At 46.5% G+C, this 125443-nt stretch overlaps 4 protein-coding genes across 8 annotated transcripts; all 4 read right to left on the bottom strand.

The window, feature by feature from the left end:
* Positions 1-7207: 7207 nt before the first annotated feature.
* On the bottom strand, positions 7208-15594 carry Tamalin (trafficking regulator and scaffold protein tamalin). Its single transcript, XM_047551452.1, has 8 exons — positions 15256-15594; positions 13229-13278; positions 11047-11101; positions 10856-10958; positions 9521-9614; positions 9360-9426; positions 9090-9156; positions 7208-8419 (listed from the first exon to the last, which is right to left on the bottom strand). The coding sequence occupies exons 1-8, from the start codon at positions 15505-15507 to the stop codon at positions 7908-7910; spliced, it is 1200 nt and encodes a 399-aa protein (XP_047407408.1). The 5' UTR covers positions 15508-15594; the 3' UTR covers positions 7208-7907.
* Positions 15595-26627: 11033 nt separating this feature from the next.
* On the bottom strand, positions 26628-67679 carry Acvr1b (activin A receptor type 1B). The gene is made up of 9 exons (XM_047551473.1): positions 67518-67679; positions 45141-45380; positions 44191-44439; positions 40794-41024; positions 37383-37550; positions 36236-36392; positions 34720-34844; positions 30155-30285; positions 26628-27900 (listed from the first exon to the last, which is right to left on the bottom strand). Exons 1-9 carry the CDS (start codon positions 67606-67608, stop codon positions 27775-27777), a joined length of 1518 nt encoding a protein of 505 aa, XP_047407429.1. The 5' UTR covers positions 67609-67679; the 3' UTR covers positions 26628-27774.
* Positions 67680-93973: 26294 nt separating this feature from the next.
* Acvrl1 (activin A receptor like type 1) lies at positions 93974-110529 on the bottom strand. 3 transcript variants are annotated; one of them, XM_047549895.1, is made up of 11 exons: positions 110397-110529; positions 109746-109941; positions 103614-103682; positions 102825-103076; positions 102422-102633; positions 102116-102215; positions 101645-101791; positions 101070-101345; positions 100086-100283; positions 97370-97500; positions 93974-96208 (listed from the first exon to the last, which is right to left on the bottom strand). In XM_047549895.1, exons 3-11 carry the CDS (start codon positions 103675-103677, stop codon positions 96074-96076), a joined length of 1515 nt encoding a protein of 504 aa, XP_047405851.1. In that variant the 5' UTR covers positions 103678-103682; positions 109746-109941; positions 110397-110529; the 3' UTR covers positions 93974-96073. The 3 variants fall into 3 exon arrangements, with proteins under 3 accessions (XP_047405851.1, XP_047405853.1, XP_047405852.1); XM_047549897.1 differs by having other exon boundaries at positions 102422-102615; XM_047549896.1 differs by lacking the exon at positions 109746-109941 and having other exon boundaries at positions 110397-110477.
* Positions 110530-120887: 10358 nt separating this feature from the next.
* Positions 120888-124927, bottom strand: Ankrd33 (ankyrin repeat domain 33). Of its 3 annotated transcripts, XM_047550394.1 has the most exons (5): positions 124502-124927; positions 124072-124320; positions 123704-123833; positions 123409-123549; positions 120890-122384 (listed from the first exon to the last, which is right to left on the bottom strand). In XM_047550394.1, exons 2-5 carry the CDS (start codon positions 124234-124236, stop codon positions 121666-121668), a joined length of 1155 nt encoding a protein of 384 aa, XP_047406350.1. In that variant the 5' UTR covers positions 124237-124320; positions 124502-124927; the 3' UTR covers positions 120890-121665. The 3 variants fall into 3 exon arrangements, with proteins under 3 accessions (XP_047406352.1, XP_047406350.1, XP_047406351.1); XM_047550396.1 differs by lacking the exon at positions 124502-124927 and having other exon boundaries at positions 120888-122384; positions 124072-124264; XM_047550395.1 differs by lacking the exon at positions 124502-124927 and having other exon boundaries at positions 123704-123829; positions 124072-124209.
* Between the last annotated feature and the right edge of the window lie 516 nt (positions 124928-125443).

Genomic DNA, 125443 nt, shown 5'->3' with positions numbered 1-125443 from the left:
ATGCACTGGAAACACAATGAGGCCCATGTGGTCAGGAGCAGTGCTGGGTGCCCTTCAAAAGCTGAATGGATAAAGAAAACATGGTAATATTCACAATGGAATATTACTACTTTCCTATGTTCGTAGGGTGAATACATGACCAGTGTAACTCCAAATCATGCCCAACCACAAGAATGGGAAATTATACTCCATATATGTATAAAATGTCAAAATGCACTGTACCGTCTTGTGTATCTAAAAAAGAACAACAACAACAAAAGAGCAATGCTGGGAAGAGAGCCAGGTTGAAGAAGTAATGACCTACCACTGCTTTCCTACCATTATGACACATGAGGAAGAACACCATGCAGACCCCAAGGATCAGGTGACTGGAGAATAGTCCTGCTCAGTACAGTGACATCAGTGGGTATGCACCGTGCTGACATGTGAAGTGACTATTCCTGGCATGACCACCATGGTGCAGATGAGAAAACTGTGGCTGAGACAGGTAGAGATTATGCATCTGCTCCAAGATGGAAAGATAAATTCACAATGCAAGCACTTGAATCCCAGAGTGCCTGACTCTAGAATTCAGGCTTTTAATCTCAAGTTATGCACTTGGAGAAAAAAAGACAGGATACAAAACAACATTTAATACAAATGGCCACCATTGTATTAAAATATGAATATTTATACGCATAGAAAACAGACTGTAGGCCATACATCATGGGGTGACCTCCGGGAGTGAACTATGCCTCTCCTCCCACTGTGGTCCAAGGGCAGAGAGAAAGATCATCTCCCCTCCTCCGGAAGGCATCTTTAACATTTATAACAAGTAGCTTCATATTCAGATGCTGCTTTTTGGTTTATGAAGTCTATCTTCATTGTTTAGCAGTTAGTCTTCATGATGCCATTTCACAGAGAAAAAAGCCGAGCCCCAGGAAGCCTCGACTCTCCCACAGGGAGCCTGTGACCTAGCTGGGATAAGAACCCACATCTACATATTCAGTCCTCCCAGTATCACGTCTAGAAAAGAAGAGATGTGGCCCAGCGATCAAGGAAGAGCTGAGAGTCATCCACGGATCGGGTGACGGGAAGGCAGTGCCCGAGTCTGCCAGTAGAGGACGACGAAGTACCACCGCTCCGAGAGCTGACCCGGGCCACGCCCCCCGCAGGCCAGGCCCTGGAGCGAGAGGCTGACCCTCAGAGCCAGGAGCAGAGCTCGCGGACTGCGACTTGAGGGGAGCGGTGTCAGAGGGGCGGCAGGTGGGCTGGGCCAGGGATCAAAGGAGGAGCCTCAGGCGAGGTTGTCGCTGGGATGGCGTTGACTCTAGCGATGGGGTCCGGCGAGCGGGGGCGCGGTGCTTGTGCGGCAGGAGGCGGAGCTGGAGGTGCGGAGCTGGTGGGCGCGCAGGAGAAGGTCCCGGCGTGGGCGACGAGAGGGGGTGCACCATGTCTCTGGGACTTCCTGAGGCTGAGAGATTTGTTACTCCGGGGAGGCGGTTACTCACTCAGGCGCTGCCACCTGCTTCCCTCCCAGTTCCCAGCAAAACACAACTCAGAGTCCCCATGTCCACCCCCATCCAGCTCCTGGGAGGCTGCGCCCCCCCAGGAAGCTGTCTTTGCAGTTCAGCCGTCAGCTTTTCAACCTAGAGGAGGGAGAGGGTAGGAGATGGTGGAGAGGGAAGTGTCCAGCCAACTCCACTGGAGTGACACCTGAATGCAGCCCTGCATCCTCCCAAGCTGCTCATGGACTCCACCCCCAGCACCACCATGTTGGTCTAGACCTAAATCCCTAAGGGGCAGCCCTGGCCCGCTGTGTGTTTTAGTACCTCCTCTCCCCGCACCCCACCTCTGAGCACTCACTGCACCCAGCCAGCCCGCGGGTCCCCTGTCACAGATGTGTCCCCCCACCCTCCCAAACCTCCCAGTCTGTAAGCCACCACCCATACGAAGCTGATACTAGGGAGCAGAGAGTGATTTCAGCCTGTGAAGGCAAGGGTCCCATATGTCCTGGGAAGACACTACCTCAGGGTGACTGAGTTCTGTCAGTGTTTGGAGTCACAAGGTTTTTCTGGGGGGGTACTTCTCTGAAGCACCCAGAGTACTTATGTTCTCTCTTACCTCTTCTTTCTGCTTTTTGCAGTGCTAAGGATGGAAACCAGGGCCTCAAGCTCTTGGTCTCAAAGGATCCTCCTGCCCCAGCCTTCTGAGTAGCACCTGGCTTTGGAGCGTTTTCTGTTGTGTGACACTCTACCACTGAGCTACATCCGCAGCCCTTTTTATTTTTTGAGACAGGGTTTCACTAAGTGGCCAAGGCAGGCCTCAAAAGTGATCCTTCTGCCTCTCTAGTAGCTGGGATTATAGGCATATGCCATTGCACCTGGCTAGAAAGTGGGATTTGACCAAGTCTTTCAATTAGAATGAAATTTGGAGGACTAGGTGTGCTGTGGCCTCAGGGGGTATCACTCTGAGAGGCTGAGGACCAGACCAGCTGTGAGGGAGCCCTAAGTGAGTCTGCTGGGGAGCAGTGGGGAAAGAGACCCAGAGGCAGCATTTACAAAATTTTTGCTTTTTGTATAAATTTGCATGTTCTCTCCTGAAAGGCCAAAGCCCAGAAAGGGAAGATTCACTGAGGTTTAGGTCTCCTTACAGCAAAAATTCCAGTGTCTGGCCATTTAGTGAGTGTGCTTCATCCTTTTCCCCACCCCCACCCACAAGTTTTCAGACCACGCAGGGTTCTACCCAGAGAAATATATCAGTTGAAATCACTTAAGTTCCATGTTTTGAACATATTGTTCATTCATTCGCTCAGACATGCCTGCCTTCAGTCTAAGCTGTTTGAATGCCCACTTGGTGCCAGGCCCTCATGCCAGCACATGTCAAAAGGTGAAGGGGATAGGGTTCCCACCTTAGAAGCCCACAATGGGAGGTGATGAGAGGCACTGGGGACCAGATCTGATGGGAAAGTGCAGAGAGTGTCAGACAAGGTTCAGTTCTGTAAAAAGTCACAACAGAGCTGAGGAAGGGTTGAAGGGGCGGCTCTAAGGAGGGAGAGAGGATGTTCCAGTTCAAGTCTGTCTGCTTCTGCCCACTCTCCATCCTGTGTGGTCAGGGCTCTGAGAGGTGCAGTGTTCTGAGGTCACCACCAGGGGTCAGCACTCCCCAGCTCTACTATCCAGCATATAATCTCTTCTGGTATTATGTTCTGTTGAGGAGCCCTCTCCACAGTGCCATGTCCCTTTGTCTCTCACTTCTCTGAGCCCACCACTTCCTCCTTAAGGTCATTCCATCCACCTGTCAATGCAGGACCAGGGACCTCCTGACCAGACAGCCTGACGTCTCTCTTGACTTTGGGGAATCCCACAGCCTCCCTCACTTCCCCAGTTTCATGAGCAGCTGACTGGTGAGCAGAATGGACCTCCCACTATCACACCTCTTCTCCTCCTCCTGCCATCCAGCTCAGGTTCTCTGGTTTGGTCACTTCTAAATGTGCCTTTTGACATGGCCTACAAAGTCCTTTATGGAGTCCAAGTCATTTTTTATGATCCCTCAGAACCAAGTCCTAAGAAGCCTTCCCTCTCCCTTCACTCTGATGGAAATGTTCTCACTTCACTATAGGACAGTGCCCCCATTCCTGGAACCGTGAATCCTCTAGACCAGACTTCCTCTCCCTTTTGCAGTCTGGCAGAGTCTGAGACCCTGTTCCTTCTACACCCCTGCTTCTCTTCTACAAGTTCTACCTTACAGGTTCCGCTCCTTCCTCACCATCTCTGTGACCCTGTCCTCACACCCCTTTCCTCAGGAAGCCTTCTTTCTTTCCACTCTAGGCTGTTGAGACAGACATGAGAGGAACTGGGCTCTGCCAGGTACCTGTTATCATAACCCTTCTCATTCCGTTTATTCATCTGTAAAATGGGGCCAGTGATACACAGCTGTCAGACACACTGTGAAGTGAGGGATGCGTGGAGGTGCTCTGGGAGACAGGCCCCGATCCTTTCTCTCTGCTCTGCTGCCACCCATCACTGCCTGTGGACCCAGCCTGCTGCTGGGAACCTGCCCTTGTCTCTGTGCCCTGGCTGTTGCTTTCCCACTACCCTTGGTCCAGGTGGAGGGGACAAAACCAGGGAATCAGGGGCACAAAGCCATTCTGCTGGGGAGATGGGGTAGATGCAGGGCTCTGTGGGGACCTCAGACCAGTGCCTCATCTATAGGGCCATGTCCTCACCCCATACAAGACCTGGAGTGGAGTCCACTTTTCTCCCTGGAATTTTGGGGGACCCTGCCTGGGATGGGGGAAGGGCTCCCCCAAAGTCCCCTGAGGCCTTGAGAGGAGCAGAAGGTGGGAGGGGAGGGAGGGAGGCAGGGCAGGGGGAATACCGGCCACACAATATTAAGAGTCCCTGCTCCTTTCCTCTCCACCCCCACCCCTCCGCCAAACACGATCCCTGGGTTAATTTTTAGCATCACAGCTCGCACATTAGTCACTCCCTGTCATCCACCTACACGGCAGGAGGCTGCTGTGCGGGTGCCGTCATGCCATCCACGGAGAGGTGGGATCTGGCTCCGCCCTAGACCACGTCCTCCTCCCCTAGGTGTGCACAGGCAGCCAGGAGCCCCAGCAGCTTGGCTCAGGGGTCCTGACATCTCTCCCAAGGCCAGCTGCACAGCATGGGGTGGGGACAGGCTGTGGGAGACAGGCTAGCAATCGCCTGGGGAAGAGGAAGCCAGGGAGGTCCCTGAGCCCCCATTCCAAGTAAGGTGCTAGGCTGTGCCAGGCAGCTGGTCTCCTGGCAGCCCAGGGCCCTGGGAACAAAGGTGTGGGGCCCCTCCCTTCCACCTGAGCCCAGAGCTGGTGTTTGTCCTGGCTGCAGAGCAGCTGTGCAAACATGGAGCTTGGGGAAGCTCCATTTTCTTCACCAAATGTCTTCCCTTCTCAGGACCAGGGAGAATAGGACAACCAGGTGCAGGTGCCCGTCTGGAGTCACCACCCTGCCTCAGAGGGATTTCACAGGAGGGACCCACAGATGCCAGCTGCAGATGAGGAATAGTGGGGTCACCCCCTTTCAGGGCTGAGGTGGGGAGGTGGTGGTTACCCCTGCACAGGGTTAGCCCCAAGGCATTCACTCAATTCAGTAGGGTTTACTGAGCACCTACTATGGACAAGCTCTGGGTTAGGCCCTGGAGGTGGGACTTCAAACAAGGCTGTAGGTCCTGACTCACCAGGCAAAAGACAGGTAACAAAAGATGTTGGTATATTGTCAATTGAAAGAAAATACTATAAAGAAAAAAGTGGGATACTTGAGATCATAAGTAATGGGGGCAGGGAATGAGGTCAGATAAGATCAGGGAATCCTCTCGGACTACATCATGTTAAGCTGAGACCTGAGGATGAGGAATCATCTTGAAAAAGAGTGCTCTGGCAGACAACAGCACAGGCTAGACCAGAGGCAGGAGCAAGACTGGCACATTAGAGACATAGGAGCAAGAAGAATAATGCAGCTCAACAGTAAGTGCTGTGGAAACCCATCATGGTGGCGCACGCCTGAAATCCCAGTGACTTGGGAGGCTGAGGTAGGAGGATCACAAGTTCAAGGCCAGCCTTGGTAACTTAGCAAGGCCCTGTCTCAAAACAAAAAGGACTGGGGCTGTAGCTCAGTGGTAAAGCATTCCTGGGTTCAATCCCTGGATACCAAAAAATAAATCTATTAATAAATAAGTGACATGGAAAAAGAAAGTATTTAAAATTGAGGGAGAGGCAGACACCAGATCCTGGAAGGTCTCATGCAGGGCATCCCAATGTAGTTGCAGAGGCTGGGCACTTCACAAAGTTTGCCGTTTGTCAAATTGTTGGGGTCTGTGTGGCTGCTGTTAAGCAAGAGAAAGGGATGACTTTTGTAATCTGCTCAGAGGGACATGTTATGGATAGGCCATGGTAAAATGTTTGATTACTCTTTTATTTCAGAGGAAGCCATAAAGGATTTTAGGCAGAGGGTTGTGATTTTCTTTTTAAAAACACTACCCTGACTGCTGCGTGGAGGACGGCTGAGAGGAAAGCAGCAGCAGGGAACCCATGCAGGAGGCAAGCACTGTGGGGCAGGAGGGAGCCGGTGGGAGGTGGCCTGGCCCAGGGCGGGTCCACTCAGATCTCTCTTGAAGCTCCACTTGCCTGCTGGTTACTATCAGGGAGGGGCACGGGAGCTGGAGTCGTAAGCCCCAGGCCCCGTTCTATTGCTATCTTGCTGTGTGTCCCTTGGACACTTGCCCTGGGTCACCTCAAAGAAGGTGGCGACCACCTCTTGGAGATGTTCTGGTGTACTGTATTGAGGGCCTACTGTGTGCTAGGATTGGGTAAGAATAAAGCAGTGGTTCAGACAGAAACAGTCCCCTGGGCCCTGCGGCAAGAAGCATACAACCTAATGGGTGGGCAGGGCAGGCAAAAAGCAGAATCCATCAGAACCAAGACAGTCAGATGGTGATGTGTACTGTGATGGAAATAAAACAGGGCTGTATCACAGAGGAGGGCGACCGCATGCTTGACTGGGTGGGAAGACCTTATGAGGCAGAGCCGGGACCAGGGGAGTCAGCCTTGGGAAGAGCCAGGGCAGAGGAAGGGGTCTAAAGCTAGGGAAGGCACCATTCAGTGCCACAGCAGGGAGCAAGAGGGGGAGACAAGATAGAAAATGGGACAAGCAAGGGTCAGACACCATAGCACAGGAGTTAGAGTCTCCTTTTTCAAGTATGGCTTCCCATTGGGGAGCTTTAGAAAAATGGGGTGAACAGTGACTGGCCAGACAGGCTACTGGGTGGATATGGCTAAGTCCTCAGCTGATTTGGTTTCTGTCCCTCCAGGGAGACTTGAAGAGCTGGGAAGAGAAGGGAAGCAAGCATTCACACAGGATTCAGGGACAGTGAGGGCTTTAGACGCGGCTGTTGTGGGTACTGGGAAGGGAAGCTCAAGAGGCACTTAGAGCAGAGCCCAAGTTCTAAAGAGGGTGCGGGCCCGCTCAGGCCCATGCATGTAGGTTAGAACTCCCAGACTATTTCTCTGGCTTCAGGCTGCAAGAAAATGAGATGTAAATATAGTGCTTGTGTGTGTGTGTGTGTGTGTGTGTGTGTGTGTGAGAGAGAGAGAGAGGGGGTGGGGGTGGGGTGGGGGGGTGCTCGATGCAGTCAGAGCTTGCCGGGCCCAGTCCTCCCCCTCAGGCAGTCACCACACTGACACAGATGCAAAAAACAGTCAATTTTATACAATTTGTGGTTCAGAAGCAACATATGCAAAATGGTGGAGCAGTCTGAGCTGTCCCCACCCCACTTGAATAAGACCATTTCTGTTCCCCAAGAGGCACAGAACCCAGGACCCCCTCCTGGCAGGACCCAACTTAGTTATAGGCCCTTGGGAGGAGCCAAGCCCTTAGGGTCAAGCCAGAGGGAGGGGACCAGCACCTTGCCCCCTCAGGGCCCACTGGTTTGCTGGAATAGTATGTAGGGTAGGGGAATGACCCACCCAGGGACACTTTTCCCCAAGGCTAAGGGGACAGGGAGCAAGTAAAGCTGAGGAGAGGGCTTCATGGGACAGGGACCCCCAATCAGGTGGAGGAGTTTTCCTGGACACCCCACAAGGCACTACTGACCCAGACTGGAGGATAACACGCCCATCTTTGGTCCCCAAACCTCTCCCAAACTTGAATGCTTGTTCTCCTCCTGTCCTGACTCCTACTGTGGTTTAAGGGAGAAGGGGCCTGGGCTCCCCACTTGCTTCGAAGAGGGAAGCCGAGAAACGATCAGGCTGGCCAGGACTAGCAAGGACCCTCTCCCGTTGCTCTGGGCTCCTGGGGTCCTTTGGGCCCAGCACTACCCACCCCCCCATTTTATGCACTGGCTGTTACGAATAAATAAATAAATACCACCCCCACCCGCCCCCGCCCCTACAGCTGGCTCTCCTCCTCCTCCAGGGAGCGGTTGAGTCCAGGAATGAACTTGAGCAGTCGCCTGCGGAAACTGCGGTACTTGGTTTTGCGCAGGCCAGGGCCACACAGAGCCTGCTCCCGAGCCTCAGTCCAGAGGGCGCCTGGCGCACCCCCACCGCCACCCCCACCCGGGCCGGCGCACCTAACGCTGGCGCTCCGGCTCAGCGTGGCCCGCGGCCCAGGGCAGGGCACCAAGGTCGGCGCCTCCGCGGTGCACTGGCTAGGGGCGCGCGTTGGGGGCGGTGGGGACGGCAGAGCCCGGGAGGCGGTGCTGGTGCCCCCAAAGAAGCAGGTGTGGTAGACAGCGTCGTCAGCGTCGCCCCCGGCCCGACGGGTGCCCCCGCGGGGACCCCGAGGCGCAGCAAGCAGAGGCCCGAAGGGCAGGGAGCCCGGGAGCAGGCCTGCACCATAGAGGCAGGAGCGCACGGACTCCAAGGTGTCATAGATGCTTGGGTCTTTGACCACCAGGCCTACCAGGACAGAAAACATGAGGGACGGCCCTAAGGCCTGGGGCCAAAGCATACTTTGCTACAGGTTGGGGGTGGGGCAGGTGGGAAATCCAGTTCCTTCTATTGACTATCTAGGTGTCTCCGGCAAGTCTCAACTGAGAACCCCAACTTCCCTTATCTGTACAAGAGCAATTACAAACTCAAAGCCTTATGAGGACCACTTATGACACCAGGGTCACAAACAAGATTTAAATAAGCTCTTTTTGGAACCAGGGTTGAATCCAGGGACACTCAACCACTGAACCACATTCCTACCCCTTTTTTAAAAAAATTATTATTATTTTTTAGACAGGGTCTTGTTAAGTTGCTGAGGCTGGCTTTGAACTCCCAATCCTCCTGCCTCAGCCTCCTGAACCACTGGGATTACAGGCATGTGCCACTATGCCCAGCTAAATAAGCTCTTTGAGGCTGGGTGTGCTTGTGTGGAATATGGAGGTGATACTAACACAGGTATTGGGAGAATAACAAGATATGTGTGCATCAGCCCAGGGCAGTATGCTACTCAAAGTAGTCGCTAAACAAATCCTTCTTTACTTTGGAGGGGGGAGTAGCTCATTGGTTCTGAGGGGGAAGCACAGACCTGGGTTTGTGAAGGGCAGCAGTTGGTCCTTCACATACCCAGTCTACTTACCATGCACCAGTCGCTGTTCCTGAACCATGAGGGACCTGTATTCTCCCCACTTCTCATACAGGGTTTGCTGCAAGACACAACACGCCCCACTGTCAGGAGCTAGCAGTAAACCAGCAGGACAGGGGAGTAGACAGGTCAGGGAGTAGACTGAAGAAACCTTAAGGTTAAAAGAGATTCAGAGGGCTGAATGAACCCCTAAACCAGTGGGGCCTGAAGGGCAGGGGCTTGGGAAGTGGACAATGGAGGCTGGATGTCCTCTGGGTTCCTCACCTTCAGGTACTGCAAACGAGCCTCCAGTTCCGCCTTCCGAATCGATGTCCCATACAGAGTTTCCAGTCTGAGGGGTTGGAGAACCAAAGGTTGAGTGAGCCCACAGGCTGAGGAAACATGGGAGGTTAAGCTCAGGAACTGGGCATCTTGCCTATGCATACCTGAGAATATTGCCAGACGCCTTGATGATGTCAACGATCTCCCGATGCCGGATGCCTTCCACATTCAGGCCATTGACACTGGCGATGGTGTCCCCTGCCAGGCAGAGAGGTGGTCAACATCTGCTTCACAGGGCACGAGGGAAGAATTCTATCTTGGCCAGAAAGGATACCCCTGAGGAATACTCCTGAACTCCTTTCCCCCACCTCCTTTACTGCTTTGGGGAGACCTCTTGGGTGTCTGTTTTACCCCATCGAAAACATAATCACAAAATCACAGTCATTCTTCCCTCCACAGTGAGCAGGAGCTTGTCCAGGCCCAGCACCCTAGCCTAGGTGCCTGGGATCTCAAAGGGGCAAAGCTCTCACATACCCAACACCCTCAGAAGTTCTGTTCCCAAAGGCTGAGCCCTTCCAGGGCCCTGGGCTGCCCCTTCAGTTGGTTATTTCTGTTTAGCCTGGCGTGAGACCCAGTTGAGACAGTAAAGAAAAAGTAACATCCAGAAGTAGATAAAAATAAAATAGATTAAAAATAAAGGCAGAATTAGTTGCATCCAACTGGGAACCAACACTGGCCCCAGGCATGAGAGATCTCAGCTTCTGTTACCCAGTGCCACTACAGAGGTTCTGACCCCAGGATCTTTAAGGGCTCCTTTCTCATCAGTAAAAAGGGAGTATGGAACCCTGCTGGAACTGCCCCAAGGATGATCACAAGGGAGAGTGGGTGAGAAACTACTTTGCAAAGTTGTCCAAGGGCTGCTAGTAAGTAAACGATGAGGTAAGGGACAAAAATATTGACAGAATGGGGCAGGTAGAGTCAATTCATGCAGTCCAAGGCTGCCCCTTTCTGGGGATTCTGCCCGATCTCAAGGGTCTCCTACTAGAGACATCATTTTCTTGTTAGAGGACAGACATAGGTGCTCCAGACTTGAGTCAGATTGGGACAGGGTAGGCCCTGACCACATATCAAGCAGACCCTGTGGAATGTTGCCTCTCCCCAGCTTCTGCCCATGTTGGATTGCCAGGCTGCCAGGAGGAAGCAGCTGGTAGCCCTGCAGCAACAGCCACCACTTACCAGGTCCTGGCTCTGTGCCCAGGGAATCCCGCGCCACACTGTGATGGGTGGACATGTTATTACCCCCATTTTGCAGATGGGACTACACAAGATCACACAGTAAATGACAAATTTTGCCTGGCTCCCAAACCTGAATTCTATTTTCGGTCTTCTCCAAGTAGGAAGAGGAAGGAGGACTGATTTCAGGAGCAATTTCTCATCCCTCTCCCTTGGAGTAAGGTCATACCCACTCTCAGAGCCTGTGTCTTGGGCTCACGTCCCACCTGGTGTAAGTCCAGCCAGCTGGGCAGGGCTGGACTCATGAACTCGGCAGACAAAGGTCACCATCTCTACACGCTGCTCTTCTCGGTGGTGAAGGCCATAAGTCTGTAACAAATAAGGCCAGATAGATAGGTCCACACACCCCTCAGACCGGCCTCCTGACTGTCACCCCTCTGTACCCAGCTTTTCCCACCTGGATCTCAAAGCCGAAAGTCTGGTTATCCTCCTTCTCCAAAGTCAGAACTTTCCTGCAGGAGACACCAGAATCAAGACTTTTAGGATTAAAAGGACTGTGGCAGCGTCATACCCCAGGTCTCCAAGGAGGCAGGAGTCTGGTCTAGGACATCTAGAAAAGACTCAACAGTCTCCTGTGACAGCTCACTGGCATCACCGATATTTGGAATGTCCTTTCCAGATCTAAATCAATTGCCCTCATGGATCTACATGTGGGGAGGAGGCACTGGCAATGGCTGGCCTCAGTGGGGCCAACTACACCCCAGTCTTCTAGTGAGCTCCAAATATCACTCACTGACAAGCTGAGGCCCCAAATTCGGCCCCAGCCTGGAGCCTCCTCCAGCTCCACAGAGGCTTTGGGGAAAGAACAGCCCCACCCCCAGAGGCCAGTCACGAGGCAAGCACAGACCACAGCTGCTCCTCCCAGCTGCGGTGGGGCCAGCCCACCAGATGTGAGGGGCTGGGGGAGGGGAGCCTGAGGCCGCCCCTTCCCGCACTGAAGGCCTGCCCGCCGGACACAATGGTCTGGAGCCACTCCAGGTCCTGGCCTTCTGGGGGAGCCCAGAGTTTCCTCTGCCCATCCCCACCCCCTTCCTTCCCGCCAGCCAGAGGCAGAGTTAAAGCAGCTTCGCGAGGCGAGGTCCCTTCAAGTCTGTAGAGTGCAGGCCCTTCAGCTCCTAGGCGGACCCAGATTATTTCCCTCAAGACTGCACCTCCGCCTGCCAGCTCCCATCTGAGCCCTCACCCTGAAGGACAGGTCTTTCCCCCTGTGTGTACTGAGGCAGGGGCAGGGGTTCTGAAGTTCTACGTCTGCCTCTCTGGGTTTCTGGAAGGACTGGTGAACTTTAACTGCAAAGGGCCAGATGGTAAATATTTTAGGCTTTCTTTGTGGGCCCCATATGGCCTCTGTCATATATTGTTCTTTGTTTTTATATTTACAACACCTTAAAAATACGAAAATGATCTGGGTACTGTATATCTATAATCCCAGTGACTCAGGAGGATGAGGCCAAGTTCAAGGCCAGCCTTGGCAACTTAGTGAAACCCTGTCTTAAAATAAAAATTTGAAAGAGCTGGGAGTATGGCTCAGTGGTAAAGCACCCCTGGATTTAATCTCCAGTATCACACACACACACACACACACACACACAAATTGATTAATTTTTGAAAAATGATTTGGGCACTATGGCACATGCCTGTAATTCCAGCTACTTGAAAGGCTGAGACTGGAGGATCTCAAATTTGAGGCTAGCCTGGGCAACTTAGTGAGACCCTGACTCAAAATAAAAAGGGCCGGTGTGTGTGGTGGGGGTGGCTAAAGTACAGTGATAGAGTGCTTGCCTAGCATGCATGAAGCCCTGGGTTCAATTCCTAGAACTGGAAAAAACTTTATTTTTTTATTTTTATTTTTTTAGTACCAGTGATTGAACCCAGGGGCACTCTACCAATTAGGCAAAATCCCCAGCCCTTTTATTTTTTGAGACAGGGTCTCACTAAGTTGCCTGAAGCCTTGCTAAGTTGCTAAGGTTGGCCTCAAAAAAAAAAAAAAAAAAAATTATATATATATGGAGAGAGAGAGAGAATTCTTAGGTCAAGGGCCAAATAGGCCAGTCTGATCAGTAGACCATAATTTGCTGATCCATTTCAGAGAAATCAAGACTCAAATAGGGATGGGACATGGACAGAGAAGGGAAAATATGTGCTCCCAGGCGCTGTGGTGAGCACCATACCTTAAGTTCTCCCTAAAGAGCTGTCACAGGCTGGAACCCCACTGGGTTTGTTGGACCAGGCAACTTCAGGGAAGTCCTGGAATCATGGCTTAGGACATTACCCCTACTTCCCCCACCCATCATCCAGATCTCAGATCTCTCCAGGGAGGGATAATTGGCAGGGACTGGGGGTGGGCTGAGGAGTACCTAATGACTCAAAAGTCCCTGCCTCCTTTCTCTGCCACCCCTTCACACAGCCCACACCCTCACCTGCCCCACATTCCCAGTGGGAAAGCCATGCCTAAGAGTAAGAGAATGCTCCCCGGGGCTGGGCTGAAATGCTGTATCGTGCTTCCCCCTGCCTACCACCCCAGCACCTCATTCTTTTGGACCATAGAAGGGGCTGGGGTTGGGGTGGTGTTGGTGACTCACCGCTGCTGTTCAGGACTCTGGCTGAGATTCTTCCAGCGGAATCCTGAGCCCTAGGTGGGAAGACAGTCAGGAAAGACAGGTGAGAGGGGGGCTGTCCTTGAGCAGATGTTAAGAGCTCCACTCTGGGATGTCCCTCCAGTTTGGGACACGGCATTCCACTTCTTGTTGCTTATGTCTTCCCACCTCCACACCTGCTTTGTTCTTGGTTTAATTATTTGCAACTATTACTATCATCCCCACACCTGGGACTACAGGGACACAACTGTCCTCCTGGGTCTATACATCTAGGCCTCCTGCTGATTTCCAGGTTAGAGGGTGGTGGCCATGACTCTAGAAGGGTTTCCAGTGCTGGGGGGACATGTCTGTAGGGGTTCAGGCCTTCCAGATTAGGAAAGTCGAAGCAGGGGCTCTTCCTCAGTGGGATTCTAAGAAATACAGGGGCCCCAGTGCTCCCCTATCAAGGCACTCCAGGGAACCCTAGGCCAGTCCGATCTCTCCATTTAATTTTTCAGCCACAGACAGTGGCGTAGAAGAATTAATGTAAGAAGCCCAGGCCTGGAGAGCTGGCGATTCTAATCCGCGGAAGGCTGAGTGAGGGACAGAAGTGCCTAGTCTCCTAGAGTAAAAGCTGTTTCAGGGACCAGTTGTGGATCCCAGCTGAAGGTGGCCAGTGTGCTCAGCTACACCTGGGTTTCTTACTTTCTGGGACAAAAAAAAAAAAATGTAGATGTCAAACTTGTAAGTCTCACTATACTTAAGGAGAGAAATCTGGGGTTCTTCTGGGGTAAAGAGATGACAAAGTTGAAGATTCCTGCATCTTCGGGGTCCTTGATAAATTATTCTCTCCCTCCCTAATATTTTGGAAGATGGAAGACCCATCTGGTTCCAGCCCTTTCCCCACGTGCCAAAATAGCCCAGGGCTTTCCAGATCTGTGCTCTGGTTAACCCTGCCTCCAAGTTGCCCCAAGGCAAGGAAGAGAAGGGGGCCCTCTTTCTCCAGAAGCAAAGATTAGCCTTATGGGTGGGGACACTTCCCAAACGGGCCAACAAGGAAGGACTGGGCAGCACAGAGAGACCCCTTTGTCTTTCAACCCGATTTTCATAAAATGCAAATTCTCAACAAGCTGTTCATTGTGTGGGGGGAGCTGGGGGATAGGGGAGGAGGAGGGGGACTTCATGGGGAAAGGCCACCGTCCCTTCTCTTTAACCTGAGTCTTGGGTCTCTGCCTCCAAGTGCTCAGGTCTCCTTGAACCAGCGGAAGGGCCTCACAGAGGGGGAGACGCAGAGGGCGGGCGCGGCCCGCATCCTTCCTGCCCCGCGGGCGCCCAGCGACCCCTCCCACCGCGTCCGGTCCCGGCTGAAGTTCAGGGAGCGGTGCCCTGGCACCCCGCACGTCAGACGCAGGCCAGAGCCCAGGAATCCCGGCGCCCCCTCGGAAGGGTGTGCTCTCCGGGGTCCGCGACGCCCCACGCACTTCCTCGGCGTATGAACTCAAGCGGCGCGGCCCCAGCCCCGGTCTCTTACTCAGGGCTCTAGGACCCTCAGCTTGTCTGGGGCGAGCAGTGGGGCCCCATCCTCACCCACTGGCGGCAAGCAGAGGAGAAGCCCGGACCAAGGGAGTCCTGGGGGCTTCGAGACACCTGGACACCAGGAGGCGGGACCTGGGGGAGGGGACAGCAACCCAGATGGAGCTAGACGGAGAAAGGGGATGCTTGGGAGGAGTCAGGGCAGGAGAGAAGGAGGAGATGGGGCGGCGGCGCGTGGGGAGTGGAGTAGAGAGCCAGCGAGACAGGGGGCGGCACTGAGGCGGGGGCCACAGTCTTCAGAGCAGCGGGGGCCGCGGGTGGGGGAGGTTTGTGCTTTATGGAGAACCGAGGGGAGTCGATCCGGGTCAGCGAGGGTGGAAGGTGGAGGACTCAGTGGACCACAAGGAGAGAATGGTGCGGGGGTCAGCAGGCGCTGAGCCCTGAGGAAGGTACACTGCGGGATACTGAGGCTGGGGGCGCAGGGATCGAGGGGGACGCACCTTTCGGCGGGGTAGAGTGCCCCCGGACACCGCGAGCGCGCGGTACAGCTCGGCAGGGTGATAGTCTTCCAGCGCCGCATACAGTTCGTCCCCGGTGGGTCCAGGGGTGGCGGCTGCAGCAGGGGGGACCGAGGCCGGGGTCGGGGCCGGAGCGACTGGAGCGACTTCCGAGTCGGGAATCCCGGCGGCGGGGTCCGGGGCGGCCGCTGCCTCCTCTTTCTGCTGCAGCTTTCTGAGTCGGCGGAGGGTCATGGTTCCGGCGCTGGGCGCCCCTCCGAGGCGGCGGTCGCTCCACACTGGGAAGCTGGCGGCGGCTGGGGGATGCCAGCCGAGCGGGCCGCGTGTGGCCTCCCTTTATAGGCTCGGGAGCGGGAGGGAAGCGGTCCTCAGTGGCCTCGCCCCCAGTGCGATAGGCTCCGCCCACCGGGGGGCCGCTGCCCGGGAGCCCCGCCCACAGTATCCGACGGCTGGAGGTACTGGGAAACTGGGAGACCAGAGTTCAATATGGGGAAAACTAGCAGCTGAGGGGAGCGTGGGGGCGGGGCCGGGGTATTCGCAATACCTGGAGCGGCGTCTGTGAGGAGGTATTGCATGAGATCTGAAATTTGGGAATGGATGGCTTTAATGATTCAAGGAGAGGTGGCACAGTAGGGGTTCCCTTTAAGGTAGTTTGGGGGAAAGATTTGGCGAAATCCAGGGTCTCCGGCAGGAGACCAGGCCAGGGGAGAGAGGCACCGAGGCTCTGCAGGAGGGTAATGTGGTCCCCAAAGGAGGAGGGAGTAGACACCCCTGAACTACCGCGCAAAGACCTCAGAGTGTTCGAGGACCCAGAATTTCTCCTTTTCAACGCTATCGCAGAAGCTCTAAAAGAGACTGTCTCCCCCTCTCATGTGTAAGGAGAGAGGGAAACTGGAAAACCTGAAAACAGGAGACTTAATTATGGGGTCTCCCCTCGGTGGTCTCTGCTGGATAAATCTGTCCTCAGTTCAGGATGCTGGAGCTCAGGTGCCCCTTTCCCAGTAGACAGATCCTTACTGTGAGGTTGACTCATGGGACTGGGGATGTGCCCAAGCAGAGCGGGGGCTCAGAGTTGGATGGGGCTGTGCACAGTCATTCTCTGACCCAGTCTTAGGGACCATCCCCCAGGCTGTTCGTTACCATGACTGCCAGGCCCTAGAAGAGCAGGGATGGCCCCACTTAAGTTTCTGTCGTCAGTAGTGCCCGAATAAGAAGTGAGAGGAGGAAGTGGAAGGCCCTCGTGTGGTGTCTAAAGAGACCACACCACACTGCCACAGGCGTCAGCACAAGCTGGGGACTCCACATTAGGGCATTGGCCACTACACGGAGACCAAGCCTGCATGTCCCTGTCAGTCCCCTCCTCTAGTCTGAGCATTTACCATGTGCTCTGCCCCACCATTTTGTGTGCTTTTTCATACTTCTAGTACCCCATTTGGGGTAATAGATGAGAGGATTGAGGCTCAGAGGGCAAGTAACTTGGCCTAGCTTGTGCTCAGTGACAGAGCTGATTCAAAAAAGGCAACCTTGCCCAATGCATTGGCACGCACCTATAATCCCAGCAACTAGGGAGGCTGAGGCAGGAGGATCATAAATTCAAGGCCAGCCTAGGAAAATTAGCAAGACCATGTCTCAAAATAAAGGAGTGGGGATATAGCTCAGTGGTAGAGCACCCCTGGGTTCAACCCCTAGTGTCACTAACCCAGGTATCCTGGTTCCAGAGCTGCAATCTAGCCACCTTGTGGCGCTGTCTTCCTCAGTTCCTGTGTTTAAGTCCCGCTCTGCTCAGTGCTAGGGACTGTCTTACGCTGGGGTTACAGAGGCTCTTGCTCTGGTAAGCAATGGTATTTGTACATGTGCTGTGTTAGACCCATGACCCGAAGGGTGCGAGGGACAGAGGGCCATGTCCACTTGGAGAGGCCAGGAAAGTCTCTCTGTCTCCCTGGCCCACTTCACTTCACTTGCTCCTTTATCTTTTCTCTTTAATTGTGCCCACCCTCATGCCCTGGACCCTCAGCCTCCCAGGAGGTGTGATTGGGAGTGGGTGCTACTCCAGCCCTCAGTGATTGCACAAGTCTGCAGGGGAGAATGCTTGTTGGGCAGGGGTGGCTTGGGGACTGTGAATCAAGAGCTAGCTTCGTTAGTGCTTTCCTCTCCCCCCTCTCTCCCGTTGGACCACCAAGTGGCCATCAGCTGAGGGGCCGAGGGGGTGTCGGTGGGGAAACATGGGCTCTGTTGTGAACATTAGCACAGATGGACCCCTGGACCGTCTGTTCCTACTCCTGACAGACGGCATCAGTGGCAGGAGGGGGGAGGTGTGAAGGCTGCAGGCACATTGGATTCTATTGTGTTCTTCCCAGTACTTATCCCTGAAGGGATCCTCAAAAGGGCTACATGTGCCACCTCTTCTGTGAAGGAACCACTCCACCCATCCCAGTGGGTAACTTAACAGATGCCTCCTTGTCTCTACTAGGAGACAGGGACATTTCAGGTGTCAAATAACACCTGCTGCCTGGTTGACAGTTCTCTGTGAGACTTATGTGGAGGTAGAGACCCCCTCAATTTATGCAGGTCAGGCTGCCTCCCTGCCTACAAATGAGAGAACACTGTCAAGAGAACTGAAGTTCACACCTTAATTTCCTCCTCCTGCCAGGCAGAAAGAAGGTTCTAGAGAACCCCAGAGTAAGGGTTAGCTCAGGAGCTACAATTTCTGGGAAGCTGTTGCATGATTTCCTTAAATCTTGGAATTTCAGAGACAGAAAGGCCCTTATGGTCTGGAAGGGATATAGTGTGGTCCAAGCCCTCGTTTAACAGACGCCAAGGAGGAACAGACTATAGCAGAACAGCCACTAGAACCCAGGGCTCCTGACTCAGACTGCTCATTCAGCCTCTGGAAACTCTCCAAGAGCTCAGGGATTGGTGCCTGCCTCCTCTTCCCAGTCTCCCGTTTCTCCAGGGAAGAGGATGAGAATCCGGATGCCATACTATGGAGTGGTGATGCCCTCTGCTGGCCATTGAGTCTCATGGTAGAAAATCTTCAAACCGGTCGGAAAGGCTGGTGCCAGACTCCACCTGGACTCCTAGCCATGTTTGAGGCTCCTGTTCCTCCTAAGAGGATCTGTGTTCAGCTGGTCACTGAGTTCTGGAATTTCACACCTGTCACAGTGAGGAAATGTTTCTGTGATAGAAGTTGCTGCTGCCCTGCTGCAGGTGAAATTCACCAGGGAAAAAGGGAGACAGCAATAGCCTTCCCACACCACACAGTCGCTGAGGGCTCTAACGCGGTGCCTTCTCCAGATCTCCATACTTCCTCCTGAGCCGGAGTCTCTCATCTAGCATCTGTTCTTCTCATCCTATCTGCTGCAGCCCTTTCAAGTTTGGGGGTGGGAGAGCCATTCTGCACACTGCCTGCGACTTCATATACTAGGATGCCTCCCCCTTTTCCTCCTACGGGCAGCCTCCTTGCAAGTAGCCCATCACTTCAGCTCCTCAGACATCTGTGCTCAAACTATCTTATTCCCAAGCACGTCTCTCTTTCAGATTGAGCTCCCAGGTTTCCTTCCTTTATTTAAAAAAAAAAAAAAAAAGAAATTAGTTGTAGATGGACACAATACTTTTATTTATTTACTTATTATTTATTTATTTATATGGTGCTGAGAATCAAACCCAGTGCCTTACACGTGCTAGGCAAGCGCTCTACCACTGAGCCACAGCCACAGCCCCCAGGTTTCCTTCCTTTTGCTTCGGCTGCTCTGACTTCAGTTTCTTGGGACCAGACTTGACCTGGCATAGGAGCTTAGACGCAGGGGCCTGGCTAATGGACAAAGCCTAGATAACACCCCTTCTCTTCAGAGCAAGCCCTTGCTCAGACACACCCACAAGTCAATATCGCCCCCGCTCCCCCACAACCCCGCAATCTCCGAGGGAGGGTGACAGCTGACTCTGGCCCCTCTGACCTGTAGAAGCTCAGACCCCTCTGGAATTTCACGTGAGTCTCAGGCCCTAGCATAGTTATCTCAGGACCCAGAACTGGGCCCCCAGTTGCAAGACATTGCCTCTTGCAGGAGGCATGGACAGCCAATGGGCAGCTGGCCAAGCAGGGAGTGGTTTGTTTTTCTTAATGGCTCCTACTGGCCAACACTTTCCATGGGAAAATTTACTGTGTTAGTGCTGGAGGAACTGGGGAGAAAGTCCAGGAGCAGGAGTGACCCCAGCCCAATGACCCAATTCTAGGGGGCCTGGGAGCAGAGGCCAGGTAGACAAGGCAGTTTCTTTGTTTCGGATATGGATGGTCTCTTGGTCTAGTCCCTCCCAGAAGCCAAGGACCATCTTGCCTCTTGGATGTGGGGGATAGGATATTTCTGGCTTAAACAAGTTAAGAGTGGCAGAAGAAAGGGAGACTAACCACCGTTCTCTTTACAGCACCACTCTTAAGTCATGGAGGACGTGTTATCTTATCCTCTTGTTTCAACACAGGGACAACTAGTAAAGACAGAAAAGGATAGCTCTTAGGGCCCCAGGCTCTTCCCTCTTGGCAAACACACCTGCTCAGTTACTTAATCCCTAGTTTCCTCTCCCAGGAGCCTGCATTGTGCAGGCCAATTTCCCCAACCCCCAAATTCATATGCAAGACTGCCAGGCCCAAACCCTCCTGCTTTACTTCGGATCCTGCCCAAACCTGTGTGTGCTACCCAGTGTCTCTCCTCCCCTCCCAGTTTTTCCAGCTCTACCACAGCTGCAGTTGCCTCTCAAAGTCAGTACTGTGATCTTCTCAAAAGACAAACAGGACCATATTGTGTGCCCCTTCAACACCAAATTCATGTTGGAACCTAATACCCAATGTGACAGTGTTAAGAGGTAAGGTCATTAGGAGGTGAGTGCTTCTACAGAAGAGTTTTTTTTTTTTTCTTCTTTTTCTTTTTTTTTTTTTTAATATTTTTTAGATGTCAGTAGATCTTTATTTTATTCAAAATAAAATAAATAGTGGTGCTGAGAATCGAACCCAGTGCCTCACGCATGCCAGGCGAGCGCTCTACCACTGAGCCACAACCCCAGCCCACAGAAGAGTTTTGAGGGAGCCTCTCTGCTGCCACATGGTAAGGCACCATCAATGTGGAATAGGCCCTCCTCATCAAACACCGAATCTGCTGACACCTTGGTCTTGGTGTCACCTTCAGTCTCTAGAACTGTAAGCAATAAATTTGTTTATAAATTCTCTTGTCTAAGGGTATTTTTCTTTTGTGTTACTGGGGCTTGAACCCAGGGCCTTGTACATTCCAGGCCAGCACTCTACCACTGAACTACATCCCTAGCCCACTTTTATTTTTATTTTGAGACAGGGTCTTGCTAAATTGCCTAAAATGGGCTTGAACTTATGATCCTCCTACCTCAGCCTCCCAAATCTCTGGGATTACAGGTATGCGTCAGTCACAGCGACCAGCTGAGAAATAGATTTTAACTTATGGGGCAATAAGCATGCTAGCTGTTGAGGAAAATTTAGAGACCAATTCAAGAGGAAAAATTACTAATAGATTAGCACAGTCCGAAGTAACTGTCCCAGGAGAGGTGATGGCATTGATACTAGATATTGCCATTTCTGGCCCTCAGGGTGAAGTTCTGACTTCTCAGCAGTGAATACCTCCAAAAGACTCCCTCCTCCCACCCTTGAGTTCCTTGCTGTGACCATGCCCCACACGGAGCATCTTCGTTTTCTGAATGGCAACACTCTTTTTGACTGAAGCCCCCTCTTGTCTCTCAATCAACAGGCCGGTGCCTATTCTAAAATACATGTCTCTTCTCTTGACTCCAATTTCCAAGGGCTTCTATGTTCCCCACAGTGTTCTGTCTTGTCCCTATCAGAGTACTTATCTTCCTCCACTAGGAATGCAGGCCCTGGAGGGAAGGACCTTATCTCTTCTTTTCCTAGACTCCTTCTCACCTGTGGTTCCATGACACCTGCCATGTTACTTTGTAATGCAACTTGCCCAAATCTGCCTTATTGTTATTATCTCTATACATATTGATCTCTCTAGATTAAAAACTCCTTATCTTTCTAGATTAAAAACTCCTTGAAGCAGGTCAGGGACCATAGATTGTATATCTTTGTGTTCTGCCTACTGATTTATACACTAATATTGCTCAAAAAATACCTAAATAATCTATCCAATTTCCCCAGAAATCTTCCTACATTGTTAGACCCCATCTTGAGTTTCCAATGAGCATTCTCAAAAGGCCCCAAGGTGCTGTGTGCTCTGGCACATGCCTGTAATTCCAGCAATCTGGGAGGTTTAGGCAAGAGGGATACAAGTTCAGGGTCAGCCTCAGCAACTTAGAGAGACCCTGAACAACTTAGGGAGACCCTGCCTCAAAATTTAAACAAACGAACATAAAAAGGACTGGGGATGTAGCTCAGTGGTGAAGTGTCCCTGGGTTCAAGCCCCAGTACCAAAACAAAAACAAACAAACAAACCCTAAAACCAGGACCCATGACTATCTGCCATATGCCTTAAAACCCATTTGACCATGGAACACCCAACAATTTACAGACTATAGCTGTATGGTCAAATAGCAGCATGGATGTTACCATAAAGGTATAAAATGTTTTAGATGTGATTGACATTTAGATCAGTAGACTTGAAGATATCCTGTGTTAGTCAGTTTTCCATCACTATAACACGCACCTGAGATAATTAACCTATAAAGAGGAAAGTTTCATTTTGATGTGCAGTTTTGGAGGTTTCAGTCCATGATCAATTCATTCAATTGCCTTGGGCCTGTGGTGAGGCAGCACATCATGGTGGCAGAGCACAACAGAGCAAAACCACTCACCTCACAGCAAGAGAGGAAGGGACCAAGCTTGATGGTACACCCCCCCAGTTACTTAAAAACCTCCCATTAGGCCCTTACCTCTTAAAGAATCTCCCAACAGCACGGTGTCTGGGGACCAAGACTTTAACCCATGGGGCTTTGGGGGATATTTATCCAAACATAACCCCTCTAATAATGTGGGTGGGTTTCATCCAATCAAAGGCCTTGGAAGACAGGTGCCTTGAGGAAGGATTCTGCCTTCAGACAAGAATGCTACATTAATTCTTCCCTCCATCTCTAGCCTACTGGCCTACTGGCCACTTTGCATATTTCAGTCTTACTAGCCCCCATAATCATGAACCAATTCCTTCAATTTCTCTCTCTCTCTCTCTCTCTCTCTCTCTCTCTCTCTCTCTCTCTCTCTCTCTCTCTCCTCTCTCTCTCTCTCTCCATATACATCCTATTGGTTCTGTTTCTCTGGAGAACCCTGATTAATAACACCGTTTCTGGCTTGATCCAAAACTTTCTTCCTGTCCCCCACCTTTCTTATGTGTACCTCTCACGTTCTACTCTTCATTTTATTTTGGTCGTATTTGGCAAACATACTTGCAGGACTGTTAAGATCAGAACACACACTGGCTTGGGGATGAGAGATTTAAGATGTGTGAAACAAAAACCAAATAAATTCAGCTCTCCTGTCATATGCCTTAGAAAGATGAGACAAAGTAACTTTCAAGGGTACAGGAAGAGATACAAGAAAGGGCGCCACCCTGATTTTCAAAATGGTAAGGTGAACACATAACCCATGCCTGGCAAGGCGACCAATTATTGAAAGGATGGCCCATAAGGGGCCTTCATTTGAATTGGGTTGAGATTCACTACAAAGCACTTTACCTTTCCTTTTAAAGAACAAGTAAATAGATCAAAGAGATGCAGCAGACACAATTATACCTTGGCAGGGCCCTGGCTTCTGCTGTTAGAGAAGAATTATGGCCAGGACACAAGGACAATTTAATTAGTAGCTGACTGGGTTATTGGGATATGTGGCAAAATTAAAGCAAAGTTATAGAAGTAAATTACTTTTCTTCAGTCCAACATGAGATGGAAGAACAATGGAAAACTCTGGGTAACAACCAGGATTTAAAATCAGTGACAGGGGGCTGGGGTTGTGGCTCAGTGGTAGAGCATTTGCCTAGCATGTGTGAGGCACTGGGTTCAATTCTCAGCACCATGTATAAAAAAATGAATAAAATAAAGGTCTATCAACATCTAAAATATATATATATAATATATATATATATTTTATATATATATATAAATATATTAATATATATATATATATATATATATATATATTTTAAGCACTCTACCAACTGAGCTATCTCCTCAGCCCCTAAAAAATATTTTTAAAAAATAAAATAAATATCAGTGACAGGCCTGTAGCGATGGGCAAGTTTAACAGTGAAAAATGTACGAGATTCTTCACTTGAGTTCAAAATACTGTCTGCATGCAGGATGCAGGGAGAAGGTGGCTGACTTTTATTCAGCCTAAGAGATGGGATAAAGTCCTGGGATGACATTCAGGTATCAAGCATTCTGTAGATTCCTGTTCTATCTGTGCTGTCAGTTAGTACCTGGTTGAGTGCTACGCACCTTTTCTGGCCTGAGGCTCTAACCAGGTTCAGGAGAAAGCAGCTGGCTTGGTTGAAGAACCTAGAACCACAGAGCAAGACTGCTCTGGCTAAGTGCTGTGGGCAACATCCAGATCCAAGGTCTTTCCCACCCCTAAACTGCATGATCTTAGGCAATTTACTTGACTTCTTAAATCTCCACATTTCCTAACCCATAACAAGAATAATGTCAACCCTATATGGGTGTTCTATAGATTAAAGCAGTTTATATAAAGCAATTTTTGGCACATTGTTTAGCACACATTTTCAATTAAGTATTTGCTAATATTGACTGAATGACAGCTGCCTTCAAATATTTAAAGGGACCTCACATAGAATAACTGCTTTTAGAAACCTGCAGAAGGCATGTGGAGGTTGCCCAGTTCTTTCTTACCCAGCAGAAGTCTGCAGATGGAAGCCATGACCCAAAGTGTTAAAAGAGTGAGGCTAGTCACCTGGCAGGGATACTACACGAGTGGGTGATGACCATTAGGGCCCCACCTAAACTTGAAACGTTATGCTTCTAGTACTTGCTATTTTGGATCCTCTCAACCTAGAGGTATAGGATTCATAACCACCCATCCTCTGAAAATACCAGTAAAACTACTGGAGATTCTCATCTCAGCCAGGTAATCATCCCAGAATTCACAAGTACACCCCAATTTAAGAGGAGGGAAGAAAAATTGGATGGCTGTAGGTTGACTTTAAGACCTAACGGTATGTGAATGACTAGGATTGAGACCCTCTTTTGTAATCGGAGAAAAGTGCTAAAAGATAGTCAAATATAAAGCCTTTGACAAGGATGCCCTGTCTCCTGCTGCCTGACACGCTAGGCCCACGCTCTGTGAAACAAAGCAAGTTTCAGGAAGACCTAGTATGTCCAGATGTGCACCTCTTCTGAACATGACCTGCTTGCTACACATTGGGTGCACATCAGACCTGGACAGTGAGGGTGGCAAAAACTCAGAGCAGCGTGCCCCATTCCCAACTCCCTGGCAATCGCTGGGTGGTCATTCTCCATATGGAAGACAGAAGGCACCAAAAAGCTCTGTGAATAAAACTTTTAATAATGTACAGCAGAAATCGGACAGGCTCATTCTTATATTAAAACAAAAGATTTCCTATATTACAATTTATTTACATTTGCATACTGAAGAGGTAAAGTGTCTAAGTGGCTATTTTACAGTCCTTTCTAATAAAATGTACAAAAACAAACAGAAGTACCGAGAATGCCGTTCGGGGGCCTTGATGGCGACGTAAGAACGGGCTTGGACTTGGTCTGTGAATCCAGAGGTGCAGGTAGCCCTATGGATCAGGGTTAGCCTCAGGGAGCCAAAAAACCCAGCTTCAGTTTCTCCCCAACTTTCACTTGGTGTTAACAGTGGTGGGTGTGGGAACTGCTGTCTTCCCCAGAGGTGGAGGAGCTGGACTGCATGGGTGGTGAGGGCAGGAAGGCCCCTGGGGAGTGGGCTAGTGGTTTGGGAGTTGCTGGGTGGGTGCATGTTGGCAGATCCCAGAGGCTAGTTGTGACTTGGGGCACAGGAGCCTAAGTTCCATCATCACCTGTAACCGCCACAGTTCTGCTGCTGCAGGGCAGGTAAGTGGGAGGTCAGCAGGGGTGGGGAAATAAGGACCCCTAGTGACACAACTGATATCTTAAGGGATATTAATTAGTGGCCAGTAAATTGGCCCAAGGATTAGAGGAAGATCTCCTTTAAAGCAAGGAAAGAAGCAATACATCGGGGAAATAAATAGAAAAAGCAGGAGCATGGGGAGACAAGGACAGGGAGAGGGCTCTCCCTCCTCCCCAGGCTTTGGCAGGGGATTGCTGGGCTGGAGGCAGGGATGCTCTAGGCTGCATACATAATGTGCCTCCCCTGGGGCAGGAAGGGGGCTCAGAATGAATGCAGAGCTTTGGGGTCTCGCCTGTGGTTCTAAACCCCAGGCCTCACTACCCACCAGTAGTCTCTCTTTGCAAAAGGGGTGTGTGGGGGGTGGTCAGTCCTCTTTCCTCGGTGGTCATATTTAAAAATTAATTCCAGGCTCAAAAGACTCTCAGATCCAATCATGAAAACTCAAAAGCACATGTGCAGGGGTCTCAAAGCAAGCACCCACTTACTGGATTTAGTTTCTTCTTCAGTGCTCCAAGAGCAGCACCCAAGCCTGTCAAGTTCACAGTGGTATTCCCAGGCCTGGCCCAGCGCTGGGCACCCAGGAGGCACTCGACACACATTTGCTAAGTAAATGCATGGAGAAGGTGCAGCCAATCAGACAACGCACACAAGGCTGGGGTGCTCAGGGGATGGGGACAGAATGCAAGAGAGACCAAGCCCCAGGGTAGAGAGGAAAGATCACTGCTGACTGGGAACAGGCTCAGGTACAAGGACAAACAATTCCAGTGTGATTGAGCTATGTGCGCTTGATTGGAGAATTTTTTTTTTTTTTTTTGGGATTTCTTTAAAAACAAATAGATTGAGAGGTAATTATCACATAGAGATGGTTTTTCCTTTTACAAAAACTTAACATTATTAAAAAAAGTTAAAATCCAGACCCTCCCAATAAAATTAAAAAAAAAAAAATCAAACCACTCCAGTTAAAAGTTATGGCTTCAAAGTTATTATAGACCTAAGATATGCTGACCAAATCACCACCCACAACCGTGCTTCTAGACGTCATTAAATACTATACTTAGGTTAAATAACATGTTCAGCTCAGGCTGTTCCCTTTAGTAGGGCCCCTGAAGTGGATGCAAATCTCTCATCTTCCCTCCACCCTGATCAGATAATCCAGTAAAAGGCAGCCCATGCAGATGCCTCCCTCCCACCCCGACTCCCTCCCCAAATCCTTGCCCCCCATTCCCTTCCCCACCCCAAACCCACCACCACCAAAAATATACACTGCTGTTTGCAGAATCTGGGATGGGACAGACAGATGTGACATTCCGATCTGAATCCCAAGATCTAGCTTCAAATTCCTTGGCTCTTCCTTGATGCTGCTGAGGACGATGCTCTGGGCCAGCTCATTTCCCACGGTTGATGCTCACCACAACACCCAAGACTTCCACCAAGATTCTTTCCCTGCTCTCACTGCACCCCCCACCCCCACCCCTGCTCCCAGAGTCACATTTTGACCCCAAACCTTCTCTTGCCATGGACGACTGGGCCAGCTTTGGTTCCTCAGCCTGAAATGGAGAACTGTGCTGACACAGGGCAGGCAGAGCAGCCAGCAGGGAAGAGAGTGCCACTGGGCAGGGTCTGGAGGAAGGGAGGGAGTGACCTTCAGGGAAGGGCACCAGGGAAACTAGATGCTGCTCACTATGAACAGAGGCACCAGCACGCAGAGACGGCATGACACCACACCCCCGGCCTGCACATGCACAGAAAGCTCAAGCAAGTAAGTGCGTACCTAAACACACACACGTACACACACGTGTAAGGGCGTGGCACAGACCAGGCACAACAGGGACGCACCTCAGCACATGCACACACGGCTGGACAGACAGGCAGCAGGTTCCGTCTCCATTGGCAGTCCCTCCCGATGTCTGCGTGAGGAGGGGAGCGCGTGGCTCAGAGCTGCCTGGGAGAGGGGCTACACTTCTGGTTCCTCTGGACCACCTTGGTGTGCCACAGGCTGGTCTCTGGAGGAAAACTCCAGTGCTGCCTAGCACTGGCAACAGCTTGGCTCCTCCCGGCCCCTCCCCAGCCACCCTTTCACCACTCCTGGCTATGTGCCAGATGCACCAGGTTTTGTGGACTTCCCACTGCAACCAGTTTGAGTTGTGGCATTGAGTTCTCCACATAATCTGCTCTCAGAGTCTCCATGCCATCAGGAGGTAAATATAAAAGGTGTCTGTGTCTCAAACCCAACATGGGAGTGAGCGCATCTCCCGGGCTCGGTCCCTCTTGTGGGCCAGGGCTCTGGCCAGAGGGCTGGGCAGAAACGAGAGGTAGGCCTCCACTGTACGCTCAACATGGCAGCTGCACATAGTTCTCGCTGCCCAGGGTTGTGTGCAGGGGAGAGGAGCAGGTTAGATCTTCACATCTTCCTGCACGCTGAGCTGTGACAGGGTCTTCTTTATGCGCAGCGCAGTCAGGCGGGCTGCGCCATTGGCATACCAGCACTCCCGCATCATCTTCCCCATCACCCGTAATGCCTGCAGAGACAAAGGGCTGTCAACTTGACTATAACCAGAGAAGTCTTTCTGGTCCCTACTTGGGCACTGGTTGGTTTCCCTGATGCTTCCCCAGCCAGGCTGAGTCTGTTAGAATCTGCCCCCAGCTCCTCCAGCAGGAAAATGCTTCTCAAGCTTTTCCTTCCTTAAGGGACAGGCTGTGTAGGGGAAGGCAAATGCTCCAGATACGGCCAGCTCTTTCAGCCTCAGCCTCACTCTCAAGTGAAGCTAACCTGAGATGCTTGAGGAACATTTTGGAAAATGCTGCTCTATTTATGTAATGAGAAGGCATCCACTAAAATGTGAGCTGAGTAATTTGGTTCTTAAATGCAGAAATGCCCTCTAGTGGTTACACTTGTCAAAGGCAGAGATGACCTACCTCTCCTGTTCCACTGTAAGATGAGCACTTTGGGGGTACCCAGTGTACCACACGGGTAACCGGAGTTAACAATACTGCAATACGCCTGAAATTTGCTGAGTGAGCAGATCTTAAATGTTCTCATCAAATAGGTAACTAGGGCTGAGGCTGTGGCTCAGTGGTAGAGCATTTGTTTGCACATGTGAGGCACTGGATTCGATCCTCAGCACACATAAAAATAAATGAATAAAATAAAGGTATTCTGTTCATCTACAACTGAAAAAAAAAAAAGGCCTTTTTTTTTTTTTTTTAAAAAAAGGTAACTAGATAAGGTGACAGATGTGTTAACTAAACTATGGTAATCCTTTCAAAATATACACACATATCAAATTACACATGTCAATTATATCTCAAATAAAGTTAGAGAAATATATAAATAAGTAGAAAGAAGAGCAGGGTTACAAAGTGAAAAGGCAGCCCATGTGCACTCAGCTGGGCCACTCTTGCTCCCCTGAAGACTCAAAGCCTTCAGAACCCCATGTTAGAAAGAGATGTGACAGATTTGTCCTCATTTCAACTATTCCCGCCAAATGTTGTCCCTTCCCATTTCATTACCATTGGTACCAAATTCCAATTCTCCTTCCTTACACTAACCCCTTCACACTGTCACTTTCTCTTCTTCTGAGTTTTTAGAAAGACCACTTCCTCACACATGGTCGTTCCTTCTGCTACAGTTTCCAGCCTTCTTGTATGGATGCCTCTCCTTAACTCCTCTCTAGAACCTGCCAACCATGTCTCACAGCCATTTCTCTACTGCAACAGGTCTAACCCCTCCCAGTTCATTTTTTGTTTTTGTCTCTTGTTGACCTCCTAACTCCCTTATCTGTCTTTTTCTTGTTCTAGGATGGCGCCTCTAAAGGGCACTGTAGAGCTACTAGGACAAATGACTACAGCCCCAGAGGGTTCAGTATATAATACCACAGAAAAGTAAAAGCTAGTATCCCTTATCTGAAATGCTCGGGACCAGAAGTGTTGTGGATTTGGATTCTTTCGGACTTTGGCATATTTACATATACATAATGAGGTATCTTGGGGATGGAATCCAAGTCTGAACACAAAATTCATTTGTTTTATATACACCTTATTATACACATAGCCTGAATATAACCTTATACAGTATTTTTAGTGCACCTGTGTGTTTGTTGTTTTGTTTTGGTATGGTGATTTTTTATTTATTTATTTTTTTGGTACCAGGGATTGAACCCAGGGATATCTAACCACTGAGCCACACCCCCAGCCCTTTTAAAATATTTTATTTAGAGACAGGTCTCACTGAGTTGTTAAGTGCTTCGCTAAGCTGCTGAGGTTGGCTTTGAACTTGCATCATCCTGTCTCAATCTCCCAGTGGCTGGGATTACAGGCATGCACCCACACCCAGAAGCACATGCATTTTGACTGCAACCTATCACATGAGGTCAGGGTGACCTGTCAACAGAGGTGAGGTGTGGAATTTTCATTTGTGGCATCATAATGGTGATCAAGAAGTTTCATATTTTGGATTTTCAGATTAGGGATGCACTCAAGGGGTATCTGGGGTTGGTATTTTCTTTTCTTACTTTATGGGCTGAAGATTGAACCCAGATCCTTGCACATGCTAGAAAAGTGCTCTACCATAGAGTTCCAAACCCAGCCTTCTTTGAGACAGGATCCCATAAAGTTGCCCAGGTTGGCCCAGAACTTACTACCCTGATGCCTCAGTCTCTCATCTTAGGTAGCTGAGTTTACAGATGCTACCACACTCAAGCTTAAAAAACTCTTTTCTGAGGTACAGAAATCAGGTAGATGGGAAAAGTCACAGGAAGGAAGGAAGTTTCCTACCTCATAACTCTGCCACCAGTTGGGGATGTTGGGACGTAGCTTCTGGTCACAGACGACCTTTCGCATTTCCTCAATGGAAGGGTCAGAGGGCACTAAGTCATAATATGGCAGCTGATATTCTTCATGGACTCCTGGGAGAAAAGAAAATATCTACCTGAGTTATTAACAGAAGGAAGAGACTACTTCAAAATCAATGACAATACCTGCACTGTGATATGTAATGCCACCTCCCACTAAGATGAACTAGGGCTCCTTGGAGGAGAAGGTGGATTCTAGGCACAGGACAAGACATACACAAAAGTAGAGCTGGGTGCCATGTGCCCATCTGTAGTCCTAGCACTTGGGGGCTAAGGCAGGAAGACAGCTAGAGCCCAGGAGTTTGAGGTCAGTCTCATCAATGTCTCAAAAACAAATAAGGGGCTGGGATCGTGGCTCAGTGGTAGAGTGCTTGTCTTGCACAGTGAGGCACTGGGTTCCATCCTTGGTACCACATAAAATGAATAAAATAAAATAAAGGTATTTTGTCTATCTACAACTAAAAAAAAAATTAAAAAACAAACAACAACACCAAAAAAACCCCCAAAACCACCCCCCACAAGCACACAAGAAACCAGCTACATGAAGCACAGAAACTATCAAGGACTATTGGGGTCAGTTCAGAAGGTAGTAAATTGAAAAGCTCTCAACTGGCCAAAGATAAAAACATTTGAGTAATAATGCTAGTAAATTTGATGGAGGGCTGGGGTTGTGGCTCAGTGGTAGAGGGCTTGCCTAGCATGTGTGAGGGAATTAGTACCACATTAAACAAACAAACAAAATAAAGTTATTATAAAAAATTTGATGGAAACAAGTATTTTATTATTATTATTTTTAAACAATTACTTTATTGATTTCTTACAATCAAATACTGCCAACTAGTGTGACTTCCTCATCATTAAAAACAAAGGATCTTTTCCTTGGTATTTTTAAATGATGCATTATATAACAAAGTTAGAACTTAAAATGCACCCTGATTAATTATGTAGACTGGTAATTTTTTTTTTTAAAGACTGGTAATTTTTTAAAAAAGCAAAACTAATAATTTGGCTCCTTTCTTCATAAAATGGAAATGATATTTCTCCTGATAGTCTTAAGGTTATCATCGTAAGTAGTACAAAATGTGACACACAGTTTGATCTAGAAAGGTATATATCTTACACACCTTACTTAAACAAAATGGGCATAACAAAATGCATTGTCAGTGCATGATAGAAAGCATGTTTCAAATACAAGGCAGCCCCTCAGGTCACCAAATTATTTAGGTTTTACATTATCATTTATGGTATTATAGATTAATTATACATGACATACTTTTATATGTTTTAACCCTGAAGATAAGAAAAATAATTGGTGCTTGAGAAAATTATTCCAGGTAGCCATTTGTTATCAGGAGAAAGTGAACCTCCAAGAGTTTACTGTCTGCCAGGCAGGAAAAATGCATTTTTAAATCCTCCAGTTCATATCAATTCTAATAAAAGAAACCTCAATCACTTTTGCAGGATGCTACTGTTTTGAAAGATGGTAAATAAATGGAAAGAGTCAAGTATTTTTCCTGCTTTCCCTATCTAAACTACACATCTTGCTGGGTGCAGTGGTGCATGCCTGTAATTCCAGCAACTTGGGAGGCTGGGGCAGGAGGAATGAAGTTCAAAGTCAGCCTCAGCAACTTCATGAGGGCCTAAGCAACTTATTAAGACCCTGTCTTTAAATAAAAAAATAAAAGGGCTGGGGATGTGGATCAGTGGTTAAGTGCCCCTGGGTTCAATCCCCAGTACCAACAAAAAAAACTATACATCTTGATAACCAAATAGATAACTAGGGGAAATTTCACTTTCAAGAAAAAAACTTTAAAAAAAAAAAAAGCAAAAAACTTCAGGGCTGGGGATGTAGCTCACTGGGAGGACACTTGCCTAGCATGCTTGAGGTCCTGGGTCTGATCGCAGCACCTCAAAAAATAAAAATAAAAAAATCCAATTAATTCACTGAAGATGAATGAAATTCTAAAAAAAATATTCTAATGAATTTGGATCTGAACAATGATTATCCTGGGTTGCTAACATCGCAAAAGGAAAGATAACTGCCATTATGTGCCTTGTAACAGAAGTCCAGAGTAACGCCTATGAAGGATTTTTGTCAAAAACACAACAAAAACCATATACAATTCTAGCTGCTAGATTTAATTACTAATTCATTGGAAATACAAGAAAGAATGTGTGAAGTCCAAGGGTGGCAACAGGCTAAATCTATCCTGGGAAACTTCACTAGACAAATGACTTGGATTCTCCAATAAAATAAAGTGAAGAAGAAAACAAATGGAGAAGGGACTTATAGACTAGAAGAGACTTAACAAGTCCCTCAATTGACTACAATGACAGACTGTATTCGGAACCTGATCTGAACAAACTGTTTAATAACTAGGAAGGCTTAAAACTGACTAGATGTTAAATGATATTAAGAATTAATATTCAGGGGCTAGGGAGATAGCTCAGTCGGTAGAGTGCTTGCCTTGTAAGCACAAGGCCCTGGGTTCGATCCCCAGCACCCCCAAAAAAAGAAAAAGAATTAATATTCACTTTTAAAAATGTTTTAATACTTTATTTTGTAGAATGGTTTTGGGTTCACAGCAAAATTGAGCAGAAAGTACACAGAGTTGCCATATGCCCTTCACTCCACCACATGCAGACTCCCCCCCACTATCAACATCCTGCCCCCAACAGTGTATTTGTCACAATCAATGAAACTCACTGACCCATCATCTCCATGGTTTTTTGCCTTTCCACGGTATCTATATTTGGAACTTTATAGTTTATATACATAGCCTTTCAGATTAACTTCTTTCACTCAGTAATATGCATTTAAGTGTCTGCCATGCTTTTCCATGGCTTGAGAGCTCTTTTAAAAAAATTTTTTTAGCTATAGATGGACAATACCTTTATTTTATTTATTTATTTTTATGTGGTGCTGAGGATTGAACCCAGGGCCTCACACATGCTAGGCAAGTGCTCTACCACTGAGCCACAATCCCAGCTCTTAGGAGCTTTTTTTTAACATTCATTTTTTTAAAGTATGATAACAGTGTTATATTTTAAGTCCTTAACTTTTACAGTCACAAAGAAAGAATTCCATAATAAAAAAATTAACTTAAAAAAAAAAAAATCCAGGGGCTGAGGCCATAGCTCAGTGGTAGAGAGCTTGTCTCACACATTCGAGGCTCTGGGTTCATTCCTCAGCACCACATAAAAATAAATAAATAAATAAATACATTGTATTAATATACAACTAATTTTTTTTTTAAAATCCAATGTAATTTTTCTCATATCTTTTTCCAGAAAAAAAAAACCAAAAAGCCCTGCTGTTGTGAGTTAACAGAAAAGATTTCTAAACTAAGTTTGACTTAGTAATTATCTAAGCGGTAGTTAAGGGCTTAAATTTTGGCCTCAGCTTGCTGGAATTTCAATTCTTGTTGTTGTGTGACCTTGGATAATTTACCTAACCTCTCTCTGATTCATGTTCTTCATCTGTAAAATAATGGTAATAACAGATTAAACTGAGTTTACACATAGCAAGTGTTGAATATATGTTAGTATTATTACATACTAAGTCTCAATTTCTGGATGTCATGAGAAAGAAGAAATGAATTTATTCACATTTCTAGGCCAATGCAGCCAGATTTTTCTTAGTTTGTTTTATCTGTGTATATACTAATCAAAATTTAAGAAGTACAATTCCATGAGTAATACCTGGGTACTTCCTCCATTATCTGAATCTTAGCAAAAATATCATAGATGGAAAAGGGCGATAACAGACAAAAGGGTTCTGTTGGAAGACTTATCAGTTATTTTTAATTCAACCACTTCCACTGCCCTGGGACTTCTTCCATCAGAGACAAATGGCATAAGGGCAGGACTCTAGAGGTTCTTGAACTTGATCATGTGCCAGAATACTTGGAAGTCATCATAAAATACTGATATAAGCTGACAATAAAGTGTTTTCTGCTAAATCTGATATTTATCTATTTGCAAAAAAAGATTTTTTTGATTTTTTTTTAATTATGGGGAAAAAACTCATTTTGAGAAAATTCTATGTGTTCCTGCAAATTTTCTACTATTCCTGTAGTCATGAACACCAGGGTTTCCCAGGAACTTGGCTCAGTTCCAGGGGCTCAGCCAGTGTGTTAGGACACACTGCCTCTGATATAAGGAGATTCCTGAATTAAACCTGGGCTGTTCAAGCCAAGGGCATTCCCCACCTCTAATAATAAAGACCATGTGTTTTTTTAAAAAAGGTCAAACGAACCTCTAGATGGTTAACACCATTCAACAAGGTGGGTTAAAGCGTCAACACATCCTTATACAATTGCCTACAGGGTTTTGCACCCCTGATGAGAACCCTGAATGTGACAGGGCTCTGGCACCAGGCACCCAACAAGTTGTCAATAAAAGGCAGGGCAGTAAAATACCAGCACCCTTAGGAGACCCATTATGCTAGAACTGGAAGCAGAAGCAGAAGTAAAAGAGAAATGTTACCTCCAGAATTGCACCTTCGAGCAATCTCCCAATATACAAGCCCGAGGGCATAGATATCAGCACATTTAAAGGAGTCAAAGTGTTTCATATTAATAGTTTCATCAAGTACTTCAGGGGCCATGTATCTGCAACAGCAAAAGAAACACAGTTATGCACAGAACATGATGATTACGCTCTTTATTATTATTTTTTATGGTACCAGGGCTACATCCTCAGCCTCTTTTTTTGAGACAGGGTTTTCCTGGGTTGCCCAGCCAGTACTTGGGATCCTCTTGCCTCAGACTCGAATATACCTGGGATTATAGGTATGTACCACCACACCTGTCTGTTCTCTTTAAATCAAAGTACTGATCACGGGCCCTTGGGGAGCTGAAGTGTGCATTTCTCTTCCTTGCACGCTCTCATGACTTGAACCTTCAAGCAATACCTTCAGCAATACTAGACCTGGGAATAGCAGGATACCAGTAAGTATGTATGTATGTACATGTTTGTGTATGTATTTTTGTGGTACTAGGGTCTCCTATATGTTAGCAAGTCCTTTACCACTGAACTACATCCCCGGTCCTGTTTGTTTTTTAACCATCAAGATTTGTTTGTTAAAGCCTGTTTTGATATCCTGGTAGAGCTAGCTCTGTGGGCCACATGGCCAGAAAAGGACATAGTGGAGTCTTTCACTTTATTAAATGTAGCTTTATCCATATTGAGCTTAAATTTCATTTTAAACTTCTCTTGTTATCTTACCTGATTGCAGGTAGGTGCAGATTAATTCTAGAGGTGATCAAAGTCACCCTTAGTGTCTGAGTGGTAATTGTGAGTAAGCACTACAAATTGAGTCACCATCCTCCCATAATAAATCAGGGCATCACCTCAGGCCCCACTCTGTGGGGCTGGGGTAGGTGCAATCATTCAGGTCAAAAGGACAAAAAGCAGCAGTAACACTGAAGGAAATTCACTTAGATTCAGCAGACTTCCTCTTCTATCTTAGTAAAAGTGGGGGGTCCCACTTCCAACTTGTAAGGTCAACCACAAATCCTTACTTATTACTTCATTTTTCAACAAAGTGGAAGCAGGCCCATAATCCTTATGGGTACTTCAGTCTAGATTAGCTCTGCTCTAGTTTGGCAAACCTGTTCTCCAAACCCCAGACAAAACACTCCCTGCCTCCTCCAGGGCCTCTGCACAAGCCACCCCTTTGGATTCCAATATTTCCCCTCTTTCCCTAGCCCCTCTGCCAAATCCTGCTCCAGTTTCTCTTCCTCCACTGTCCCTCCACCCCCAATAGCAGCAACACCTATGTGTATGTAATTCTATGAAGCTGTGCTCCTGGCACTTGTGAAAGTGTCAGCTACTTGTGTAGCTTTCTAGGAGGGAAGTGGGTGTTCTACTGAACTTCCAGTTGCCCCAGAGCAAGGACCACACCTCCTTTTTCTACATCTCTTCCTGTGCATATGGAAAGGGCACACGTGGGATATGTAGTAAAAGCCATTGAGCGGGGCTGAGGCCAGGGCCTTCCTACCGTTTGGTTCCCACCCTCTGATTTGGGGCAATGTCAATGGTGTCAGTGACTGCATCATGTCGGACAGCCAGGCCCAGGTCTGCGATGGCACACATGCCATTTTTCTTCACCAGGATGTTCTTTGACTTTAAGTCTCGATGAGCAATTCCAGGCTTCCCTGGCAGAGAAAAAACCAGGGATCTTTAAAGAAAGGTGGTATAAATGTTAAAAGCACAGAGTCAGCAGCCAGACTGTGTGGGTTTGAGTCCTGGCTTTGTCTCCTGCTAACCCAGTGACATGTGTACCTTAGTCTTCTCATCCAGAAAATCAAAATGATGGTACTTTCTTCACAGGAATGTTGTAAGGAAAATGCCTTCATGAAGGCAAGTAAAGACCTTAGAAGCATGTTGAGTATTAGGTAACATTACTATTAATACTATTACCACTCTCCTACCCTGAGCAGCTCAGATATAAAGCTGCTGAGGAATTCAAAGAGAAGCTCCTGTGTTGGCTGATTCTCAGAACCACACAAGCCTGAGGCTGGGAACTATTAATACCAGTGCAGAGGCTAGGAACAGAATCCAGCTGGTGTGGTTGGATTCCTACTGTGCTCAGCAAGAACCATTGCCCCAGTCAACCAGGCATCCCGATGCAGGAATCACACCTTCACTGTGGCAAACCTAGGACATCCCCAGAAGCTGATGAACAATGCGCAGCAAAGTTCCAGGTCTTCTTCCTCCAGGAAAACCTTTCTAGATCAGTAGAGCCTAGGGTCTAACTACCATGCAGTCTATAAGTCAGCTATTCCCAGCAATGAATGTGTGAAATTACTAAACTGATGCTCCTGTCACACTGGTTTATCTTTTAAGTTCCATTCTTTTACATGTGTCCTGTGGGCATCTGAGAGGATTATTCCTTAACAAATGATTATGTCACGCCACTGTCAAATAGTTGAACACCGATGTTACAAATTTCCCTGATAAGTTTAGGGAGACCGCCAGTACGTCTTTTGTTTTCATGCAAAGTTCAAACCTCTGTCCTTCAGACTAAATTACAGTTCCTGAGGTCCAGCCTCAACTCTCTTGGTAAAAGGGACTTCTAAGAACAAAATCAGGATGGACAGCTTTTAGTCTATTGAGCACCTCATTCCTCAGCTGGCTCCACTCACCTTGAGTGCCCACAATCTCCATATGTAGGTGTGCCAAGCCACTGGCAGCAGAGAGGGCCAGCTTAATCATGCCCTCGATGGTTACTGTGTAGCGGTTAAGATAATCAAACAGGGAGCCATGTTCATGGTAGTCAGAGACAAGCCACAGCTGCGTCCAGGTGCCATTATCTGCAGAGAACAGAGATGAGTTCCGGAAAAGGCATTACTAACAGCAACAAGGAAGAATGTGTACAGCCCAAGATCCAGTCACTAGCCTGAGTTCACGTTTCTTGCCTCCACACCTCCTGATGCCCGCCTGGCCAGTCTCATCTATAGTGGCTCCAGTGAGGGCAGAGGAACAGTACACCTCTCCTGGGCTGCTCTCTTATTTCTCTCAGGTGGGTTGTAGGATTCTGAATAGCACTCCATTTTTCTGCCAAGTTAAAAATGTGAGGTATTGGGCTAGGGATATAGCTCAGTCAGTAGAGTGCCTGCCTTGGAAGTACAAGACCCCCCTCCAAAAAAAAACAAAAAAACAAAAAAAACAAAAAAAAAAAACAAAAACAGTGAGGTATCAGGAGAGGAAACACATAATATGCTTAAAGAAAGTAGTACAGGATTTGTCAGTTTTATTGCAATACTGCTCTTGATCCTGACGAGACTCGCCCATCTACAATGAACTGCAGTGGGCTGCACCCATCTCTACCACAGAGGAAGACCTTGCAAAAGTCCTCCTCTGTGTGCCAGTGACCATCTCAACATGGCCTGAGGGCAGCACCTGCCTCACTGTAAAGCTTCTTTCCAGTTTGTTGCTCTCATCAGGCCAGGAGTTATCTGTGAACACAGGAAAGATCTCCTTTTGCATTAAGGTATTTCAGGTCAAAAAATGCCTTCCAATGCATGAATAATTTACTTCCAAGTATTCCCAGAATCTTACCCTTCAAAAGATCTGTGGAGGTGGCCAGCATACACTTCATTTTCTTTTATACATGGGGCCATGGGATGGAGGAGGGCAGAGGAAGGAAAGAAGGAAAAAAGAAATACCAAAAGCCAATAATCTAATTAAGTCTTGCTGCTATCACAAGGAAGACTGGAAATTGGATTGAGAGCGCCCAAATTCCAGACTGGTGCTGGTTTCACTATATTTCATACTAAATATGTCCTGGTAAAAAGGCAAGAATGAAGGAGACCAATTTTTCTTCTTCCCTGGCCCTAGCATGGGCTTCGACAGTCAGATCCCTACTCGCACAAGCTGCCAGAATCAATAAAGGGAGTGGCTGCTGGAAATGCACAAACCTTGGCTTCTTTTATCACAATCAAGGGACCACCCAACTCATAGTTTCCCATACTCTACCAATCACCCAGTCCTGAGGACCCTGCTGGTAAGTTAAGAAAAGACATGGTTGGGTCCTGTCAAATGTATGTCAAGATATAAATTTTATCAAAAGTGATGCTGTTTTAAAGAGGAACAGCTTACTCAGAGCAAGTAAAACATTTTCCTTTCCTTTTCTTCCCCTAAGCAATCCTAAGACTCTCTTGCTTGGGGGCAGCTGAGGCTATCACCAACGCCCACAGCAACGTGAGGAATAAGCAGTCTGCTGTTGTTTTAGGAAGAAGAAACAAATACTTAGCATCTTTCCCAGGCTTTGTAGACACTAACTTCTAAGTCACTGTGCCAAGGACACAATTGTCAGAGACTCTTCTAAAACATGAACCCAGTCCCCTCAAGGCCCTCTCTGTGCTCTAGGTGCACTACTGCCAGGTGACTGTCCCCTCTCCTTCTGGGAGGTCTGTGAAGGCAGAAACTGTCCTGTTTTTATGTGTGATGATCCAAGCAGCTGGCAGAGGTCCTGGCCCACAGTGGTTAATAAATGCTACTGAATTAATTAATGAAATTCCAGTTACTACACTTAACTTTGAATAAAATAAGAATCTTCCCAAAAAGGCTCATTAAAACCTAGCCTCTGCCTACCTCTCCACCAGTTTTTTGCATCGACACAGCCACCCCGAGTTAGGTGCAGGACCACAAACACACCTCATCTTTGCTCATGTCTTCAGAGCCCTTCCCACTGAATTTTCTTCCTGGCCAATTCCTGCTACCTTTGTGTCAATCAAGCTCAGTTGTGACTCACCTCCAATGTGTGCCCACTAGAACAGCCTGGGGTTGCCGCCTATAATCAATTCTAAATTTACTACTCAGTGAGGTCCTTAAAAATAAGGATGTGCCTGGGCACAAACAAGAGACTCAAAACTAAAGCAAGAAAGGGGGAGTGGGAGAGAAAATAAGGGACCTCAGGTATGAGTCAAGCCAAAACCAAAAGCTACTAGGTGATATTCTGGACATAGGCAGATCTTTGTTCTTCAGTGGCTGCTTCATTACAAGTATATATAATGCTGGTTATGTCACATAACATGGACTTATTACTTTTGTTTTTTGTTTTTTGTTTTTTTTTTTTTTTGCGGTACTGGGGATCGAACTCAGGGCCTTGTGCCTGCGAGGCAAACACTCTACCAGCTGAGCTATCTCCCCAGCCCGACTTATTACTTTTATGTGGTCATCTTTTCCTAGCAGGGGTGAGACCATAATTCCTCATTCTGTCAATTTTCAAAACAGACTTAGTGGGGCTGGGGTTGTGGCTCAGTGGAAGAGCATTTGCCAAGCATGTGTGAGGCACTGGGTTCAATCCTCAGCACCACATAAAAACAAACAAACAAACAAATAAATAAATAAAAGGTATTGTGTCCATCTACAACTAAAAAAATATTTTTAAAATACAGACTAGAGGAGCTCCTATGGGACTACACTGGAGGTGGGTTTAGGAGAATGTCAAGAAGGGAAACCAAGTCGGGTGTGTTGGTGCATGCTTGTAATCCCAGTGGTCAGGAGGCTGAGGAGGAGGATTACAAGTTCAAAGCCAGCCTTAGCAACTGCAAGACTCTGTCCTTGTCTCAAAATAAGAAAGGGGCTGTGGATATAGCTCAGTTGGTAGAGTGCTTGCTTTGCAAGCATAAGGCCCTCGGTTCAATCCTCGGCACCACCACCAAAAAACCAAACAAACAAACAAACAAAAAAACAAGCCTCTTCAGGTAATGCCAACCCTCTAATGTCTCAACATTTCCAAAAAAAACAAAACAAAAGAAAGGGCTGGGGATGTGGCTCAGTGGTTAAGGACCTCTGGGTTCAATCCCTAGTACAAAGAAAACAAAAAACAAAGAAGAGAAACTGAGCAGGTAGGGTGAGGGTGTGTATTTTGTTGATCTGCTCAATAACTTGGGTTTCTATATAAGCTTTTTATGGAATAAAAGGCTCTATGCCTTGAAGAGTTTGAAAACTATGACCTTATTCAGACTCTTTTTCTATGGGCAATAACTATGAAAACAAAGAGCTGTTCATCCCAAGCAACACCCTGTATCCCAAGCGCAGTCCTTTACCTTTATTATCAGCAGCAATAAATCCAAGGATGTTTTCATGCCGCAACATGACTGTCTGGTATATCTCTGCTTCCCGGAACCAAGACCGTTCTTCACGAGAAGAGAATATTTTCACAGCAACATCACCACCCCTCCATCGGCCACGCCATACTTCTCCAAATCGGCCCTTCCCAATAATCTCCTGTAAAACAATGGTGCGGGCCACTGTGCGCTGGACAAAGAGAGGTAACCCTGTGGACCAAAGAACAGAAATCAGACATTACCAATGTGCTAGACTTTGGAATTCCACACTAACTGCTACCCTGGAAAGGCCCTCCTTCTTCCTGGTCCATTAACCATGGAAAGCTGCATGTGCCCCTGCACCATGCCTAGGGAATCTAATGCCAGGCTGAGCCAGGCAGCAATTGGAAGTGAGTGAACACAAAAAGAGAAATGCCTATGATTAGGTATTCCTTAGCAAAGCAATTTCTCCTCCAATTAGTATGGATAATGGATTTGAATGTAAATGTTCGACCAGATTTAACAACTCTGCATCCAGCCACCTGTTGGCCAACCTACCCAAATCTGCTTTATTCTGATGGAACGAGGAAGAGGGCAGAAAAGAAAAGCCAGGGCTTATGGACTCAGAGCTGCTCTGCTCATCAGCCACTAGAGGACAGTGTTGTGTAGCTAATGAAAACCCAGGTGGTCAGCACTCAAAAGTTCTGCTTATAGGTAGAGCTGCAGTCAGGGATGGAGGACTATCCATACTAATTTTAAGATTAATTTTACTGTCTATGTAGGTTTTGTCCCTGCTTCATTTGACTCACTCACTATCTCCCTATCTATCCAATCACCCTTCCCATCACGACTGGCTCAAACGCTCACTCCCTCCCACAATCAATAACTGTTATTTATCCCTAGTTTGGTTCATGTGCACTGTTTTCTGTGCTTACTATTCATGAGGCTCTATGCTAAAGACTTACATAAACTGTCTCATTTCTCTTACAACCACCTGTAAGGTAAGTATTGTTATTATTCCCATTTTACAGATGAGAAAATGAATAAGGCTCAAAAAGGAACATTATGTAACTCACTCAAATTCATACAAGCAGAAAGTGACAAAGCAGAGCTTAAGATCTAGGGCTGCCTTTCTCCATAGTCCATGCTTTTAACTGCAACAGTACAGAACTACCAAAATGTTTCTCAAATTAGACTCCTCCTTCCTCTCCATCCCCTGTCCTACTCTGGCCATTCATTCATTTATCTATATACTGGGGATTAAACCCATGGGTGCTTTATCACTCAGCCATATCCCCAGTGCCTCTCTCCCTCTCTTTATTTTTTTTTTTTGCGGTGCTGGGGATTGAACTCAGGGCCTTATGCTTGAGAGGCAAGCACTCTACCGACTGAGCTATCTCCCCAGCCCTCTTTATTTATTTATTTATTTTTGTTAAATTTTGAGACAGGGTCTCATTAAGTGACTGAAGCTGGCCTCAACCTTGCCATCCTTCTGCCTCAGCCTCCAGAGTCATTGGAATTATGGGTGTGCAGTATGATGCCCAGCTGGCCATTCTTTTAAAAGACTTCCAACTGGTCTTTCTGCCTTCATCTCACCCTGCTCTTGCCCTACACACCCACACATAGCCCTGCCTCACCCCATCCTTCCTAACAGGAGGTTGGTAAATGAACAGATTCATCCTCCACATCCCTGTCAGAATTCCTTTCAAAGGAAAAAAAAAAAAAAAGAGCATTTCCCCAAGTGAAAACTTTCAGTAGATGCCTCCTACCTATAAGATAAAATATGGCCCCCAAGGGTCCTTCACACCTGGGCCAGCCTCTTTCCCCAGCCACCTAGTAGGGCACACCATGCTGGCTTCCTTATCATAAGTCCTTAAACATACATACTATGAAATTTCATGTCTTTTTTGTCTTTTCATACAAGGTGTTCTCCTTGGCCTAGAATGTTCTCTTCCCTCTCTTAAAAATTCCAGTTCCTTCACCTACATCTCTGTAAGATTTTCCCCAATAATCCCTGTCTCTTCTATCCAATCCTGGGTCAGATTTTTTTTTTTTTTAAATCTTTGTTTCCAGAAGGTATTCAGCATACATTTGTTTAAAGTGAACTGGAAGTAGCATAAGCAGCATGGACTTATTACTTCAACACCTTGGAACCTCTGGACCTTCTGACCTGAGAAAGGACTAAACCACCCAGAGAGAAGAACAGTCATTAACCATTTTACTTCAGATAAGTAAGAAAACACCATGCCTCCCTAGCCTCAGCCGGTCCTGGACCTGAAAAGACTCTTGAATACTTAAGCTACCCTCCTCCATTAGCAAATCAAGTCACAGAATCAACCAGGCAAGTCTAACCACTGCCCCACCTCTTTCAGCAAAGAACAGCCCATATATTTTCTGTTTCTAAAAATATGAAGCTTTTAAATATATCCATCATTTTAGTGCTCTCTACTGCCGAGCTTAATAAAAGTGAAACCACTGAAATTCAGGAGATGTGACAGCTCAAAGTATTCCTGTGTTCAAGAAGGAATGTCTGCCATGATGGATGGCATAATTTCCCTAAAGAACAATAGTCTGTCCCATGGCAAGGAAACATAAAAACATTCTCACAGATACGATCCTGTGTGTTCTAACTAGAACAGCAACTCTGATCTTTGAGGCTGAGTTTTTTTTTTGTTGTTGTTGTTGTTAAGAATGGAATACCACTGCGACTAAACCAATTGTTTATTTTCATTTAAAAAAAAAAAGTCTTTTGCAGTCATGTCCAGTTCCCTCTATCCAAAATTCTGGTCTCATGCCAAGGTCCAGTGTTGGGTTCAATGCCCTCATCTAAGAAAGACTTGGTCAACAACAGGCACTACAGGAAATGGAACTGATGCTATGCTGGAAGCCCAAATTGCCTTTATGGTAACCCCCTCCAAAAAACCCTTGGGCAGTGGTACAAGTCAATGATTCACCAAATCCCAACTCTAGCTTTACTCAATGTCCTTAAACTCCCCTTGTGGTTGCTCAGAGATCAATGATTAGCTGTCACCACCTCACAGAAATCCGGCACACTCCTGTTTCTCAAAATGGGCCCTGCAATTGAGCACTCCACTGCTCAGGTGGAACCAGCTGAATTTTAATAGATGTATGGTTACAGGACTTGAAGGGAGACAGGGTTTCCTCCAATGGAGAGTTTTGCACTTGACCTTTGGAGTCCCAGGGTATAAAAGATTTGCTGTGAACCCATTATCATATCTTATTACACGTCAGACTCCAAAAAAAGGGGAATTATGAAACCAAATGACTCAATGCTAGTAGAAACAAGCACAGGGCTCCGGCCTTCCTCACAAACACTCTCTCCTGCTGGGAAACAGTCATGAGAGCCAACAGACACAGTGCCTGCAGAACTCAGTACCTGAGCCAGACCCTGATGTGGAGAGATCGTAGACAAGATCCTGAAGCGTCTTGTCTTTGGAGAGACACATCTCACATGAGGGATCTTCCATGTCCAGTCTCTGGCGGTTGTGATAGACACGCTGATGATAGTTAATGACAAGGAAAACAATGATGATGATGAGAAACAGGAGGAAGACTGGGCCAGCAATAATGCCTACCAGCTCCACAGGGCCCCACACGGAAGGGTGCTCGGGCTCCTTGAGGTGACCTGGGTCAAATGAGAGAGGGGAGGGAAGGAACACAGAGTGAATACAAGGGAACGCTGTGAGCTTACTTATCTCCAACACTGCCCCCAAGTAAGAAGGCCCTTCCCCCTCAAGGTTTTGAGCTCCTTTGATCTCTCTGGTCTTACTGGGTTTGTCTGTCTACCTAGATGTTCTCAAAATGCTAACTTCTTTGATTGAGTTGCCCCTTCAATGGGCAAACCAAACTCACTTTGGAACTTCACATCATGTCAGGATCCCACCTTGGCCTCCAGGATAAATGCCAGTTTCCACACTCCTTTAGGCTCTTCTCCAGCATCTCTCCCTGGATCTGCCATGTGATACTTTCTAAATGGTAAACCTTGTCATGGCCACCCTTTCCTAATTCTAGCCCCTCTTCACATCTGCCCATGACCCTTCACAGAGCAGACTGCTTCAAAAGGCTCTGGTGCCATCTCTCTCCAGATCAGCCCCACATCCTCTGTGGGGATTCCTGCCTGGCTCTGTTGCAGATGGCTGTTCAGTCACTACCCAAAACACAGATCTCACTTCTGGAACTAACTTGAAAATATGCCTCTCTTGTTCTGAATCTACAACCCTGACTTGAGAGGAATGCCATCCCTTGTCATTGCAGGCAGTGAAGATGAAAGGATGGGGTGCCCTACCTCCAAGATGAGCCAATAGTCTGACAAGGGCATCCACTCACCACTGGGCACCCTCAAGTCGATCTTGTTGCAAAAGTCAGTATAGCAGCAGTGGGTATTGCGCAGATCCTCTGAGCTCAGGCAGTAGAAGGGTTTCCCAGCAGGGACCAGCTCCACTTTGGGGATGCAGGTTCGCACATGGTGCTCCATTCCATCCAGGTTGAAGATGGAAACCATGCAGGCCCCATCTGTTTCGCACGTGTAGTTGGCCTGTAGGCAGCTGGTGCACGCACACAGCAGAGCTGCAAGAGATTTGGGAGCAGACATTGAAAGCAACAATGAGGACTTTTCCAGGTCCTTTTCCAGACTTAAAGTATAATCCCTTAGCATATTTCATGCTCCAAAAGAGGAACTTTTATGGATATGGGGCCAGAAAGATATCTTCAACTGGAGCACAACCCTTTGCCTATTTATTCAGCTCACTGACAAAGCTTGATAGGCCCCACCATTCCTCTCAAACTATTCTATGCCTGTGAGCAACACAGGAAACACCTTCTCATTCAAACCAAGATAGCCTGCAGAGAGGATGGCATCTCCCCTTTGGAAGATAGGAAGCACCCCCTTCCACACACACACACACACACACACACACTCCATGCAAAAACCACCTCAGGGTTCCTTGGAGCCAGAATTAAGTCATCTCTCACCAAGCTTCCTGAATGTAGTGCAACGCTCTCACACATTCTCTTGCAAAGCTTTTCTCCTGCCCAGTTCTCAAAAAAGCCTTCAAAATTCTGTTCAAACACCACTTCCTTTGAAAAGCTTCCCCTGACCATTCCATTATTGTCTCTTTCCTTTAGTCCATGTCGGGTGTCCCTTCATGAGGGCCAAAAAGGATGTTTTCCAGAGGAGAATTTTAGTGCCTACCTCATAAAGTTATTATGGGGACTAAATGAGATAATGCATAAAAGGTGCTTAATAAGTTTAACCCATTCTGAAAGGCCCCTGGACAGTATTTACACAAACAATTGTGTTCCCCCACCTCCCCAAAGAGGCTATGTACACAATCACCTCTGGGACTATCAATTTTGCTAGGTATGTACCATGCTAAGTGTGTGGCACTAACAGGAAATTACTGTAAATGAATTTGGCGCCTCTGAAAGCCCATTCTGCAGTCCTGGAATCTGCAATTCTTTATTTATCTGACTAACAAGAATAGCACAGACAGCAGCAGTTGGTTCTTCCAACACTGTCTCCCATGAGCCTAACCTAGTCCTGACCTCTTGGGACGGGCAGACATGTGGCTTTGGCCACTACAACGCTGAGGCTGGGACAGGCAGGGCTGAAGAAGATACTCATCCATCAGAGCTTGGAGGAGAGGCCCATCAAGTCCCAGGTGGCACATTCAAAGAGCACTGTTTGGGTACCCAGGGGGAAGACCTGCACTCCAGGGTCTCCAGAAGAAGAGACTTTTGTGATAGTCCCACAAAAAGTCACACTGGCCTAACTCTCCATTTAGGCTGTAAAGAATCTATCTTTGTCTCTTCCTCCAATACTCTGGAAGGCATCTCTTGGTTTTTTAAATGCAAAGACAGACTCTAAATGTCTCGGTGTCTAACCCCTCCTGCCGCAGACTTTCTATAAATGAGACAATCCCTTGCTGTTCCCACTCAAGGAAACTGAGGAGAGGCAGCACCAGCAGGTACACAGACAGGGTCGAATTCACTGCACAGCCTGTTGTATTTTTTTCACAACCTTTGATCAGATCCCTATCTTCTGGGAGGAATTCCAAAACATGTTGCTACCTGCTAAAGAGCGTAGGTAGTGTTAGTTCTTAAAGGCATAAAGTTTAAAGTAGGTATTTGTGAGAACAGGATCCAAATCATAAAAAGAATGTTAAAAGCAAATTTCTCCTAAATTTCAATTTAAACCCTGGTAGTCACAAAAAAGACTAAGGGACTGCCTCATTTTTCCTCCCAAAGGTCCTTATTTGTTCTTTTATTCTTCTTGGTAACTTAAACTTTAACAACTCTCAGAATACTTGGTCCAACTGTCTTTTACCCCCGCTGGAATTCTGTTCATTCCCACCCCACTGTGTGCATTCAGGCATTAAGGGGGTCCCTGTAGGGAGAATACTTCTCAGTATGTATGTTATCGTGTCCAGCAAAGACAACAGTGTTGGGGCTATTTCGGAAGGCAAGAAAGGGAAAATGAACAACTTCAAGAGAGGACTATTCTGAGCAGGGTGAGACACACAAGGCCAAACCCATAGTAGCCTGTTTAAAAAGAGCTCACTTCAGAGTCCATCAATTAGGGGAGCAGAGCAGTCAGGAATCTCTCTGATTCCAGATATTTATTCTTTCGTTGGTTCATGGCCTCTTTCACAGTGATTCATTCCGGAGAATGAACACACCCACACGTGGCTCATTATTTTTGGGAAGTACTTAAACAATCTTGGTGTAAGACAGGAAAGAGCAAAAGTGGTGAAATCTATGCTAACAGGGATGGAGAACGGAACTGAAGGCTGGGCCCCAGGGGTTTAGGATAAGGGAACTGGGTGAGTCCCTGAACCTATTTGGACCTCAAATGTCCAACCAGAAAACACAATTTTTCTTACAGATGGTAGGGAGATTAGTCAAATGTCTGCTAAGAGCTGTGGGAACCCTGAGAAATGCTTGCTCTACACATATCTATGTACATCTATGTAATTTTACAGAGTGAGTGAGCAGTCTGAACAGATAAAACTTTTATGATAACCATCACTACTGCCCACACCTATGAAAAGGTCTGAATTTACATCATTGGGAGCCACAGTGGGTATCACAGCAGAACAGGTCAGGAAGACCTAAAGCTCGAATGCCAGCACTAATGTTAATCACATGACCTTGAGCAATATATTGCACTAGTTTCTTTTGTGCTCAATCTGTATAGAGGGACTATTAATAAATAACTCTTTACAGTCATATATAAGAATCACATGAAATAACATAAAAGCACTTAACAGTAGGTACTCAAATATGAATCCCTCTTCTTAATGTAAAACCTAAAAGATAAAAATAAACAACCACACAAATAAAATGTTTCTCTTCAACCACTGATCAGGAAGTGGAAAGTTACAGCAAGGTCTCCAACAAGAAGCTGTTCAAGTCTCTGCTCTGCTGGTAACTAGTCGTGTGGCTTTGGGCAAGTCATTTAACCTCTCTGAACCTCATTTTCCTCATGATTAACCAGAGAGAAGGGACTGAATTAGATGACCTCCAAAAGCCTTTCTAGCTCAATCTAGATCTAGCTTTGTTTTATAATTCACACTGTTTGGATCACTGATCCAACACTGAAAAATTCTGCTTTATATACCTTTTCCTAAATGTCTTTAAGACAGACATTTTGGCTAGTCTTCTGTTAATATTATTCACTGAAACAAAATAAGTGATAATAAAATTACAAACATAGCTGAATTCACTGTAAATTTAGTACACAGATCACAAACCTAAATTCAATTCTCTTTGAAAAGCTAAATGTGGACTAATGATAACAGCCCCTTATAATGTTTCACAGTGACTCATCAGGTTAAAAAGTCTACACATATATAAGCAAATACATACCTAAAGCTCTCCTTATTCCACAAAGTGTTACGTATGAGAAATGACACAATTTGGAAAACTAAATCACAGAAGAGTCACTGAATCACTCAAAATGTAAACAAAAAAGTGGTCAGAACAAGACCCCCACTAGGGTAGAACTTTGTAATTAACAAGCTTATTAGTCAAACCTGAATTCAACGTAAAACCACCTTGGCAGAATTTGAACATGGTTCCAAAGTATGATTAGAAGGTGGTTTGTGGTAGGATGTCAATGCAAATTTGATTCAAGAGAGAGGCTGTGTTTTGAGAAGGCTGACAAGTCCCAACTTGGGCAGGCTCCATCTAGCTGCACACTGAGCCTCAGAAGAGAGGAAGGCACTCAGCAGGCCTAGGGCCCAGCTGGGAATTCCCAGGAACCCCACAGAGGCTTGAGTGATCCAATGACTCTTCTGTGATTTAGTTTTCCAAATTGTGTCGTTTCTCATACGTAACACTTTGTGGAATAAGGAGAGCTTTAGGTATGTATTTTCTTACGTATAATTGTGTACTCTTTTTAACCTGATGATTACTGCATTGGGCTTGGTTTTTGCTGTTTTTGTGGTGCTACAGATGGATCTCAGGGCCTCAGGCATGCAAGACAAGTACTCTACCACTGACCTACAAATCCATCCCTGGCTTCTCTGGGAGAGTAAAAAGACTATGAATTTTATTTCAGCACCAGAAACACTAGTTTTATATTAGGGTGTGATGTTTTCAGTTTTGTTTCCCATAAGAACTGTGTGTAGACACTGCGTTATTTTATCAAGAGTTTTCACTTTCATTTTCTCATGTGATCCCCACAGGAACTCACAAGAGCTGAGGTAGGTGTAGTTGTCCCACTTTATGGATAGTAAAGCCAAGAAGGTAAGGGACTCACAAATGATAAACAAGTAAACGATGAAGCCACAACTCCACTCAGGTCTCTAGACCCTAAGTCCACACAGCAACCTACAACGTATCTCCTGGCAATGTCCAGGACCCCTAACTTTGCAGGGCCACTGCTGTACTACAAACATCATCAGAGGTAGACAAATCATCCTGCAAATATTACTGACATCACTCTGAAGGCATTCTTACCATCACCGTGTCAAATCCACTCAGGGTTTTCTGACCAAAGAGCCTCACCAAGTCTTCCTGCGGTTTACCTCCAGGGATTTGGTATGTTACAGTCTGAGAGAGCAGAGGCGTTCATTTCACCATGAATTCCTTAATGTACATTAATGACTAGAAATGGCATTTTACACACACATACACCCGCCCTGCCTTTGATACAGAGTCTTACCCAGTTGCCCAGGCTGATCTCAAACTCCTAGACTCAAGTGATCCTCCGGCCTCAGTCTCCCAAGTGTATTGGACTAAGGTGTGCGCCACCACGCCTGGCCATCCTTATCTTTAAAAAACAGGTTTTTTTGTTTTGTTTTGTTTTTATGTAGAGTTTAGTTCCTTTGATCCCTTGGTGATTTCAAAATAACCACCCTGTACAGACCTTATTAAAGTCCTGACAGTCGAGTTTAAGTCTCTTAATTTTGCTTTGTTCATAGGCATACGTAGCTCCTAAAAAAGGTCCCAAACAATGGGCCTTCGAGAAACCATGTTGCCACCTTCCCTTCCAGTGGGTAATTCTTCTTGAGTTCAGTGCCCCCCACCTTTTTGCAGTGCTGGAGACTGAACGCAGGGCTCATACATATTAGGTAAGCCTTCTACCACTAAGCTACAAACCAAGCCCGTGGCCCTGACTTTATTATGGATCCCACCAGCACAGTAACCAGGGCCTCCTTGGAAAGCTTTTGACAGAGGAAAAGCAGGTCACTCTAATAGTCTTCTGGCTGAGGTGCTGTTTAAAGAAACAAACGGTGTTCCAATCACCTTTGCATCTACAAGATTGACTTTGAGTAGGCACACATTAAATATGTGCTCAAAAAAAGGCCATTCATGATGACAACATTAAGGTCCTTTAGGATGGAAAAGAATATTGTGCCAGCTACTATGGTCATGTAACAAATCACCCCCAAAATTTGAGACATAAAACACCATTTACTCTGTACATGAAGAATTTGGGCAGGGCAAAGCAGGGACTGCTTGCCTCAAAAAAGTTCCAGGCTTCAGATGGAAGACTCCAAGGCTGGGGGCTGGGATCATCTGAAGGTTCACTCCCTCTCACATTCGGTAGGTGATGCTGGCTGTTGGCTAGGGACCCTGGCTCCTCTTTACATGGTCCTCTCCAAGTAGCTTCTGTGCATGGGCTAGCTTAGCTCCTCACAGCATGATAGCTGGTTTCCACTGAGCAAGTTTCCAAAAGGAGCAAGCAAGGCAGTAATTGTATCCTTTTAATGGCCCAGACTTAGAAGTCACAGAGCACAGCTGGGGATGAAGTTCTTCAGTAGAGCCCCTGCCTAGCATGAGTGAGACTCTGGTTTGATCCCCAGCACTGCAAGAAATAAGTCAGAGAGCATCACGTCCACCATGTACTTTAAGTTGAAGCAGCCAAGCCTCCATCCAAATTCAAGGGGGCAGGGTGGACCCATCTGTTGGTGGAAGGAATGTCAAAGTCACATTGTAAGAACATGTGGAATGGGAGATACAGATGTAGTCATTAGGAGATACAACTCGCCACAAACACCTACTTCTTTAGGTCTAAAGCATCCTGTATGACTACTTAAATTCAGAACAAAGTAATATTTATTGCAAACCAACAATGAACTTCATAAGATTGAATTTAATTCTTTACTTTGAGAGGTATCTAACATGTACTTGTCTACTCTGAAAGAATCTGGGGATGCATATTTTCATAACATGTGTCTCAACAAAAATGGGGAATATAATTCTTTTGTTTTCTCACTTATTTCCTCATCACTGACAGCACCTTCAGGGAGACATAATTGCACAATGGTTAACAACCTGGGTCCTGAGATCACAGAGGCTCAGTTTGAATCCTGACTCCATCACTTGTTACCTGAGTGACACAGGGGCAAGTTTCTTAAGTTTGCTGGTTTTATTACCCCAATTATAAAATAGGGATAGCAACAGAATCTATTTCATAGGAGGGCTCTAAGAAATAAGATAATCATTATACAAAACCCTTAGCAAAGTGCCTGTACAATTAAGTGCACATTTAATGCTAGATGTACCCCAACTGTTCAAGTTTTAAAATATCTTTAATCTTTTGTTATTGATGTTGGAATCTGCAAGGCAACTACTCAGTTTCCCACATAATCATCATCACACATAAAATAACAACAGCCTTAATATTATCAAATATCCAGTCAAGGATATTTGTGGAAGAATGAAATTAGACCCTATCTCTCACCGTGCACAAAAATCAATTCAAAATGGATCAAAGACCTTGGAATTAGACCAAAAAATATGCAACTTCTAGAAGAAAAGGAAGGGTCAACACTCCAGCTTTTAGGCACAGGCAATGACTTTTTCAATAACACCTAAAGCTCAGGAAATAATGCTGAGTTAATAAATAGAACGGCATCAAATTAAAAAGCTTCTGCACAGCAAAGGAAACAATTAGGAATGTGAAGACAGAACCCACGGAATGGAAGAAAATCTTCTGACAGAGGATTAATATCTAGAATATATAAAAAGCTCAAAAAACTTCACACCAAAAGTCAAATAACTCAATTAATAATTGGACAAATGAATTAAACAGACACTTCTCAAAAAGAAATACAAATGGCCAACAAATATATGAAAAAATGTTCATCATCATTAGCAATTAGGGAAATGCAAATCAAAACTACATTGAGATTTCATCTCATATCAGTCAGAATGGCAGTCATCAAGAGTACAGATAATAATAAATGCTGGAGAGGATGTGGAGAAAAAAAGAACACTTTCACACTATTGGTGGAATTGTCAATCAGTACAACCTCTATGGGAACGGGTATGGAGGTTCCTCAAAACAGTAGGCACGGAACCACCACGTGACACAGCTATATCACTTCTTGGTGTTTACCCTGAAGAATTAAAGGCATCTTACCTACAGTGATACCTGCATACCCGAGCTTATAGTCAAACTATGGAACCAGCCTAGGAGTCCATAAATGGATAAATGGATAAAGAAAATGTGGCAGGCATACAAAATGGAGTTTTATTCCGCCACAAAGAAAAATGAAGATTATGGCATTCACAGGAAAATGGATGGAACTAGAGACCATCATGTTAAATGAAATAAGTCAAACTCAGGTGGTCAAGGGTCCTACGTTTTCTCTCATAGGCAGAAGCTAAAGAGGAAAAAGGAAAACAAAGGTCGGGGTGGATCTCCTAAAAATCAAAGGGAGATCTGTAGAGGAAAGGAACCAAGAGGTGGCAGGGAGAAAGGGGGGAGTAATGCTGGGGAGTGATATAGCCAAGTTATATTATGTGCATGTATGATGAATATTTAACAACAAATCCCTTCAATGCATATAACTACAATGCACCAACAAAATGAAAAAAAAAAAAAAAAATCCAGTCCATGTTCAAAAGTCCTCTATTGTCTCAAACAATGTTTTTTAAACAGTTGGTTTGTTCAAATATGGATCCAAATAAGATCCTTTCACTGTCCTTGGTTGAAAGGTTTGTTAAACCTCTTTTAATCTACAGATTTTCCCCCTGCTGTTACTTTTCCTTAAAATTATTTGTTAAGAAACCAAGCTATTTGTCTGTATTTCCCAAACTCTGGATGTTGACTGACTCCCTGTGATGTCATATAACATGTACCTCTCTTCTCTGTATTTTCTATTGTTTTAAATTTATTTTTATTCCTATTTTTAGTTATGCATGACAGTAGAATCTATTTTGATACATTTATACAAATGTGTATTTTCTATAAGCTAAGAGCTAGATCTAGGTTTTGATTTGATTCAGGTTCAAATATTTAACTATAACACCCATAAAGCAGAAAACTTCCAGCTGTCTCCTTTTGTAATATAATATATTAGTTCCCACCCTTCTGTGTGTGTGTGTGTGTGTGTTACTGGGGATTGAACGCAGAGGCATTCAAAACTCAGCTACATCCCTAACCCTTTAAAAAAAATTCTTATTTTCAAACAGGGTCTCACTAAGTTGCCCACACTGGCCTCAAACTTGCTATCCTATCTCAATCTCTCATGTGTGCTCTCATGACTGGCTTTTTATTGGTCAGTTTTTTTCTTCTACTTTTCCAGGCCCTGTGTAAGCATTCTGTTGCCTCAACACTCCCCTCCTCCAATTCCAACAGGCAGTCTTTGGCACACACTCATTCTTTGTCTAGGAAAGACTAAGCTAAGCACTCCCTCTCCTAGACTACCTGCAATTACTTCTGTACTATACTTCATTCAACACTCAAGATCAAGATTCGCCTGAGTGTATTTCCTTGGTAATTCTAAGACTGCCTATCCTAAAGATGGGTTCTTAAAACTGCTATGCTCCTCTCTGTTCATGTCTGGATAATTAAAGTCTGCAATCATTTATGTCTGACCTAATTCCGTGGCTTCTCCTGTTTCATTATCCTGGTCAAGTGGTCTGCATCATATCCCTCCTAGCCCAAAAAATACATAAGGGAAAGAGCTCACTGAGAGATCTCAGGCCATACTGTCTCTAACCAGTCAAGTTTCCACGGCCTGCTGGGCTTAAATGCAGGCCCATTCTCCCCACAGGTCTGCAAGCTTAACCTCTCCAACTGGGTGTCCTCCTATCCCATCTCTAAGACTAAGTCTATCTAATACTGTACATCAAAGCCCTTGCTTAAGACTAAGCTTTCCGATTCTAATATTTCGTTTACTAGGTAGAGAAGTAAATGAATTCTACTTAGTAGGGAAGTCCAGTCACTATAAACAATACTAATGCTAATGCTATTATGAATATTGAGCACTAGATTTTGATTCTTTTATATACTCTCACTTTACTAGGTTGTTCTCTTGTTTTATTTTTTGGCTTATAAAAGATGCTTTTATAAAAAAAAAAGTTCAAGGTGTGGCATAAACAGTAGTGGTAACAGGCTGCAGCTCCTGGGAGAACAGCCCATCAGGAGCAGGATGGCAGCAGCAAACAGAAAAAATAAAATCAAAGAGGCACCCTGGTACACACCTGTAATCCCAGCACTCAGGAGTCTGAGGCTGGAGGATCCCAAGTTGAAAACCAGCTTCAGCAACTTAGCAAGGCCTTAAGTAACTAAGTGAGGCCCTGCCTCTAAATAAAATATAGAAAAGGGCTGAGGATGTAGCTCAGTGGTTGAGTGCCCCTGTATTCAATCCTGGTAAAAAAAAAAAAAAAAAAAGGAAAAAAAAGGAAAAAAATCAATTGCCACAGAATACACAATATAGAAGTTGGGCAAACCCTTTATTCCTGCTCCAGAGATATTCACTATTACATGTTTGATGTATATTCTGCCAGGATTCCTTGGGTGTACTAATATATTTATTAAAAAAGTTTTTCCCCAAAATTGAGTGAAGCTGGAAACTCGAAAACTCAACTTGTCCACCAACAGATTAAATCTCACATAATATATTAAATATTATTACATGGAGAAGACTCACTGCTATCCATATTAAAATCTCCATAGATGTATTTGCAAAAATTAAAATGCTGATCCTAAAATTTATATGGAGTTACAACAACTGGATATCCACATGCAAAAAGAAGTCATACCTTACATACAAAACTTAACTCAAAATAGATCAAAGACCTAAATACATGAGCTAAAACTTACAGTCCAAAGCTTTTAAAACTCTTAGAAGAGGGCTGGGGAGATAGCTCAGTTGGTAGAGTGCTTGCCTTGTGCAAGCACAAGGCCCTGGGTCCAATCCCCAGCACCGCAAAAAAAAAAAAAAAAAAAAAAAAAAAACACTCTTAGAAGAAAACAGGGGTAAATCTTCATGACCCTGAATGCGGCAAGGTTCTCTCAGATATGACACTTAAAGCACGAGCAACAAAACAGGTAAACTAAACTTCATCAAAATTAAAAACTTTTGTGCATCAATGGATAATCAAGAGAATAAAAAGACAACAAATGGGAGAAAATATTTCTAAATCATATATCTGACAATGCTCTAGTATCCAGAAAACATAAAGGACTCTTACAACTCAATACCAAAAAAAAAAAAAAATGCAACCCAATTAAGTCAGATGTGGTGGCATACACCTGTAATCCCAGCAACTCAGGAGGCTGAGGCAGGAGGATTACAAATTTGACACTATCCTCAGCAATTTAGCAAGGATCTAAGCAAAATAAAAAATAAAAAGAACTGGCAACATAGCTCCGGGGTAAAGTGCCCCTGGTTTCTGTCCCCAATACACCACCCCCCAAATTTAAACCTGGACAAAAGGGACTGGGGTTGTAGCTCAGTGGTAGAGCACTTGCCTCGCACATGTGAGGCACTGGGTTCAATCCTCAGCATCACATAAAATAAGTAAATAAAGATATTATGTACATCTACAACTAAAAAATATTTGAAAAAAAAAACAGAGCGAAGGACTTGAACATTTTTCTAAAGATGATAGACAAATGGCCAACGAGCATATGAAAAAATGCTCAATGTCACCTCAGATGCTTCAAATTGAAATGCAAATCAAAACCACGAACTATTACCTCACACCCATTAGGAAAGCCATAAGAAAATGAAAAATAGAAAATGCTGGTGAGAGTTGGATAAACTGCAACTCTTATATACTGCAACATGATGGGGGATGTGGCTTAGTGTTAAGAGTACTTGCCTACCTAGCACCACACACACACATACACACACAGATACAACATACATTGTAGAAAAATGTGTGTGGCTCCTTGATAAGCTAAACATAGAATTACCATATAATTCAGCAATTCTACTCCTATGTATATACCCAAAAGAACTGAAAACAAGTGTTCAAACAAAAAATTTGTACATGAATATTTTAATAGCACCATTCACAATAACCAAAAAGTAGAAAACAACCCAAATGTCTATCAAATAATGAATGGATAAACAATATGTGGTATGTTCATACAATGGAATATATTCAGCCATAAAAAGAAAGAAACTACTGATACACACTACAATATGGATGAACCTTGAAAACATTAAGTGAAAGAAGCCACATATCATATGATTTCACTTATACGAAATATCCAAAAAGCAGATTTGTGGTTGTTATGGGCTGGGGAGAGGGAAGAGTGACTACTTAATGGATACAGGGTTTTCTTTCTGAGTAACCAAAAAGTTCTGGTACTACACAGTGCTGACAGCTTGCACATTATCAAGGTACTCAATGCCACTGAATTGTACACTTTAAAATGATTAAAATGGTAATTTTTCTGTTATATGTAGTTTATCACAATTTAAAACTACCATAAATTTAAATCCACACTTGCAAAACAATATATATATATATATATATATATATATATATATATATATATATAAAATCTCAAATACAAAACCAAAATAATCCATAATACATGCATGGGAAAGAAACAGGAGGTACAATGTTTTTCCAAACTCTGTTCCCCCTAAATCTCTAAGCTCTCCATGACACCTCAGGAATCTCTGAACTCCACAAGGAGGAAACCAATGTCCTTTTCACCCTTTTCTGACTGGTCTGTAGCACAGCGTCTGGTGACTAGCACTGTGCTTGATAGAGCTCAGCCTAATAAAGGACGGAGGGGGCTCTGCAATGTAGGATACTGCAGAAGACATCTTAATTTTGGAGTGCTCCACTTTAGACAGGTGTGGTGGCATACACCTGTAATCCCAGCTACTCTGGAGGGTGAGGCAGGAGGACAGCAAGTATGAGGCCAATCTGGACAACTTATTAAAACTGTCTCAAAATAAAATATAAAAAGGGCTAAGGAATAGCTCAGTGGTAGAGCACTCCTAGCTTCAATCCCCAATATGGAACAGGGGAAGGGGGCAGCAGGAAGAAGGTCTCCACTGCTTTAAAAAGAAAAAAAAAAAAAAAAAAAGTGTTTAATAGCTGCTGATCTAGACAACTGCCAAATGTTTAATGAAAAGCCTGAAATGGGTTAAAAACCAAGGTGTCTGGCACTAAACTGTCCCAAAATTGAGGTCATGTTTGGTTCTCTCGGGGGGGAAATTGTGAGAAGGCAGTATCTGGGAACTGATATTGTTCCCCAAAGTTCTAACTAGTTCGAGGAGAAAAATCTCACAGCAGTAACACAATCACATACTACTGGCTAAAAACAAATAAAAAAGCCAAAGTTATATTTTATCTTTCACAATGATCAAAATTAGAATTTAAAAAATACATTAAAATGAAACAAAAGGCTCTCAAATACCCAAGAGCTATAATAAAGTCAAATTTTACATGTGTAGTTGGTGGTATCCTGAAAGGAAAAAAAAAAAAAAAATGTGCTGGGCTTTTCAAAAAGCACTTATGAAAAAAATTTAACTGACTTAATAAAGGAAGTTATTTGTATAAGGGGCAAAACTCACAGATTTAACAAAAGGCACTTGATAAGTTTGGCATTTAATTCCAATCTGGGAAAAGATCATGGAATGGGGTTTGCATAAGAGAAAGGTGTTTGAAAAGTCAGCTCCACACTATACCCATTCTACAAACTGCCTTTCTGACATTCTACTTGGAGACAAACCCAACCCTAGAGAGCTGTTTAAACAAGTTCAACCTTAAGCCTCAGGTCTAGAGAATGAAAGCTTTGTTCTCACTCAAAAGAGACGTTTGATGTTTATGCTATGGAGACCTGTCATTGCAATTTAATTTATGACTGACTATAAATACCTGAACACGGGTGCAAAGGCCCACCTGCTGCCCAGGAGAATGTCAAGGTAAAACTGGAATGAGTGGCATCATTATGAGAGAGTGGCCAACATTCCTGGGACCTAAGTTTACAAAATTTGTTGTTATATTTAAGACTATCTACCAGTAACTTCATTTATTTGTCCTTTCCTTACAGTTTATAATAAACATGTAAAACCACTGTTGTCTTTCTTTGTTGTATTCAAGTAGATATATTTCTGGCTTATTAGGGAAGGGGAGAATATTTATCACTGGTATTTTCTTTCTGACCTATTTACTATCATATGGATGAGTGGAAAGGAGACAGTGTATGTCACAGTTTTGAGTCAGAAAAGGGATAGGAATGACTGTTTGGGGGAACTGGGACAATGAAGGAGGAAAAAAAATCAGTCAAGATTGAGAAACTAATGAGACTAAGATCAAGTTCATTTGGCCGAAATAAAATGGGTAGACGGTAAGCAGAAATGAAAGAGGGGAGATAGAAGGATAATTATGGTCCGAGTAACTCACAAATGGGATAAAAACTATATATATAAATTATGTTTATGTATATATGTGTGTGTATGAGTGTGTGTGTGTATAAAAATTACCACAGGATGGATTTGGAACTCTTTACCTAGGATTTTATTGAGAGGATGGAAAAGGAATGAATTCAACTAAACAAATGTATTAACTACTTAAAATATGTGACAGGCCACAGCCATATAGAGAATAAAACAGTTCCTACTGTCAATTTTTGTGGGTAGAGGTTGGGAGAGTGGGAGGAAAATAGAACTATAAAGCACATGACCTTCCACATTACCAATATGGATGGGGCACTGGAATCACTGACTGGAGAACACAAGAGGACAAGGGTCCCACACTGGAGGATGTTGGATTTAACTAGGAAGAGAAAGGGAAAGGAAGCACTCCAGGGAGAAGAAACAGAAAAGGTAAGGGGCATGGCGGATATGGTGGCACACACCTGCAATCCCAGTGGCTTGGGAGGCTGAGGTAGGAGGATCATGAGTTCAAAGCCAGCCTCAGCAACTTAGTGAGGCACTAAGCAACTCAGTGAGACCCTGTCTCTAAATAAAATACAAAAAGGGCTGGGGATGTGGCTCAGTGGTTGAGTGCCCCTGAGTTCAATCTCTGGTACCCAAAAAAAAAAAAAAAAAAAAGTAAGGGAACATGAAAAATACAAGGTATATCAGTTCCACAGTAAACTGACAGATGCAACAACAATGCCAAGGTTCCTGCCAGAGACAAGGACTAACTAGGGCCAGATCAGATTGTGATGCCAAGTGAAGGGATCTGGAGTTGATCCTAAAAGTCACATAAAAACAGTGGAATTATCAGACAGTATGTTTTCCAAAGTTAAATCCAGCAGTAGATATTAGAACAAATGGAAGACAACTACTTGGTTAGAAAACCACTTTCAGAGTAACCATAGTCTACAGTGGATCACAGTATTTAGAACACATGCTTTGGAACTGGACCAGCTTTGAGCCCATTGCTTAACCTCTGTGTGCTCCAATCGCCTTATATGTAACATAAGGAGAAGGGTGCCTCAAAGAACAGCTAAATAAACTGGGAGTGGTGGTGTACGCTTGTAATCCCACAGACAAAGGAGGCTGAGGCAGGAGGATTGCAAGTTCAAAGCCAGACTCAGCAACTTAGCAAGAACCTGTCTCAAAATTTTAAAAAATAAATAAAATTAAAAAAGGGTTACGGATGTGGCTTAGTGGTTGAGTGTTCCTGGGTTCAATTCCTGGTTAAAAAGAAGAAAGAGAAAAAGAGAGAGAGAGACAGAGAGAAAGAGACAGAGAGAGAAATGGCTGCATAAAGTAAATGAAACAACACAAGTGCTTAGCACAATGCTTGAGTATACAGTAAACAGTCAGCAAATTAGATGTTTTTACTACTACTGTCAGTGAATGAGAAGGGTCTGAACTCTTCATATTTGTCGTAGTTCCAACAAGCAGAAGTAGTCAATTTGTGTGTAAATCATAGAAGGGCAAGAATACACTCTTTCCTCAGAATCCCTCTCAACATTCAGTTTGGGGCTATGTATGTCCTAGACATGAGAAATGAACACTGACTGAGCTGGATGTGGTGGCACATGCCTATAATCCCAACAACTTAGTAGGCTGAGGCAGGAGGATCAAAAGTTCAACGCCAGCCTCACAACTTAAGGAGACCCTTTCTCAAAGTTAAAAATACATTGAAAAGGGCTAGGGATATAGCTCAGTGGTAGTGTAACCCTGGTTAAATCCCCAGTACCCTCCCCCCACATATATGAAAGGAAAAGAAAAAAAGAACACTGACTGAATTTGATTCAATCTTATCTACAAGTGTAAATTGTAATAGACATATACCAAGACAAAGAGTTGAGACTCTGGGGAAAAGGGATTCTCCTAATTTAAATACCTACTTAAAAAAGTCCACAACTCAAATATCCCAGAACCTACAAAACTGATCTCCAAAGCAGGTACAATCCCCTCTCCCTCCAAACACACAATTGTCTAGAAAAAGGTTATAGGCAGATGAAAGTCACATATAATCAAAGAACTTCTTTTCATCTATGAAGTCCAGCAAAAGGATGGCTGGGTACCAGATCTCAGATGCCCTGAGGCTTGGGATATTTCTCATTAGTCTCCTTTCCTGCTTTACTTTTCACCATCACCCTCCCCAACCCCACACACATTTTTTAAAGAATATCTCTTCACTAATTCAGTTTCTGTAGATCAGAGGTCCAGGTGCAGCATAAACAATGTCATCTAGGGCTGCTTTCTTATCTAGGATTAGTCTTCTTCCAAGCTTACTGGTTATTGGCAAAATCAAAGCCATGCAAAACAAGGACTGAGGTCCCTATTTTCTTCAGTCAGGGACCACTCAGCTTCTAGAACCTGCCCATGATTTTCTGCCACGTGCCTGTTGGGATGGGCAGTTTGTAACATGGATGTTTGCTGATTTCCAAGCCAGCTGGAACATCTCTGACTTCCTCTTCTGCAATAAGTTGAGAAATTTGTTTTTAAAGGTCTAGGCCCATCACAATAGATTCCCTACCCGAAGGTCAAATGATTGGGACCCTAATTACATCTGTAAAACATCTATGCAGTAATACCTAAACTAGTATTGAACTGAATAATTGGGAGTAGGTATGTGTACACCAAAACCCAGGAATCTTGGGGGAACAGGGAACAGAGGGTGAACTGTGAACTGTGGTAGGTGCAATCAATCTTAATTTGTTTACTGTTTATCTTATCTTGCAGATGGTAAGCTTCATGAAGGAAGGCGCTGCCTCTTCTGGCTTATTGCTGTATCCCTAGTACCTACAATGGTGTCTGGCATATGGCAGGGGCTCAATAAATATGTTAACGGAATCTTCAGATCACCATAATAGATACTCAATATGCATGTCTATCTGTTTAGTTTACTTACAGTCTGGAAATGGGACTTCTAACTGTATGTATTAAAATTCTGGTTCAGTGAAACCATTTAGGAGTTCTTGGAATTCTGTGATACAATTTTACCTGCACATTTGTATAGCTCTAACAAAATACAGTTGATCTTCAATATTCAGACTCCATATATGTGAATTTGCTTACTTGTTAAAATTTATTTGTAACCCCCCCCCCCCCCAAATCAAAGCTTGTGGTTCTTTCCTGGTCATTCAAGGACATGCATAGAGCCGCCCAACACACATGTTTCCAGCTGAGGTCAAACAAGGCAACACTCTGCCTTCTTGTTTCAGCTCTCATACTGTAAACACATGTCCTTTTGGCAGTATGTTTAGTACCATACTTTTTGTTGATGATTTTGCTATTTAAAATAGTTCCCAAGTATAGAGCTGAAATGTCTAGTGTTCCTAAGCACAAGAAGATAGTAATGTATGTGCCTTAAGGAGAAAGTATGTGTGTTAAGTAAGGTTGGTTCAGGGATGAGTTACGTGCTGTTCTTAAGTTCAATGTTAATGAATCAACTGTATATTAAATAGGGTATCTTTATATAGAAACACATAAAACCAGGTTATATATCGATCATTTGATGAAAATGTTGTGACCACAGGCTTGTGGGAACCTACCCCTGTATTTCCTTTAAGAGCAATGTGTTATGTATTTGCTAATTTAGTGTGAGCAGCCACTTTATAGAACATTATTACCAAAAATAATAAAATGTGATGGTATGAACCCTATCTTACAGATGAAACAATGAAGTTGAGAGATATGGAATGGCAACTCCAGGCACATTCTAGCACATCATTCTGTTTTATTTTCATTAAAGCACTCATGACTGATAATATTGTTTACTTTTTTATTTTCAGTCTAAGTCACTACAATTTTATTTTATTTATTGCCACTGCAATTTAAGTTCCACAAGAGTAGAGAATTAGGGACTTTTGTTCATCTTCTGTTATTTTCTCACGCCAAAAACCATACCTGATATAAAACCAATCGAATAAACAAACAAATGTCCTATATGTAAATAGGTAAATATTAGAGGTGATATGATACTTAAAGTTACTTTCATAATGTTAAATTAAAAATATTTAGCAAGATAAAGTTTAAGTCTAGGTGGAGCTAGAGTTGTGGCTCAGTGGTAGAGAGCTTGTCTGGCATGTGTGAGGCCCTCAGTTCAATCCTTAGTACCATATAAAAATAAATAAATGATCCATTGACAACTAAAAAATATTAAAAAAAAAAAAAAACAAGGTAGAAAGAGAATAAAATGCAAAAGACAAGCAGCACTGCCTGGAGTGGCATGGTCTCTGAAATCTAGAGTAGATAAGATCACCTGGGATGGAAAATTCACAGTTAAACCAAACTCTGGCAACTCTAGAACAAGAGAAGGAAAGATACTCTGAAACACTGTTTTGGCTTGGTGTCCGGTTTATCCATGATCCATGGAGAAGGCCAGTAGGTAGAATAGGCAAGAGCAGAAATGATGCCTGTGAAGCCCTAGTTCAGGGTAAGCAGGACATGAGACGGAGAATCTGAGAAGACCAAAAACTGAGAGCAGGTACTCAAACCTGGAAATGAGGCAAAGTGAGAGAAATCCAAGTTTGACTGGCTACAACCACAGGGTCTGAGAGCTGATTACTTAAAAGGACCAGCCTTAAGTCCAGGTTATGGATGCCTGCAGCACAGATAGCATACCAGAAGGCTAATGAGAACGAGAACTCTAGGATTTTCTTTTTGTAAATACAGAGAGAAAAATGAGATAAGACCCTCATATCAGCTTCTACTGTAACAGATTAATAACCCAAGAATTCACACAAAGCGGCAGGATTCAGAATTAATGCTCACTGCTGCTCTGAGCGAAAATCAAGCAGTATACAATAAAGATTTCAAAATTAAAACATAAAAGCCATTTCAGTATTCTAATTTAACCTTCAAAAATAAAGAGGATCTAAAGCACATGAACTGAGAATTCCATTCCACCTCAACACCCTGTACCCCTGAGTTATTATGAGAACAGACTGCAATGCAATTCAACTCATGTTCTAAAATGCAACAAGCAGCTTCAACAGGACATGCTCAAAGAAGCAGCTCATCCCCTCCTCTCCAGGTTTACTGATTCATATTTTGGTAGCAAGGTTACAATTAGCTCAGCAGTAAAAAATAAACCTATTTATAACACAGAAGTCCCCCTAAAAGACACAATCATCTAAAAAGGTTTTTAGAGGAAAATAAAGTGCAGTTTCTTCCTGTACTGACTGCAGATTCCCAAGGTCCTTTCAGATGAAATCCTCAGTCTAACCTTCCTGTGTTCAGTCACCATTCTGGCCACCTCTCAGCCTCCATGTTCTTATGTAACATTTACATAGTGCCATAAACATACCCAGAATTGCGTAACGTTGCCAAACCAATAAAGCCTAAAGCAGGTCACTCTCTCCAGACTGTCTTTGATTAACACAGGTATGCTGCCTGGTTTATGAAGTAAACTCCTGCCAAAGACAGAAATTAACTTGAGGAAATCTGAAAGGGGCCTACAAAAAAGCACAAATAAGAAGAAATTAACCACAATGTGACATGTGGTGCACCTATCAATCACAGAGTATGTATTCTGTCCCATAAGATAAAAAGTAACCCAACATTGCTTATTCACTGAAGTCAGAAACTGTGTCTAAAAATACCTCCCTGCCAACTGGCTATCAGTAAGACAGTCTCACAAATGTCCCAATAAGAGCCACACAGACTATTTTCTTACTTTTCAGAGGGAAAATTGAGGCAGTAACAGAAAGGTTAAGTTACTTGTTCAAGGACAACCTGTAAGGAAAAAGAGCTCTGGAGCTGAAAACCAGCCTCCTCCCTGCATCTGGTTCTAACCTTTAACCAGGAGTAGCCATTTTAATTGCTTTATCACATCTATTCCAGGAGTTGTTTCAACAAAACTTATCAGAGATTCTCTTTTCCTCTATAGGAATTCACTTCCATAGTATTTCACATCCATATCCACTGAACAAAGTTTACAAGACTTGGCTTGAAATTAAGATTTTAGTCTGGTCACAGAAACGCAAAATATTCCTATCATAACCCCAAATCCCTCTTTCATTGTTTTTATCCTAAGAAATGAATGTCATGTTCTGCTACAACTCAACTTTACATTTTTAAATACTAATGCGAACATTCCTAAGCTAGGTCTTAAAACACAGTATACCTCTCAAACGGCTGCTGTTTCTTGTCTTATAACTTGTTCTCCTTATCACTCTTTTACTAAGTCCCAGTTAACTCATTAATTAATAGAAACACCTCACCCTTACTGCCATCACATTATGTCCAAGTACCAGGCATCAGAGCTGCTTGGCTCTCATCACTTCTCAAGTCAATGTAGGGGAGCACTACATAGGAAATGCAGGGAAAGGGGAGAAAAAAATCAACTTCTTGTTATCCCCTAGCCTCTATTTTCCCAGAACTGACGTTTTACTTTAAGTCTTTTGCAACAGTGGTCTCTGTAGCATGCACTATTGGCAACTAGATGTGTCCCGGAAAAAACTGTAGTGTCTGGCCAAGAAGTTTAAAGGCCTTCGAGAATGTTTGTTGGACACACAACCTAATTTCCCATATACCAAAAAAAGAAACTGATTCCCTATTTTGACCACCCACCCTCACCCCAACAAACATCCTTTTTAGGAAGGCTGCAAAAAAATGAACTCTGCACCATTCAGAACCAGTTGGATTATCAATTAAACATTCTTAACTTAGCTCACAACAAGACAAACCCCACAGACACCACACCATATCAGCAGGGAAATGATTGTTTAAAATCTTGGCTACATTAGGGGCAGGATAAAAATTCCTATTTGAGGGATTTAAAGAGTTATTCACATACACATAAAATAAGAAACCTGAAGGCTGAACCTCCTTATTTTTACAACCCTACTAGAGAAATAACATGGTATTACACATTCCAAAAACATGGCCCATAATAAGGCTCCCCCAACATCCCTATTCCGTGAACATCGTTATCTTGCCACAAATGTCAGGCTGTTCCTACATTATCCGAGTGTTTATCAGACCTCACAGAGCAGTTACCCATGCCACAGTGCAGCAACACCTAGGAACACACACACAAGATACCTAACAGTGAACAAAGACCTCACTGCATAGGCTACACCACTGGGAACAAATATCAAAGCAGGAGATAATAAACTTGTTTTTGAGACTCCGAAAAGGCATAGTGTCTTTTCTTCATGTTCTGCTTTATTAAGGAAGCCTGGACCCACCTGAGAATTGTTTTTAGTGGCTAGAAGAGCCCAAGAACACACACTTGATCTCCCATTGCTGGAAGGTTAGGGGTTGCTAAGTCAAAGCAGCAGGCTTTGTACATGGGAGCAAATACAATCCTCATAGTCTCTCCCAGAACCATCTGTGGGTCAATAACCACTTCAATGTAACTGCCAAATATAACCTTCATCTGCAACCCCAATGCCAAAACATATTTGACAGGACTCTCTCAAACGAAACATTTTAGGGTTTCATCAGCTCTTTTCAGTCTCCAAAGCCTCATAAACAACACATCCAGTGGAGTGTCCCACAGAAAGGTCCCCACCTCTGTATGGGAAGGGTGGCGGAAAATCAGGAGAGCAGAAGGCTGTGGCGGTTGGAAGGTAAGGGGTGTGTGAAGGTGGGGGAGGGCTGGGAAGAGGGATTGTGTGCGAAGGTAAGTAAGTACTGACCAAGGGCCAGGGAGACGGTCCAGTGGTGGGATCTTTAAATAATCTTGGGGGTTGGATGCAGGTTCTAGGATATCACCTGAAAGGCATCCACAAAGTGATTAACTGAATGGGCCCCCTGGGGTGGGGTGGGGTGGGGTGGGATGGGGGAGACGGGAGGAAAGCAAATACACCTAGATTCAGATTAACCGCCGGGGAACTAGTTTTCATAGGGTTAGAGAGATTCCAAAGCCGAGCTCCAAAAAGGTTGCGGGGCCTGCTCGTCCCACTTCCTCCAGCTTCCACAGGCGTGTGTATTGGAGGTGGGGGTATTTGCCCCGCAGAACGCAGGGGACTGAGCGAAGGGGAAATGTGATTCCCGAGAACATCAGGGAGGCAGGGGAGAAAGGGTACAGACACGCCAAGTGCAGAAGCTGAAGGGAAGATTAGAGACCCCCTTCTCCTATAGCCTGGGGTGCGCGACAGCTTCATCAGGATACCTAAGAAAAGCAAGACCCCATCACCGAACCCCACAATCTTGGCGGGAGAAAAGGCGCCCCCCAGGAGCATCTGGTGATTGGGAATAAAGCCCCCAGTTTCTGGACGTGCTTAAGGGCAAAAACCAGAGACCTCTCCCAATCTTAAGGAAGCCCGAACTCCCCTCTATGGAACCTGCGGGTGCAGAGAGTGCGACCCCCCGGAGCTCCCTGAATTCAGTTCCGCCTCTAAGAGGGCTTGGGTCCCCAGGGGCCCGGCGTGAGCTCGGGTGGCCTCTGGGCGGCCGCGCCTCGGAGGTCGGGGGAGCTGACTGAGGGTCACCCCGACTCCTCCGCGCCCCCCGCCCGGCCATATTGTGCGTGTGGGGAGGGGGCGCGCTGTAGCTCAGGGGCCGTAGCTCGAGGCCTCGCCCTCGCCCGGCCCTCTCCATCCCGGCCCCCGCCCCCCACCCTGGGACTCACCCTGGATCCCCCGGGGCCCCGACCCGCCGCTGCCGGCGAGCAGGAGGACAACAAGGGGGAAGAAGGAGGAGGCTCCGGCCGACTCCGCCATAGTAACCGCCGCCGCCGCCGCCGCCGCAGCCCAGCAGCGCCCAGCGCGCGCGCGCCCCCGGCGCCTCCCCTCCTCCCGCGGCCCCGCTCCCGCCTCCCTCTCCTCCGCCCCGCGCCGGCACGTGCGCTCCCGGCGGAGCCGGCGCCGCGGCCGCCGCGCGCGCCCCCGAAGGGCGGGGCCGGGTGCGCGCGGGGCGCCCGCCTTAAAGGGGAGTGTCCCTGTTAAAGGGGTGGGAGGGGTTGGCGCCTCCGCCAACCTCACGGTTCGGTGCGGAGGAGGCTGGAGCGGACGCACCGCCCCCTCCCTCTCCTGCTCCCGGCGCCGCGCATAATTACCTTATCAGCGCCGGTGCCCCGCCCCCATCGGAGCAGCACGAATCCAGTGCGTGTTCATGTTCCTCCATCCCTGCTGCCTAGACTCCAGCCCCATCAGGTCCCCCTGGGATCAACGCAACGACCTCCTGACTGGTTTCCCTCTGGGTCTTCTCCCTGCAATCTGGACACAGCAACCTGTGTGATCGGATCATGGCATGCTTCTTTACAAAATATAGCGAGGCTTGATAATGCTGACAGTCGTAGTGAGGGTTCTACCCCAGGCACGCTCCTTCTGCTGCCAGGTAAAAAACCCTCTTGGTAAACAATATCACATTATGTATCAAATGCCTTAAAATATTCATCCCATTTATTCCGTAGTGTCCCCTGTCTTCAGGAAATAATGAGGATACATATTTATGCAAAATGTTAACTTCCTTATTTATCATTGTAAAAAGCTGGAAATTAAGAAGGCAATAATAGAAGACTCTTGATAAATCATGGTCCACCCCTATGATGGAACATTATTTTGTAATTAAAAATCATGTTTAGAAAAACTAATGACGTGAGAAAATGTTCATGAGTTGATACTAGGTGAAAAAGCAAAACAAAACTATTTGTGGTATTAACATTTTATTGATAATTCATATTTGCATGGAAAAAAGACTAGAATGATATTACCCAATGTTATCAGTAATTATTACCATGGATTTTTCTTTTTTCTTTTTTCTCTAAACATTTCAGTAATTTCTAAATATTTTCCAAGTAAACATTACTTTGAGATTTAGGGGGGGAAGTTTATAAAAAGGAAAACAAATTACCCCATATCATTTTGAAGAATTCACTTTCGTTAACTTGAAGTGGTTTAAAAGGTCAGTCTTTGGAGCCAAAGAATTGAATTGTTTCTCTTATTAATTGTCTGTGAAACTCAGGCAAGATTTTAACCTCTCTAGGGTATAGTTTCATCATGTGAGATGTAGGGGTAGAGCCAATGGCTAAGGGGTGGGAGAAAAGTTTTTAAATGGAATCCTCACCTAACAGGTTGTCACCAAACCAAAGAATTCCCATCCTGATACACAGAACAAGACTGCAGACCAGGGCTGGAAATGTAGCTCAGTGGTAGAGTGCTTGCCTAGCATGCCAAAGCTTAGTCTATGAGTAGGTCAGTGTAGCTGCGTGAGTAACCACCTTATTTCTTATTCTGCTTTCCATCATCCCTCCAAGAGGTAGCCCCCCCAAGGCTATCTAACTGCTCTCCCAAACTATGCTGTAGTCACCCTTAGATCTCCCAGCTGTGGTGGACGTAGCAACACAGTATTGTATGTCTCCTTGGGCTGCTGAATCAAAGTACCAATAATAACTGGCTAGTTTTTAAATGACAGAATTTTTTTTTTCTCTCACTATTCTGACAGCTAAAAATAAGAAACCATGGTGTTGGCAAGACCGTGCTCTCACTGAGGTCTCTAGGGAAGAATGCTTCCTTGCCTCTTGTAGCTTCTGGTGGTTCCCAGAATTCTGCTTATGGAAGTATCACTCAGGTCCATCTCCATCTTCACATGGCTTGCTTCCATCTTGTCTCTGCATTCACATCTCTCTCTTCTTATGAGGACATCAGTCATTGGGTTAGAGCCCAATTAGGGATAGAGAGGATGATCAAGGGGTGGAAATCCACCGACTTCAGGGGGACATGAATAGCGGGGGTGGGGCACTGTTCAACCTAGTACAGTCACCAGTCCCTGCAGTTGGGAAGGGAGAAAGCTGACCCCTCAGGAGCATGTCTCTGAGGCCAAGTGGGAAGGAACTATCCTTCCTTATGCCTTACTAAGTGCTGCCACTGTGGCTGCAAGACTAGGGGTCCCAGAGGGGACCTTAATTCCTATACAGTAAGGTCAACCACTTACCTAAATATACAGATCCAGAATGCTGGATCCACAGACCAAATGCCTCATCAGCTCACTCAATAGCATTTGACTCTGGGCAAGATGGTTTACCTCCCTAAACCCCAATTCACTCATCTGTAAAATGGAACTTATAATAGTTCTATCTTATAGAGATGTTATGAGAATTGATTAAAATATTATAGGTAAAACACTTAGCATAGTCTCTAACATGTAGGAAGCAATATAAGAAGAAAACCAATTCTTATTAAGACAATGGGGCCTTTGCTACAATACTATGAAGTGGTTGAGGCATATCAGAGTATGCCATATTTACAGATGATCTGACTGAGATCTAGAGAAGGTAGGCAACTTACCCAAACTTTCAAGCCACAGCCCACTGGTCCTGCACTTTTTTGCAAAGCCACAGCTTCTCATGTTTTTCTGGGGACTAGTCATCAGAACCCAACTAAAGGTAGAAAATGAGATTTGCTGGGACAAGGGAGGAGGGCTAGTTATATTGCTCACATCCTGTCATGAGAGTTTCAGGCATCTCCCCAAATCAGAGCTTTCCTGGGTGATACATTTACCCTCTTTAGACCCAAGAGGTGCGTGGAGACAGACTCCCCAGTTCATACCTGTGCTCTTTTGCTCTTCCACAGCCTGGCCCAAGGATGCCTCCTTCTAGATCTTTTCACATCGCCAAAGGCCATGTAATAAATTGTACGTGTTTATGGGATGCTATGTGATGTTTCCATACCTGTATACATTGAGTAATAATCAAATCAGAGGTAGTATATTTATCTTCTCAAACATTTACCATTTCTTTGTAGTGAAAACACTCAAAATTCTTTCATCTAGCTTTTTTGAAATATGTAGTACATTATCATTATCTACAGTTATCCTTCTGTGCAATAGAACCCCAAAACTTGTTTTTCAGAGGGGTTGGAGATTTAACCCAGAGGCACTTTACTGCTGAGCTACATTCCTCCACTTCTTGTTTTTTTTATTTTGAGACAAGGTCCCATTAAGTTGCTTAGGACCTTGCTAAGTTGCTGAGATTGGCCTTGATATTGCAATCTTTCTGCCTCAGCCTCCTGAACTGCTAGGATTATGGGCATACACCACCATGCCCAGATAGAACTTCTCTTATCTAACTTTAACTTAGTACCTTCTGATCAACCTTTCTCCATCTCCCCCACCAACTCTCTCCAGCCTCTAGTAACCATTTTCCATTCAAGTGTCCATTAATCTTAGACCTGACCCACATCACGGTTTATGAACTTTTTATCTCCTCTGCTGTATTCCTTTGTCCTAAAATTCCTTAGAGCTACCAGGAGTTACTTTCTAAAGAAAAAGTCTACTGCCCCTGAGCCTCTAATGACTAGACCACCCAGCGTCACAGCTTCCATCTTGGTTACACCACCACTTAGGGGATTCCATGTGGTTTACCTTGGTGAACAGCAGGGCCATTGATCCCAGAAGGCAGTAGTTCATCATCATTAATCCATTCCACAAGCACTTACTGAGTACTTATAGTGTACCAAGCACAACATATAGACATGAGTAAGTCTTGGTCCTTGCCTTCATGGAACTTGCAATCTAATAGAGACAAGCATGAAAGGGTAACAACAGGTTATAGATGCTGTGGCAAAAAAACCATGAAGACTCAGTGGGGAAACACAGAGGGCATGGATGATTCACCTCTGCAGGAAAAGGCTTGGAAAATCAAAGAGTGCTTCCCAGGTAGACATGCCTGTTTGGGGCAGGGCAGGGGATGGCAGGAGACTGTTTTGCCTGGTGTTTAGGGAAACAGTGAGAAACATGGCATTATACCCAGAGAGTTCTGGTTGAAGGGGCTGGTGATAGAGCCAAAACATCGGAGAGATAGGCAGACATAGAAGTACACTTGGAGGAGTTCTAATCAGTGGGATAAAGTGATCATATTTGTGTTTCCTGAACCAAGTGAGCTTGAACTTTGTGCAGAAGATGGTTGGAGGAAGGCAAGATTGGTAATAAGGAAATCAAAGAGTTGGCAATTCCAGTAGCCCAGACAAGATGGAATGAGGACTGACCCCATGCAGTAATTGTGGAGGTGGAAAAGCCACCACGATCACCTTTTTTTTTTTTTTTTTTAGCAGAGTCTCACTAAGTTGTAGAGGCTGGCCTCTAACTTATGATTCTCTTGCTTCCACCTCCCAAGTCACTGGAATTGCAGGCCTATGCCACTGCACCTGAGGAGGTTTAAGAGATTTAAAGCGGTGGAAACAAGAAGACTGACTGCATGTGGGAGGTGAGGAAAGGGGATGGCCCCTTATAATTCTAGGATAATCTGATTTGGGTGACCAGCTGTCTGAGAATTCCATTCAGCAGAATAGGAAGGGCAGGTTTGGAGAAAGAAAAAATGATTTCTCTGTTGGGCACACTGAATTTGAAAAGTTTCTGATGTCTGGAGTCACAAAAATGGCCTTGGAAGCCAGCAGCATATCATAGATAATCAAATGGCTCAAGAAAGCACAAGAATTCTGCAACAGCCACAGGAAAGAAAAGACAGAAGAGAAGGGATAGTTACAGAAGTGAGAAGAAAATCTAGAGATGACAGAATCAGGGAACCAAGGTAAGAGAGACTCTGAAAAGGTCCCTAGTGTCTAATGTCAAAAAGAGGTCAAGTAAGATGAGGAACAAGAGTCTGGGGATGGGCTGGGGAGATAGCTCAGCTGGTAGAGTGCTTGCCTCGCAAGCACAAGGCCCTGAGTTCGATCCCCTGTACCGCAAAAAAAAAAAAAAAAAAAAAAAAAAAGAGTCTGGGGATTTGAGAACTTAACCTCCATTGGTGATATTTACCTGGGCAGGTTCAGAGGAGAATGGAATGGAGGCATACCTTGAAGGACTGCATGTGAATGGAAGCAGACTTAGGAAGACTGAATGTCCTCTATTCTTTAAAAAAAAAACTTGACTGCGATGAAGAGGGGAAATTTGGATTTCCTTCAGAATAGTAGACCAGGTACTTTGAGTAAACTTCCTGTTTACAACTTCAAATACTCAATAAACTAGCAAGACAATGAAGAATGCTCAAGTCAAAGATGAAGAACAACTCAGTGCAGTGGCATACATCCATAATCCCAGTGATTCAGGAGGCTGAGGCAGGAGGATAGCAAGTTCAAAGCCAGCCTCAGCAACTTGACAAGGCCCTAAGCAACTTAGCAACACCCTGTCTCACAATAAAACATAAAAAGGGCTAGGGATGTGGCTCAGTGGTTAAGTGTCCCTTGGTTCAATCCCTGGTAACCGCACCCCCCCACACACACACAAAGAAAACAAAAACCAAAACAGGTTGGGCTCAGTGGAAGATACTTTCCTAACATGTGTGAGGCCCTGGGTTCTATCCCCAGTGACACAAACAAACGAATAAAACTAAACTGAGAATGAAGAGAGGACAGCAGTTCACCAAAGCTGGCTTTCATCTTGAGAGTATTTACATACCAGGTAAACTTGAACTTTGGTTTTTGAAAGTAAACAGGAGATAGGAGACAAAGCCCAGACCCATCCCAAGTGGAATAAGAGACCCTCTGCACAAAGCTGTGACCCACAAAAGGTCACACTCAGTTTAAGAATCAACTAGAAATAGTTCACTCCTCTAGGAAACCATCTGCCCAATTTGCACTTTGGCACTGAGTGAGAATGGGGAACAATCTTCCCTGAGAATTCATAACTGCAAGCTAGCCTCTGATTTGTTTTCATTCCAAACTTGCTCTTCCTGATTGCTTTGAAAAACTAGTGGTCCTGGGGCAATAGTATTTTCTGGTAGTACCTAGAAGAAAGAAGAGCAAATCACCTCTAGAGGACCCACCTTCAACCCAAGTTATGAGAAATTCTCATAGACAATATTTCAAGAAATTCAATCTACATAGTCAAAAGTTCAAAAACACAGACAGAGAACTCATGTAGTCAACTTGTATAGTCATAGAAAAGTCTCGAAAATGAGGTTAACTTAAAAATGTATAAGTTTTTCATGAATTCAAGGATACTTTACTAATTGTTAGGTATTCACTAATAGAAAAGAAATAGTATATAAATTCCAGGTTAAGAGAATGAAGGAAATAGAATGAGAAAATAGTCCAAGGGAGCAAGAAAGGGAAAAAATAGGGCAATGGTGAAATGGGATAAATAGAAAGAACAAAATAAGAAGGAAAATAAATTCAATATATACATTATTACAATAAATGTAAATGGACTAAATAATCCAATTTAAAAATAAAGATTTCCAAACTGAACAAGAGAAATAAAGAAAAGAGTGTTGGGGAAGGATACACAAGGTCAAGGGAGTGACCCTACTTTATTTTGTTGCTTTAATAAAAAGAAAGACTGCAACTTAGGCTGTATAAAGGAACCAAGAGGGGTTCAAAGATACAGGAAGAAGAAAGAGTAAGTCATGGAGCCAAAACCCAAAGTAGATTGTGAGCACAGGATCAAGAGCTGGAGGTACAGGGCCAGCCTTGGTCTGGGGGAGATTACTACCTTCTCAAAGACTGGCAGAAGGAGGTGCATAAAGAGAAAGTTCACAGGAGAGTCATCCTGATGGTAAAGGTGAAATCATGGCCTCTGTTTTGGTACCATGTACTCATGTGGAAGGGTGGTGTGGTATATGATGGTGGATGTCTTTGAGGAAAGGGGTAAGAGTTTGTAAAAGCCACTGTGGAGGATGAGAGGCATATACAGGGACATAGAAATTAAAAAGAGATTGCCAGAGCAACATTGGGACCCAGCCAGGATTGCAGTACATAAAGTTGAGGTCACAACAAACCCCTTTATGGAACAGTTTTCTCTTGAAATACTCAGAAGCCTTGGGTGGAGACATAAGATAAGGTGAAAGGGGTGGAGGTGGGGATGTGAGGGCCTAGGGGCTGGTGGAAGGACTGATGGGTTAGGATGTCGAGGGAAGCAGAAGGAGAGCAAGTTGGAAAATGGAAAAAATTTAAGGCTAGGTACAGTGGCATACACAGTCTCAGCTACTCTGGAAGCTGAAGTAGGGTGATGACTTGAGCCCAGGAGTTAAAGGACAGGCTGGGCAACACAATGAGATCCACATCTCAAAATAAAAAGTGGTGGGGAACTTGAGAGTGATGTACCTCATGAATGAGGATGGGGCCCTGGCTAGAGTGACTGCTATGGGCCTGAGAATCTCAAAGGCTTCAGTCAGCGACAGGAACCTAATGCAGTCAGCAGCCTGCAGTTCATGCACAGTAGTCCCATAGGATGATGCCAAGTTGTGATGTTACTGAAGAAAACCCTCCTGTGCTCTCCTCTGTTTCTGCTCCAGAGGCTACTGCATGACTTTTGAGGCAAGCCTTCTTTCTTTCCTCTAACCTGCACATTGACCTTGTTCCATCCCACTGCCTCCTTGGTAAGTAGGCCCTGTGCCCTCAGCCTTGATGATTCATACTTCAGTTTCTATCTGGGCATGCCCAGTGTCCAGACAGGATTGATCTCCCAGTCATCCTCCTATTGTTATGGATCTCACAGCTTTCACCTTCTTACCAGTACCCCTTTCCTCTAGGCCCTTGGTGTTCCAGGCCAGAAGCTCACAGCACACATCTCTGGCACTGCTGGTACCATAACCTCCCTACCTTCTGGCCGCCTACCCTGCAGTTCCCCAGATACACCCTAGCATACCAATGTTCCAAGAAATCTCCCTACATTTGTCAGCTGCCTTCTTCAGGACATATAAGCTATCTATTGCTTACAGTCATGACATTCTAAACCTTGAGGGGATTTTCAAAATTATTTAGTCTGGCCCTGTTGTTTTCTAGATGGAGAAACTGAGACCCAGAGAAGAAATACGTGTTGTCCAGGACAGAGCCCAAACTGGCAGTCAAGATCTCTACACAGTGAGAACTTACTATTCATCCAGATTGACTTCTCTTATGCATAAAAAGTGTTAAGAGACTGACCACAGACTCCTAAGAAATTTATCCAGGTTATTTATCTATCTTCCCAGTAGCCCCATGAGAGAGGTAATATTATTTATTCCATTGCAGAGATGAGGAACTGAAGCATAGCTCAAGGTAACCCAGCAAATCCCCACCTCAACTGACAAACACACCAAGCCCCTCAAAGTTTTCCTCCTACCTGGATCACAAGTCTATCACTCTCACCTGCTACCCCTGCTTCTTCTAGGGGAGTTTACATAGTCTGCCTTCTGTCCATGCTGTTGCACCAAGGCTGGACACCTGAACCAAGGGAAAGCAAGAAATAGATTGACTAGGCCACTCTAGTCCTCTCTTGGGAGTATTTGAACTAAGAAAGTGCAGAAACTGAGTTACTTAGATGGTGGTGGGAACAGGAGACTAGTACCTGAAGCCACCCTGGGTCGGATGAGTCAAGAGAGGACATTGGATCAAAGGCACAAGAGAAAAAGAGAGACAAAGAGAAAGGGCTTACCCCAGCAGTGCTTGTGGGTGTGTCTGTGGGCACACGCCCTCCAACTTCATCTGACAAATAGTACCCAACACCCAGCCCAGTGTCTTCTCGGATCCCATGAGATCTGACTGTATTTTCCACTACTGAGTTCTCTGAGATTTCCATCTGTCTTCCCAGGAAATCCTCCTTTCACTTCCACCGTTCACGCATGTTTGTCCTTGCAGCCTGTGAGCCAGGCTAGAACACCAGCTCGTGTAATCTACCAACTCAGGGCCTGCCTCCTTCAGGAAGCCTCCCCCGCCCTGCATTCTCATCTTCCCCAGGCAGACCATAAACCAACCATGGCAGCAGTTACTTCCATTTCCCACCCACCACTCAGCTCATACTTGATTGACTGACTTCTAACTTTGGGGTGCCCTTATCTAATTTTAACACTTGAAACTGGACCATCTTATTGCTACCATTTTGTATTCTAATAAATCCATGTATCCATTCATCATTTATTTACCCTTGGAGCCTGTACTGGATGTCTATGTGCCAGGTACCGGCTAGGCCCTGGGAATGAGTATATTAAACTCTTAGTTCTCACCCTCCAGGAGTTCACGGTCCAGGAGGGAAATTCAGATCCCCCTTGCCAAACTGGTCACACAACACAGACACTGGTTTTATGATCCCAGCTACCTACACACACTCACACACATACTCCAGACATGATGATTAGTCCTGTCACCTTGTCACACACACTCAGACACAGGCTCTATCTTGTCTTCTCCTCCCCATTCCTCCACCCGCTTCCTTACACCTACTGCCACCCCTGTTTCCTGCCTGGCCTCTGACTACTATCTGCCCAGGAAGATGCCCTGAAGTAGTCCTCCCTTTACTTTCTCTCTCTCTCTCTCTCTCTCTCTCTCTCTCTCTCTCTCTCTGTCCTTATTCTGTGGTACAGGAGTGTGTGTGTGTGTGTGTGTGTGTGTGTGTGTGTGTGTATGCTATTTTAAGACCCCAGCACTTTGCAAAAACCTGGTGGAGAATCCTGCCAAAGCCCCAGGGTGGGGGAGGGGAGGCTGGGCAATCTGAGCCCTGGGCAGACTGGGTGTCTGGGGAGCCAGGTTAGCAGCCGCCAGCTGCAGAGCCTGGGCTCAAACCGCCGCCGCCCTTCACTGCTGCTTTCCTGCCCCCCAGTCCCAGCCTGACCCGGTCCAGTCCATCCAACCCCACTTTGCCATGCCTAGCCCTCCTGCCTCTCCACTAGTTGCTTAGGAGTTTGCATACTAGGCATCATGTAAAATTGTTATGTTTCTGGAAACACACACACACGCCGAGAAGCCTTGAAATTCTTCTTGGAACAGGTCCAGGGATTTATTTATGAAATTCCCAGGGGGTGGGAGAGACAGAAGTCTGGACTTTGCAGACTGAGTGCTGAGCCGTCATCTCATCAACATAACCACGGCTCTAGTGTGCACTTACTACATGCCCCCTGCGTGCCTGTGCCAGGCAGAGGGCTGGGGCACGCCCTTGGGCTCAGGACTCAGGACAGCAGGGTGCCCTCTCCTCCCTACCTCCACAAGAGGAAAACACAAGCATAGCGTTACCTTATTTTGGCCACAGTCGCCTTCTGTGATCTCTCTGCTCCCACTCCTGCCAGCCCTCTCGCCTTGCTGTCTTCCTCACTGAGTCTGCAGCCTCTCCCTGCTGTCCCCTCCACCTTAAAGTCCATGATGTCTTGCGGATGGATGTGCGGGGCCTCCAAAGAAAGCCTTCATTGCTAGTTTCTACCCAAGTGAGAAATCGGGGAGCCATAGTATGCTCCAGGTACTACTCAAACGCTGGCAGTTTGACATAGAACAGAAGTGGGGTTTATGGCTTGGTGTGCATGGCAGGGTCTGCCAGAGGCTGGAGGAAGCTTGATGTCCAAATCTCTTATGATGTTTTCCCATCCTCTCCTCGGACTTTAGGTGGGAGATGGTGGGAGTGATGAAGCAGGGGAGAGGAATCAGAGACTCTGCTTCCAGAAGCCAAATGTGCAGAAGCTTTCCGATGCCTTTAGGTCACTGGCCCTCTCTAGCCCCACCATTCAAAAGGGAACTTGGCAGGACTTGAGGCTTTTGAGGTCTCACTTAACTCTGTAGAGGTGGGAAGGGGTGAGTTCAAATATGTTTTTAGCTCTGACTTTGAGGATGAAGCCATAGACTCAATTCCCACAGAATGACTTTTTTGTTAGTTTCTTTGCTTTTTCGGTCCTGGGAATGGAACCCACTGAGCTTCATCTCCCGTCTAAATAGCCATCTAATGCAAGTGGCAAGATTTTACTCCAAACTTTAGGAGTAAGATCTCAGTTGAAAATATGGAATAGTTTGTCAAAGATATGTTAGATAGTTTAGACAGGTCCACTGCACTTTTAAATCAGGAAATGAGGGACTTTTGAAAATCAAAGGACACCATCCAGAAAATAATCAAATCAGAGCACAGGTAATGAAATATATTAAGTAAAAAATGCACTGGAAAAACAATAGCAGAAGTATCCTTTGGAGATTACAGAACCTTCCCTACCCCAAGCATCCTAAGCTCCAGGTTCTGATGTTTAGAATCCCCACTTGTTTAAAAAAAAAAAAAAATTAACTAAAAAAGTCCGAGTGACCTCACAGAACGGAAGTCTCTTCCTCCTTTGGGAAGCCCCAGCCTAGTTACACAGAATGAGTTGGAGTGGGGAGATATGCCTTCTAGCAACCTCTCCCAGGGAGACAAGCAGGTGTGGGCAGGCTTCTGCCTGGAAGCCTGTTGGGAATAGGCGGGTACAATCCTGGCTGGAAAGAGGGCCGTGTCAGCCTATGAGGGCTTATGTTCATTCCCGTGAGAGAGTGTGCACACATGTATATGTGTGTGCACATGAGCATGCACATGTTTGAAAAGGGTTAACTTAGCACTGAAGGCTCAGAGACATGTCACACTCTTGCCCATAAAGCTAATGAACCATGACCCTCCTCCCAGGTTTATGGGAAAATGTATCCATGGGAAGGTAGGAAGACCCAGGTCTATTTCCGGATAACTTAGTAAAGACCATGGCCTTTGGCTTTAGACAGATATGGGTTCAAATCCAGTTCCATTACTTGCTAACTGTCTAATTTGGGGCCCATCACTTAACTCCTCTGACCTCTGGATTCGTCATCTGTAATATGGGAATAATGATTTTTAGTCTTGCAGAACATGTGTGCATATAGAGTGGAACTGTCCTTTATCAATTGCCAAAGGCAGTAGAGATGAAATTTATGACTTCTAAGAGGTCGATAATGCTGGTACTGAAGTCAAACTGCCAGTTTTTAACATCACCATCTGTAAAGCAGGGACAGCAGTGGCACCAACTTCGTGGGTTTTTGATGAGAATCAAATGGTCAATACATAAGTAGCACCTGGTATGGTGGCACACACCTGTAACCCCAGCAGCTTGGGAGACTAAGGCAGGAGGCTCTTGAGTTCAAAGACAGCCTCAGCAAAGGTGAGACCCTGTCTCTAAATAAATAAAATATAAAATAGGGTTGGGGATGTGGTTGAGTGCCTCTGAGTTCAATCTCTGGTACCAAGAAAAAATTCATACTCAGCACGTTTAATGGCATCTGGTCATAGCACCTAGCACAGAGCTGGCACTCATACCTGTGTGGTCCTTGCCCCAGGGCCCAGATGGGCTGCAGAGTCCTTGTCCCAGCTTGCCCTGCCTGTGGCTTCTGGCCAGTTTTTCCTTACAGTAAAATCTGGTTTTTCCCCTGAGCTGGTCCTTCCCAGGCGTGCTGTTGTCATGGGAACCTACAGAGGCTGTCTTGGTTTGGGGGAAAAGGGGTTGTTGATTAAAACCAAAGAATTCCACCACAGCTATTGTACCTCTAGAACAGTGGGCTAGCCATAATCTAGCCCTGCAGAATAGAGCCCGCCAGTGGGCCTAGGGGAATCTGTCTATGGAGGGTCCCTCAGTAAAGAGCAGGGTGGGCAAAATCCCCTGATGCAATACTCTTTACCACCATATTTCTGTGGTCTTTTAAAAAAGCAGGGCCCAGTGTTTCCTTGTGGGACTGAACAAATGCAAGGCTTAGATAAGACTTTACAATTGATTTGCTATTTCTCTTTGCCTTTGAGACAAATGAGGCATCTCAAGAGCAAGGTACAATTAGCTTCATTTAACAGGTGGGCAAACAGATCTCAGAATGCCTGAAATGACTTCCTAAGACATTTAGCTAGTCAAATATGGAACCAACACCTAGAAACCAAGGCTTTTGATCTTTGCCATTACTCTGAAATGCCTGGAACTACAAGGAAGCAATGTGGAAGATGGGGGGGGTGTGCAGGCAAGAACTGCTCCCTATAACCCCATGCATGCGGTCTGATTCTACCTTGGGAGGTGATTCTGAGAGGACAAAAGTCACTCCATTCTCTTCCCAACAAAATTCTACTCCTGCAAATTGTCAACCTCCCTTCTCCCCAGTGCTGGGGATTGAACCCTGGGGGTATTCTACTACTGAGCTACATCGTCAGCCATTTTAATTTTATTTTGAGACAGGGCCTCTCCAAGTTGCCTAGGCTGGCCTTGAACTTACAATTCTCCTGCCTCAACTTCCTGAGTCTCTGGCATTATAGGTGTGGGCCACCACGACCAGCTGCCAATCTTTTTTTTTTTTTTTAATTGTGGGGCTAGGTATCAAACCTAGGGCCTTGCACTATGCTACATTCCCACTCCCAATATTTTTTTTTCTTTCTTTTTTTTTTTTTTTTTGGTAGCAATATAGCAAGAACCTTGTAGAATTTTGTAAAGTTGAGCCTCCTAGAAGTTCCACTCCTAAAAATTATCCCAATGATCTCCATATACTTCTTGACCAGTTGCAAGAATTCATTCTAAGAAAATACTATAAAGAGATGTGTGCATAAAGATTTGACTTGAGAATATAATCAGAGTGTCACCTGAAACACTAAAATGCTAGAAACAAATGTTCAAAAATAGGTACATCCATACCAAGGGGTATAGAAAAATATTTAACGGGGTTTGGTGTGTAGCTCACTGGAGAGGGTGGGGTTAGCATACATGAGGTCCTCAGTTAAATCCCCAGCACCAAAAAACAGAAAAAAAAGTTTTTAATGACATGAAAAAATGTTGATAATGTACAGTACAGTAGGGAAAAGCAGGTTATAAAATGTGTATAGCATAATCTAACATTTGTAAAAAAATTAGGCATAAAAGACAACTGGAAGGATGTATAGCAAAGTGTTTACAAGATTTATCTGCTTGGTGAAATTAAAATATTTTCTTTTTGATTATCTGTATCATCAACATTTTCAAAGATTACTATATCTTAGTTTTATAATTAAATCAACAAAAGCTTTTGAGCTACATCTCCATTCTCAACCTTTTAAAGAGCCAAACAGCAATATAACAAGAGCCTTGAAGAATTTTGTAAACTTAGATCTTATCCACAAAGATAATTGCAGCATGATTTATGAAAGAAAAAAAAAGAAGAAAGAAAGCACATCTACATAGGGAATGGTTTTAAAATACATGATACAATATATTAAATATTATACAACCATTCAAAAAATTACAGTCTGTGAAGAAATATTTAAATGTTTATGATAAGTGAAAAATACCAGACAAAATGGAATGTGCACCCTGATAAGAAGTATGTGAAGTATGTATGCAATGAAAGAATTTGCTTCAATTTGATGGGGTGATATTACATGTAACTTTTTCCCCTCTTTTTAAAAATTACCAAAATATGATACTTTGTTTTTTCAATTAAAAATATATAGCCAGGGGCTGGGGTTATGGCTCAGAGGTAGAGTGATTGCCTAGCATGAGTGAGGGCCTGGGTTCGATTCTCAGCACCATGTACAAATACATTAAAAAAAAAAAAGTCCATTGACAACTAAAAAATTAAAAAAAAAAAAAAAATATATATATATATATAGCCAGTAGTCCCAGATACTCAGGAGGCTGATAAAAGCAGATCACTTAAGCTCAGAAGTTTGAGGTCATCCTGGGCAATGTAGAGAGGCTTTATCTCAGAAAAAAATTTAAAATAATGTATATATGGGGGGGGCATGTGTGCCCACATATGTATGTGTGTATCTATACCTGTGGGGTGATATAGTGCTGAGCACTGGGCCCTATATCTAAAACCATTGTAGAGGGTTAATATGTTTTAAATGGGTGATTTTGCAGAGGCATCTTAATATGTACCATTAATACATATCAATAATAAATATTTATTAAATATCCACTATAGGTATGCATACCTCATTGCTAATTTTCACAATAACTTTTTCACAAGATTGGTAAATTACTAGGACTTTGTTGGCTTTGAGTCATTGAAATCCAGTCTAACTATTTAAGGAGAAACACTTTTTTTTTTTTTTTTTTTTTTTTGGCTTAAGATACAGGGTTTCTCACAGGCTTGATGCAGCTGGCCTCAATCAGTCATTAGAACCAGGATGTCAAATGTACAAACCCCTTTCTCTGTTTCCACCCTCTCTTCCTCTCTGGGTCTTTATTTCTGCCTCTGTCTCTATCTACTTCTCTGCTCAGACCTGCTCTCTCTGCTTCCCAGCTGCACAGAAACATATGGCTACTGACAGTCACTGGGTTTCTAGTCAGTCTAGCCACACAGGAAAAGAGTTCAGTGACTCTCTGCATTCCAGTTCTTAGTTTGGGAGGTAGGGACTGATGGTCCAGCTTGGATCAGGTGCCACTCTCTTGCCCAGTTGTCTGTAGCCAGTAGGCTGTGTCATGTAGTGCTCCTAATGTGGCAGCCAGGGATCACAACTGTTCCTATATGAATAAGGGAGAAGATAGTTCCCAGAAAAAGCTTGTTTGAGAGTGGGTGGGTGGAGGTGGGTCAGGTGGCTATAAAGTAAAACCAATATGTTAGATGTGATAGGTTTTATTGTGCTCCTTTCTACAGATGAGAAGACTGAGGCTCAAAGAGGTTGATTGACAGATTTAGGGTTACACAGCTTGGAAACCGAACTGGAATTCAAATCTGCCCCCGCCTCTTTCCAAGGTCCACTTCATCACACCACCCACACATTATTAATAGATGCAAATCAGCCAGGCTAAGTGTGTTCCAGACAGAGGGGACAATATGTGCAAAGGCCTGGAGGCAAAAAGAAACTGTGGGTATAAGGAGCTAAAAAGAAATCCAGTGGGACTGAACCACAAAGAAAGAGGAAGACTGTGAAGGGAGATGTAGCCCAAGTTGGGGGCCAGGTTAGATCAACCAATAAGGTCTGCTAACAAGGAACCTGGGACCTGGGTGGGGATGGACAGAGATGGATGGAATTGTGAGATGATGGGAGACAGAATGGATAAGGTTTTGTGTTCAACTGATTGTTGGGGCTGGCGAGCGTCTAGGGAGTAGAAAGTTACAAATGAAGGTCATGTGTTTGGCTGATAATACCATTCCCTGATGGAACAGGTTTGGGGAGTTCTGTCAGACATGATGGGTTTGAGATGCTTGGGAGCCATCCAAGGAACCATCCAGAAGGAGCTTGAGGGCTGGAGCTCAGGAAGAGGCATGGGCCCAGACACAGATTTGGAAGTCATTTGTGAGCATTAAATCCAAGGTGCAATGAGCTCACCCAGGAGGTGTGTGTAGAGGGAGAAGACGCCTGCCAGAGTTTAGGGGAGAGACAAAAGAGGAGAAAAAGTCCCCAGGGGAGGTCAAAGGAGACGTGCAGTGTGTGGTGGAAAGCCAGAGGTGGGCATGGTCAGCAGTACCAAGTGTTGCTGAGAGGTCAGCTAAATAAGGAAGGACTGAGAAGGGTCCACCAGGTTTAGCAACAAGGAGGCCCATGTAACCTCCAAGAGATCAGTTTCCATGGCAAAGACAGAAGGCAGTGGGCTGAGGAGCGAGTGGGAGGCGAGGAAGCAGACACTTTTCCAATAGATGTGGCCATAAAGGGGACAGGAGAAGGAAGAGAGAACAGGTTGGTTAGAGGGGTGTGGGCTTGCGGGTTTCTCTCTTCAGCAAGTTGCATTCTGATTGAAAGGACTTGATAGAAAAAGTTAGGTTGAGGATTCAACCAGAAGGATGGAGGGTCATGAGAAGTGTAGAACCTTCCAGTTGTGTAGGTCTGTTGTCCCAGTTCCTTGGAAGGATGAGGTAGGAGGATCACCTGACCCCGGGAGCTTGAGGTCAGGTTGGGCAACCTAGAAGACCCAGTCCCAAAACAAAAATCAAAAATCGAAGGAGTGGGGATCTTGGGTGGCAAGCGGGGGAGAAGTAGATACAGGCAACCTTAGAGGTTTGACACCTGCCCTTGAGGGCATCTTGGGCTTCTACTTTCTCTAGAAACAAGAAGCAAACTCAGCATATGGAATTTTGGTTGTTGAAATATAGAAGGTTTGAAAGAGATTTATTGGAGGAGCAGAGAGTTGCAACATTCTTATCAAAACAGCTGTGATAAATCTGTTTTTATGTTTGTACCTCAATACTATGGATCAAATTCTCAAATTCACATCTGAAATACAATAAAAATGCAAATCTGGGAGATGTGTGAAAAGGTCATTTTGAATAAGTGAATGTTGGTTAAAAAAACAAAAGAAAGAAAAATAATTGTATTTATTTCAGGTACAAACAGTAATACAAAATATTACCTAGTGGTTGGGAAAGAATCATTTGTAATTAGCATAGAAATTGTTTGCAATGTAAATGAGTGTTTCTGAAGTACTTGACTATGCTTAAAAACAGTACTTTAGTATTTTAAGAATTCCCCTTGTGGGGTGAAACCACTTTATATCTATTTTAAGACCTTGTTAAGTCTGCTTAAATGTAGTTAATTTTTTTTTTTCTGGAAAAGATACTGGCTACATCAGAAAACATTTCTGGCAAAGGTAAGATCGTGCAACTGTGTACCACACAAGCACTTTCCAAAGGCCATTTCCACCAGAGAGCAGATCTGATTGCGGGAGATTGTTACTAAGGGAACGGTGAGGCGTGAATATAAATTTCATTTCTCAAAAGACCTCACTAAAGTATTGATCCAAAGGGAGTCGCCAGTGAGTGCAGGATGAGGAGCCGTTTTGGAATCAAATAAATAAATATAAATTGAGAAACATCAAAATACATATATGTGGTCCGAGGCTTTCTCCTTTTCTTGCCAATCTCTCTCAGCTGCTGCCCAGATGAGCAGGCCTGGGAGATAAGAGAGCTAGGGACTGAGGAGCGAAGCACAAGGTGTTGACACCAGGCCAGCCTGCGACTCTGCAGAACTGAAGCCAGGAACACTGTGGGCAAGGACAAGGTCCTACCATTGGCATTATTATTTATTGAACAACAGTTCTGGTCAGGTTCTTTGCCCACACAATCATGATTCCTCATAACCACCTATGTATAATCCCCACTGAGAGATGAGGACACTGAATCCCTTCTGATCTGTTTCCTGACCAGGTTCAAAAGCTCAAGAGGAGCTGAATCTAGACTCAACTCTGTGGAATGGGTTCTTTTTTTTTCCCCTCGGCAGGCTTCAAGTTAACCAAGCCACTTAGCAGCATGTTATCATCCATATCCTGTGCAAGGCATAAGGCCTCTCTTAGATGTAATTTTCCAGCTCCTTCTCCAATCCCCATTCAGTCTTCATCTATCTTGCTCTCCTGACCCCACAGGCACTGTGAGATGCTCCATGAGAACTTGTTCCATGTCCTGAATTATATGCATGTCCTTGTTAAGAACATAATGTTGTTTTGGATATGCCTGCATTTAATATGAAAAGGCATTGTGCTATAAAACTCATTCTCTTTTTTTGCTATCAGTTATCTATTTTTAAGATCTATATTGCTGTGGGTATATATGTGTATGTATGTGTGTGTGTGTATGTAATATATACATAAATAATTTCTATATATGGCTCATTGTTTCCAATGAATGATTTCATATTCTGAAAGATTCATCCACATTTTATCTATCTATTCCCCCAGGGGTGGATGCTAAGGTTTGTCCCAACTCTCAGTTACCCCAAGCAACAGTGTGTTGAAGTTCCGCCTCATGGGTGTCTCCTTGTGGACTTGTGTAAGAATTTTTCTGTGATATATACAAGTAATGGTATCACAAAGTCAAATGGCAAAGGCATACCACGTTCTTTAAATAATGCTAAAAATGCTCTGCCAGTTTATACTTCTGCAACAACTGCACAAGAGTTCCTACTTTTCCACATCCTTGTCAACACTAGGCATTACTCATTTTTCTAATTTTGCCATTTTGATGGATGTTAGTGTGTCATTTAAATGTGCATTTCTCTGATTACTAGTGAATTAGAACATTCCTTTTTATATTTGTTAGTCATTTGGACTTCTTTTATGAATTAACTCTTCATGTCTTTTACCTATTTTTTCTATTGGTCTTGTTGATTTTCAGGAGTGTCTTATATAATGTAGACATTAATGGTTTAGCCGTTTTAGGGACTATAAATATCTCCTTCCAGTTTATCATCTACCTAATAACTTTATTAGCTTTCAAATGTTAAATTTATCCATGGTGTATAATTTAAGAATGAACTGGTAGAGTCATGTCCATATTTTTAAAAATATTTTTTAGTTGTCTATGGACCTTTATTTTATTTATTTATTCATATGCAGTGCTGAGATTCCAACCATGTCTCACACATGTTAGGCAAGTGAACTCCCACTGAGTTACAACTACAGCCCCCATATTTTTTTTTCTTTTCTTTTCTTTTTTTTTTTTTTATTATAAAATTGTAAACAAATGGGATACATGTTATTTCTCTGTCTGTACATGGCGTAAAGGCATACCATTTGTGTAATCATAAATCTACATAGGGTAATGTTGTTTGATTCATTCTGCCATTTTTTCCCTTCCCCCCTTCCCCTCCCACCCTTCCCCTGCATCTATACAGTCCTTCCTTCCTCCATTCCTGCCCCCCTCCCTAAACCCAACTCCAACCCCAACACTAACCCTTCCCACCCCCCATTATGTGTCATCATCCACTTATTAGCGATATCATTCTTCCTTTGGTTTTTTGAGATCCCCATATTTTTTTGTTTGTTGGTTTTACAACTTGTGCTTCATGGGTCTTCTCGGAATCTTTCCATCCTTCGGGCAAAAGAATGCTCTCTCACATTTTCTTTTGTTAACCTTAGAGTCTTGCATTTTACATTTTGGCCCTTAATCCATTTAGAGTCCATTTTGTATTTGATGAAAGGTACAGACTCAACTGCATTTACGTCCAAACATGGATCCAATGTTCCTAAAACTATCTAAAACTCTAGACTTCCTTCACTAATATTCTTTTTTTTTTTTTTCTACACTGCTAGGGATCAAACCCAGGGCCTCACATGCAATAAGCAGTGCTCTACCACCAAGTAACATCTCAGTCCCTTCACTAACATCTTCGCAGATTTATTGAGATAGAATTCACGTCCCATATAATTCACCCATTTAAGTTACATAATTCAATGACTTTCGCTATATTCACAGAATTGTACAATCATTATTACAATCAATTTTAGAACATTTTCATAATCCTCTAAAAAATTCTATAACTTTTAGCCATCATCTTTACTAATTTTTGATGTACACATTAGCACATATCAGTTCTCAGATGTATGTGGATTATTTCTGAGTTTCTATGTTTCACTTGTCTATTTATCCACTTGTCTGTTACTATTATATTATTCTGTGACTTGTGTTTTCATAACCTTCCAGGGTGAGTCTCCTCCTTTGCTTTTCTTTCTTTTTTTGTGGGGGAGGGTACCAGGGATTGAACTCGGGGCAATCGACCACTGAGCCACATCCCCAGCCCTGTTTTGTATTTTATTTAGAAACAGGGTCTCACTGAGTTACTTAGGAGTCTTGTTTTTGCTGAGGCTGGCCTTGAACTGACAATCCTCCTGCTTCAGCCTCCAGAGCTGCTGGGATTACAGGCATTTGCCACTGCACCTGTCCTCCTTTGCATTTCTTGAAAATTGACTTTGCCAAATTCACATGTCCTTTGACCCAGGAATTCCACTTTTTAGAGTTTATCATACAGATATACTTGAAAGAAATAAAGAGATGCCACTTAACTTTATTCACTTGCAGCATGGTTCGTAATGACCAAGATAGGAAATAACTAAAACTTCCAAATATAGGAACTGGTTTGATAATAGTACATTCAAACAGGGGAATTCTATTCTGTTGTTAAAAATAGAGAAAGCAGCTGGGCTCGTCGGTACTCACCTGTAATTTCAGTGACTCGGGAGGCTGAGGCAGGAGGATTTCGAGTCCAAAGCCAGCCTCAGCAAAAGTGAGGCACTAAGCAACTCAGTGAGACCCTGTCTCTAAATAAAACACAAAATAAGGCTGGGGATGTGGCTCAGTGGTCGAGTGCCCCTGAGTTCAATCCCCAGTAGTTAAAAAAAAATAGAGAGAGCAAAAGCTCTCTATACTGATATGTAAAGATCTCCAAGATAAATATTAGTAAGTGAAATGTTATTAAATAAAATTCAGAATAATGTTCTATAGAAAAATGGAATATAGTGTTTTTTGGGGGGATACTGGGAATTGTACCCAGGGGCACTTAACCACAAAGCCATATCCCCAGCACTTTATTTTTTATTTTATTTTGAGACAGGGTCTTGCATAGTTTCTTAGGGCCCCACTAAGTTGCTGAGGCTGGTTTGAACTTGTGATCCTTCTGCCTCAGCCGCCCAAGCAACTGAGATTACAGGAGAGTGATACTACTTTTGTGTAAGGGGTAAGAGGGACAAAAATCTGTGTCCAAATCCACTTGTATACATATACAAAACACTTTGGAAAGACAGAACATAAACAACTAAGAAAGACCCAGAGTTTCTTTGGGGATCCGAGAACCTGGGCGGATGGGTGATAAGGATGGAAAGGAGACATTTCCCACCTTTTCACATGTTTGCTTTTGAATCTTGTGAATGCATAATTTATTCAAAAAGTAACCTAGGCACTAAGGATGTAGCTCAATGGTGGACCACTAGACTAGTCCTGGGGTTCAATCCCCAGCTAGGGGATTGAAAACTAGGTGAAAACTAGGGGGAAAAAAAGTAAACTAAAATAAGGAAAACTTTGGCTTAGGTCTTCATGAACATACTCTTTCATATAAAATTGGGAATACTTTTGTTGAATCAACTGAAAAACAAAACAAAACAAATGCCAGCTGGAATTTTGACTAAAATAAAACCTTTTGCTCTTTACTTCTCTGCTCCTTCCATCAGATATCAAGAACATACTGGGCACTGGAGCTGGAGCTCAGTGCTGAGTGTTTGCCTAGCATGCGTGAGGAACTGGGTTCGATCCTTAGCATCGCACAGAATAAACAAAATAAAGGCATTCTGTCCATCTACAACCACAAAAAAATTTTGAAATGCAGTGGGAGAGCCAGGTGTGATGGTACACACCTGTAACTACAAGTTTGAGGACAGCTTGGACAACTTAGTGAGACTCTGTCTCAAAATAAAAAATGAAGAGGTCTGGGGCTGTCTCTCAGTAGTAGAGGGCCCCTGGGTTCCATCCCCAGCACTGGGGGAAGATGCGATGAGAGGCATGGAGGCCTGAAGCCGGGATAAGGCCCTGGTCAATACTGGAAATAGTTAAGTGTTCAGGAGAAAGTCTCCAAGTTGTGTACAGCTGTTGGTTTTCTTTGAAACACTGGCCATGTATTAGAAGAGTCTATTCCATTTCTTTAGGCTTGCCTGTTTTATTAAGGGATTGCATCTCTGGGGAGGAGGGAAAAAGAATTATCAAATATAAAATCTTTTAGCACCTTTTGCCTGAGTGATGACAACTTGAAGCACCAGTGGCAGGCAAAGCCTCCTCACCCCCCTGGTGGCAGTTTATCTTAACTGCAGGCAGATTGCTTTAGAAAAACTGCCTTTGTCAAGTTGAGCTTGTAAATCCAAACCCTAGAAGGGCAGTAGGGCATGTCTTGAAAACTTGTTTTCTTTACCTATTTTCCTAAACATCCATCCTGCTTCTTGTCTCAGAGGATCATAGATTCCAAATTAGTAGTCAAAATTAATGAGTTTTTCCATTAATAAGCCTGAAACTAAAATGATGGAAAATCCACTAATTATAGACTATCCAACCACCTAACCATGTCTTGGATCCAGGCCTCTGGGAGGAGGGAGAGGAAAGGAGGAGGAAAGGCTGTAGATGCAACCTGTGCCCGACAGCCCTTCCTTCCTGCGCCACTGCCCTCTTCCCTGGGCCTGGGGGCCTCGGCACCCAGTGCTTCCTGCCTCTAGGCTCCTATCCCAATCCAGGCTGAGCTAGGCTCTGCCTCTGAGGACTATGTAAGTCTCCAGGATAAATTCCTGGAAACTCCAAAATAGGGCCCAGAGTGGAGGTGGGGGGCATGTTTTCTGCTCAGTTCTGGGAAGCAGTTTGGGAGGTGGTGCCCAGAAAAGGAAGAGGGGTAGAAAAGGCAGACAAAATGCCCATTATACCAAGCCTGTCAATTTCCTTTTTTCATCTCTTTATCAGTGTTTGTGACTGAGTTTCTTATCAACAGGAAACGCCTGCCTGAGGGGATGAGGCAGGTCCAGGGGGACTGGACGCCAGAGACTGGGAATTCTGGGTAGTGTGTTGCTATGGGGCAGCCTGGCTGGGTGGCCTCTTGATTCCCAGGACCTAGGCTCTTTGCCCTGCCATCTAATGACTACTCCCATGTACACAGGAAGAGAGCACACCAAATAGGCCCTGAGGTCTGAGGGTCTGCAGAAGGAAACCTGAGAGGGACTCTAGCCCTGACCCTCTATGACCAAGAAAGGTCACCAAACAGCCCAAGCTATAAGGTGAGGAGAATTGTCTTTGCCTCTAATCCTACCAATCTCTCTCCTTCCAAGGAGAGGCCAAGTACCCACCAAGGTCACAGACAATTTCTTGACAGTCAGCCTAACCGACCCTTCTGATGTATGAGCCTTTGAGCCCTGAGAGACTGACTGGTGCCTGTGTTGGGTGCCCGAGACTGGAACAACCAGGTGCTTAACATAGACTTTTAGATGAGAGAGAGGAGGGTCACTGTAGCACTGATTGGCCTCTTTCTGTGTGCCAGTTGCTTTAAAAATATTGATCATCACACCAGGTATGGTGCCATGCACCTGGAATCCCAGTTACTCGGGCGGCTGAGACAGGACTGCAAGTTGAAGGACAGCCTGGGAAACTTCACAAAACCCTATCTCAAAATAAAAAATAAAAAAGGGCCGGGGATGTAGCTCAGTGGTAGGGCACTTGCCTACCATGCCCAACCCTCTGGGTTCAATCTCCAATCCTAACAACAACCACAAAAAAATTTTATCATCAAACTAGGATCCTGATCTCTCAGATTTGTCTCCCAGGAGTGTGGCAAACCAAGGGCCAGATTTCCCAGGAGGCAAAGATCAAATCTAAGTGCTGAAAATAAATGCCCCAAAGGGATATGTGGGCCAAACAAAGTTTTCTGGGTGGTTTCAGGTTTATCTATCTAGACATCTTTCTTCAAACGGCAGAAGACTGAATAGAGAGCACAGGAACTGGCTGTCCTGATAGAAGAGTGGGGAAGGAGATGGACTACCTGGCTTCCTGTTCCTTATCTTCTGCTTACCAGTTGCCCTTGAGCAACCAGACTCTACTTTTAGTGATGGTGGTGATAAAGGAAATTCCTGTGTCTCTTGCCCTGCTTGTGTCTCCCTGGACAACCCCACTCTCCCCCTGCTTCATCATTTGCTCCTGCAGTTGGGGATGTAGGTCAATAAGAGTGGGTGGGTGAGAAAGAACAGAGAAGAGACTCATCCAGACATGACACCCCGCAGGGCAGCAGTGACAACACTTAAACCTGAAAACTGCCTGAAAATAGACTGTGTGTCTATGACATTATGCAAATCATATGCAAAGTCAAGAAGCCCTCTGTCTCTATTTCTAGCAAACTGAATGTGGCCCTGGTGGAAGCAGCTCGTTCCAAGAGTCGCCCACCCAGAGTGATGATTGCATAGCTAGCATCGGTTCCAGCCCGGGGACAATGGACTTGGGATGTGCACCCCCAGTCCACCCCCAGGGCATGCCTTCTAGGCCAGATGACTTTGCCATCTTTTGGGTTGTTGATTTTAATGTCAGGAAGGAAACAGAGAACCCTCCTTGAAAGCTAATGTGAGGCAGGACTGAGGGAGGATGGTGCCTGGGAAGGTAGAGAGAACTGTCCTTAAGAACCTTACCTGGGTAACGAGCTAGGCACGGTGGTGCACGCCTATTATCCCAGCAGCTTGGGAAGCTGAGGCAGGAGGACTGCAAGTTCAAAGTTGGCCTCAGCCAAATAAGAAACTTAGAGAGATCCAGTCTCTAAATAAAATATTTTAAAACGGGCTGGAGATGTGGCCCAGTGGTTAAACACCCCTGGGTTCAATCCCAGATAATAAATAAATAAATAAACGAACCTGGGTTCCATGAGACCTTGGCAGTGGAAGAGTGGGCTTCAGCAGCAAGGATCATGGTTCAGGGCCACCTTCACCCCACTTCAGCATGCCGTAGCACCCATCACCCCTCAGAGAAGGCCCTTGCCACACAGAGGATGCTGGCCCTCTTTGTATATAGGTAGGGAGTTGGAGGCTGAGGGTTCCCAGCAAATCAGGGCAAAGTCAAGATCAGAGGGCAGCACATTTTCTTCCTTCCAAGGTAATTCCCTAGGGCTCTACATGAAGAAAGAGGCTTGGGGATGGTGACATCACAAGGACTCTTCTAACCCTGCATAGCAATGGGCCAGTTCTTTCGGATCCCGCCCAACTTCCACGGAATTATTTGCAGAGCAGTTTTCCTACTGCTTTTCTTCCAGCTGTGCAATCACAGTGTGGCTATCAGGGTGCCCACTGGGACCTGCCAGGCGCAGGAGGAAGACGTCTGCGGGAGCGAAAAGCTAAGATGCTAAAAGCCACAGCGCGTCAAAGAGGGCGCTCGAGTCCTCTGAGAAGGCACTGTGTCGGGGATCCGTGAACTGTGTGCGGAAGGCATGGGCCCCCTGGAGGACTACAGGGAGCAGGCGAAGTCCTTCGTGGTAGAAGGACTAGGGACGCCTCCCAGTGTTTTCCCTTTCCTCCAACACAAAGACACAGATTTTCAAGACTGGGCAATCTACCGCTCCCCGCCGCTGGGTCCCGCCTAGGCCCCTCCCAGCTTAAGTACCTGCCTCCCTGGTGGTATGTCGCGCTCACAATTTCCGGGGAGTGTGGAAAAGGGAGTGAGATGCTTTCTGAGCTTAAGGCGCCAGGGTGGATCCCCAAGAGCTTCCCATTCTGGGGGTATGGATCGATTCCATACAAGGTGGGGATCCCGTTTGAATAGAGAATTGAGAACAGGGAATTGAGAGCAGATCAAGTCGCTTCTGAGGACTCAGAGAGCTCCCTGCTAGGTGTGGTTTTCGGGGACAGTCCCGGTTAACCAGAAGGGCAGATGAGCGCACGCACGGTGCCTGGCGCACGCGGCTGGGAAAGAAGTCCCCAGCCTAAAGAAAGGCCTGCCCGGCTCTGCGCGGGGGAGGGAGGCGGCCGCTGGCCAGACCCGCGGCCAGCAGAGGGCGACGTGGCAGGCGCGCGATCGCAGACACTCCCAGTCGCATGATTTGAGTACCGCTGGGAGTCTAGCAGGGGTTTTCAGAAGCTGTGACTTGCCCACGAGCAGTGCGGAGGCGTGAATCCTGGGGTCCCCTCCTTCCTGGTCCCCACAAGCTCCCTCTGTATCTGTGTGAAGGGACCACTACAGACGCATTGACCTGGGAAGACTCCACAGGAGCTCAACGTTCAATCATGGTTTATTGAGGGCCTACTATGTAGCTGGGCACGAGCTAAGTGCTCCCCTAAACAGTATCTCCAGGTAAAAAAAGTATGATTTCTACTCTGCAACACCTCCTCCACTCAGATGCATTTGTAGACCACTCTCCAGTGTGACCCCTTCTTTCCACCCTCCCCTGTCACTCCAGCTCCTCTCTCAGACCTTCTTCATATAGGGTTTTTCCAGGCTTTAGGGAGCTCCTGTCTTGGGTTTCTGGTTGTGGAGTTTCAGGAAGAGTTTAACCCCAAATTTAGTAGACATAAAATCTTCCAAATGGGAGCCTTGATCCTGGACTGGGTGGATTCCAGTGACCAGAGAACCTGCAAACTCTGCCCTAGTATTCCAGGAACCGGCTGCTTTCTGTTTTCACCCAGTTTCACTTCCTGGTTCTTCTCCCTGCCTTGCACAATGCTGGGAGATCTGCCTGGGAAACCTCTGCAGTGGGGTGGAGGAAGACACACCCCAGTAGTCCTTCTAGGAGGTTGGGGAGAGCATGAGCCTTCCTTCTCTGTCCCCAAGGCCTGAGGACTGCTAGGCCACGTCTTCTCAAGCTGAGGGCTGCCCTGTCCTTAGCCTGAGACCCCACATACAATATTCCCTAAAGTTCAGCCTCCAACATATCTCCCTCCACACCATCTACCCACCCAGGCTCCAGGATCATCTGCTCAGTACATGGGCATACACCTTGACGTTTCCAAATGCTGAACTTTTTGTGTGTTTCTCTACTGTCACCAAGACCCACAAAGACTCTCTGGATCAAGAATATGGAACCGGGCCAGTATAGAGCAGGACCTGGGTGCTGGAGGCTTCTTGGCTGGAGCCATATTTCTTTTGCATCTTGCAGGTCACATAGGAAGCTGTCCCTCAGCCTTGAGGCAGAGAAGGCCAAGCCACAAAGTGGATGGGAGGCTTGCTTCAGCCAGAAGGCTCAGGGCTGTCTGAACTCAAGGATGGTCACTGGCATGGCCTAAGGCAAGAACTGGAGCTTGCAGAATTAGGCCCTTCAGATCCTCCTAGCCTCTGATACAAGCATTTCACATTCTCATCTTGAGGCAGATTGCCAGCGGCCAGAGCATAGGAGCAGGAGAGCTTGATGAGCTGAGCTCTCACACAGGGTGACATTCAAAGAAAACTGGAGCTGAAGAAACCTCAAAGGACATCAGGACCAAATCTTCCAGTATATTGATGAAGAAACAAAGGTCCTAAGACTAAAGGCCCAGCCTGGAGGCATGAAGCAAGTACCTAGGACCCAACTCAGTTCTCCTGACTCCCACTCAAACCTTCCTTCCTACCCACTGCCACACTTAACCCAACGTCCTCTCAATTATCCTGAAAGTCCTGGGCCTTACCTGCCTGACCTGACATCTCTCCACTGCCATATGATCCTGTCATACCTCATCAGGACCCCTTGAATTTTAATGCCCTAACAAGTCAGCTAGAATAGCCAGGGGACAGGGAGCAGCAGGATCAGCCCAGCTCCTACTGACAGCTGGCATTCAGCTAGCAGGGACCTTGCATCCAAGGTGTTGTGGTTCTGAGATATAAACGCATGGAGGGCAACTGAGGAACCTGGGTATCTGAAACTTGTGTCAGAGGCTGAGGTCTGACAGGATAGAACATCTGCTGAAAGCTGGACAGGGCCCTGTGCCACCCTGGCAGCTCTGGTGGGGCAGTGAGGTTGACCAAGGGCAGGGGAAGTGTATGACCAGGCTCTGGGCCCAGGACTGGGATTCCCTGGCATGGCTATACTGTTTTGCATCCCGCCCTGGGAGTGGTAGGGGGTGTACCCTGCTGGCGTGGGGTCGGGAGAGAAAGCCAGGCGTCAGGGAGCCGGCCACTTTGAGCAGGCCAGACGGCGCGGGATCAGATTTCAGCCCAGCTGTATTTTTGACTGGATGGGCTTGGGGCCAAGTTGGGCAGGCACAGCTGCCCCACAGGGGGGCACCTCTCCCCAGCACACGCGCGCACACACACACACACACACACACACACACACTACCCAGCTGGGCCACAATCCCCTGCCACCCCATACTGCAAGCAGAGTGAGTCCAGCGTCCCTGGGCTAGTGAATCACTTTGGGCTTCTCTGGATCATGGCTGAGTTTCTGTAGTGTCTTCTTGATGCGCAGCGCAGTGAGGCGGGCGGAGGGGGTGGGGTACCAGCACTCCCGCATCATCTGAGCCAGGCCTGAGAGGACCTGGAGGTCAGAAGAGAGGTAGAGGAGAGCAGGGACCGACAGGGAAGGTGGAAAGGAGGCCGTAAGGCAGATGGCTCAGAAGTGGGAGACAGCAAGAGAGAAGGGACAGAAAGAGAGAGATGGGAGTGGTGGGCAGGAGGGCAAGAGAAAGGTGAGTGGTGAGAGGGAGAAAGGAAGGGACCAAGCAAGGATGAGGGGAGGAAGATAATGGAAGAGAGAGGAGCGTGAGTGAGGGGATGGAGGTAGGCAGCACAGAAAGAGAGAGAGCACGCATGTCTTTAGGAGCCCACAGTGTCAGTGGAGCACCTTACCCAGCCCACCTCCAGGACCCACGGGGAAGGGCAGCTCTGTAAGCCTGGGGGCTCCCACATCGTCCCCACTGCAGCCTGAGGCCCAGTGCGTTGGCAGTGACTCCCAGCCCCTCCACCAACCACGGCTGGGCCCAGTGGACAGTGGAAGTATGGGTGGTGGGTACTGCCCCCAAAACGTCCCAGTCCAGGGAGGAACCCATCCCAGGAAGCTCGGTGGCCAGCCCCACCTCCTCTGGTTCCTGAGAGTGGGTATATGTGCAGGAATGCACCCATGTGACTTTTAATGGATATGTATGTTGTATAGGAATGTGTGTGTCTGTGTGTGCATATGTGCATATACATGTGTACAGTTATTAATTCTTTCAGTAAATATTTATTAGGTCTTTATTACATGCCAGGCACTGGGATAAGTAATGGGGTGTAAGAGAGAGCAAAACAGGCATGCTCTTTGACCTCTTGGGGTCAACAGTCTGGCATAGATATGCATGTGTGTGTTTGAGAGTGTGTGTTTAGGAGCATATACATGCCAATTTGTATTTATACACAGGTGTGTATGATTTTGTATGAGTACATAAAATGTTTTGAGGAAAAAAAAACAAAGGCAAATGACAAAAACTCCATAGCAGAGATCCTCTAACTTTTCATAGGCAAGGTGAAGGGCTCTCAAAACCTTAGATTGACCAGAGGGCTCTAGGAGGGTGGGGGTCCACAAGCCAGGGATATGGAGGGGAGTACCCAAGACACCCAGAGCCTACCCAAGAAGCAGAGGCCTCAAACATAAGTTCCTAGGCCCAGAAATCTCAGCTGTGAGCCCCCACCCCATGCCATCCCAGCCCCAGCAGGTCCTCACCGGGTCTGCAGCCAGCCGGTTAGGGATGCTGGGGGTCTGCTGGTCAACACACACCACCTTCTTCATGTCCTCAAAGCTGGGGTCATTGGGTACCACATCATAGAATGGTGGCCTGTAGTCCTCCACAATGCCTGGAGATTAAGGGGGGATTGGGCAATCATTTGAGACCCCAAAGAGGCCAAATAAAACCCAGAGGACAGCTTTGCCCAGGTTTTGTGCTAGGGGTCTGGAAACTGGTTGCCTGGTCACGTCACCCTGAGGGGGATACTATAATATAATAAATCTATTTATAACTAATATAATTACTGCTTTTCTTTTGCATGTCTCATGTGTCAAGCATTGTACTCTAAATACTTTATATGCATTATCCTGTTAGTCTTCATGACAGCCCTGTGAGGTGGGTACTATTAATGCCCCCGTATTACAAATGAAGAAACTGATGCTCAGAATAGTTGAGCTCAAGGTTACACAGCTAGTAATGGCATCTCACTGGATTCCTAGGCTAGAAATTTTTTTTTATTAATTCTTTTTTTTAGTTGTAGACGGACACAATACCTTTATTTTATTTATTTATTTTTATGTGGTGCTGAGGATTGAACCCAGTGCCTCACACTTGCTAAGCAAGTGCTCTGCCACTGAGCCCCAGCCCCAGGCCCCCTAGGCTAGATCTTATTCCAGTCATTCCTCTGCTGCCTTGCCTGGCCCTGACTAACTCTGATGCCCCATAATAACAATACCTAATGTTTACTGAGCACTTACCATGTGCCAGCTACTGCTGTTAAGTGCTCTATCTTAAATCCTCACAGCAGTCCTAAGAGGTACATAATACTATGAGTTCCACCTTATAAGCCAAGAAATGAAGTCCAGAGAGTTTAAGAAACTTGTCTAAGACCAACAGGTTGTAAGAGACAGAGTTAGGACTGAAGCCCAAATATCTAACCCCAAAACCTATGCTCCTGACCCTCATACTCCACTTAAAGGAGGACAGCTGGTTGATTGCTGGATGAGGATTGGAACAAAGACAAGAAGGGGCAGAAAACACCTTTCCTAAGGAAAAATTATTTTTACCCTGGTTCAAACAACATCCACTCTCCATCAGGAGAGGCACAGGCCTCCACTGACCCCCACAGTCAGCAGTGCCCCCTACCCTGCCTCGTATTATCCCAAGTGCACAGTCCCTGGGAGCTTTCTGAAAACAGTGTCTGTGAATTGCAGACACCCCATCCTGCTCCCAGGCCCCAGACTGGGGGCCATGGCCACACAGGCCACCACCTCAGTGGAGCCTTCACCAGCTGCTCTCCCCGTGGCGGGTTTCCAGGCCACCTCTGTGCCACTTGCCCCTAATCAGTGTTGCGCAGAGGCCTAAGCGTGTCTAATGAGCCTTTAATCAGTGCCGGGGCTGACACCAGATTACAGTGTTTATAATGCGCTGAGAATCTGTGTGGGGTGACAGAGCTTCCCCTCCGCCCCAGCAGCCCACAGGCTGCCTCCCTCCCAGCTCTTCCTTTCCTGCCTGCAGCCTGGTCCAGGAGGCCTTGGCTTTGTCCCAGTGCCCCCTTCTCTCAACTCCAGCTTCTTACAGCCTACTCTGGCAGCTCAAGCCCAGGAGTCTGAGCCCCTCGAGAGTCTCCCCAAGGGATACTCCCTGCTGTCAGTATGGTCTCTGAGGCAAATGAAGTCTGGCAAGGGGGTTGGCTCCTGGTAGCGGCTCAGGAAATAAGAACATTCCTGCCCCAAGGAGGAGGGCTCCAGTCATGTCCTGAAGATAGTCCCCAACCTGTCAGGACTCCTGGCAGTCTGGGCAATGGGCAGCCTCTAAAAGGCTGACAATGATCCTGCCAATCCAGCCGACCTCTTGCTCTCCATCTATCCCAGGGCTGAGAAGGCAGCACCAGAGAGCTGACCAAGGCAGGTGCCTCTACTAGCTCCCAGCTCCACTAATCAGAGTCCCCCGTGGCAACCCACAGTAAAATGATGCCATTGTAAGTACAGGCACTATGACAGCCTGCATTTTTGTGGCTAAGGAAATCAAGAACCAGAGAGGTTTAAGTGTCACAATGATAAAGAACACTGGCTAAAGAATCAAATTGCCTGGTTTTAGATCCTGATGCTGTCTCTGGTAGGCTATACTTCTGTGCCTCAGTCTTCTCATCCATAAAGTGGGGATAATACTATGTCAGGCACTTATCCTATTACAACTATAATAGCCACTAATGTTTAGCTTTAAAGATTGTTCTCAATACTTCCCTTGGATTAGCTCAACAGTTAAGAAGCTATTTTTATTCTTACTTCATAAATGAGGAAACTGAGGCACAGAGAAGTTAAGTAACCAGTTCAGAATCATGGCAAAATCTGGGAAAAAGCCTGGTCAATTTGATTCCAAGCCTGTGCCTTAACCACTAAGCAATACCGCTCCCTGCCAATGCAGGAAATTTAAATAAGCTGATACATGCAGAGTATATGGCACATTTTTAAGCTGAATAAACATTAGCTGCTATTAATATTTCTGTTGTTATCACTAGCCCAAGATTTCATAGCCAGATTCACAGACTCAGAATGAAACTTAAAAGGTCCCTCAGCTGAACCATTGGTGAGTGTCAATGAAGGGATGTCAGGTCTAGTCAAAAGCCCCTCAGGTCATGGGCACCAGCCATGGCAGCAAGCCCCCATCTCCACCAGTCTTCTTCCACCCTATACGTAGTGGGCCCTCACCCACCATTGACAATGGTTCGACGAGCAATCTCCCACAGCACCAGGCCAAAGGCCCAGATGTCAGTCCACTTGTAGGACTCGAAGCAGTCAGTGCGGATCTGCTCATCCAGCACCTCCGGTGCCATGTACCGCTTAGTGCCCACTCTCGGGTTATTGCCGATGTCCAGGTAGTCGCTGCCCTGGGAGTGCATCACAGCCAGGCCTGTGGGTGTGAAATCTGTTACTCCTGCCATTCATGCTGGCCAGCAGAGGCCGGCTTCCAGACAGGTAGGGATGGAAAGAAACAGTGACACATAGAGAGGCAGGCAAAGGGAGACCTGCACAGAGATGGGCTGGAAGACAGAAGACAGTGGTTAGAAGGAAGTTTCCAGTTACCTTTACTCTTTTTTGTTTTGTTTTGTTTTGTTTTTGTACTGGGGATTGCCAGGGGCATTTAACCACTGAACCACATCCCCATTCCTTTTTTTGTATTTTACTTAGAGATTGTGTCTCACTGAGTTGCTTAGGGCCTTAATAAATCACGGAGGCTGGCTTTGAACTCCTGGTCCTTCCTCAGCCTCCTTAGCTGCTGAGATTGCAGGCATGCGCCACCACGCTGGGCTACCCTTTACTTTCATAGCGCTCTCAAAGTTCCCAAAAACCTATCAAATGTGAATAGGCAAAGTAGGCTTTATTATGCCCATTTCACCTCATGTTGGGTGCAGGGGACCAATGTAGCCAGGGAAGAGAATCCAGGTTCCTGGGTGCCCTGTCCCTTTTTTCCCAACTCCTGGAGCCAGGGTGGGTGGTGGAAGGAATCTGGGTTTGAAAAGAGTGTTAAGAGAACCCGTGGGGGCCTCGTGCAGCGGTGAAACGAGACACTTCTTCAAGTAGCAAAGTGCCAATCGCGGTCCACATCCACCAGAACAAGCAAAGCAAAGGCAGAGCGCGCGAACCCCGCCCACCGGCGAAGGGCCCGCCCCTGCCCCGCCCCGTACTGGCGGCTCACCCAGGTCGGCAATGCAGCATTGCAAGTTGCTCTTGACCAGCACGTTGCGACTCTTGAGGTCGCGGTGGGCGATGGCGGGTTTACCCTGTGTGCCAAAGATCTCCACGTGCAGGTGCGCCAGACCGCAGGCCGCGGACACAGCTAACTTCAGGGCCAGCTGGGGCTCCAGGGTCTGCCTCTGCAGAAAGTCATAGAGGGAGCCGTGCTCGTGGTAGTGTGTGATGAGCCACAACTGCGTGCTCGAATTGCGGGAAGTCATGTCCGAGGCGATGAAGCCTGTGCGCAGAAGGGTCAGGGTGGCTCAGACAAGGGTCTAGGGAGGAAAGAGACTGAACTGGTCCGAGTCAGGGTGGGGCTGGGAGACAGGGAATGGGCTGGGCCAAACTGGGGCTGGGGCTGGGGTGGAACTTGATCAGACTTAGGTCATAGGCCTAAATTGGAGTCATAGGTTGGGGCTGAATGTGGGCTGGGAGTAGTTCGGGGTTAGGTTAATAAGGTCTGGAGGTTTGTGGGCTCCAGCCATAAGTGCAGGGGAATGAGAACCCCAAGCCTGGAACAGTGCCCATCCCCCTTGCCTAGGATGTTGTCGTGTCTGAGCAACACAGTGTTGTAGATTTCTGTCTCCCGAAACCAGGACTGTTCATCCCTTGAGGAGAAAATCTTGACCGCCACGCTCTCGCCATGCCACAAGCCTCGCCACACCTCACCATAGCGGCCCTTTCCTGATCCAGTGCAGGAAAGGAGGGGAAGAGTCACACACTGGGCACACAAAGTCTGGGAAAAGCCCCCCATTTTATGCTATACAAACCCCACCTGCAGAACCTCTGAGACCTAAACCCAAATGCAGGCTACCCTCAACCAGCTCTTGCTCTTGTTCCTGAAGAAGAACCTAGCCTTGGCCCATCTCCAGCCCACTCCCTGTCCAGCAGAATTTCCATTCTGACCCAGGCCTGGCCCTAACTGTGACTCCGAAGTCAAAAGCTCTCTCATCCCTCCAGGCTTATGGGAGCACTCAATCCCCGTCCCTGGGCTCACCCACTGCTCACCCACACACTCCACCAGGGTGACCTGCCGTGCCACGGTCCTCTGCACCAGAAAGGGGAGCCCAGAGCCACTGCCGGTAGTGCAGTCACTGTCCAGGAAGTCCTGGGGATACCAAGAAGCCACTGAGAGGCTGCTCCCACCAGCCATGGCCCCCTTCTCTATTGTCAACCTGCATCCTGCTGCTGTCATTGCATGCTCCTTACTCACCCAGTTCCCTGCCTGCTCTAATCTCCAGGTGTTCCCTTCTAATTCGGTAGTTCCTGGCTATCCACCCTCCACCAGGGATCCCAGTTCCCCCAGGTCCATACCCCCAACATGCTATCTCCCTGCTCGGATGCCTTCAGGATGAGACTGGACTCGCCCAGGTTGCTGTGCAGGCCCCGCTGTTTCTCTTGCCTCTGCCGGATATGCCACAGGCCCAGAGCACCCAAGGCCACCAGGACCAGCAAGGCCAGCACAGGGCCCAGGATCAGAGGAAGCTGACCATTTGCTCCCGGCTGCTCTGGAGGAGTTTTGGTGGCTGTCAGAAAGGTATATTGAGTTCCAACTTCCATCAGACCAGCTCCCCACCCTTGGGTCAGGTCACTCTGCCAGTCAGATCCCAGTATCCTGCCCCTAACCCCATCCCCTTATGGGCCAGAGCATGAGAGAAAAGCAGGGCAGGGTGGGCAGGGTCTGAGAAGGAGGGGTTGCTGGGGCCACTGGACATACCCTCCAGCACCAGGGACACATTGTGGTTACAGAGGGGGCTGAAGCAGCAATAATGATTGACGAAGTCAGTGGGGCGTCCCCTGCAGAGCTCCTGGTGCAGGCTCCCACAGCCTCGATGTTCCTGGGGGTGCCTGCCCTGCTCCCGGACCAGCACTACTGTGCACCAGGCTCCCTGGCAGGTAGGCCCATTACAGTGTGGGTTCTCACATGTGCAGGTCACCAGTGGGTCCCGAGAGGGCTTCACGGGGTCACCTGGGAGACATGCCGGAAGTGCAGCCACTCTGGGTACAGCTCTCCCGAGGTGAACTCAAAACCCATGCTGTCCCACTCCTCTCCCTTTTAATCCTCCAAACAAATCCCTTGAGGCCCTGGTTTCTTACTTCCATCCCTTGATCATCCCTCCCTCAGAGCCTCACCCCCAATCAAGGGCAGCTGAGACTATGAGAAGCAGATTTCTGTCTGCCGTGTGATCTCCAAACCTCCTCTTCTAGTTCCAGACCTGGCCCAGGCTCCCAGCCCCAGCCCCGAAGGCTCTCCAGCCTCTTCCTGCCAATACCCCACCCTCCACCTTAGATGGAGGTCCCCACCCTGGAGTTTGACAGTTTTGTGTCAAGAGGACAGCAAGGAGCTTAGCCTAATCGAGCCTCTTAGCCCCCTGACTCTAGTCAAGCCCATCTTCCTTCTCCCCAGTTCTTCAGATTCGGCCCCAGCAAGAGTTGAGCTGAGCAGAACCCAGATAGCCCTTTCCCCATCCAGGCTCCTGTTCCCAGCTTCTCCCCCCATACTCACCATGAATCACGCCCAAGGCCATTAGCAGTATTAGAAAGCCCCTTCTGAGGTGGCCCAAGTTCATGGTCCCTGGAGAGAGAAGGAGAGGAGGTAAGATCTGCAAAAAAAAATGTGACAGCCGCTGACTGTGACTCCCTCCTACCAGGAGGAAATCACTGGGAGGTTTTTTGGGGGGAGGCAGGGAGGCCACCTCCCCACTACGTCTGGCTTTGAGGCGGGGCCTGCAAGGGAAGTCCTGGTTCACTTCCCCATGGAAACCATCCTGTTCAGGGTTAAGGGTGGAAACCCATATTTAAGTGACCTGTGAGCTCCAGGGAATCCCAGCTCTGCTCCTCTGCTGCTGAGCTCAGACCCAAAGGCAGGCTGGGAGGCTGCAGAGGGCTCTGGGGTGGGGTGGATGGAGCATTTCTTTAGCAGCCCCCTTCTTCCCTATGCCTCTTGCCCACCCCTCCCAGCCTCCACCCCTGCCCACTCCTTTCCCAGTGCCACCCCCCCCACCCCTGCTGTGGCTGCCTCAAACATAAACAGGCTCCTGTCTTCACTTCCTGCCATTCAGGGTCCCGCCAAGCCAGGAACAGGAATCAAGATTGTTTAGATTGAGGTCTGGATAGAACAAGCAGAGTCACGCACAACAGGGAATTAAGGGCATATTCTCATGGCAGGCTGGAGCAGCTGCAGGGTCTGGAGGAATCACCTGGGGCTGAGACATGCACGTGACACAATCCTGGAAGGACACCTTGGAAATCATGAAGTCCAACTCCTGACTTTAGAGAAGAAGGGACTGAGGCTCAGAAAGGGAAGGAGGCTTGTCCAGGGTCAGGCAGGACTCAGTGGCAGTAGCAGGAGTTCAACCCAGGTGTCCAGACTCCCAGTCCAGTGCTCCTTCCACTGTTTCCTGATCTAATATGGTAGCACACGTCTGAGTCCTTGGAATTATAACCACCAGGTGTAGCTTGGACAGTGTGGGGTCATGCCAGGCATAAAGGAACTTCTCTACCACCTTAGCAGAATAAAAGGTATCCTCTGAGAGTCATTCCCTAGCACACTTCTGGTTCCTTGTTGTCCTGGGAAAGGGTGGGGGAGGGCCAGTGATGTGGGAGGGGAAGTGAAACACATTTAGACATTGAATGTTTGACCTTCCATGACTGGCTGAGGTTGGACTTTTCCAGAAGTTTGATGGAGAATGTTAAGGGTAGTAATTCTGATCTATGATAGTCCCCAACTTGGGTCCCAAGCCACCCCACTCTTCACTTCTCAAAGCTTAGAACCACAAGATATGAGCTGAGACTGTAAGCAAGGATTGTGGTCAGGCAGCGACAAGGACTTTCTAAATGGCAAAGAATGTTCAGGAATGTGTCTGGGGACTGGCTCTCCAACCAGGGCAGTTAACATGAGGGAGGAAGAGTGCCCTTTGGCCTGACATGATGAGGCTATAGGGCTGGGCATATGGCCACCTAGGCTACAGAAGGTCCACTGTCAAAGAATAATGCACTGAGGCTCTGAATGTGGGGTGGCTGGGGGTGGGGTGGGGGGCTTCATGGGCCTCTCCGGCTGGTGGCAGCTCTGGTCTTCCTGCCTGGGCTTCCTCTGCCCCAGAGGCCCTGGCTGGGGAAGGAAACAGAGCCCTGGGCTGCTGCAGCTGTGTCCCCAGCCTCTGCCTGACCTGCCTTTTGTCCCTTTGGGCAATCAGTGAGGACTCTGGCCAGTACTAAGCAATGGGACCGGTGGCTGGATGAAGAGAGAGCCCCAAATGAGCTGAATCTGCCCACTGGGGCATGGGCAGGAAGCCATCCTTAGCAGCCTTTGCCCAGAAAGCTGCTGAGGAGAGGGTGAGGCAGGAAAGAAAAGGTGGCCAACAACAAACATGGCATCTGTCATCCTTCTAGAATCCTCTACCTAAGCTTCCACTTGTTGGACCATCCCCAGCCCACCTACACACTTCCCCTACTAGACATCCCTGCAGGGGGTTAGGGATGCATGTTCTCTGATTTCATTCCAACTCCAGATTCTCCCCACCTGCTCAGTGCTGGGGATTGACCTCAGGGCCTCCCATGTGCTAGACAAGTGCAAGGGCTCTACCACTGAGCTACATCCCCAGCCCCCCACCCGCTCCAGATTATGATTCAGTCTGTCTGAGACCAGCAAGAAACATGCATTTTTCAAAAGTTCTCAGGGAATTCTGATCAGTTTGTGTGGGTGCCATGCTTTGAGAAATGTGTCCAACAGGAAGCTAAGATTGGCTCCTAGGCTTTCATTTTGCCCTTCTGGGTGAGTGGACATGGCTCACAAAGGGAAAGGATTCTCCATCCCACCCAGGGACCTCCCCAACAACTGGAACGGAAGGGACAGACAAGGCTAAACACAAAGCCAAGGACTTGGTGACACCATGGAGCAAGGGTGGGGAGAGTCATTGCTCTCGTCGTTGACCGTGCAGGGAAGGGCCACAGTATTTGCAGAACTCACCTCTGGTCTAATCCTGGGAATATGATGGAGTAAAATTGGGACTGCAGTTCCTGACCGAGCACTGCGTAACGTTAAGTACAGGAGGGGTCCTGAGGTCTCACCAGGCTAAACTCAGACGGACACCCCACCCACACATGATTTGCCTTGAACCAGACTGTAGCACAGACTTCTGGGGGCTAGCAATATCCATTCACTTCTAAGTAAAACTGCATGAAACTTCTCCTACAGACAGAAGTTTCACTGTTTGTTGACCCCAAATCACAAACCTTAAACTAAGTTGAAACATTAGTTAACACTATGAAGTAATAATAGTTACCTCCCCTGAGTACTATGTGTCAACTACTGAACTTTAATGGTTTATCTCATTTAATCTTTTTTTAAAAATTATTTTATTGAAAATAAATGGGATATATCTTGTTTCTCTGTACATGAGGTAGAGGCATACCATTTGTGTAATCATACATTTACATAGGGTAATGGTGTTTGATTCATTCTGTTATTTTTTCCTTCCCCCCACCCCTCCCACCCCTCTTTTCCCTCTATACAGTCCCTCCTTCCTCCATTCTTGCCTCCATCCCACCCCCCATTATGTGACATCATCCACTTATCAGCGAGATCATTCATCCTTTGGTTTTTTGAGATTGGCTTATCTCACTTAGCATGATATTCTCCAATTTCATCCATTTGCCTGCAAATGCCATCATTTTATTATTCTTTATGGCTGAGTAATATTCTGTTGTATATATATACCACAGTTTCTTCATCCATTCATCAATTGAAAGGCATCTAGGTTGGTTCCACAATCTGGGATTGTGAATTGAGCGGCTATAAACCTTGATGTGGCTGCATCACTGTAGTATGCTGATTTTAAGTTCTTTGGGTATAGGCAAGGAGTGGGATAGCTGGGTCAAATGGTGGTTCCACTCCATCATTTAATCTTTACAATAATTCAACAGGGAAACTAGGGCTCAGGATGGTAAGAGAAATATGGTTGGTTTGGTTTTTGTACTGGGGACTGAGCCCAGGTATGCTCTATAACTGATCTATATTCCCCATCCTTTTTTATTTTTTATTTTGGGGCAGGATCTCACTAAGTTGCCCAGGCTGCCTCCAACTTGCAATCCTTCTGCCTCAGCCTCCCAGGTAGCTGGGATTACAGGTGTGCACCACCACACCAGCTCCAACTATATATTAGTTGTAGATAGACACAATACCTTTGTTTTATTTATTTATTTTTAATGTGGTGCTGAAGATTGAACCCAATGACTCATATGTGCTAGGTAAGCGCTCCACCACTGAGCTACAATCCCAGCCTATCCAAATGTGTTTTGATAAATTTAAAAATTGCTGAGAATAATTTCTCTTTTGATTATTGTTATTCCTCCAACTGTTTGGAATTAGGTGAGTGCCTCGAAGGAGGAAAAGGATGTTATGGGACCCAGCTAACAAATTGCTCGCTATTGTCATCAACAGGTGCCCTGCTCCAGTTTAATTGCAACTACAATGTTGCCACCCAGATGTCATCTGTGTGCAGTCAGTGTTTGAGTCTCAGGTGGGTAAGCCAGAGTAGAGGTGTGCCTGGAAGATGGCTGTTAATTTTTTTTCTCCCCAGTGCACCTGAGGGACTGACAAAACCCACTGCCATCAGCAGGAAGGCTCAATGCAGCAGTGATGTTTGCAGAGCTGGCTGCCCAGCATGAAACACGGCCATCTTGCCTCAGTCTCGCTCCATTAGGTCTAACCTGGACCACAGAGGACCAGACTGGGCTGTGCACATCAGGATGCCCTTCCGATTCATTCACATCATGTTATTAGCCCCTCACAGAAGTGTGATAGAGCAAAAGCAAGCCTGGATTTTAGTCTCCAGCAGAGTGTAGAGGCAGCACACCTCCTCTTACCTGAGGGGATACGGTCCAAAACCCTCAGTGGATACCTGGAACCATGGATAGTACCAAACCCTACATATACCATGTTTTTTCATATACCTATGATAAAGTTTAATTTAGAAATTAGGCACACAAAGAGATTAACATTAACAATAAAATAGAACAATTATAACAACATACTGTAATGAAAATCTACTTTTACCTTTTTGTTTGAAGGAAGCGCTTAACAGCTCCTTTTGGAATATCCACACTTTCAGAATGATTACTCCTGCACTTTGGGGTGGTTACTAAGTAAAATAAGGGTTACTTGAACACAAGCGCTGCAAAGCCTCCTCAGCCAACCTGACAACTAAGACGGCTCCTAAGTGGCTAACAGGTGGCCAGTCTACACAGCATGATGTCCCAGGGAGGAAGGATTGGGATGATGCAAGATTCCACCACACTTCTCAGAACAGTGTACCATTTAAAATTTATGAATTGTTTATTTCTAGAAGTTTCCATTTAATATTTCGACACCACAGTTGACTGCGAGTAACTGAAACCTCAGCAAAGCAAAACTACAGATAAGGCGGTCTGACATAGAGGTTAGGGTAGGGGCTCTGGATCATGTGGACCTGGGTTCAGATCACACCTCTGAGGGCTGGGGAGATAGCTCAGTTGGTAGAGTGCTTGCCTTGCAAGCGTAAGGCCCTGGGTTTGATCCCCAGCACCACAAAAAAAGAAAAAAAAAAAAAACAAAAACAGATCACACCTCTGTCACTTAGAGCTGTAAGATTAGAGCAAGTCATTTAGCCTTTCTGGGCTTAGGCCTCTCCTCGTGAGTGTATACAGTATGATATCCCTAGTAATAGTGTTTATTTCATAGATGTAACTAGTAAAGTTATTCAGCAGATTACTAAGTAGTACACAGTATGCACTTAATCAATGCTACCAATACCCTAATCCTGCTATTTAAACCATTCAAGGTGCAATGGACAAGTTGTTCAAGTCTGAACCTGTTTAAGCTAGGCATAAATTAATCCCTTTTCTGTTGGATTGTGAACAGGATTAAATGAGACAAATTATATCTACAGGTGTACATAATAAGTACTCAATAAATGATAGCTACTTTTAACAGCACAACGACATGGGAGAACAGGTGAGAGGACAGGTACTGGACAAATGGAACAGTGAGGAATCAGAGAGGACAGAAACTTAACTAAGCCAGCTGTCTATAAATAGGGGATGAGAGCTACTGCCCATTATGGACCCTTCTTGGAGGGGAAAAGAAGGAGCAGGCAGCCAACCCAGAGACCTCAAGAGGTTTTAGTGTCCAGGCAGACGGAAAACCTCGACCCTGAAGGAAGAAGGCCATGGTATGGGAATCATGCCACCATCCAGGGTTGGGGGTAAGGCTTGTGGGAAGGAGTTAAGGTCTGGGGAAGGTGGCTTCAAGGGGAGACTCAATAGCAATGAAAATGGACATACTCTCGGGTCAACCCAGCGGCCTGGAGGGACGTGTGAGAGTAGCAGGGCAAGAACGTTTCTGCCCACTTCATGGATGAGGATAGGAGAAGAGAGAAGTTAAGTGACAGCCCCCAGGTCACCTAGCAGGAGCGATTCCTGGTTCCCAGTCCAGTCTCAGGTGCGGTCATAGGCAGATGTATGCAGACAGCGCATCCTGAGCTCAGACTGACCCTGCTGCGACTTCTCTGAGAGGTCTTTGAGATCCACCCAAAGAAAGGGCTTACTGGGGCGGGGGTCAAGCCGCCGCCTCGCGTGCTGGCCACCGCCCTGGACTCACCTTTGGGCCCGCGGGCGGAAGCAAGCGTGAGCGAGCGGGGGCCGCCTCCTCTCCCTGGTGGCGGCCGCGGACACACGACCAGCGCTGGACTGGGGACCCGGCCCCGGGGTCCGGGCGCGGCCCGGGACGTGCTGGGGCCGGGGAGGGGCTCGCTCTGCGCGGCTGGCGCGGCGGCCTCCCGGGACTGGAAAGGGGGCTGGAGCAAAAATGTTTCTTATTCCAGCGTCTTCCTGCCTGGCCCGGCTCCACCACTCCCTCCTAATAAACCGTTTCCTATTGCCCAGCTCGCCGACGGGCCGCCCGCTCGACCCCGGCTGAGCCGCGGGACCAGTCGCTCCCCCGCGCAGCTCCCAGACCCCCGGCGCGGCCGCCGTCCCGGTCGCCCCCTGCTCCGGGTCACGGGCCAGCGCCCCCGCCCAGCCTCCCACATCCGCCTCCCCGAGGGGGCGGGCCTTGGACTTGCGCCGTGGGGGTCCCGTGGGGTCCCGGCCCAGAGCCGTGGGGGCCCGAGCTGAAGCGGGAGGCACCGTGTGACGGCTGGGGTGGGCGGGGGCGCTCGCAGCCGCTGAGGGAGCAGCCTGGAACCCCGGCGTCCATAAGGGGGGCATCGAAGGAAGGACAGGAGCAGGGGTGGCGCGGGAGGGAGGTTACCTGTCCTTACCCGGCTTCAGCCCGCGTTCTCGGTCTAGGAGTGTCCGAGGAGCAAGGGCAGTTTGCGGCCCGCAGGGTCCGAATAAATTTTGGCCCCGCCCTCTGGGACTCCTCACTGGGCCCAAATCTTTTTGCCTCCTCCCTCCAGCCCCTTCACACACACCCTGTCCCCTCCCCTCTTCCGCCGCCTCCCCAGTCTGCGCTCAACACAGGGGTAAAGCGACCCAAATAGGGGCAGCTCTGGGTCTCTGATGAGGGTGGGCTGAGCTTCTCCGTCTGCAGCATTTCGGTGACAAGGACGGCCTCCCTACCAGGGGTGGCCAGAATGGAGACGCTGGGAGCTGCCTTGGATTTTCCCCTTCCAGGAAAAGCCCCAGTCCGCCAAAATGGAACTCTAGCGGTAGGGAACAGAGCCTCATACTGCTGAGACCAGGCGGCTGGGGAGGGGAACAGAATGGGAATCAAAGGGACAACAGTACTTTCTCCTGATGCCCCTGCCAGGGCTGGGAGTACAGACCTCCCTGTCACTTTTTGCTTCAGTCACTGAGTGTACTCTGTGGCAGGATTTTATTCCTAGCCTCCTGGTTATCCAAACAGACTCTGAAGTCAGACTACCTACTGGGAATCCAGGTTAGTTGTATGACCTTAGTCAAGGGATACTTCTCCATGCTTCAGTCCCTCATCTGTTAGATGGTCATAATAAACAGTGGCAGACTCCTCTGTTGCAGGCAGAATCAAAGGGCATGCTGTTTATCTGTCTATAGTCAAGATGCTGGCTGGCTAAGCCCACACAAAGTAGGCCCTCAGTGAGGGAGTTTGTTAAAGAAGTTAACATATGAAAAGGCTGTGGAGGAAGTGGCCTCAGGGCCGGTGGAGAGATGAAGGAGTAGACATCTAAGGTGTCTTGCTCTAACATGGGATTCTGCAAGATGGGCCAGTGACACCTCACCCCACAGGCTGACAGGAATAGAGGCTGGGGGAGACAATGGCCAAAGGCTCAGGCAGGCATCAATAGTTGACTGACCTCACTTCCTTTGTTGAAACCCTCCCCATCCCCCACCCTGCTGCCACTTCACAATTTGTGAGCCTCATGAATTCCCAGAACTCTGACACATCCAAATTTCAGTGTCAGGTCAGACCTGTGTCCTGCGGCCAATAGGAAGTACTATGGGATTACAGTATCTGCTCTTTCAGATTATAGCAGCCACTTCGGCACGCTATTACTACACAACTGGGAGCATGGCATGTGACCATCTTTTGCACCCACACTCCTCTCTGCTCTGCTTTGACTTCTAGTCAATCTCTCCCTCCCCCAACCCATGAATCTCAGGCCTGGGGGGTTGGGATGAGACTCCATGGGACCCCCATAGCCCAAGTCCAAGACCTGAATCCTTGGGGAGATGAATGTGGGAGATCATCGAGTTGGTCAAGAGCTGAGAGTCACCAATGGGAGTCAGTGGGGATGGAAGACTTTTTGCGGGCAGAGTTCATGAAACAGTAAAAAGTAGAGTAGGTTTTGGGAGGAGGAAGAGAGGACCCATGTAGAAGGGTGCTGGTCATTGGTGCTGGAGTCTTCCCCCCCTTCTCAGGACACTGAGCCCTCTGGACTGTGATTGTCGCTTCAGTGGGGGGAGCTCTTGCAAACCCCAGGCCTCCCAGAGCACACAGAGAACCTGGGGGAGGTGTCAAAGAAGGGACACAAGAGTTGGAGAAAGCACTGGAGCCTAAGGCCAATGAGGACATGGAAAAGGAATTACAGACTGTGTCCAAGTCTTCAAGAATTAATTGCTCAGAGGAACCAGCTGTTCCTCATATTCAGTGAGGACAGAACAAGAGGAAACAGCCCAGGACTTCGATTGAGATTTAGATACACAGAATTTCCCAGCAGTGCCTGAAGCACAGGCCTGGAGATCCTGGGAAGAAAGTGTGAGTGAAACCGGAGCAAGACTTCTCTACCATGGCAGGTGACATAGATTCCAGTGTGAAAGCAAGGCAATGGACACCTTTTCCTTTCTGAACCAGTTATAAGTATTGAGTCCCTTTGATACTGGGGATTGAACCCAGGGGCATTTAACAACTAAGCCATATCCCCAGCCCTTTAAAAAAATATATAATATATTCCACTGGAATTACAGGTGTATCAAGCATTACTCTTGAGACCAGGGCAGGGTAGGATTCATAGGTGTGTGAACAGTGCAGATGTTCAGGGACCCATGCTTGGTTTAATGCTCTGCTATTTCTATCTCAAGATTCTTCATAATATTTTGTGTGTGCATGGTACTGGGGATTGAACCCAGGGCAGCTCTACCACTGAGCTACGTCGCCAGAAATTTTTCTTTCTTTCTTTCTTTCTTTCTTTCTTTCTTTCTTTCTTTCTTTCTTTCTTTTTTCTTTTTTTTTTTTTTTTTTTTGAGACAGAGTATCACTAAGTTACCAAGGCTGGTCTCCAACTTGCCATCCTGCTGCAAGCAAGCCTCCAGAGTCACTGAGATGGCAGGTGTATGCCACGGCACCAGGCCATAATATTCTAGCAGGGGATGAGCTGGGCTTTGCTCCACTTATATTGCAGCTTGGAGGGCTGAGGGTATGTATAGCTCGGTGGTAGAGGGCTTGTCTAATATGTGTGATGCCCTGGATTTGACATCCAGCACTGCAAAAAGAAAAGAAGAAAAATTGCAGAGTGGGAGAATTCAATTAGACAATTTAGAAATTTTTCAAATGTCGGACAGAAAACCTGTAGAACAGGGTGCCTGAGGAGGAAGAAGTATGAATCTCCTTTAGGGAAAAAGAGCAGATACCTGTAAATTTCATTTATCCGTCTATTCAACACCCAGGAGAGATTCTTAGTATGGCAGAGTTTTGCCTGGAGGAAGAGGGAGAGGAAATGTCTTTCCAGGTGTCCTGCAGCTCAGGGCAGAAGGCGCCATGGTGTCCTGAAAAGAGTAACCGTGGGTCATGGCACCTGGGTTCTGGGCCTGTATCGCTTCTTTGGGTGTGTTTCCTCCTCCGTACCCTAAGGGATTTAGACTAGAGAATCCTGAAGTTCCCTCCCAGTGTGTGTAATATTCTTTGACATTAAGATTCAGGAAACTACCTGGACTGTATGGCTCTGCCTCCATAACTCAGGTCAACAGGCATTTGGGCTGGTGCCAAGGTTTGGGAGGGTAGAGAAGCCAGAGCTCTGCCCAGATCCTCAGGAAGAGGCTGGCAGACAAGGGCTAGACTTCCAGACTCTGAGCCGCCAAGTCCTCTTCCTCTTCCTCCCAGTTCTTCCAGATCTCCTATAGAGGGGTTTGTCTGCTCCCTTCCCAACCCTGGACCCTCGGGATAACACATCTCAGGATAGAACCTCTTGAGGAAGGGATGGCATATCAGGGCAGGAGAGTCTGGAGGTTAAAAGGTGCCTGTGTGATGCCAGTCTCCTTCAGAACCTGGTTCCGGTGCCACCTCCTCTCTGGCAGTGCTCCTGGTTCTGGGTTGCCCCTCCCCACTTGCTTCCCAGGACCCTGAACTCTCAAACTCTCAAACCAACTGGCTGCTGAGGAAGAGAAGAGTCAGTGGAAAGTCTGGGAACTGGAACACTGCGTGTGAGCCCCAGTTTCCATACCTGTGGGAAGGGGTCGATAATTCCTTCTCTACTACATTCTCAGACCAACAGCAAAATACCTGAGAAAGTCCTCCACCAGCTGTGACACTCACTCATGGTTTTGGTTGGTTTGGAGGGAGAGCAGAGCTGTTGGGTAAGAGAAAGAGCACAGAAACGGGGAGTCAGGAGACCAGAGGTGAGGCTGGGGATGGTAGAGCAACCCCTATGTCCTCAGCTGCTCAAGATGAGTAATAAGTATTGCCCCTCCTGATAGCTACATGAGGGTTATCATACAGATGAATATGCAACTGCTGGGGAAGCTGTAGAGTATGAGGCAACCATTTTGAAAAAATATATAGAAAACCCAAATAAGCACAGGGTAAAATAAATAATATTCTGCAAAAGAGTATTTAATGAGAAGCAATTGTACTTCATCCCCAGACCCTCTTGCTGGGGACATCCCTTTTCGCAAAGTGTCATTTCTCTGATACTTAATAACTCTCAATAATGTGTGTTCCTGGGCTGACTATAGATCTTAAAACTTCAGGTATTGTTATTATTCAACAGCTTCAGGATTTAGGTCATTTAGATGGTTTTCCCTTTTATAATGGATTATTTTATTATTATTATGAAAATTTAAGGAATACAGCCAAACCCTTACTTCTTATTCTATTAATACTAGATAGGATCTCCTGACACGTCACTGATTAAGGACAGTGGCATCCACCCCTTCCTTGGAGCTACAATTTTGGTGCAAGAAGAGAAGACCAGAGGGGGTGATGGCACATGCCTGTTATCCCGAGGGACCAGCCTCAGCAATATAGCAAGACCCTCAGCAACTCAGGAAGACCCTGCCTCAAAATAAAAAATAAAAAGGGCTGGGGATGTGACTCAGTGGTAAGCAACCCTAGGTTAAATGCCCAGTATCCCCCCCAAAAAATTCTGTCAATTTGCTGGGATGCCACTCTTGTTATTGGCAAATGTTCAGGTAAAACTCAGGACAGAGGTTGCCTCCAAGGACTTGCTGAACACTTTGGGTGGCACAGGACTTCTTTAGAGACATCTCAACTTTCCCTCTCTAATGAAGAGCCAAGCCTGCACTTGGGTGAGGGAGGCCAGGGTTGACTGGCAAGGGGCTGAGAGACATGGTGCTTAGGGGACCCTTACTGCCCGGAGAGAGAGTTTGAGGGGTTAAGGTGGCCATCCCCAATGGAAAAGGCTTAGCATTTGGACAAGGAGAGGTTTCCCAGGATTTGAGAAGAGGTAACAGCTCTGACTGGGAAAGAGATTGTTTGACAGAGCCGGCTGAGTAGCTGGGTGAGGCCAGAGGCCAACGGGATTTCCTTCAACTCTAGCCACTCGGGTGGGTGGGACCGGATTGCTCACACTGGACACAGGAATCTGCCTTTGTTTCCAGCTGGAGGGGAAATGCCATAAATCCTGCCCCTTTCCCGCCCCTCCAGCATCCGTGCCCAGGCTCTGCCCTTCCCAGAACCAGAGGCCCTGGGGCTGAGGGCTCTCAGGCAAGTTCTTGTCTCCAGGACTCTCCAAATCACAGGCCTGTGACCTTTGTCCCCCAGTGCAGGACATTGGCACAGATGCAGGGAATGGGGAGCAGAGAGGTATCAAGAGTGGTGTCAGCAGGCACAAAGGAGTTGGGTTTAGACCTGCTTTCCTCTCTCCTTCTCTGAGAAGGCCCATGGCTCTTCCCAGTCAAGGAAGACACCAGGTCTAAAGGGAGACTTAAGACCAAGGCTTTGGCCCACTCCAGTACCCTCCATCTCTTGCTCCAGTTGGTCAGTGGGACTTTGGAACTTCACACCAGGCATGTGTGGAGGAGCTGGATGCACAGTGTTGGGGGGAAAGGGTTGGGAAGACAATGGGCTGGAACCACAGGGAGTAGGGAACCCTGTCTTTCTTGGTCAGTACCTCTATGTGTTTGTGCACCTGTGTGACTGTGTTCATGTGTGCTTGGGTATGTGGCTCCTTTGTATGCTACTGGGAGTCTGTGGGCCAGTGGGCCTGTGTGTGCTTCTGTGCCTGTGAGCTGGCCAACCCTGGGGGCCTGGCTGTTGATATCTGCATCTGGCACTGTGTGTGACTGTGGTAGAGGTTTCAGTCTGTCTAACTTGAGCAGGCAGGGGCAGGGCTGTTGAGGGGAAGGTCAGGTCTTGTTCTCAACTCCTCTGCTTCAGGCCTTTCACTTAACAGTGAAAGCCACAGTCCCTCTAGGGGCAAGGAGAGAGGTAAGCAGGTCCAAACCTTTGCATAAGCCCTGGCCAGGTGGCTTCCTCGGTGGAGGCAGCTAAGACCTTACAGACAAAGGGTCCTGAGAGGTCAGGACAAAGAAGAGATTGGGCAGGGGGGAGGACGGCTTGGGCAGGGGCATGGCCAGCCTGGTGGGGTATGTGGAAGACGCATGGGTGCATTCACTCATTTGGAAAATATGATTGCTGGTGAGGAGGGAATCCTGTTGGAGTTCCCCAGTATGGAGAAAAGGGAACGCAGACCAATGAGTCCCCACCTCTTCTTCTGTTCTTCCCCCCATATATCTATTCCTTTGCCTTCTCCTGACCCATTGGGTTTCCTAGGACATGCCCTGGCATTACTGGGGACATTGCCACTGAAAGGAGGCAACCTCTGAGAGGAGGTAGATGATATAGGCCTCTTTCTGCATCCTGAACCTTACTGGAGCCTTCTCAGTTCCTTTCTTGAGTAGGTTAGGCACTGAAACAGGAGCTGGGTATGCAGACATGGTCTCTGCCTACGCAGAAGTGAGGGGAGGGGGGTTTCCATGAGCCTAGCTAACATCCCAGCCTGTGTTAGGACAACTGACCCTGTAGTCCCACCCACAGAGCCCCATCTTCCTGGGTGGGGATGGATCATGCCCAGCAGTGAACAGCTTGGCTTGCCCTCAGTGCCACAGTGACAGAGAGCAGGCTGCGATTTGGGCTGGGGTGGGCATGCTGAGAAGGCTGCCTGGGATGTGTCTTTGGATTTTGAGGGTCACCGGAATAACATCCTAGAATCATAGGAGAGGCCATGGGATCCCAAGGGAGTATCCACTGGCCTCCTCTGTGGTGCTGCCCACTCGACTGCTTCATAACTGGCTGCTGCTCAGCTTACCTCCCAGGCCTAACCATATGCCAGGTGATGCTTAGAGCCCTACAGAGCCCTCACTCTTTAGGCCTCACAACAACCTGGAAAGCAGCAGTGGTTATATATGATCATCATTTGCTGTTGTAAACCAGGAAACAGGCTGGGAGAGGCAGGGGCCTGATGGAAATCCAGGGCTACTGCATTCCAAAGGCGATTTCCCTGTGGTCTGCATTCTGTACAGCTACAGGCCTTGTCATGGGCTTCTCAGCTTCTGCTGACAGGGACATAATTTGAAAGCCTTAGAAACTGGAATGAGGGCAGGGGAACTGGGACAACAGAGGAAAGACTGGCTTTGGGAGGCCCAGGCAGAGCAAGTCCAGGCCTGGAGGTTTCTTTCCCCTCTGATCAGCCTGGGGAAGGGCTTTGGGGAAGACTGGAGGTAGCTGTCAGGAGCTGTTAGGGGATTAGAGAGACAGGCTAGGCATGAGGGTTTGCTGGAGGGAAGGCCTGGGACTCCAGTGTCCTGCAGATGGCCAAGGATTGGAAAGGTGGATCTTCAGCAAGGTAGGGAGGCTCCTGCCTCTGCTGCCTCCTACACCAAATCCAGCCCAGTTGGAACAGAGAGAGCCCTGTAGATTCTGGGGTCACCCCTCAGCAGGTGGGAGGTGGGAAGGAGATGTTTGAAAAAGCAGAGGAAGCTCAGTTGTGGGCAGACATCATGTGCTGCAGTGGGATGGACATGGGCTTTGGAGTCTCAGGGACTTGAACTCCAAGCACCATGTAGCCACCTATCAAGAAGAGACACTGGGTCCATCACAGCTTTCACAACCTCAGTCTCCTCAACTGTACAATAGAAGGAAGATGAAGATTAAATCAGAAAGTGATGTTGGTTGGGTGTGGTGGCACACACCTATAATCCCACTAGCTCTAGGAGCTGAGGTAGGAGTATTGCAAGTTCAAAACCAGCCTCTGCAACTTAGTGAGGCCCTAAGCAACTCAGCAAGACCCTGCCTCTAAATAAAATATTTTAAAAAGGGTTGGGGATGTGGTTCAGTGGTTAAGCACCTCTGGGTTCAAACCCCAGTACCAAAAAAGGAAGGAAGGAAGAAAGGAAGCAAGGAAGGAAGGAAGGAGGTAAGGAAGGAAGGAAGAGATAGCACTAACAAGACCAGGCACATCCCTTAGGTTAATGACAGAGACTAGTATGATTTTCAGGCACTCAAAGTCTTGAGAGTGTTCTCCAAATGAAAATGAAGTAAATCTAATAAATATCAACTTGAAATTCAGGACAAATTGCAACATCAAGGGGTGTAGTTTATTTCATAATCCTTCTGTAGAAAGTTGTTCCAAAAAGCGTGATAATCTAGAAATAAAAGCACATACATTTTCAAAATGAAAGAAAATATTCTAGGGTATATCAAATATTTTAAATAAAATGTTTCATTTACTTGGAGAAAAAAATGATGTGTTGTAATATAAGTTTTTCTCTGTGTTTGTTTTAGGTCTTTTGCCAAATATGTACTTTTTGTCTTATGTTTTAATAAATTTTCATATAATGGAACAGCTATTAAAAAAAGAGCACATTTAATCCCATTTGTTTTCAATAAAATAATAATAAAAAAAAGAGCACATTTAATTTTTTTCAAAATATACTCATACATGATTAAAAAGTCTAAATGCCAACTTGAGAGGCTGAGCAGGAGGATCACAAGTTCAAGGCCAGACTCAGCAATTAGAAGGCCCTAAGCGATTTAGCAAGACCCTGTCTTGAACTAAAAAATAAAAAAATGCTGGGGATGTGGCTTAGTGGTTAAATAACCCTAGGTTCAATCCCCAGTCCCAGTGTACATATATAAAAAAAGTCAAAATATTCTGTGCAGAAGAATTCCAAATAATTCACATTGATAACTCTACCCTCAAAGGGATGGAACTTAACTCCCATTCTATGAGCGTAGGTTTCCTATAGTGACTTCCCTCCAAAGAGTACAGAATAGAAACGGGAGAAAAGAGTAAATTTACAGGAGAAACCTGCTAATAGTACCTCAGCCAGGTGACCAACACCAACAGTCACAGGTCATGTTCACAGGAAGTGCTCTTGACCGTGACATGATGAAAATTTGACCTCTGTCTACCGTCTTCCTCCTGAAAACCCATAAGCCCAGTTCAATCATAAGAAAACAGGCAAGTTCCAGTTAAGAAACAGTCACAAAATACCTGACCAGTACTACTCAGAGGTGCCAAGATTATCAGCCACAAGGCAAGGCTGAGAAACTGTCACAATTAAAAGGAATCAAAGGAGAAGTGATGTGTAAATTTCATTTGGCATCCTGGATAGGATCTTGGAACAGAACGGGGACATTAGGTAAGAGCTAAGGATGTGTGAATAAAATATGGACTGTAGTTAATGATAATGTATTCATATTGGCTCGTTCATTGCAACAAATGTACTATACTCACATTAATAAGAGAAAACTGAGGGGACTCTGTGTACTACCTTCACAACTTTTCTGTAAATCTAAAACTGGTCTAAAAAATACAGTTGTTTTTCTTTTTTTTTTTTTTTTCAAATCAAGAAGTTCAAAAAGATAGTCAATGAAAATTTTCCCTCCCACACCTGGTCAGCTGTTCAGTTCTTTTTTTTTTTTTTTTTAATTTATTTTTATTGTAAACAAATGGGATACATGTTGTTTCTGTTTGTACATGGAGTAACAGCATACCATTTGCATAATCATACATTTACATAGGGTAATGATGTTTGATTCATTCAGTTATTTTTTCCTTCCCCCCACCCCTCCCACCCCTCTTTTCCCTCTATACAGTCCCTCCTTCCTCCATTCTTGCCCCCCTCCCACCCCCCCATTCAGCTGTTCAGTTCTTTCCCAGAGAAAATGGTATGTTTCTTCCCAGAGTTGTTCCAGTGAGGGTGTATGGGGTAGCTTTGCGGAGGCCACAATTGGGTGACTGGATCTCAGTCTTGATCTCTGCTGGCTTCCAGCTGAGGGATTTGGGTAATTACTTAACTTCTCTGTGCCTCCTGTCCTCAAAGCTGGATCCTTAGGATTACTGGGAGGGTAAATGTGTTAAGGCATATAGTAAGCCCCTTATAAATGGTTGCTAGGATTATTATAAATATACAAGCAAATATATTTCTGCAACAAATGTGTTGAGAGAAATATTCAAAATTTGCAAATAAAATCCCCCAAAAGTTACTAAGTGCCCCATCAAAGATATTTCATTTCAGATCATTGGTTAATAAACTTCATTTGAAGTGCTCCTTTTTTATTTTTTATTTTTGTACCAGGGATAGAACTAAGGGTCACTCTACTACTGAGCTACTTCCCCAGCTCTTTTTATTTTTATTTTGCAGGCTGACCTGGAACTAATATTCCTCCTGCTTTAGCCTCCTGTGCAGTTGGGATTACAAGTGTGCGCCACTGCACCTGGCCTAATATTGCAACCTTGGTCCAGCATGTTTTCTTCCTCCAACTGTTAGTAATGGTCTTCCATTTCTCTTTTTGATCCATCCTGCTGGTTGGCTCATTAAGTTGTTAACTACATCTTGGTACTCTATATTCATTAGTTTGTTTTTCTGGAACTGGGGATTGAACCCAGGGGTGCTTTACCATTCAGCCACATCCCCAGCCCTTTTTACTTTATTTTGAGACAGGGGCTCACTAAGTTGCTTACAGTCTTGCTGAGTTGCTGAGGCTGGCCTTGAACTTGTAATCCTCCTGCCTCAGCCTCCGGAGTCGCTGGGATTACAGGTGTGTGTGTTGGTCATATTTATATCGGTGAAAATTTTACTCTGACAAATAGTAGTGTGACATGCATGCTTTTCTACCCCTCAATTATTATCACTTAATTCATCTTGAAAACAGTATCATATTGTTACTGGATGGCACCAGTTGTGAGCAGGGAGGTAGAGACTAGACTCTAATGCTCATAGCTCCAGAAATATTTTGGAATCAAATTGGTAGGAAAACAGATTTTATTCAAAGCCAGTTTTGAAGGAAGATAAAAGAAACCTATTGTTCTATAAGTTCCATCTTTGAGATCCCTGAAGGTGAACAGAACTTTTAAAGGAGAAGAAGCTGCAGTAGGGAAGTGAGACAAAAGGCAGGAAATGTACATACACAGATTTCATCAGCCTGTGCTACACAGGCCTGGGGAGGGGGCTGTCTTGCCTCCTGGCTTCTTGGCATCTGTCAGGCCATGCGTGGGGCAGGGAGGCAGCCCTTCAGTCTCCATTCTCAGCAGGAGGAAGTTGTTCCCAATTCAGGTTTGGGGCAAATTCAGTTTGTTTCAATATTAGAACATAAAGAACTTCCTTACTCTAGCTTTACAATGCATTGCATAGAATATAGTGTAAGGGTATACAGTAATTACCCCCCAAATTTTAGCCAGTCCCCTATTGATGGACACTTTGGTTAGTTTCACTCTTCTGTTGAAAACAGTGCTGTAATGAATAACACTGTACATAGGTTGGAACCCAATTTACTTAAATAGAGGTGGGTGGGAAGGCAGAAGTGTCTCTAGGCAAAATGGAGCTTAGAAAAGGGCCTAATTACCTGCTCCTAGCCTGACCTAGCCCATCTTCCCCTGATCCTGTGCCAACCTCTCCTCCTCCTGTCTCTTCCTCTCCAACCTGAGCTCCTGGTATCGCCAGAGAGGAAGGACCAGGTTATTATGCCCTGTAGACCTGGACATCAACTTGTATTGTCTGGGGGCTGAGGGAGCCTTGGAGAGGAGGATCTTGGGAACTTGGGACCTAGTGCTGGTACTACCCCTGGGCTGCAGCCACTGAGAGAACATGCCCTGAGGGCTCTGGTAGGGGACAAAGACCCGGGGGCTAGGTACTAGCTGGGGGGGTTGGGGTACTGGAGGAGGAGGTGGGGCTGTACCTAGCAGTTCTGGCACAGACTTGCTTCGGGTGCCAAGTGCAGGTGGGTAGTCAGGACACAGTGTGTGGCAGGCAGTGGCAAGGAAGGGACTGGCCAGGCCAGTGGTGATGGTTACAAGGTGGTCCAGAACACCCCCCTCCTGAGGGGACTGGGCAAAGGAGAAGCTCAGGGTGGACTGCAACCTTTCTAGGAGGGATGGGGCAGCCTGGGCCTGGGCCTGGGCCTGGGCCACGAGCCCAGGCAAGGCCGGCCACTCGAGCTGGTAATGCTGGCTCAGTTGCTCTACTCGGGGCCTCTGCAGCAGCTGCCGGATCCTGCGTACCGTGTCAAAGCTGTCCGTCAGCAAGGCCCACTCCAGGGCTGTCTTGCCCCGAACAGGGTCCACGGAGGTCAGGTCAGCACCTGGGAAAATGCACAGGGTGACAAGAGGGTGGGACAAGGAATGTGTGACTTGCAGAAGAGCAGAGACTTTGGCAGCAGGACCGATTTGAGCTAGATTCAAAACCATGGAGTCCCAGCCTGGGATTGCCACTTCCTGTTTAACAGAGATGAAGAGACTAAAATCCAGATGGGGAAAAACTTCTGAGAGCTATTGGGGTCTCCAACCCAGAGCAGAATAGCAGCCTCCAGAATCCAAGAGGCTGAGCTGAGGAGAGGAAGACGGTTGCCAGCTCAGGCAGAGCCCACACCCTCCGGGGGAGGCATGTGGGCGCACGTTCTATGGGTCCCCTCTCCTGGTTTGTGTCTTCATCCCCACACCCCTCTGATCCTGGGGGTGGGAGAAAAGGAGTCACTCTGAGACAAAGAGGGGCTGTGGATGTCCCTCCTGTCTCATCCCAAACCCAGGGCAAGGGAAGGGAAAAGCTGGAGGGGGGATCCCTCAGTGAGCAGCAGAGGGCAGCCCCGCCTCCAGGAATAACAAGGGCCCACAACTCTACAGACAGCGTGGGCCTCACTGCCCCCTCCCCTTAACTCCACTTGGCCACCACATGGACATCTTGTGTCTCCTGGGGGCCAGGCTTGCCAGAGCTGAAGGGCATTTTAGGCAAGGCCAACACCCTCATGATGGTGAGGCCCAGACAGGGAGGCCACCTGCTCAGGGTCACAGAGTCAGTGGCAGGGTCCCGACCAAAACCTAAGAGTCCGGTTCCAGATGCAGCCCTTCTTGGTGTTAGGTTTTACAGTTGGTCTAGGTCACCCTCCCAGACATTTCTTTCTGGAATCTCCATAAACAGAGCTGTCAATAGCTCGACTTTGTTCACTGTGGGAAGCCCAAAGCAAGCTCCCCTTCTCCAGGAAGTTGGCCTAGATTGACCCTCCATCTCCACTCTCTCCTCTCTCCAACCAAAGGAAGGCTGACTTAGTGTCTGTGGGGAAGCCTGGGAGAGGGACTGGAGGTCACACATCGAGTCCAGGCCCCATGCACCTGCCATGAGGAGGGCGGCCACACACTCTGATCGGTTCCGCATGGCCGCCTTCATCAACGCTGTGAGCCCCCGCTGGTCCCGGCGCTCTAGGTCCAGGCCCGCATAGTAGTTGAGCAGGAGACTCACCAGAGAAGCATGGCCTGCAGGACACAGAAGGTGGAGCTTGGCTTCCCAGGCGAGGGGTGACGAAGCTCCAAATCCACCCTCCACCAGACACAACCCAGTCTGGCGTGGACCTTGTGCACCAAACGTGTCCCGATGGCTGGTGAAAGGTGGGGGTCAGCAGCCTCGCACCTGCTTGGGCAGCCAGCATGAGGGCTGTGTTCCCGTCTTTGTCCTGATGGTTCACATCGAGGAAAGGACAGCGGCTGAGCAGGGCGACGACACTCGCGAAGCCGTGGTAGCATGCGACCATGAGGCCTGTCTGGGGGCAGGGCAGCTCAGCTCTGCTTTCCTTCAGGGTCTCCCTGTCCCTCTCTGCCCCCTAAACCCACATCTGTCCAGAGCCTGTCCCAAACCCTGTGAAGACCACCCTCACCCACCCGCTTCCTCCAGGCAGTGGGGACTGACCCTGAAACTCTCTCAGAGGCAGACCAGGTGGTGTGGTGGGGTACCAAGCCACCTGTCCCCAGGTGCCCTGGGAAGCCCCTGGAGCTCCTCACCCTCCCATTGCTGTCAACTTGGGTGGCCTCCTCTGGGGAGACCCCAACATCCAGCTTGGCTTGGAGCTGGGCAGGGTCATTGTGGACACAGGCCCGATACAGGGTCCCCAACTTGCTGCGTGGAGTAGGGCTGCCCTCGCTGGGGCAGGACAGTGCCTCAGACATGGCCGCCCTCCCCCTGCAATGGCAGATCCTCCTCTTCCAGTCTGGGGCCAAAAGACAGGTCCTTCCTCATGCAGATGGCAGCAGCTATGACAGAAGGAGAAGAGCAGTGTCTCCCTGGATCCTACGAGGGTCCCCCAGCTGCGACCCTCCTCCAGGGTGCCTCACCCATGACCAGGTGGAAGACAAGCAGGGGGTGGCTGGGGACCCAGCAGAGGGCAGGGTGTCAGTGAGGTTCAGGACAGGGGTCTGTCTCTTTTTCTCTTACCTGGGTTTCTGAGGGTCCTCAGGAGGTGGTCATTGCAGTGGCACAGCCCGGGGCCCAGGAGCACTCCTCGGATGTGTAGGAGCACACTTACTAGGTCTCTGGAGTGGCTGCAGGGACTGTCCCTCCCCAGGAAGCAATGCAGATAACAGATGGCTGGCTGGACTTTCTCAGGAAGAGCTGCTGCAAACACCTCAGGGCTGAGCTGGGTCAAGCGGGTTAGGGAGGGATTGGGGACCTGGAGGGGCAGGTGCTCTGTCTTAGCCATCCAAGACCCGCCCCAAGATCCTGCCAGACAGAGCAACTCCTGGGCAGCTCCTCCTGCCAGGGGCAAGGTGGGACTCAGGCGCTGAGTAGGACTGGCGATGGACAAAAGGCACTCGCCTTCAGCCTTCTGGGCCAGCTGAACGCCTCCCAGACAGTTTTCTTCTTCTTCTTCTTCTTCTTCTTCTTCCTCTTCTTCTTCCTCTTCTTTTTAAAATATTTTTTAGTCGTCAATGGACCTTTATTTTATTAATTTATATGTGGTGCCTAGAATGGAACCCAGTGCCTCACCCATGCCAGGCAAGCGCTCCACTGCTGAGCCACAACCAGCCCCCGAGACAGTGTTTGAAGATGGAAGGGCTATGGGGTCTAAGCCTGAAGTTCCCTCCCCTTTGATGGGGCAGGATTAGGGAGGAGGCAGTGGCAGGAATAGGGTTGGGACTCTCAGGTCCACTTGGAGTAGGGTCTTCAGAAGTCACCTGGACATTTTTTTTTTTTGACATTCTAGGGAAATCAAGGAATAAAGAATTGTCCAATTAAGTGTATGTAGAGTATAGCCAGCCATGGTGGAGCACTACTGTAATCCCAGTCACTCTGGAGGTTGAGGCGGGATAGTAAGTTTGAGGTAGCTTCAGCAATTAGTAAGATCTGACTCAAAAATAAAATATAAAAAGGGCTGGA

Source organism: Sciurus carolinensis, chromosome 4 (genome assembly GCF_902686445.1).
Source record: "Sciurus carolinensis chromosome 4, mSciCar1.2, whole genome shotgun sequence".
Classification (NCBI taxonomy): domain Eukaryota; kingdom Metazoa; phylum Chordata; class Mammalia; order Rodentia; family Sciuridae; genus Sciurus; species Sciurus carolinensis.
This window is presented reverse-complemented; position numbering and strand designations above follow the sequence as displayed.

Bases quoted from the DNA above. Each gene is read 5' to 3' on its own strand.
- Tamalin (XM_047551452.1), bottom strand. From the start codon at position 15,507: ATGACCCTCCGCCGACTCAGAAAGCTGCAGCAGAAAGAGGAGGCAGCG. The intron at 13,279-15,255 runs GTGCGTCCCCCT...CTTCCCACCTAG, and splicing joins GCACTCTACCCCGCCGAAAG to GGCTCAGGATTCCGCTGGAA. The intron at 11,102-13,228 runs GTGAGTCACCAA...TGTCTCCTGCAG, and splicing joins CAGAGTCCTGAACAGCAGCG to GAAAGTTCTGACTTTGGAGA.
- Acvrl1 (XM_047549895.1), bottom strand. From the start codon at position 103,677: ATGAACTTGGGCCACCTCAGAAGGGGCTTTCTAATACTGCTAATGGCC. The intron at 101,792-102,115 runs GTGAGCAGTGGG...GCACTGGATCAG, and splicing joins CACCCTGGTGGAGTGTGTGG to GAAAGGGCCGCTATGGTGAG. The intron at 101,346-101,644 runs GCAAGGGGGATG...TTCTGCGCACAG, and splicing joins CAGACACGACAACATCCTAG to GCTTCATCGCCTCGGACATG.
- Acvr1b (XM_047551473.1), bottom strand. From the start codon at position 67,608: ATGGCGGAGTCGGCCGGAGCCTCCTCCTTCTTCCCCCTTGTTGTCCTC. The intron at 30,286-34,719 runs GTAACATTTCTC...CTTTTCTCCCAG, and splicing joins TCGAAGGTGCAATTCTGGAG to GAGTCCATGAAGAATATCAG. The intron at 27,901-30,154 runs GTAGGAAACTTC...TTGTCTCTGCAG, and splicing joins ACTGGTGGCAGAGTTATGAG to GCATTACGGGTGATGGGGAA.
- Ankrd33 (XM_047550394.1), bottom strand. From the start codon at position 124,236: ATGTCTGAGGCACTGTCCTGCCCCAGCGAGGGCAGCCCTACTCCACGC. The intron at 123,550-123,703 runs GTGCGAGGCTGC...TGTGTCCTGCAG, and splicing joins CATGCTGGCTGCCCAAGCAG to GCCATGCTTCTCTGGTGAGT. The intron at 122,385-123,408 runs GTGCATGGGGCC...GCATTTTCCCAG, and splicing joins GGCCGCCCTCCTCATGGCAG to GTGCTGACCTGACCTCCGTG.